This window comes from Sphaerodactylus townsendi, linkage group LG09 (genome assembly GCF_021028975.2).
Source record: "Sphaerodactylus townsendi isolate TG3544 linkage group LG09, MPM_Stown_v2.3, whole genome shotgun sequence".
NCBI classification, from domain to species: domain Eukaryota; kingdom Metazoa; phylum Chordata; class Lepidosauria; order Squamata; family Sphaerodactylidae; genus Sphaerodactylus; species Sphaerodactylus townsendi.
In genome coordinates, this window is record NC_059433.1 from 23,519,459 (window position 1) to 23,662,231 (window position 142,773).

The window sequence follows — 142,773 nt, forward strand, 5'->3', positions numbered from 1 at the left end:
CGGGATACATGTTGGTTTCCCAATAGCCCAAACATTCAGATATGAATTGTGGGTTCTCCTATTACTCAAGATGAGGACCCCAGACCCAAAGGATGTGGGCCACAATAAGTGAATAGGTGCATCAACAATGGTTCACCAGGAAATGTAACTGAAAATTGCTGTACCTGGCATACTACTTGCGCTAGCAAGGAAAGTCAACCATAATTTGAAGAATGCAAATAACTGGCTGGTATGGCTTTTCTGGGCTGTTTGGCTGTGGCTGGCCGTTTTTGCCACCCAACCAGGAAAACCCACAACAACCACTTGATTCTGGCCATGAAAGCCTTTGACAGAATACAAATGACTTCATGATGGGGAACAGATTTTCATTAATGGCTTGCTAAAGCACCGTATATACAACCGGCATTCATTGCCTCCTTAATGTATAGTTTAGTCATAAGAAAATCAATATGAGTTAACTTTCAGCAAAGCTGTTTAAGGTGCTAGAAGGAAGTTTCTAACATTATAATGAGATAAATTAAGATACTTTCCCACAATTCCAGGAAAACCTATTCTGCTAGTTGCTACAGAGAACACTGCTGATTCAGCACCAACTCAGTACACAGGAAGTCCAACTGACTTCTTTTATTGCATCCAAATATAGGGTAAGGGAAAGTATAAAGGAGGAGACCTTGTTTAACCAACACATTTATTAAGAAACTAGTAATGAAGCCTGTTGTATGAACAAATGGGCTCTAGAAAACTGTTAGTGGGTTAATGGTGCCCACCAAAGATGCCAACCCTGCCTGCTCCCATATCACCAGCTCTCTCCTCATCTTCTTCCTGAACACCTGCATCAGTATGCAATGGTTAATAGCCCCCCCTAAGAGGGGCAACCCCCATTCCTTTCCTCCACCCTCAGCCCTGTGTCACCAGCTCCTTCCTTTGTCTCCTCCTGTTCCTGGATGCCTGCTCCTCTTCCCAGAGTCCTGTGTCACCACACAACTGTTAACAGCACAGTTGCAGCTGCCTGTAGTTATGACCCTCCCATGGGGAGCGGCTGACGCCTGGTCCCCCTCAGGCAGCTGCAGACAGTAATGATTCAATGTATTGTCGAAGGCTTTCACGGCCGGAATCACTTGGGTGCTGTGTGGTTTCTGGGCTGTATGGCCGTGTTCTAGCAGCATTCTCTCCTGACGTTTCGCATGCATCTGTGGCTGAAGAAGATGCCAGCCACAGATGCAGGCGAAACGTCAGGAGAGAATGCTGCTAGAACACGGCCATACAGCCCGGAAACCACACAGCACCCAAGTAATGATTCAGTCGCGGGTGGGAAGGGCTAGTGCGTGAGAGAGTAATTAGCCTATTCCACTGTGTGGTTTGTGTGGTTTTTTTAAAAAATCCATCCTGTGTAAGCCCTGCCTCCAAGCCGTGTGTGTGTGGCAATTGGCTGGAAGTTAGTTGTCACCACCACAGCTAGCCTTTATATAATAGGATGCTTTTGACATTTCTTTTTCTCCACTAACCTTAGGCAATATATGCCGACCTGTTGGGGGGAGAGGGGTCTACAGCCTTGTTGGGCTCTGACGGGACTTTTAAAAGGATGGTTATTTCTGGTCAAACCTTCTATGTCCAGGGCACATTTTGTCAGACGGAACATGGCTGTAGAACAGTAGCCAATCGGAACCGAGTGGCGAAGAGGCACAGGATGATCCTGCCCTCCAAGCTGGGATCAAGCTGGTTGCAGTGGGGAACAACAATGGCTTTGACCTAGGTTAGTCCCCTTCTCAGGGAACTGGGTCGAACCTATTTTACTCGTGTGCGGAATCGCCCATTGTTGTCCTGTGCACATTCTGGAGCATGTTTCATAGTCTCCTGTGGTTGCATGTTGCATGGGAAGGTCAATATTGGTGAGCAACCCGTCCTTCAAGGAACAATTTTGGTTCTTACTAATTTTCTTATGGAGGAATGCCTCCTTTCATTAGGAAGACCTAGAATTCCTGGAACATAATTTAGAAACTGTAGTTGCAGGCTGTAATTCTGCAGTCGGAAGAGCCTGAGTGACAATGGATATGCGGTTGTGCTATCTGAAGTGCTAGCAGTCTTCAGTCTCTCACAAGCCATGTAGGCGGACAGCACACAGGTTTTATGTCCTCTACGTGCACTTATCAGTCACCCAATGTCACTAAAACTGAGTCATCCATCCATCCATCGTTCAGCAGGAAGGACACAAAGTTCACCACAGGCTAATAGGCAAAGAACAGCTAATGCCAGGAAGTCAAAGCCACCAGGGAGAACAAAACCTCTTGCCATCTGGAGTTGTCAAACGTGTGAGAGTCCATCAGTTTTTCAAACCCCCCCCCCCTCCCCAACATGGTCTAGGGAACATTCGTCTCCCAGGATTCAAAGTCCTGACGACGACGCTGCTACTTTGTAGAGTTTGGTTCCTCTGCTTTCAGTTGTCATTGTTAGATTTTGTGAAAATTCCCTGATGGTCTCTGGATAACTGTGAATGTACCCAGAGGAGCAATTGCAGATGACGCATGGTTGAGCACCAGGGAATGTATACGATCGCACTGTCATGTCCAGTGCCTTTCTGAGTCTTGGTTATGTTTTGAACAGGAGTTCTTCCACCCCACAGTCACCTTGCCGAAGACTCCTAAGGAAAGCACAGGGTTTACTCCCGAGGAGGATGTTTTATTCTTGGTATAAGCTTCTGCCTGCATGCACGCTTCAGGTATCTGAAGAAGTGTGCATATATGCAAAAGCTTATACCAAGAATAAAACTTTATTAGTCTTAAAGATGCCACTGGACTCAAACGTTTTTTCTGCTATTTCAGACCAACACAACTACCCACCTGAATCCAGAGGATTAACTTTGTGTTTGCTTAGAAGGCCACAAATGGGATTATCTTTTTTAAGTTCTCTGATTCTCTTACCCTGGTGATTGGCTCAGCTTCATATGCAAGCCGGTTAACAATTCTGGTGATTTGCTCAGTTCTCTGGAATTCTATGCTATATGTTTGGAAAAATACTTCCCTGGGTTTTGAAATTCTGAATATACAGGTGCAATGCTCCTTCTAAGCGTTCCCTGGAGCTGTGCAGCCGTCCAAAAATGCTGTGCAGAACTGAGCCGCTCGGGAGAGATCCTTCTGCCAAGCAGCCCCTTATCTGCGCCGCACCAATATGGTGGCTACGCAGCTCCTAGCCCTGGTTGTACTAGAGGATGAAAAGGTTGTTGCTGTTATTAGAAGAAGAAGAAGAAGAAGAAGAAGAAGAAGAAGAAGAAGAGGAGGAGGAGGAGGAGGAGGAGGAGGAGGAGGAGTTTGGATTTATATCCCCCCTTTCTCTCCTGCAGGAGATTCAAAGGGGCTTACAATCTCCTTGCCCTTCCCCCCTCACAACAAACACCCTATGAGGTGGGTGGGGCTGAGAGAGCTCCGAGAAGCTGTGACTAGCCCAAGGTCACCCAGCTGGCGTGTGTGGGAGTGTACAGGCTAATCTGAATTCCCCAGAAAAGCCTCCATAGCTCAGGCCGCAGAGCTGGGAATCAAACCCGGTTCCTCCAGATTAGATACACAAGCTCTTAACCTCCTACACCACTGACAAAGCAAGCCTTAGGGGATTAGGTTTTCCAGGAACTAGCACCCTATCAGTTTCTGTCAGCATGGCCAATTGGCCATGCTGGTAGGGGCTGATGGGAATTGTAGTTCCTGAACATCTGGAGAGCCGCAGGTTCCCTACCCCTGTCCTAGGAGGACATTCCATTAGGAGGACATTCTTTCCATTATCTCTAGATCATAAAATGGGGCCTTATGTAGACTCTGCTACCATAATCTCCATACTGGATTACTGCGTCAGAATTTTTGTAAGGCTGCCTTTGTGGTGCCTGCAAGAAGTAGCAGAGAGTTTGAAATGTCAGGCCACTTCTGCAGGCTGGTGAAAATTGACTAGTCTCCTCTCTGAAATCCATAGGGATTGAGAATAAGCACAGACACATTCAAAAAGCAGATTCAAATGTAGGGCTTTAAATTCACAGTTCAAAGCTTCCCTTGTGAAACGTTTCTTAGACTTTGAATATTCGTATACATCAGTTTTACCTAGCTACCATATCAAGACTATCTTCAAGTTCCATCAGACATAGATTTATTAACCTGGTACTTGTAGCTCTGATTTCTCTTGAAAATATGCGTGAAATAAGCTTGCTTTTTGCATTTTGCATGTCTAAGGCTGATGCCACACAGTGACTTTTCTTGGCTTCAGAGGATTTTGTTTTGGGAATCCTCATGATGTCATGCTGTAATTATTCCATTTCAGGCATTCCTTGTCCTAAGTATGTAGGGTTACCAACCTCCAGGTGGGACCTGGTGTTCGCCTGGAATTACAGCTGATCTCCAGACTTCAAAGATCAGTTCACCTGGATAAAATGGCAGTTTAAGAGGGCAAATTCAATGGTATACCGATAGAGGCCCAGTAGGGAAAGTTTGGCAATTTTGATAGCATGGACTACAATTCCCATCAGCCCCTGCCAGCATGGCCAATTGGGAATTGTAGTCCATAACATCTGGAGTGCCAAAGGTTCGCCACCACTGCCATAGATTCTAGGCCAGTGGTTCTCAACCTTCCTAATGCCGTGACCCTTTAATACAGTTCCTCATGTTGTGGTGAGCCCCAACCCTAACATTTATCCATTTTACAGATGGAGAACACTGATGCAGAGAGTCTTAGGCGACCCCTGTGAAAGGGTCGTTCGACCCCCAAAGGGGTCCTGAGAACCCAAAGGGGTTGAGAGCCACTGTTCTAGGCAATACCTTTCCCCAAATTCTCCTCCGCTTAACAGACACCACCCCCAAATCTCCAAGAATTTCCCAGGGTCAAGTAGGCATGCCTATCAATATGCCTTTAACTTGTTACGAGCCCTTGTCTTCAGCCATCAGGGGTATACACAATGTTGTAATGGCCCAAGTAGCCTATGACAATTGTCCTTTTTATTTAGCAAGACTATGCCATTGACTTCTCTTGTGCACCTTTGCAATTTGTTAATGCATTTTCTTTCAGAAGACTAGTGCGAGGATTCTCTCTGTGGGGAGATCTTGAGCAAGAGAGGAAGAACAGAGCAGAGCTCCACAGCTGTTTTCTAGTGTTTGAGGGTAACTGTCCCGTTGCAGGCTTTGAAGGGGCGGAGATGGAGGAAGAGGGTGTTGGTGACAGAGGCCATATATAGCAATTGCTCAAGCCTATCTTTATCCAGACTTTGCTGTGGGTGTGAAACTGAGGAGAAACGAGAGAAACTGCATCTGCACAGAAGGTATCTCACTGTTGGCTGCCTGACTGTCAAATGTTGTGAGGGGAACTATCTTGTTTTATAAGGCTGGTCTTGGGAAGGAGCTCAGCTGTTTTACAAGAAGCATTTTGTGAACAGGCTGCAGCAGTTTTCAGAGGAACTTCCAAAAAGCCACCCTTCCTGATTCTACTCCCCCTTGATCCATTAACGGGGTGTGTGTGTGTCTTTTTATGGTGGATTGCTTATCCAGCAATAAGAGCAGAATCTTGTAATTCTTCCTTGTAATTTTAGTTGTCCATTGTGGGGGAGGGTTTTGTTTCTCCGTGGAAAACTGTGTGTGAAATGTATGCAGATTTGGTTGCAACCCTATCCTTGCTTTTAACATAAGTTTTGAAGCTATGGGACTTACATCTGAGTGAATATGCATAGGACTGCACTGTTCTTCCTTTTTCTTTTAAATCACATTGTGGGGAATTTTCTAAAACATTTGAACTCCTAAGTTTCCCATTTAAAAAAAAGGTTGCCCCCCCCCCCCACACCCTTTGCAATCTAGGAGCAGCAGTGGCGTAGGAGGTTAAGAGCTCGTGTATCTAATCTGGAGGAACCGGGTTTGATTCCCAGCTCTGCCGCCTGAGCTGTGGAGGCTTATCTGGGGAATTCAGATTAGCCTGTACACTCCCACACATGCCAGCTGGGTGACCTTGGGCTAGTCACAGCTTCTCGGAGCTCTACCTCACAGGGTGTTTGTTGTGAGGGGGGAAGGGCAACGAGAATGTAAGCCCCTTTGAGTCTCCTACAGGAGAGAAAGGGGGGATATAAATCCAAACTCCTCCTCCTCCTCCTCCTCCTCCTCCTCCTCCTCCTTCTTCTTCTTCTTCTTCAGGGTATGTAGATGTGACTCTGTCACTGAAACTTCAGCTCTATTTTTCTGTACTGTCAAGACTAAAATTCTAGCTTGGCAAGTTGCAACATAACTCACAGTGTCTTCCTAACCAGAGGGACTCCAGTCTAAGTTAATCACAGTGGCTGAGCTTAGATTAGTTAGGTTGGCACCATTAAGATAAGAACTCTGACTCATCATTATTTCTTCTTCTTTCATTTCCCCCACTTGGGTCTTCAAAGAGATTATCAGTGAGAGATTCACGATGACTGAACCAACAACTGCTGAGAAAGAGAAGAAGAAAACCATTCCTGCTGACTTGAGTGGACGACGAGCCGTCCCACCCAATGTCTCCAATTCAGATGAAGATGAGGTTCCTACAATGGAGCTGACAGGCTTGGTGCCAAGAGGAGTTAATCTGAAAGGTACGAAATATCAAGACCATTCAGAAATAAGCACACGTTAGAGTTCCCAAGACCTGCATCTAGGCTAGGGATGATACACAGATCTCAATTTCAAGGACAGCCCACTTTTCATTAAATGCATGGAGTGTCCATCTATAACACCAACAGAAAATGATGACTTCTGGGTAAAACGAATAACAATAGTGTGTGTATGTGTGTGTTTAAATAATTATGTATTACTAGCATTGTGCAAAATATGCAGCAGTTCTGAAACGAGGAGTTTCAGCAAGACAGAATCTGAGATCACACCTAACACAGACGTTCTGCTGAATCTCAAAATCCAGGATCAAACACATGTCAGGGATTCCACCATTTCCCCCTCCCCCATCTCCCACAAGATGCTTTTGAAGGTTGGGCATCCAGGGAGGAAGCTGGGAGGACCACTCTGCACACTGAGAGCTTCATCCGCACACCCGAATTGTACAAAGTTATTCTCAGGCACACTTTAGCTGCGATCAATGAATGGTTGAAACTGGTGGGAGGAGTGGTGAGTGATGCCTCTTCACACAATGGGCAATTTAATTGCCAAAATGGGGAAGGGATAGTGAACACCTCCCTGTCTGCTATCCATCCCTTCCAATATATTTTCCTGCCCCAAGATCTCTGTATCTCCAGGGTTTCTCACTGGTACATAATAGATCTAGCTTGCTCATTGTGACCTGCTTTTGAAACTGTGTAGGATTTCTTGAAATCGTACAGGATTTCCCCACAGCTCAAAATCAAACAACCCAGTTTAGCTTCATTTGACTTAAAATGTTGGACATCTCAAATTTGTCTACAGCACTGGTAATAAAAGGCATATCATCCCCCCCCCCCCATTTTATTATTGTTTATATTTGTAAAATGTAGCCTGATGAAGAGGTCTATTGAACCCAAAAGCTTCCAAACTGTTTTGTGCCATCTCAGTGGATCCAAATAATGGCATTACTTGGGGTTGTTTCTGAAAGGGAACAGTTCATTCCCTTTGCTATTTTCAGAGAGCCTGGAAATGGAAAGCACAGAATATCCACAAACAAAACAAAGCAAGCCTCCCACCTGAAATTGTTCCCAGTTTTACCTCAGGGGATAAAACACTGACCTCAGCCTAAAATTTCCCTTGAATCCTTTTGCTCCATGAACGTCTGTTCAGGTAATCTCAGCTACTTCGGGGTTTTTGCATTTGTTGTTAGCATTTTGCCAGAGCTGCTACAAAGGATGCAGGAGGGAACTACTCCAAACCTCACTATCATCCTGATAGAAAACCCCTGGGGATTTCCTCACATAAATTAACAACAATCTTGTCAGGGTTGTTGTAAATTGGCGGCTGGCATGTGTACAAGGGAATGAGGTGAGCAGATGGTCCTGGCGTGAAGCATCGGTGGGGGTGTGATTGTGCAGAATCTGCTGCCATGGAGATGGGGAATATCACAGAGAGCCTGGCCGCTTGGGATGCCGAGAGGAATGCATTCCTGACTTGCTAAATGACCCTCCGGGTTATTTCATCTGAAGAATTAGTTTACACTTTCAAGGTCAGATGGCTGGTGGACTTTGAGGGTCACAAACTATGCAGTTTTTAATAACTGACTGTGAATCCTTCATTAGTAGTGAAAACGGATAACGTGGTTTGCTTGAACTATTGCAGAGCCTGAGCATTCTGGCTGATCCCCGTCCTTAAATTAGACCGAAATCACGGAGTGCTGTCCAGATTTCTTTCTTGTGTCAAGTTTTCCCTTTCTGAAATGTGTTGCTCAGCTTGTGACCTGTCCTTTTCCTGCTTCATCTAGGGCAGTGGTGGTGAACCTATAGCACTCCAGATGTTAATGGCACTCCAGATGGCCAATTGGCCATGTGGGCAGGGGCTGATGGGAATTGTAGTCCATTAACATCTGGAGTGCCATAGGTTCTGCACCACGGATCTAGGGCCACCTACCACCAAAGCCTAGGGTATGGAGTTGGATTTCATAACAGCATCCCTTCTGCTAGACAGGATGTTGTGTCATGAGAGTTCTCTTACCTCTAGGAAGCATTTTTCATACTACCATAAAAGATAGATTTGTGCATGATGCAAGCCTCATTTGCTGTACACACACACACACACACACACACACACACACACACACACACACACACACTCACTCACTCACTCACTCACTCACACATACACACTCACTCACTCACTCACTCACTCTTCCTTCCATAACATTTCATAGAATGTTTGCCTTGTTTTAAACCTCAGAATTCTGGACCTCATAATAAGGTTATACATATTGGGACAATGGGTTACAAATTGAGACCATGGGCCTTTCCCTGGTGTGTTCATGCTGAGATACTTGCATGGATGACCTATGATGGTATGAGAAAGTTGACTTGTAGCAAAAGCCCTGCATGCGACAGATCTCTGTATCTTCAGGGTTTCCCACTGGCACACAATAGATCTAGCTTGCATATTGTAACCTGCTTTTGAGCTGTGGGGGGTGGGGGTCACGTAGCTAATTAGTTCTTAAGCAATTCTTTATTGGAAAACTCCTGCAAAGCTGCACCTTCAAATAGTCCAAAATAGTCCAATTCACAGTGGAGGGAGAGGCTTCAGGGTCTATGATTGAAGTGTTTGGGTACCATGGTGATGAGTGTTGGATGAAAACCAGACAGATGTATTTGTGGATAATTTGCAATGTACAGAAACCTTGGGGAACACATATCCTCTCAGGCTTCTGCTACAGATTTTTAAGTGAAACTTGTTTAAATAGTACCTTTAACTATTTAATAGAAACACCCAAATGACACTTTTTTATTTGTATGGTTCTTTCTGGTTACACCATGAATGTAATATGTGAAGTGAAGAGACTCATGTCCTTTTTGCCACCATTGTGATTCCTGTTGGGTCAGTACAAGAATATCTTTATTAAGGCCCACTGATGCTCCAATGCCATACAAAATATTTTGAGCAGCCCAGAACACTCTCAGAGCCTTTTGATGATTATTTCTTGGCTTTTGTAATTTATTATTTGTTGGCTTTTGTAAAAAATGCCATTTTATTGAGATTGCGAACTTTGTTGTAGCAGGCCAACGTGGCTACCAATTTAAACGTTGCCTTGGCAGCAGCTGCCACCAGAGCACAAGGATCTGTACTGTATTAGTGAAGTTAACTGCTACTGTGTTACTGTGGCAATAATTTTGTAGCTTGCTCAATTTCCTACAGCAACCATTTTGTGGCAGCCATTTTGTTGCCACGTCCACTATGCGACATCAGAATTCCAAATGTGCCCACAGGGTCAGAAACATTGGAGGATCCCTGCAATAGAGAGAGAGATTGCCTACTGTGAATGCAAAGCCATTCACAGTGACAGCAGAGGTTGTGTGTGGGAATTCACTCTCATACTCACCATTTCACCCTCCTCCAGTTCAATCAATCAATCAATCAATCAATCGATCGATCGATCGATCGATCGATCGATCAACCTTTATTATGGTAAAAGACCAGCATTTGGTAGATACAATTAAAACATGAAAGCCTTCGACAATACATTGAACATCTCTACGGGGAGAAATTGTTCCAAGACACACGGAAATTGGAGCTAGAACACGGCCATACAGCCCGGAAACCACACAGCACCCAATTAAAACATAAATTATATTAAAACTATAAATAAATATCTAAAAGAATGGATTGGCAGAAGAAAATCAGAAACACAAAAAAGGTATGGAACATAAAAGATATGGGATAAGAGTATAAATATTAACCACAGTAAGCATTTTGAGTTGTTTTTTAATCAATAGTAGAAACATTGTTAATAGTGTTAAGACATTTTAGGGATACATCCAGAGGTGGGATCCAGCAGGTTCTCACAGGTTCCCGAGAGTAGGTTACTAATTATTTGTGTGTGCCGAGAGGGGGTTACTAATTGGTGATTTTGCCACGTGATTTTTGCCTTAGTTACGCCCCTCCTCTCAGCAGTAGCACGCAGAACTTGAAGCAGTCTAGCAGGAGGTGCACCGGCATGCGTGGCAGTCTGCACCTGCGTGCATTCATTTCCCGCCCAAGGACCAGCGCAGCGCCTGCGTCCTTGCCACAGCCCCGCCCCCGGAATACCTGGCCATGCCCCTGTTGTGCCCCGCCCAGCCCCATGGGAGCCTGTTACTAAAATTTTTGGATCCCACCACTGGATACATCTACTCCTCATTTTTAAATAATCCCCTCCCCCCGGCACAAAAGGCCACCAATGACAGGGAATGGTGGTCATGAAGAGACAGGGTGGCCAGATGTGCACACTTTTCTGGACAGACCCTATTCTAGGGCCATTTTTGCCTCCCCATCTTCTCCTGGCTGTTGCTATGCCTATAGAATGCATCCTAGGTACAAAGGAAGAAGCTGTGTTTTAAATCTGGGAACTTGGAGTAAGTGAGCATTATTGTTCTTCTGGAAATCAAAAGGCTTCTCTCTGAAGAACTGGTTCATATTACTGGTCCAGGCAGCAGAACAAAGTTCAAATCATGCCGTAATTATGTGGAAATAGCTAACAAGGAATATGTCTTGCGAAGCTGGAACCAGCTTGCCACATGGCTTTATTATGACGATACTGTATGATTAACCTTCCGAGAGATGCCAGCACGATTTTCCTTCAGTCTAACCAAGGACAAGCCTTTTTAAAGTGTTTCTGTAATGGCCAGTGGTGTACGACCTGGCATATTTTCTTAGGGTGACCACAGTGCTCTTTTGTGTGACATTACAATAAGGCGCTCAGCTGCTGAATTAAAATTTAATTTGGAGGCAGTGGGATTGCCTCCAGTATGCATTATGCCTCGTCAAAGTATCTGCATCATTCATGAGGCCTCGTTTAAGTCCCTCAAGATCAGAAGTCAGGTGTTTGCGTTGAGATGGGAAATTCAAATTATTTGCGCTGAGAAGGGCTGCATCAAGAAAGCCCTGCTACAGTATAATTGCCTGATCGGCTGGTCTATTTGCTAGTTTGCCCCCTTCAGTTTAGCAGTTCCACCCCACTAATGTATTTAAATTGTACTCTTTTTTTGCGCAGCGCTGCCTCTAGCAACTAAGTTCAGTGCAGTGCAGGTAGAGGACAAGGAGCTTTTGTATACAGAATGAAGTCATCCACATTAAAAGGTTCCTTTTTGCTCCCACTGGCATGAGTCGTATTGGATCAAGAACTGTTTTCTGGATTTCTCTACCTAGGATTTTTTAAGATCAAACCCGAGGTGTTATAAATGTAACAGCTTAATTTGTACCAGTGAGCCTTTAGACAGGGGCAAGAATTAAAACAGGGAGAGTCTCCAAGCATAACCATGAGGCGCTGGGGAAAGAATGTAGATAAGAGTATGATAATATGAGGTCAGGAATTCTCAAGTGACAGTTCCCAAGTTCTGAACAGTCAAAACACTATAATTAGAGTAAATGTTATCTATATTCAGCAAATATGCATGCATTCACTTGATGATCATGTCTGCTATTGTTACATGCACAAACTGTCAGGATCCAGACACAATAAGATGTGAAGTTTCAGCTTTTTAAGCAATTACACTTTTTATTTTCTAGTGTGAATTGGGGCTAAAGGAGCCAACATAGGTACAAAACAAAGCATACACTGACCAGAGATCAGAACAAGTTATTGGGCCCTATGCAAAAAGACATAATTAGCATAGATTGGAGAAGTTTCTACCACTCACAATGGTAACCTTTTCCAGATTCCTGGTTTCCAAGGGTGTTTAAAAACTGCTAATGTACCCTCATTGCACCACCGCCCCCGCCCCCCACCACAAAAGTTGGCTGGGTGTCTGTGTTAAGAATGAAAGGATTTTGTACCGGCTACCAGATTTTTGTTGTTGAAGATCATATGACTGCATAGAAATCTTGCCTAAAGTGAAGTTGATAAAACCCTTTTCAAAAGCCAACCTTTTATACTCTTAGGCTTATTCCGCACATGCAGAGTAATGCACTTTCAAACTGCTTTCAGTGCTCTTTGAAGCTGTGCGGAATGGCAAAATCCACTTGCAAACAGTTGTGAAAGTGGTTTGAAAACGCATTATTTTGCATGTGCGGAAGGGGCCTTAAGTCTCAACAGCACAATCCTGTTCCTGGAGGCAGCCAGGCTGCCCCACTGCTTCCAGAGGGCTTTTTAGTGGCACCAGAAGAGGAAAAAATCCAAAAAGCTCCCCGCTGCCAGAAAGCCTTCCACAGGGTGGAAGGGGGGCATTATGTCCCCTTCCAAAAGGGGGCATTATGTCCAGGACCCCGGCTGTGGCACAACTGGCTGCAAACCTGAAGTCAACCAATGTTGCCTTGGAAGCCAGCATTGCTCCATTGTGGCTGAGACTTCTGGCTTTCACTGCAGTGCATTTGTGCTGGTGCAACCAGTGGTGGGATTCAGCAGGTTCGCACCACTTCGGCAGAACCGGTTGTTAAAATGGTGCTTGTAAATAACCAGTAGTCAAATTATTTGGATCCCACCACTGGAACCGGTGGTTAAATTATTTGAATCCCACCGCTGGGTGCGACCCTCCACCAGTTCCTGTGCCCAGTCACCCTCCCCCACCCCCACATCTGAATTGGGCTGCCCTAATGGCTAATTCTCAATTAAAAGTCCCGCTAAACCAGGGGTAGGGAACCTGCGGCTCTCCAGATGTTCAGGAACTACAATTCCCATCAGCCCCTACCAGCATGGCCAATTGGCCATGCTGACAGAGGCTGATGGGAATTGTAGTTCCTGAACATCTGGAGAGCCGCAGGTTCCCTACCCCTGCGCTAAACCAAAGGCCACTTTGAGCCAAGAGCCAAGATAATACAGAGCAAAACAGCAGATGTGTTGTTGTTGCTTTTTGCAGCACCCCAATGCCACGTCTGTTACGGAATTAAAAACAGACACCCCAAAACTGCCAACATCCATCCTAACACCCTTAGAGATGGCTCCAAACGGAAAAGCAAGCGACTCCCTTCCAAACCACAGGCATGGATGTAATGTCCTTTGGGAGAGGGGTCTGGGAGTCATGACAAACAGGGCAATACAGTCCATTGAGTGCTGTTTCTGAATGTGAATCCAGAAAGGGAAACTAGAAAAGTGACTTCCCTCCCCAGCATATAAAAAGGATGTGCACACAGACGCTTTTGATCTGTCTTGAGCGCATTCCGCTCAGATTCCGTAATGATGTATTGGATTGGATTGAGCAGGGAAACTGGGCTGATGAAAGAGGGTCATGTTTTTAATCAGGGCCCTCCCCTTGCTGAAGACCTCTGACTTTCCGTGCTTTCCTGGGGGAGGGGGCGTTGTCGGCTGCAGTTGGAAGGGGAGATGAGGAAGTCTACCCAGGCTGCTGGAATGCCCCTTTGCTTGCTGGTTGTCGCCATTTGCTGGTTTATTTATTTATTTATTTAGAAAATTTCTATGCCGCTTCTCTAGGGAACCTGTTTTGAGGTGGTTTATGAAGCAAAAAACATTAAACATTAAAAATTGCAAATTAAAACCCGGCCAGAGCATAAGAACGTAAAACAGTGAGTGGCTTAACATGAATTGAACAGATTTCAGGCTAACAGCTGACTATAAAAATAGTTTCAGTGGGGAACACACCCTGAAACTCCTTCCCCTGCTTTGGGATGAAATGTTCTAGGATTGTACTACTCACCCAAGGAGGCCTCACTCCCAAACTACGGTCTTTATTTGATTTATATTCTACCCTTTCCCAATGACATAGGCCCAGGAAAATGAAGCAGTGAAGCGCACAGTACATTCCTTGCTACCCGCATGGGATGCAATTCAAAGCTATAGCTCTCAGTCTCATGCCAAAATGCAGAATTATGCAGAGGGAGGGGAATCCTCATTTTATAAGCTCTTGAGCAATCCTGAACAGCCTTACTCACAAGTAAATTTCAGATTATTCAGTGGGTCTACAGAAAAGTGTCCTTAGATTTGCAGCCCAAGATTCTCTCTTGCAGGGCAGACCCACAGAAGCATGTAGTTGAATTCCCCCTCCCAACTGTTCTTTCTCAGACTGAAATCTTCTTGAGGGTGGTGGAGATACATACGTACGTAATCCAGAGAACATACGTTAAACAGAAATTTTGGGAAATGTGCAAAGCCCTGTGAATGCCTATGAAATCTGTGTTAGGTCCATCCTTTCAATACATTTCCTGCCTTAACTAACTGTCTAGTCATGTGGGCTTCCTTGGGGAAATACCTGACATAGTGAAATTAAGTGTCCTAGGACATAGGTTCTACTTCTCTTAGCCTTCATGCTACATTGTTGTTAAAAACAAAACAAAACAAAACAAAATTAGGCACTCTTTAATTGCGTATAGAAAAGGAATAGTAACTCACCGCCCTGAGCCCTCCAGGGGAGGGCGGTCTATAAACCCAATAAATACTACTACTACTACTACTACTACTACTACTACTACTACTACTACTACTACTACTACTACTACTACTACTACTACTACTACTACTACTAATACTAATAATAATAATAATAATAATAATAATAATAATAATAATAATATATCTACCCTTTAGATTTGTGTGGGCAAGTTAGACTGAGATGTGTGACCCCATTTTTCTGTATTTTCCCATAATTTTTGCAAGCCCTCATTTCCCTGAGTCTAACTATGGCCCTTTCTGCACGGGCACTGAGCGGGGCAGCATTGGCAGAAACAATGCCAATGTTGCCCCCCGGGATTGTTCGCACAGACGGTCCTGGCAGGGGTGCAGGCGACGGCGCAGCCTTCCCTTCTTCTCCTGGCTGCCGGCATGTTGCAGAGGCCTGGGGACACATACCCCTGGCCTGAGCGATGGCTCTGGAGTTGCAGGCCATGGGGGGGGGGTCCCCTAACCTCTCCAATGCACTGGAAGTCAGGAGAAGAAGGTAAGGCGTTCAGGGAAGGCAGGGAGGGGAATGGCGCCTTCCAGTAGAAGACACCACTGTTGAAAAACCTCGCTCCTGGAGTGAGGTTCAACAGTGGCATCTTCACACCACTTGAGCATTTGCAGCACAGCGCTGCTGCAGAACACCACCCCAGGGACGGTGTTTTTAGTGCCCCTGGGGCGCTGTTATCCACCCATGCGGAAACAGCCTATATATTACAAAGACTGTAATCCAAAGTTATTTCCTAGAGAGGAGGGTCCTTTCCATACCAGACAACATTTTAGGTTGTCTCAATCCCATCATTTTCCACTATGTCTTTTGCACGCCTTCCCTCCCAACATTCTCCAAACTGTGCTCTCCTGCTAAGTTAAACCATTTCTATTTGTCCGCACAAAAATGATTAGTTCATTCTGAGATAGCAGTATCACTCATGGTACAAACCATCATCCACATTAAAAAAAATTAAAAGAAAAATCCAGTAAATGCTGGAGGGGAACGTGGAGTGACATGGGGGATGGGGAAATGGCGGACAACCAAGGGCAATCACACAGTGGACATGGATAAGGGCTGGGCTTTTTGGTGAGGTGGGAAGGGAAGCAGGAGAGATTGAATGGGTATATCCGCATTGTTAACAGAAAGCACCTTGGAAACATTTCAGGGGAAAACATGGGCGGGAGGGGTTTTGAAAACAACAAAGTAAATGTTTACAAAAATTCCCTCACCAAAAGTGTGGAACCCCATGGAAACACCATTCTATTAGTGGCCTGGGTACAAGGTAAAACATATGTGCGGAAATTACCACAGGCCTGTAACCACGGTGTGGCAAAAGGGGGCAGTGCCCCCATCAATCATTTGTCATGCCCCTCTAAGCAGCACCAGGGGTTGGTGTTAAATCTTTCACAAATCTTTCAAGTTTAAATTCTCTAAGTAAAGGGTGTGCATCTTGTCATGAATCTTTCTAAGTGTGAATTTTCTATGCAATTGGTTAAAACAGAATGAATAGTAAGCAAGGCTGAACAGTCCTGCTTTTAAAAGCCTGCAAGCAGTGAAACAAAATTATGTTGGAGTAGATTAGGTAATGAAGGGGTAAGTGAGTACAAATATTTTACTAATTGATATGGCCCCACATTAATCTTATCCACAGGGGAGGGTTGTGGTTTTTAATATTGGTAGTCTCATTTGGCATCAGTTTAATAACTTAATCCTGAAAGAAAATGGACAGGTCTAGCTGAGTTTCAAGCAAAGAACAATGGCTAAGTTTCAGCCATAGAACTGCAGCAGAGTCCAAAAGTTTTTAGAGAACTATATTAATTTGTTCTCCAGACTTGGTACAGAAAATCACAAAGTCATTTGTGAGAAGATGACTAAAAATACAACTGTTTCCACCATTTTTGTAGATTTTCTGGAAGCCCAGGAGGTCAATGTATTTAGCCGGGAAAATGAAATCAATAAACGGGAACATCACACAGACAGATACAGCAACTCCAAACTGATTGTACGCAGGGGACAGCCTTACCATATCCAGATTCATTTCAACCGTCCCTACAATCCACAAGTGGACCATTTCTGGATCGAGTATGTCATAGGTAAGTGCCACATGGTGGCTTTCATGGTTATCATTCTCTTGGATGTGCTATGTGGGTTTCCCAACTGTTGAAGTGTGGAGTGGAAAAACAGGCAGAGGGAAAGGCAGGCATGGGTACTTACAAGCAACAGGGAGTCCTTGGTAGGCAGCATAAAGTGGATTTGTGCATGAAAATAATTTACACACAAGCTCCAGACATAAAATAGCTCCAGTTACATGCATTTCTGTTGAAATAAACAAAAGCAACTGATGATAGTTCAGAAAGTGCATGAAAAGGAACATAGCATAGTCTTACTCCATAATGGAGGGCCAGTCAGACAGAGATGTTCTGCCAGGGTTTTGATTGAGGCCATCCACTGTTGTTATATCATTTTGTCGGCCTCCTGACCATATACCATCAACAGTATTCTGACCATTGACTTTAACAACTAGTAAGTGCTTACTATTATATGCTTAAATTATGTGACCCCACCTCTTTTTGTTTACATCTCACCCTCCACCCCCACCCCGCCCATCTGATGATTTAAATAATGTGGGATTTTATAGGCTGAATGTAGGTTGTTTTAGGACATATTTATTGATGACTGGGAAGGTATTTTAGATTGACATTTTAGTTCTATCCTATATGTTGTTTCTATATAGTGTTTTTAACTGTTGCACGCTGCCCCTAGCGTGGCAGGGGCCAGGGTTGATTTGGATATAAATATAATTTTTTTAAAATGAATAATAAAATAAAAACGAAGCTGGTTGGCTGAGTAGGAACTAGTAAGCAAAGTGAGGGTGAATCTACATGGGGGTGGGAAAATATTCCCCTTCTGCAGCATTATCGGCAAGTGGGGTGGTGACAGGTGAGAATAGGGCCTGTACACACCTCTATTCCTATCCCTTTCCTCTGTTGTGCATTTGCATAAGTGTAGCTCAGTGTGCATTGCATTGTGGTTGCCAAGTGCCCCTGGGCTGGTGGTAGAGGTAGAGGTGGAGTTGCCAGATCTAGACTGGGAAAGCCCTAGAAACTTGGGGATGGAGCCTGAGGAAGACAGGAACCTCAGTGGAGTACATAGAGTTCACACATTAAAGCATCCATCCCCCCCCAGGAAAATTGATCTCCATAGTCTGTAATTCCAGGGGAAATCCTCAGGCCCCACTTGAAGGCTAGTATTCCTATGCTGGCTTCTGCTGCTCAGAAAGCCACCCTTTCCCCTCACTTCCCTTCAGAGGCATATCGGGGGAAAAATTGTCTCCAGGTGCCCCCCTGTGCCTTGGGGCAGGGTGAGGTGGGGCCCTGCTCCCCCAGACTGGCCGACGCCCCCTCCTGGCTCCCTGGGGCATGGCCACACCTCCCCAAGCCCCCTGCCCCCACCCTCAGAGCTTATAAAAGCAGGTCTTGGAGGCCGCTGCATGGCAGTTGCTTCTCGCCTTCCTGGAGGGGAGGTCAGAAGGGACTGCCACCTGCCGGCTGAGAACCAGGAACAAAGGGGGGCAGCAGCCAGGTGCCCTCGACCCTGCCCATGTCGATGATGACATGGGTGGGGGTCAAGGGCTCCCAAAGACAACAAGGCAGCAGGACTTCCTGCAGCTTTGCCATCTCCCTGGTCACATGGGGGGCGATTTTGCGCCCCCAGGTGACCAGATTAGTGGTGCCCAGGGATAGAGGGTACCCCTCGTCCCTAGGCAAATACACCACTGCTTCCCTTTTCTCAGCCGAATAGCACTTTAGAAGGCTACAAAGGGGTGCTGGTGGTGGTATGCCTCAGCAAGCTGCCCTCCACCACCACCACCATTTGGAAAGGAGATTAGCTTTGCCTCCGTGCTTGGAGTGGCTGTACATAGAGAAGAAGAACAAGAAGAGTTGGATTCGAATGTTTTGGGGCTTAAAATGATCTGTATACCCAAATCCAACTCATAGCTGATTTGGATATGCCGAAAATTCGGTCAAATCAGAAAAATTCGGGTCTATTTTAAATTTTTTTGTATTTTTGGTATTTTTACACATTTGAGTCTGCAGGGGGAGTAATTTTAAAGCTAGTGGCACCAAACTTTCAGGATATAATCTGGAGACTGTTCAGATGATTCTCCCTAAGTTTGGTGAAGGTTGGTTCAGGAAGTCCAAAGTTATTGATCCCCAAAGGGGGTGCCCCATCCCCCATTGTTTCCAATGGGAGCTAACAGGAGATGGGGCTACACCTTTGAGGGTCCAAAACTTTGGACCCCTTGAACCAAACTTCACCAAACTTGGGGAGTATCATCAGGACAGTCTTCATATGATACCCCAAAATTATGGTGCCACTATCTCAAAAATGCACCCCTGACAGGCAACCCAAGAAATTTCCCCAGATTCTATGCTCTGAGTGACTTCACTCCATTGCAACCAATGGGAAATATCTGGGGGAGGGCTGTGGGGTGCACATTTCTCAAGGTAAAGCCACAAAAATTTCAGAGCATCTTTAGGAGAGTCTCTTGATGACACCATCCAGGTTTGGTAAACTTTGCTTTGGGGGCGGTGGGAGATGGGCCCTCCCCTTTTGGTGCCCATAACATTCAACCCCCAGAAGCAAAGTTTACCAAACCTGGATGGTGTCATCAAGAGACTCTCCTGAAGATGCTCTGAAAGTTTTGTGGCTTTACCTTGAGAAATGTGCATCCCACAGCCCTCCCCCAGAAATTTCCCATTGGGTGCAATGGAGCCACTTCAGAGCACAGAATCTCCCAGCTCTCTAGTCTTCCCACCATAGAACTTGAAGAGGCTTAGTGTGTTTCACCACCGCTCCTACACATGAAGCCTGCTCTGTCGCTGGACACTGTGTAATAGTCTTCTCTCTGTGATATACCTCTGAAGATGCCAGCCACAGATGCAGGCAACTTGTTAAGAACAAGATCTACCAGACCAAGGCCACTCAACCCGGAAAACCCTACAGAACCTCCACCTCTTAAAATGAAGCCATTCCACAACACACTTCAAGCAAGGGGCACACTTGGGGCAGAGGGAGGGAAGGTTTTTGTTGGCAACTCGGGAGGGAAGGTTTTTTTTCATCGGAGGGCTTTTTAAAAATGAGTTGGGCTGTCTGAGGCCCGATTCGGTAATGGCGCCAAATTGGACGCCATTGATTCAGATAGCTCCAGATTGGACACCATTGGTTTGGACCTGGCTCAACCCGAATCTGTCCGAATTGGAGATGATTCAGACCTATTTGTTGATTTGGCTGATCCGAATCACCAACCTTAACCACTACACCACACTGGCTCTGCATTTTCCCCTTTGAGTTGGATCAAAATGGGTTTATTATTCATCCAGTTCAAATGGGAAAGCACATAAAATAAGCATGGCATCCTGGGGGTGTTCCATTTAAATGAGGGGGGATTTTTGTTATCAGGGCAGGTGAAAATCCCCAGGTGGAAGCAGTCTCAGCCCCCTGTTCTTTTTCTCTATACTCTGGTAAATAGAGATCTCTGGCTATGATCATGGAGGTTCCATTTAGCTATCATGGCTAGTAGCCATTGGTGAGTCCATCCTCCCAAAATTTGGCTAATCCTGTTTGAAACCATTAACACTAATGGCCATCCTGTGGCAACATATTCCATAAGTTAATGATGTATTGTGTACAGAAGAGTGTTCTTCTTGTCTGTACAAAACCAATTGCAAACCATTCCTCCCCTGTCCCCCAAAATGTTTGATGACTAGTGGCTGAATGGAAAAACTGTGACATTGGGTGACAATTTCAGTGTGCAGAGATTAACCGAGCCCAAGCAAATCATTACTGGACTCATGTAAACATGGTGTGTACGTGTGTGTGTGCCTGTTTCCGCTCCCGAATCCATTGAGCTGCATACCACCTGCCATGTCAAAAGGGTGCTCAGCCTAAATGAGTTACTGCTGTTAATCTCCCCCCCCCTTCCCACCTCTCTCTCTCTTGCTATTATAAACTCTTTGGGAATTGCTTTTGAACTGACATTCAATTTATCTTCCTGGGAACTGGCTGCATTTTTGAAATTTGTATTATTGATCCCCCCCCCCCCTTTCTGCTGCATAATAATCATTGGGGGGTGGGGGGGGGGGGGGGTGGGGGGGGGGGGGGGTGGGGGGGGGGGGGGGTGGGGGGGGGGGGGGGTGGGGGGGGGGGGGGGTGGGGGGGGGGGGGGGTGGGGGGGGGGGGGGGTGGGGGGGGGGGGGGGTGGGGGGGGGGGGGGGTGGGGGGGGGGGGGGGTGGGGGGGGGGGGGGGTGGGGGGGGGGGGGGGTGGGGGGGGGGGGGGGTGGGGGGGGGGGGGGGTGGGGGGGGGGGGGGGTGGGGGGGGGGGGGGGTGGGGGGGGGGGGGGGTGGGGGGGGGGGGGGGTGGGGGGGGGGGGGGGTGGGGGGGGGGGGGGGTGGGGGGGGGGGGGGGTGGGGGGGGGGGGGGGTGGGGGGGGGGGGGGGTGGGGGGGGGGGGGGGTGGGGGGGGGGGGGGGTGGGGGGGGGGGGGGGTGGGGGGGGGGGGGGGTGGGGGGGGGGGGGGGTGGGGGGGGGGGGGGGTGGGGGGGGGGGGGGGTGGGGGGGGGGGGGGGTGGGGGGGGGGGGGGGTGGGGGGGGGGGGGGGTGGGGGGGGGGGGGGGTGGGGGGGGGGGGGGGTGGGGGGGGGGGGGGGTGGGGGGGGGGGGGGGTGGGGGGGGGGGGGGGTGGGGGGGGGGGGGGGTGGGGGGGGGGGGGGGTGGGGGGGGGGGGGGGTGGGGGGGGGGGGGGGTGGGGGGGGGGGGGGGTGGGGGGGGGGGGGGGTGGGGGGGGGGGGGGGTGGGGGGGGGGGGGGGTGGGGGGGGGGGGGGGTGGGGGGGGGGGGGGGTGGGGGGGGGGGGGGGTGGGGGGGGGGGGGGGTGGGGGGGGGGGGGGGTGGGGGGGGGGGGGGGTGGGGGGGGGGGGGGGTGGGGGGGGGGGGGGGTGGGGGGGGGGGGGGGTGGGGGGGGGGGGGGGTGGGGGGGGGGGGGGGTGGGGGGGGGGGGGGGTGGGGGGGGGGGGGGGTGGGGGGGGGGGGGGGTGGGGGGGGGGGGGGGTGGGGGGGGGGGGGGGTGGGGGGGGGGGGGGGTGGGGGGGGGGGGGGGTGGGGGGGGGGGGGGGTGGGGGGGGGGGGGGGTGGGGGGGGGGGGGGGTGGGGGGGGGGGGGGGTGGGGGGGGGGGGGGGTGGGGGGGGGGGGGGGTGGGGGGGGGGGGGGGTGGGGGGGGGGGGGGGTGGGGGGGGGGGGGGGTGGGGGGGGGGGGGGGTGGGGGGGGGGGGGGGTGGGGGGGGGGGGGGGTGGGGGGGGGGGGGGGTGGGGGGGGGGGGGGGTGGGGGGGGGGGGGGGTGGGGGGGGGGGGGGGTGGGGGGGGGGGGGGGTGGGGGGGGGGGGGGGTGGGGGGGGGGGGGGGTGGGGGGGGGGGGGGGTGGGGGGGGGGGGGGGTGGGGGGGGGGGGGGGTGGGGGGGGGGGGGGGTGGGGGGGGGGGGGGGTGGGGGGGGGGGGGGGTGGGGGGGGGGGGGGGTGGGGGGGGGGGGGGGTGGGGGGGGGGGGGGGTGGGGGGGGGGGGGGGTGGGGGGGGGGGGGGGTGGGGGGGGGGGGGGGTGGGGGGGGGGGGGGGTGGGGGGGGGGGGGGGTGGGGGGGGGGGGGGGTGGGGGGGGGGGGGGGTGGGGGGGGGGGGGGGTGGGGGGGGGGGGGGGTGGGGGGGGGGGGGGGTGGGGGGGGGGGGGGGTGGGGGGGGGGGGGGGTGGGGGGGGGGGGGGGTGGGGGGGGGGGGGGGTGGGGGGGGGGGGGGGTGGGGGGGGGGGGGGGTGGGGGGGGGGGGGGGTGGGGGGGGGGGGGGGTGGGGGGGGGGGGGGGTGGGGGGGGGGGGGGGTGGGGGGGGGGGGGGGTGGGGGGGGGGGGGGGTGGGGGGGGGGGGGGGTGGGGGGGGGGGGGGGTGGGGGGGGGGGGGGGTGGGGGGGGGGGGGGGTGGGGGGGGGGGGGGGTGGGGGGGGGGGGGGGTGGGGGGGGGGGGGGGTGGGGGGGGGGGGGGGTGGGGGGGGGGGGGGGTGGGGGGGGGGGGGGGTGGGGGGGGGGGGGGGTGGGGGGGGGGGGGGGTGGGGGGGGGGGGGGGTGGGGGGGGGGGGGGGTGGGGGGGGGGGGGGGTGGGGGGGGGGGGGGGTGGGGGGGGGGGGGGGTGGGGGGGGGGGGGGGTGGGGGGGGGGGGGGGTGGGGGGGGGGGGGGGTGGGGGGGGGGGGGGGTGGGGGGGGGGGGGGGTGGGGGGGGGGGGGGGTGGGGGGGGGGGGGGGTGGGGGGGGGGGGGGGTGGGGGGGGGGGGGGGTGGGGGGGGGGGGGGGTGGGGGGGGGGGGGGGTGGGGGGGGGGGGGGGTGGGGGGGGGGGGGGGTGGGGGGGGGGGGGGGTGGGGGGGGGGGGGGGTGGGGGGGGGGGGGGGTGGGGGGGGGGGGGGGTGGGGGGGGGGGGGGGTGGGGGGGGGGGGGGGTGGGGGGGGGGGGGGGTGGGGGGGGGGGGGGGTGGGGGGGGGGGGGGGTGGGGGGGGGGGGGGGTGGGGGGGGGGGGGGGTGGGGGGGGGGGGGGGTGGGGGGGGGGGGGGGTGGGGGGGGGGGGGGGTGGGGGGGGGGGGGGGTGGGGGGGGGGGGGGGTGGGGGGGGGGGGGGGTGGGGGGGGGGGGGGGTGGGGGGGGGGGGGGGTGGGGGGGGGGGGGGGTGGGGGGGGGGGGGGGTGGGGGGGGGGGGGGGTGGGGGGGGGGGGGGGTGGGGGGGGGGGGGGGTGGGGGGGGGGGGGGGTGGGGGGGGGGGGGGGTGGGGGGGGGGGGGGGTGGGGGGGGGGGGGGGTGGGGGGGGGGGGGGGTGGGGGGGGGGGGGGGTGGGGGGGGGGGGGGGTGGGGGGGGGGGGGGGTGGGGGGGGGGGGGGGTGGGGGGGGGGGGGGGTGGGGGGGGGGGGGGGTGGGGGGGGGGGGGGGTGGGGGGGGGGGGGGGTGGGGGGGGGGGGGGGTGGGGGGGGGGGGGGGTGGGGGGGGGGGGGGGTGGGGGGGGGGGGGGGTGGGGGGGGGGGGGGGTGGGGGGGGGGGGGGGTGGGGGGGGGGGGGGGTGGGGGGGGGGGGGGGTGGGGGGGGGGGGGGGTGGGGGGGGGGGGGGGTGGGGGGGGGGGGGGGTGGGGGGGGGGGGGGGTGGGGGGGGGGGGGGGTGGGGGGGGGGGGGGGTGGGGGGGGGGGGGGGTGGGGGGGGGGGGGGGTGGGGGGGGGGGGGGGTGGGGGGGGGGGGGGGTGGGGGGGGGGGGGGGTGGGGGGGGGGGGGGGTGGGGGGGGGGGGGGGTGGGGGGGGGGGGGGGTGGGGGGGGGGGGGGGTGGGGGGGGGGGGGGGTGGGGGGGGGGGGGGGTGGGGGGGGGGGGGGGTGGGGGGGGGGGGGGGTGGGGGGGGGGGGGGGTGGGGGGGGGGGGGGGTGGGGGGGGGGGGGGGTGGGGGGGGGGGGGGGTGGGGGGGGGGGGGGGTGGGGGGGGGGGGGGGTGGGGGGGGGGGGGGGTGGGGGGGGGGGGGGGTGGGGGGGGGGGGGGGTGGGGGGGGGGGGGGGTGGGGGGGGGGGGGGGTGGGGGGGGGGGGGGGTGGGGGGGGGGGGGGGTGGGGGGGGGGGGGGGTGGGGGGGGGGGGGGGTGGGGGGGGGGGGGGGTGGGGGGGGGGGGGGGTGGGGGGGGGGGGGGGTGGGGGGGGGGGGGGGTGGGGGGGGGGGGGGGTGGGGGGGGGGGGGGGTGGGGGGGGGGGGGGGTGGGGGGGGGGGGGGGTGGGGGGGGGGGGGGGTGGGGGGGGGGGGGGGTGGGGGGGGGGGGGGGTGGGGGGGGGGGGGGGTGGGGGGGGGGGGGGGTGGGGGGGGGGGGGGGTGGGGGGGGGGGGGGGTGGGGGGGGGGGGGGGTGGGGGGGGGGGGGGGTGGGGGGGGGGGGGGGTGGGGGGGGGGGGGGGTGGGGGGGGGGGGGGGTGGGGGGGGGGGGGGGTGGGGGGGGGGGGGGGTGGGGGGGGGGGGGGGTGGGGGGGGGGGGGGGTGGGGGGGGGGGGGGGTGGGGGGGGGGGGGGGTGGGGGGGGGGGGGGGTGGGGGGGGGGGGGGGTGGGGGGGGGGGGGGGTGGGGGGGGGGGGGGGTGGGGGGGGGGGGGGGTGGGGGGGGGGGGGGGTGGGGGGGGGGGGGGGTGGGGGGGGGGGGGGGTGGGGGGGGGGGGGGGTGGGGGGGGGGGGGGGTGGGGGGGGGGGGGGGTGGGGGGGGGGGGGGGTGGGGGGGGGGGGGGGTGGGGGGGGGGGGGGGTGGGGGGGGGGGGGGGTGGGGGGGGGGGGGGGTGGGGGGGGGGGGGGGTGGGGGGGGGGGGGGGTGGGGGGGGGGGGGGGTGGGGGGGGGGGGGGGTGGGGGGGGGGGGGGGTGGGGGGGGGGGGGGGTGGGGGGGGGGGGGGGTGGGGGGGGGGGGGGGTGGGGGGGGGGGGGGGTGGGGGGGGGGGGGGGTGGGGGGGGGGGGGGGTGGGGGGGGGGGGGGGTGGGGGGGGGGGGGGGTGGGGGGGGGGGGGGGTGGGGGGGGGGGGGGGTGGGGGGGGGGGGGGGTGGGGGGGGGGGGGGGTGGGGGGGGGGGGGGGTGGGGGGGGGGGGGGGTGGGGGGGGGGGGGGGTGGGGGGGGGGGGGGGTGGGGGGGGGGGGGGGTGGGGGGGGGGGGGGGTGGGGGGGGGGGGGGGTGGGGGGGGGGGGGGGTGGGGGGGGGGGGGGGTGGGGGGGGGGGGGGGTGGGGGGGGGGGGGGGTGGGGGGGGGGGGGGGTGGGGGGGGGGGGGGGTGGGGGGGGGGGGGGGTGGGGGGGGGGGGGGGTGGGGGGGGGGGGGGGTGGGGGGGGGGGGGGGTGGGGGGGGGGGGGGGTGGGGGGGGGGGGGGGTGGGGGGGGGGGGGGGTGGGGGGGGGGGGGGGTGGGGGGGGGGGGGGGTGGGGGGGGGGGGGGGTGGGGGGGGGGGGGGGTGGGGGGGGGGGGGGGTGGGGGGGGGGGGGGGTGGGGGGGGGGGGGGGTGGGGGGGGGGGGGGGTGGGGGGGGGGGGGGGTGGGGGGGGGGGGGGGTGGGGGGGGGGGGGGGTGGGGGGGGGGGGGGGTGGGGGGGGGGGGGGGTGGGGGGGGGGGGGGGTGGGGGGGGGGGGGGGTGGGGGGGGGGGGGGGTGGGGGGGGGGGGGGGTGGGGGGGGGGGGGGGTGGGGGGGGGGGGGGGTGGGGGGGGGGGGGGGTGGGGGGGGGGGGGGGTGGGGGGGGGGGGGGGTGGGGGGGGGGGGGGGTGGGGGGGGGGGGGGGTGGGGGGGGGGGGGGGTGGGGGGGGGGGGGGGTGGGGGGGGGGGGGGGTGGGGGGGGGGGGGGGTGGGGGGGGGGGGGGGTGGGGGGGGGGGGGGGTGGGGGGGGGGGGGGGTGGGGGGGGGGGGGGGTGGGGGGGGGGGGGGGTGGGGGGGGGGGGGGGTGGGGGGGGGGGGGGGTGGGGGGGGGGGGGGGTGGGGGGGGGGGGGGGTGGGGGGGGGGGGGGGTGGGGGGGGGGGGGGGTGGGGGGGGGGGGGGGTGGGGGGGGGGGGGGGTGGGGGGGGGGGGGGGTGGGGGGGGGGGGGGGTGGGGGGGGGGGGGGGTGGGGGGGGGGGGGGGTGGGGGGGGGGGGGGGTGGGGGGGGGGGGGGGTGGGGGGGGGGGGGGGTGGGGGGGGGGGGGGGTGGGGGGGGGGGGGGGTGGGGGGGGGGGGGGGTGGGGGGGGGGGGGGGTGGGGGGGGGGGGGGGTGGGGGGGGGGGGGGGTGGGGGGGGGGGGGGGTGGGGGGGGGGGGGGGTGGGGGGGGGGGGGGGTGGGGGGGGGGGGGGGTGGGGGGGGGGGGGGGTGGGGGGGGGGGGGGGTGGGGGGGGGGGGGGGTGGGGGGGGGGGGGGGTGGGGGGGGGGGGGGGTGGGGGGGGGGGGGGGTGGGGGGGGGGGGGGGTGGGGGGGGGGGGGGGTGGGGGGGGGGGGGGGTGGGGGGGGGGGGGGGTGGGGGGGGGGGGGGGTGGGGGGGGGGGGGGGTGGGGGGGGGGGGGGGTGGGGGGGGGGGGGGGTGGGGGGGGGGGGGGGTGGGGGGGGGGGGGGGTGGGGGGGGGGGGGGGTGGGGGGGGGGGGGGGTGGGGGGGGGGGGGGGTGGGGGGGGGGGGGGGTGGGGGGGGGGGGGGGTGGGGGGGGGGGGGGGTGGGGGGGGGGGGGGGTGGGGGGGGGGGGGGGTGGGGGGGGGGGGGGGTGGGGGGGGGGGGGGGTGGGGGGGGGGGGGGGTGGGGGGGGGGGGGGGTGGGGGGGGGGGGGGGTGGGGGGGGGGGGGGGTGGGGGGGGGGGGGGGTGGGGGGGGGGGGGGGTGGGGGGGGGGGGGGGTGGGGGGGGGGGGGGGTGGGGGGGGGGGGGGGTGGGGGGGGGGGGGGGTGGGGGGGGGGGGGGGTGGGGGGGGGGGGGGGTGGGGGGGGGGGGGGGTGGGGGGGGGGGGGGGTGGGGGGGGGGGGGGGTGGGGGGGGGGGGGGGTGGGGGGGGGGGGGGGTGGGGGGGGGGGGGGGTGGGGGGGGGGGGGGGTGGGGGGGGGGGGGGGTGGGGGGGGGGGGGGGTGGGGGGGGGGGGGGGTGGGGGGGGGGGGGGGTGGGGGGGGGGGGGGGTGGGGGGGGGGGGGGGTGGGGGGGGGGGGGGGTGGGGGGGGGGGGGGGTGGGGGGGGGGGGGGGTGGGGGGGGGGGGGGGTGGGGGGGGGGGGGGGTGGGGGGGGGGGGGGGTGGGGGGGGGGGGGGGTGGGGGGGGGGGGGGGTGGGGGGGGGGGGGGGTGGGGGGGGGGGGGGGTGGGGGGGGGGGGGGGTGGGGGGGGGGGGGGGTGGGGGGGGGGGGGGGTGGGGGGGGGGGGGGGTGGGGGGGGGGGGGGGTGGGGGGGGGGGGGGGTGGGGGGGGGGGGGGGTGGGGGGGGGGGGGGGTGGGGGGGGGGGGGGGTGGGGGGGGGGGGGGGTGGGGGGGGGGGGGGGTGGGGGGGGGGGGGGGTGGGGGGGGGGGGGGGTGGGGGGGGGGGGGGGTGGGGGGGGGGGGGGGTGGGGGGGGGGGGGGGTGGGGGGGGGGGGGGGTGGGGGGGGGGGGGGGTGGGGGGGGGGGGGGGTGGGGGGGGGGGGGGGTGGGGGGGGGGGGGGGTGGGGGGGGGGGGGGGTGGGGGGGGGGGGGGGTGGGGGGGGGGGGGGGTGGGGGGGGGGGGGGGTGGGGGGGGGGGGGGGTGGGGGGGGGGGGGGGTGGGGGGGGGGGGGGGTGGGGGGGGGGGGGGGTGGGGGGGGGGGGGGGTGGGGGGGGGGGGGGGTGGGGGGGGGGGGGGGTGGGGGGGGGGGGGGGTGGGGGGGGGGGGGGGTGGGGGGGGGGGGGGGTGGGGGGGGGGGGGGGTGGGGGGGGGGGGGGGTGGGGGGGGGGGGGGGTGGGGGGGGGGGGGGGTGGGGGGGGGGGGGGGTGGGGGGGGGGGGGGGTGGGGGGGGGGGGGGGTGGGGGGGGGGGGGGGTGGGGGGGGGGGGGGGTGGGGGGGGGGGGGGGTGGGGGGGGGGGGGGGTGGGGGGGGGGGGGGGTGGGGGGGGGGGGGGGTGGGGGGGGGGGGGGGTGGGGGGGGGGGGGGGTGGGGGGGGGGGGGGGTGGGGGGGGGGGGGGGTGGGGGGGGGGGGGGGTGGGGGGGGGGGGGGGTGGGGGGGGGGGGGGGTGGGGGGGGGGGGGGGTGGGGGGGGGGGGGGGTGGGGGGGGGGGGGGGTGGGGGGGGGGGGGGGTGGGGGGGGGGGGGGGTGGGGGGGGGGGGGGGTGGGGGGGGGGGGGGGTGGGGGGGGGGGGGGGTGGGGGGGGGGGGGGGTGGGGGGGGGGGGGGGTGGGGGGGGGGGGGGGTGGGGGGGGGGGGGGGTGGGGGGGGGGGGGGGTGGGGGGGGGGGGGGGTGGGGGGGGGGGGGGGTGGGGGGGGGGGGGGGTGGGGGGGGGGGGGGGTGGGGGGGGGGGGGGGTGGGGGGGGGGGGGGGTGGGGGGGGGGGGGGGTGGGGGGGGGGGGGGGTGGGGGGGGGGGGGGGTGGGGGGGGGGGGGGGTGGGGGGGGGGGGGGGTGGGGGGGGGGGGGGGTGGGGGGGGGGGGGGGTGGGGGGGGGGGGGGGTGGGGGGGGGGGGGGGTGGGGGGGGGGGGGGGTGGGGGGGGGGGGGGGTGGGGGGGGGGGGGGGTGGGGGGGGGGGGGGGTGGGGGGGGGGGGGGGTGGGGGGGGGGGGGGGTGGGGGGGGGGGGGGGTGGGGGGGGGGGGGGGTGGGGGGGGGGGGGGGTGGGGGGGGGGGGGGGTGGGGGGGGGGGGGGGTGGGGGGGGGGGGGGGTGGGGGGGGGGGGGGGTGGGGGGGGGGGGGGGTGGGGGGGGGGGGGGGTGGGGGGGGGGGGGGGTGGGGGGGGGGGGGGGTGGGGGGGGGGGGGGGTGGGGGGGGGGGGGGGTGGGGGGGGGGGGGGGTGGGGGGGGGGGGGGGTGGGGGGGGGGGGGGGTGGGGGGGGGGGGGGGTGGGGGGGGGGGGGGGTGGGGGGGGGGGGGGGTGGGGGGGGGGGGGGGTGGGGGGGGGGGGGGGTGGGGGGGGGGGGGGGTGGGGGGGGGGGGGGGTGGGGGGGGGGGGGGGTGGGGGGGGGGGGGGGTGGGGGGGGGGGGGGGTGGGGGGGGGGGGGGGTGGGGGGGGGGGGGGGTGGGGGGGGGGGGGGGTGGGGGGGGGGGGGGGTGGGGGGGGGGGGGGGTGGGGGGGGGGGGGGGTGGGGGGGGGGGGGGGTGGGGGGGGGGGGGGGTGGGGGGGGGGGGGGGTGGGGGGGGGGGGGGGTGGGGGGGGGGGGGGGTGGGGGGGGGGGGGGGTGGGGGGGGGGGGGGGTGGGGGGGGGGGGGGGTGGGGGGGGGGGGGGGTGGGGGGGGGGGGGGGTGGGGGGGGGGGGGGGTGGGGGGGGGGGGGGGTGGGGGGGGGGGGGGGTGGGGGGGGGGGGGGGTGGGGGGGGGGGGGGGTGGGGGGGGGGGGGGGTGGGGGGGGGGGGGGGTGGGGGGGGGGGGGGGTGGGGGGGGGGGGGGGTGGGGGGGGGGGGGGGTGGGGGGGGGGGGGGGTGGGGGGGGGGGGGGGTGGGGGGGGGGGGGGGTGGGGGGGGGGGGGGGTGGGGGGGGGGGGGGGTGGGGGGGGGGGGGGGTGGGGGGGGGGGGGGGTGGGGGGGGGGGGGGGTGGGGGGGGGGGGGGGTGGGGGGGGGGGGGGGTGGGGGGGGGGGGGGGTGGGGGGGGGGGGGGGTGGGGGGGGGGGGGGGTGGGGGGGGGGGGGGGTGGGGGGGGGGGGGGGTGGGGGGGGGGGGGGGTGGGGGGGGGGGGGGGTGGGGGGGGGGGGGGGTGGGGGGGGGGGGGGGTGGGGGGGGGGGGGGGTGGGGGGGGGGGGGGGTGGGGGGGGGGGGGGGTGGGGGGGGGGGGGGGTGGGGGGGGGGGGGGGTGGGGGGGGGGGGGGGTGGGGGGGGGGGGGGGTGGGGGGGGGGGGGGGTGGGGGGGGGGGGGGGTGGGGGGGGGGGGGGGTGGGGGGGGGGGGGGGTGGGGGGGGGGGGGGGTGGGGGGGGGGGGGGGTGGGGGGGGGGGGGGGTGGGGGGGGGGGGGGGTGGGGGGGGGGGGGGGTGGGGGGGGGGGGGGGTGGGGGGGGGGGGGGGTGGGGGGGGGGGGGGGTGGGGGGGGGGGGGGGTGGGGGGGGGGGGGGGTGGGGGGGGGGGGGGGTGGGGGGGGGGGGGGGTGGGGGGGGGGGGGGGTGGGGGGGGGGGGGGGTGGGGGGGGGGGGGGGTGGGGGGGGGGGGGGGTGGGGGGGGGGGGGGGTGGGGGGGGGGGGGGGTGGGGGGGGGGGGGGGTGGGGGGGGGGGGGGGTGGGGGGGGGGGGGGGTGGGGGGGGGGGGGGGTGGGGGGGGGGGGGGGTGGGGGGGGGGGGGGGTGGGGGGGGGGGGGGGTGGGGGGGGGGGGGGGTGGGGGGGGGGGGGGGTGGGGGGGGGGGGGGGTGGGGGGGGGGGGGGGTGGGGGGGGGGGGGGGTGGGGGGGGGGGGGGGTGGGGGGGGGGGGGGGTGGGGGGGGGGGGGGGTGGGGGGGGGGGGGGGTGGGGGGGGGGGGGGGTGGGGGGGGGGGGGGGTGGGGGGGGGGGGGGGTGGGGGGGGGGGGGGGTGGGGGGGGGGGGGGGTGGGGGGGGGGGGGGGTGGGGGGGGGGGGGGGTGGGGGGGGGGGGGGGTGGGGGGGGGGGGGGGTGGGGGGGGGGGGGGGTGGGGGGGGGGGGGGGTGGGGGGGGGGGGGGGTGGGGGGGGGGGGGGGTGGGGGGGGGGGGGGGTGGGGGGGGGGGGGGGTGGGGGGGGGGGGGGGTGGGGGGGGGGGGGGGTGGGGGGGGGGGGGGGTGGGGGGGGGGGGGGGTGGGGGGGGGGGGGGGTGGGGGGGGGGGGGGGTGGGGGGGGGGGGGGGTGGGGGGGGGGGGGGGTGGGGGGGGGGGGGGGTGGGGGGGGGGGGGGGTGGGGGGGGGGGGGGGTGGGGGGGGGGGGGGGTGGGGGGGGGGGGGGGTGGGGGGGGGGGGGGGTGGGGGGGGGGGGGGGTGGGGGGGGGGGGGGGTGGGGGGGGGGGGGGGTGGGGGGGGGGGGGGGTGGGGGGGGGGGGGGGTGGGGGGGGGGGGGGGTGGGGGGGGGGGGGGGTGGGGGGGGGGGGGGGTGGGGGGGGGGGGGGGTGGGGGGGGGGGGGGGTGGGGGGGGGGGGGGGTGGGGGGGGGGGGGGGTGGGGGGGGGGGGGGGTGGGGGGGGGGGGGGGTGGGGGGGGGGGGGGGTGGGGGGGGGGGGGGGTGGGGGGGGGGGGGGGTGGGGGGGGGGGGGGGTGGGGGGGGGGGGGGGTGGGGGGGGGGGGGGGTGGGGGGGGGGGGGGGTGGGGGGGGGGGGGGGTGGGGGGGGGGGGGGGTGGGGGGGGGGGGGGGTGGGGGGGGGGGGGGGTGGGGGGGGGGGGGGGTGGGGGGGGGGGGGGGTGGGGGGGGGGGGGGGTGGGGGGGGGGGGGGGTGGGGGGGGGGGGGGGTGGGGGGGGGGGGGGGTGGGGGGGGGGGGGGGTGGGGGGGGGGGGGGGTGGGGGGGGGGGGGGGTGGGGGGGGGGGGGGGTGGGGGGGGGGGGGGGTGGGGGGGGGGGGGGGTGGGGGGGGGGGGGGGTGGGGGGGGGGGGGGGTGGGGGGGGGGGGGGGTGGGGGGGGGGGGGGGTGGGGGGGGGGGGGGGTGGGGGGGGGGGGGGGTGGGGGGGGGGGGGGGTGGGGGGGGGGGGGGGTGGGGGGGGGGGGGGGTGGGGGGGGGGGGGGGTGGGGGGGGGGGGGGGTGGGGGGGGGGGGGGGTGGGGGGGGGGGGGGGTGGGGGGGGGGGGGGGTGGGGGGGGGGGGGGGTGGGGGGGGGGGGGGGTGGGGGGGGGGGGGGGTGGGGGGGGGGGGGGGTGGGGGGGGGGGGGGGTGGGGGGGGGGGGGGGTGGGGGGGGGGGGGGGTGGGGGGGGGGGGGGGTGGGGGGGGGGGGGGGTGGGGGGGGGGGGGGGTGGGGGGGGGGGGGGGTGGGGGGGGGGGGGGGTGGGGGGGGGGGGGGGTGGGGGGGGGGGGGGGTGGGGGGGGGGGGGGGTGGGGGGGGGGGGGGGTGGGGGGGGGGGGGGGTGGGGGGGGGGGGGGGTGGGGGGGGGGGGGGGTGGGGGGGGGGGGGGGTGGGGGGGGGGGGGGGTGGGGGGGGGGGGGGGTGGGGGGGGGGGGGGGTGGGGGGGGGGGGGGGTGGGGGGGGGGGGGGGTGGGGGGGGGGGGGGGTGGGGGGGGGGGGGGGTGGGGGGGGGGGGGGGTGGGGGGGGGGGGGGGTGGGGGGGGGGGGGGGTGGGGGGGGGGGGGGGTGGGGGGGGGGGGGGGTGGGGGGGGGGGGGGGTGGGGGGGGGGGGGGGTGGGGGGGGGGGGGGGTGGGGGGGGGGGGGGGTGGGGGGGGGGGGGGGTGGGGGGGGGGGGGGGTGGGGGGGGGGGGGGGTGGGGGGGGGGGGGGGTGGGGGGGGGGGGGGGTGGGGGGGGGGGGGGGTGGGGGGGGGGGGGGGTGGGGGGGGGGGGGGGTGGGGGGGGGGGGGGGTGGGGGGGGGGGGGGGTGGGGGGGGGGGGGGGTGGGGGGGGGGGGGGGTGGGGGGGGGGGGGGGTGGGGGGGGGGGGGGGTGGGGGGGGGGGGGGGTGGGGGGGGGGGGGGGTGGGGGGGGGGGGGGGTGGGGGGGGGGGGGGGTGGGGGGGGGGGGGGGTGGGGGGGGGGGGGGGTGGGGGGGGGGGGGGGTGGGGGGGGGGGGGGGTGGGGGGGGGGGGGGGTGGGGGGGGGGGGGGGTGGGGGGGGGGGGGGGTGGGGGGGGGGGGGGGTGGGGGGGGGGGGGGGTGGGGGGGGGGGGGGGTGGGGGGGGGGGGGGGTGGGGGGGGGGGGGGGTGGGGGGGGGGGGGGGTGGGGGGGGGGGGGGGTGGGGGGGGGGGGGGGTGGGGGGGGGGGGGGGTGGGGGGGGGGGGGGGTGGGGGGGGGGGGGGGTGGGGGGGGGGGGGGGTGGGGGGGGGGGGGGGTGGGGGGGGGGGGGGGTGGGGGGGGGGGGGGGTGGGGGGGGGGGGGGGTGGGGGGGGGGGGGGGTGGGGGGGGGGGGGGGTGGGGGGGGGGGGGGGTGGGGGGGGGGGGGGGTGGGGGGGGGGGGGGGTGGGGGGGGGGGGGGGTGGGGGGGGGGGGGGGTGGGGGGGGGGGGGGGTGGGGGGGGGGGGGGGTGGGGGGGGGGGGGGGTGGGGGGGGGGGGGGGTGGGGGGGGGGGGGGGTGGGGGGGGGGGGGGGTGGGGGGGGGGGGGGGTGGGGGGGGGGGGGGGTGGGGGGGGGGGGGGGTGGGGGGGGGGGGGGGTGGGGGGGGGGGGGGGTGGGGGGGGGGGGGGGTGGGGGGGGGGGGGGGTGGGGGGGGGGGGGGGTGGGGGGGGGGGGGGGTGGGGGGGGGGGGGGGTGGGGGGGGGGGGGGGTGGGGGGGGGGGGGGGTGGGGGGGGGGGGGGGTGGGGGGGGGGGGGGGTGGGGGGGGGGGGGGGTGGGGGGGGGGGGGGGTGGGGGGGGGGGGGGGTGGGGGGGGGGGGGGGTGGGGGGGGGGGGGGGTGGGGGGGGGGGGGGGTGGGGGGGGGGGGGGGTGGGGGGGGGGGGGGGTGGGGGGGGGGGGGGGTGGGGGGGGGGGGGGGTGGGGGGGGGGGGGGGTGGGGGGGGGGGGGGGTGGGGGGGGGGGGGGGTGGGGGGGGGGGGGGGTGGGGGGGGGGGGGGGTGGGGGGGGGGGGGGGTGGGGGGGGGGGGGGGTGGGGGGGGGGGGGGGTGGGGGGGGGGGGGGGTGGGGGGGGGGGGGGGTGGGGGGGGGGGGGGGTGGGGGGGGGGGGGGGTGGGGGGGGGGGGGGGTGGGGGGGGGGGGGGGTGGGGGGGGGGGGGGGTGGGGGGGGGGGGGGGTGGGGGGGGGGGGGGGTGGGGGGGGGGGGGGGTGGGGGGGGGGGGGGGTGGGGGGGGGGGGGGGTGGGGGGGGGGGGGGGTGGGGGGGGGGGGGGGTGGGGGGGGGGGGGGGTGGGGGGGGGGGGGGGTGGGGGGGGGGGGGGGTGGGGGGGGGGGGGGGTGGGGGGGGGGGGGGGTGGGGGGGGGGGGGGGTGGGGGGGGGGGGGGGTGGGGGGGGGGGGGGGTGGGGGGGGGGGGGGGTGGGGGGGGGGGGGGGTGGGGGGGGGGGGGGGTGGGGGGGGGGGGGGGTGGGGGGGGGGGGGGGTGGGGGGGGGGGGGGGTGGGGGGGGGGGGGGGTGGGGGGGGGGGGGGGTGGGGGGGGGGGGGGGTGGGGGGGGGGGGGGGTGGGGGGGGGGGGGGGTGGGGGGGGGGGGGGGTGGGGGGGGGGGGGGGTGGGGGGGGGGGGGGGTGGGGGGGGGGGGGGGTGGGGGGGGGGGGGGGTGGGGGGGGGGGGGGGTGGGGGGGGGGGGGGGTGGGGGGGGGGGGGGGTGGGGGGGGGGGGGGGTGGGGGGGGGGGGGGGTGGGGGGGGGGGGGGGTGGGGGGGGGGGGGGGTGGGGGGGGGGGGGGGTGGGGGGGGGGGGGGGTGGGGGGGGGGGGGGGTGGGGGGGGGGGGGGGTGGGGGGGGGGGGGGGTGGGGGGGGGGGGGGGTGGGGGGGGGGGGGGGTGGGGGGGGGGGGGGGTGGGGGGGGGGGGGGGTGGGGGGGGGGGGGGGTGGGGGGGGGGGGGGGTGGGGGGGGGGGGGGGTGGGGGGGGGGGGGGGTGGGGGGGGGGGGGGGTGGGGGGGGGGGGGGGTGGGGGGGGGGGGGGGTGGGGGGGGGGGGGGGTGGGGGGGGGGGGGGGTGGGGGGGGGGGGGGGTGGGGGGGGGGGGGGGTGGGGGGGGGGGGGGGTGGGGGGGGGGGGGGGTGGGGGGGGGGGGGGGTGGGGGGGGGGGGGGGTGGGGGGGGGGGGGGGTGGGGGGGGGGGGGGGTGGGGGGGGGGGGGGGTGGGGGGGGGGGGGGGTGGGGGGGGGGGGGGGTGGGGGGGGGGGGGGGTGGGGGGGGGGGGGGGTGGGGGGGGGGGGGGGTGGGGGGGGGGGGGGGTGGGGGGGGGGGGGGGTGGGGGGGGGGGGGGGTGGGGGGGGGGGGGGGTGGGGGGGGGGGGGGGTGGGGGGGGGGGGGGGTGGGGGGGGGGGGGGGTGGGGGGGGGGGGGGGTGGGGGGGGGGGGGGGTGGGGGGGGGGGGGGGTGGGGGGGGGGGGGGGTGGGGGGGGGGGGGGGTGGGGGGGGGGGGGGGTGGGGGGGGGGGGGGGTGGGGGGGGGGGGGGGTGGGGGGGGGGGGGGGTGGGGGGGGGGGGGGGTGGGGGGGGGGGGGGGTGGGGGGGGGGGGGGGTGGGGGGGGGGGGGGGTGGGGGGGGGGGGGGGTGGGGGGGGGGGGGGGTGGGGGGGGGGGGGGGTGGGGGGGGGGGGGGGTGGGGGGGGGGGGGGGTGGGGGGGGGGGGGGGTGGGGGGGGGGGGGGGTGGGGGGGGGGGGGGGTGGGGGGGGGGGGGGGTGGGGGGGGGGGGGGGTGGGGGGGGGGGGGGGTGGGGGGGGGGGGGGGTGGGGGGGGGGGGGGGTGGGGGGGGGGGGGGGTGGGGGGGGGGGGGGGTGGGGGGGGGGGGGGGTGGGGGGGGGGGGGGGTGGGGGGGGGGGGGGGTGGGGGGGGGGGGGGGTGGGGGGGGGGGGGGGTGGGGGGGGGGGGGGGTGGGGGGGGGGGGGGGTGGGGGGGGGGGGGGGTGGGGGGGGGGGGGGGTGGGGGGGGGGGGGGGTGGGGGGGGGGGGGGGTGGGGGGGGGGGGGGGTGGGGGGGGGGGGGGGTGGGGGGGGGGGGGGGTGGGGGGGGGGGGGGGTGGGGGGGGGGGGGGGTGGGGGGGGGGGGGGGTGGGGGGGGGGGGGGGTGGGGGGGGGGGGGGGTGGGGGGGGGGGGGGGTGGGGGGGGGGGGGGGTGGGGGGGGGGGGGGGTGGGGGGGGGGGGGGGTGGGGGGGGGGGGGGGTGGGGGGGGGGGGGGGTGGGGGGGGGGGGGGGTGGGGGGGGGGGGGGGTGGGGGGGGGGGGGGGTGGGGGGGGGGGGGGGTGGGGGGGGGGGGGGGTGGGGGGGGGGGGGGGTGGGGGGGGGGGGGGGTGGGGGGGGGGGGGGGTGGGGGGGGGGGGGGGTGGGGGGGGGGGGGGGTGGGGGGGGGGGGGGGTGGGGGGGGGGGGGGGTGGGGGGGGGGGGGGGTGGGGGGGGGGGGGGGTGGGGGGGGGGGGGGGTGGGGGGGGGGGGGGGTGGGGGGGGGGGGGGGTGGGGGGGGGGGGGGGTGGGGGGGGGGGGGGGTGGGGGGGGGGGGGGGTGGGGGGGGGGGGGGGTGGGGGGGGGGGGGGGTGGGGGGGGGGGGGGGTGGGGGGGGGGGGGGGTGGGGGGGGGGGGGGGTGGGGGGGGGGGGGGGTGGGGGGGGGGGGGGGTGGGGGGGGGGGGGGGTGGGGGGGGGGGGGGGTGGGGGGGGGGGGGGGTGGGGGGGGGGGGGGGTGGGGGGGGGGGGGGGTGGGGGGGGGGGGGGGTGGGGGGGGGGGGGGGTGGGGGGGGGGGGGGGTGGGGGGGGGGGGGGGTGGGGGGGGGGGGGGGTGGGGGGGGGGGGGGGTGGGGGGGGGGGGGGGTGGGGGGGGGGGGGGGTGGGGGGGGGGGGGGGTGGGGGGGGGGGGGGGTGGGGGGGGGGGGGGGTGGGGGGGGGGGGGGGTGGGGGGGGGGGGGGGTGGGGGGGGGGGGGGGTGGGGGGGGGGGGGGGTGGGGGGGGGGGGGGGTGGGGGGGGGGGGGGGTGGGGGGGGGGGGGGGTGGGGGGGGGGGGGGGTGGGGGGGGGGGGGGGTGGGGGGGGGGGGGGGTGGGGGGGGGGGGGGGTGGGGGGGGGGGGGGGTGGGGGGGGGGGGGGGTGGGGGGGGGGGGGGGTGGGGGGGGGGGGGGGTGGGGGGGGGGGGGGGTGGGGGGGGGGGGGGGTGGGGGGGGGGGGGGGTGGGGGGGGGGGGGGGTGGGGGGGGGGGGGGGTGGGGGGGGGGGGGGGTGGGGGGGGGGGGGGGTGGGGGGGGGGGGGGGTGGGGGGGGGGGGGGGTGGGGGGGGGGGGGGGTGGGGGGGGGGGGGGGTGGGGGGGGGGGGGGGTGGGGGGGGGGGGGGGTGGGGGGGGGGGGGGGTGGGGGGGGGGGGGGGTGGGGGGGGGGGGGGGTGGGGGGGGGGGGGGGTGGGGGGGGGGGGGGGTGGGGGGGGGGGGGGGTGGGGGGGGGGGGGGGTGGGGGGGGGGGGGGGTGGGGGGGGGGGGGGGTGGGGGGGGGGGGGGGTGGGGGGGGGGGGGGGTGGGGGGGGGGGGGGGTGGGGGGGGGGGGGGGTGGGGGGGGGGGGGGGTGGGGGGGGGGGGGGGTGGGGGGGGGGGGGGGTGGGGGGGGGGGGGGGTGGGGGGGGGGGGGGGTGGGGGGGGGGGGGGGTGGGGGGGGGGGGGGGTGGGGGGGGGGGGGGGTGGGGGGGGGGGGGGGTGGGGGGGGGGGGGGGTGGGGGGGGGGGGGGGTGGGGGGGGGGGGGGGTGGGGGGGGGGGGGGGTGGGGGGGGGGGGGGGTGGGGGGGGGGGGGGGTGGGGGGGGGGGGGGGTGGGGGGGGGGGGGGGTGGGGGGGGGGGGGGGTGGGGGGGGGGGGGGGTGGGGGGGGGGGGGGGTGGGGGGGGGGGGGGGTGGGGGGGGGGGGGGGTGGGGGGGGGGGGGGGTGGGGGGGGGGGGGGGTGGGGGGGGGGGGGGGTGGGGGGGGGGGGGGGTGGGGGGGGGGGGGGGTGGGGGGGGGGGGGGGTGGGGGGGGGGGGGGGTGGGGGGGGGGGGGGGTGGGGGGGGGGGGGGGTGGGGGGGGGGGGGGGTGGGGGGGGGGGGGGGTGGGGGGGGGGGGGGGTGGGGGGGGGGGGGGGTGGGGGGGGGGGGGGGTGGGGGGGGGGGGGGGTGGGGGGGGGGGGGGGTGGGGGGGGGGGGGGGTGGGGGGGGGGGGGGGTGGGGGGGGGGGGGGGTGGGGGGGGGGGGGGGTGGGGGGGGGGGGGGGTGGGGGGGGGGGGGGGTGGGGGGGGGGGGGGGTGGGGGGGGGGGGGGGTGGGGGGGGGGGGGGGTGGGGGGGGGGGGGGGTGGGGGGGGGGGGGGGTGGGGGGGGGGGGGGGTGGGGGGGGGGGGGGGTGGGGGGGGGGGGGGGTGGGGGGGGGGGGGGGTGGGGGGGGGGGGGGGTGGGGGGGGGGGGGGGTGGGGGGGGGGGGGGGTGGGGGGGGGGGGGGGTGGGGGGGGGGGGGGGTGGGGGGGGGGGGGGGTGGGGGGGGGGGGGGGTGGGGGGGGGGGGGGGTGGGGGGGGGGGGGGGTGGGGGGGGGGGGGGGTGGGGGGGGGGGGGGGTGGGGGGGGGGGGGGGTGGGGGGGGGGGGGGGTGGGGGGGGGGGGGGGTGGGGGGGGGGGGGGGTGGGGGGGGGGGGGGGTGGGGGGGGGGGGGGGTGGGGGGGGGGGGGGGTGGGGGGGGGGGGGGGTGGGGGGGGGGGGGGGTGGGGGGGGGGGGGGGTGGGGGGGGGGGGGGGTGGGGGGGGGGGGGGGTGGGGGGGGGGGGGGGTGGGGGGGGGGGGGGGTGGGGGGGGGGGGGGGTGGGGGGGGGGGGGGGTGGGGGGGGGGGGGGGTGGGGGGGGGGGGGGGTGGGGGGGGGGGGGGGTGGGGGGGGGGGGGGGTGGGGGGGGGGGGGGGTGGGGGGGGGGGGGGGTGGGGGGGGGGGGGGGTGGGGGGGGGGGGGGGTGGGGGGGGGGGGGGGTGGGGGGGGGGGGGGGTGGGGGGGGGGGGGGGTGGGGGGGGGGGGGGGTGGGGGGGGGGGGGGGTGGGGGGGGGGGGGGGTGGGGGGGGGGGGGGGTGGGGGGGGGGGGGGGTGGGGGGGGGGGGGGGTGGGGGGGGGGGGGGGTGGGGGGGGGGGGGGGTGGGGGGGGGGGGGGGTGGGGGGGGGGGGGGGTGGGGGGGGGGGGGGGTGGGGGGGGGGGGGGGTGGGGGGGGGGGGGGGTGGGGGGGGGGGGGGGTGGGGGGGGGGGGGGGTGGGGGGGGGGGGGGGTGGGGGGGGGGGGGGGTGGGGGGGGGGGGGGGTGGGGGGGGGGGGGGGTGGGGGGGGGGGGGGGTGGGGGGGGGGGGGGGTGGGGGGGGGGGGGGGTGGGGGGGGGGGGGGGTGGGGGGGGGGGGGGGTGGGGGGGGGGGGGGGTGGGGGGGGGGGGGGGTGGGGGGGGGGGGGGGTGGGGGGGGGGGGGGGTGGGGGGGGGGGGGGGTGGGGGGGGGGGGGGGTGGGGGGGGGGGGGGGTGGGGGGGGGGGGGGGTGGGGGGGGGGGGGGGTGGGGGGGGGGGGGGGTGGGGGGGGGGGGGGGTGGGGGGGGGGGGGGGTGGGGGGGGGGGGGGGTGGGGGGGGGGGGGGGTGGGGGGGGGGGGGGGTGGGGGGGGGGGGGGGTGGGGGGGGGGGGGGGTGGGGGGGGGGGGGGGTGGGGGGGGGGGGGGGTGGGGGGGGGGGGGGGTGGGGGGGGGGGGGGGTGGGGGGGGGGGGGGGTGGGGGGGGGGGGGGGTGGGGGGGGGGGGGGGTGGGGGGGGGGGGGGGTGGGGGGGGGGGGGGGTGGGGGGGGGGGGGGGTGGGGGGGGGGGGGGGTGGGGGGGGGGGGGGGTGGGGGGGGGGGGGGGTGGGGGGGGGGGGGGGTGGGGGGGGGGGGGGGTGGGGGGGGGGGGGGGTGGGGGGGGGGGGGGGTGGGGGGGGGGGGGGGTGGGGGGGGGGGGGGGTGGGGGGGGGGGGGGGTGGGGGGGGGGGGGGGTGGGGGGGGGGGGGGGTGGGGGGGGGGGGGGGTGGGGGGGGGGGGGGGTGGGGGGGGGGGGGGGTGGGGGGGGGGGGGGGTGGGGGGGGGGGGGGGTGGGGGGGGGGGGGGGTGGGGGGGGGGGGGGGTGGGGGGGGGGGGGGGTGGGGGGGGGGGGGGGTGGGGGGGGGGGGGGGTGGGGGGGGGGGGGGGTGGGGGGGGGGGGGGGTGGGGGGGGGGGGGGGTGGGGGGGGGGGGGGGTGGGGGGGGGGGGGGGTGGGGGGGGGGGGGGGTGGGGGGGGGGGGGGGTGGGGGGGGGGGGGGGTGGGGGGGGGGGGGGGTGGGGGGGGGGGGGGGTGGGGGGGGGGGGGGGTGGGGGGGGGGGGGGGTGGGGGGGGGGGGGGGTGGGGGGGGGGGGGGGTGGGGGGGGGGGGGGGTGGGGGGGGGGGGGGGTGGGGGGGGGGGGGGGTGGGGGGGGGGGGGGGTGGGGGGGGGGGGGGGTGGGGGGGGGGGGGGGTGGGGGGGGGGGGGGGTGGGGGGGGGGGGGGGTGGGGGGGGGGGGGGGTGGGGGGGGGGGGGGGTGGGGGGGGGGGGGGGTGGGGGGGGGGGGGGGTGGGGGGGGGGGGGGGTGGGGGGGGGGGGGGGTGGGGGGGGGGGGGGGTGGGGGGGGGGGGGGGTGGGGGGGGGGGGGGGTGGGGGGGGGGGGGGGTGGGGGGGGGGGGGGGTGGGGGGGGGGGGGGGTGGGGGGGGGGGGGGGTGGGGGGGGGGGGGGGTGGGGGGGGGGGGGGGTGGGGGGGGGGGGGGGTGGGGGGGGGGGGGGGTGGGGGGGGGGGGGGGTGGGGGGGGGGGGGGGTGGGGGGGGGGGGGGGTGGGGGGGGGGGGGGGTGGGGGGGGGGGGGGGTGGGGGGGGGGGGGGGTGGGGGGGGGGGGGGGTGGGGGGGGGGGGGGGTGGGGGGGGGGGGGGGTGGGGGGGGGGGGGGGTGGGGGGGGGGGGGGGTGGGGGGGGGGGGGGGTGGGGGGGGGGGGGGGTGGGGGGGGGGGGGGGTGGGGGGGGGGGGGGGTGGGGGGGGGGGGGGGTGGGGGGGGGGGGGGGTGGGGGGGGGGGGGGGTGGGGGGGGGGGGGGGTGGGGGGGGGGGGGGGTGGGGGGGGGGGGGGGTGGGGGGGGGGGGGGGTGGGGGGGGGGGGGGGTGGGGGGGGGGGGGGGTGGGGGGGGGGGGGGGTGGGGGGGGGGGGGGGTGGGGGGGGGGGGGGGTGGGGGGGGGGGGGGGTGGGGGGGGGGGGGGGTGGGGGGGGGGGGGGGTGGGGGGGGGGGGGGGTGGGGGGGGGGGGGGGTGGGGGGGGGGGGGGGTGGGGGGGGGGGGGGGTGGGGGGGGGGGGGGGTGGGGGGGGGGGGGGGTGGGGGGGGGGGGGGGTGGGGGGGGGGGGGGGTGGGGGGGGGGGGGGGTGGGGGGGGGGGGGGGTGGGGGGGGGGGGGGGTGGGGGGGGGGGGGGGTGGGGGGGGGGGGGGGTGGGGGGGGGGGGGGGTGGGGGGGGGGGGGGGTGGGGGGGGGGGGGGGTGGGGGGGGGGGGGGGTGGGGGGGGGGGGGGGTGGGGGGGGGGGGGGGTGGGGGGGGGGGGGGGTGGGGGGGGGGGGGGGTGGGGGGGGGGGGGGGTGGGGGGGGGGGGGGGTGGGGGGGGGGGGGGGTGGGGGGGGGGGGGGGTGGGGGGGGGGGGGGGTGGGGGGGGGGGGGGGTGGGGGGGGGGGGGGGTGGGGGGGGGGGGGGGTGGGGGGGGGGGGGGGTGGGGGGGGGGGGGGGTGGGGGGGGGGGGGGGTGGGGGGGGGGGGGGGTGGGGGGGGGGGGGGGTGGGGGGGGGGGGGGGTGGGGGGGGGGGGGGGTGGGGGGGGGGGGGGGTGGGGGGGGGGGGGGGTGGGGGGGGGGGGGGGTGGGGGGGGGGGGGGGTGGGGGGGGGGGGGGGTGGGGGGGGGGGGGGGTGGGGGGGGGGGGGGGTGGGGGGGGGGGGGGGTGGGGGGGGGGGGGGGTGGGGGGGGGGGGGGGTGGGGGGGGGGGGGGGTGGGGGGGGGGGGGGGTGGGGGGGGGGGGGGGTGGGGGGGGGGGGGGGTGGGGGGGGGGGGGGGTGGGGGGGGGGGGGGGTGGGGGGGGGGGGGGGTGGGGGGGGGGGGGGGTGGGGGGGGGGGGGGGTGGGGGGGGGGGGGGGTGGGGGGGGGGGGGGGTGGGGGGGGGGGGGGGTGGGGGGGGGGGGGGGTGGGGGGGGGGGGGGGTGGGGGGGGGGGGGGGTGGGGGGGGGGGGGGGTGGGGGGGGGGGGGGGTGGGGGGGGGGGGGGGTGGGGGGGGGGGGGGGTGGGGGGGGGGGGGGGTGGGGGGGGGGGGGGGTGGGGGGGGGGGGGGGTGGGGGGGGGGGGGGGTGGGGGGGGGGGGGGGTGGGGGGGGGGGGGGGTGGGGGGGGGGGGGGGTGGGGGGGGGGGGGGGTGGGGGGGGGGGGGGGTGGGGGGGGGGGGGGGTGGGGGGGGGGGGGGGTGGGGGGGGGGGGGGGTGGGGGGGGGGGGGGGTGGGGGGGGGGGGGGGTGGGGGGGGGGGGGGGTGGGGGGGGGGGGGGGTGGGGGGGGGGGGGGGTGGGGGGGGGGGGGGGTGGGGGGGGGGGGGGGTGGGGGGGGGGGGGGGTGGGGGGGGGGGGGGGTGGGGGGGGGGGGGGGTGGGGGGGGGGGGGGGTGGGGGGGGGGGGGGGTGGGGGGGGGGGGGGGTGGGGGGGGGGGGGGGTGGGGGGGGGGGGGGGTGGGGGGGGGGGGGGGTGGGGGGGGGGGGGGGTGGGGGGGGGGGGGGGTGGGGGGGGGGGGGGGTGGGGGGGGGGGGGGGTGGGGGGGGGGGGGGGTGGGGGGGGGGGGGGGTGGGGGGGGGGGGGGGTGGGGGGGGGGGGGGGTGGGGGGGGGGGGGGGTGGGGGGGGGGGGGGGTGGGGGGGGGGGGGGGTGGGGGGGGGGGGGGGTGGGGGGGGGGGGGGGTGGGGGGGGGGGGGGGTGGGGGGGGGGGGGGGTGGGGGGGGGGGGGGGTGGGGGGGGGGGGGGGTGGGGGGGGGGGGGGGTGGGGGGGGGGGGGGGTGGGGGGGGGGGGGGGTGGGGGGGGGGGGGGGTGGGGGGGGGGGGGGGTGGGGGGGGGGGGGGGTGGGGGGGGGGGGGGGTGGGGGGGGGGGGGGGTGGGGGGGGGGGGGGGTGGGGGGGGGGGGGGGTGGGGGGGGGGGGGGGTGGGGGGGGGGGGGGGTGGGGGGGGGGGGGGGTGGGGGGGGGGGGGGGTGGGGGGGGGGGGGGGTGGGGGGGGGGGGGGGTGGGGGGGGGGGGGGGTGGGGGGGGGGGGGGGTGGGGGGGGGGGGGGGTGGGGGGGGGGGGGGGTGGGGGGGGGGGGGGGTGGGGGGGGGGGGGGGTGGGGGGGGGGGGGGGTGGGGGGGGGGGGGGGTGGGGGGGGGGGGGGGTGGGGGGGGGGGGGGGTGGGGGGGGGGGGGGGTGGGGGGGGGGGGGGGTGGGGGGGGGGGGGGGTGGGGGGGGGGGGGGGTGGGGGGGGGGGGGGGTGGGGGGGGGGGGGGGTGGGGGGGGGGGGGGGTGGGGGGGGGGGGGGGTGGGGGGGGGGGGGGGTGGGGGGGGGGGGGGGTGGGGGGGGGGGGGGGTGGGGGGGGGGGGGGGTGGGGGGGGGGGGGGGTGGGGGGGGGGGGGGGTGGGGGGGGGGGGGGGTGGGGGGGGGGGGGGGTGGGGGGGGGGGGGGGTGGGGGGGGGGGGGGGTGGGGGGGGGGGGGGGTGGGGGGGGGGGGGGGTGGGGGGGGGGGGGGGTGGGGGGGGGGGGGGGTGGGGGGGGGGGGGGGTGGGGGGGGGGGGGGGTGGGGGGGGGGGGGGGTGGGGGGGGGGGGGGGTGGGGGGGGGGGGGGGTGGGGGGGGGGGGGGGTGGGGGGGGGGGGGGGTGGGGGGGGGGGGGGGTGGGGGGGGGGGGGGGTGGGGGGGGGGGGGGGTGGGGGGGGGGGGGGGTGGGGGGGGGGGGGGGTGGGGGGGGGGGGGGGTGGGGGGGGGGGGGGGTGGGGGGGGGGGGGGGTGGGGGGGGGGGGGGGTGGGGGGGGGGGGGGGTGGGGGGGGGGGGGGGTGGGGGGGGGGGGGGGTGGGGGGGGGGGGGGGTGGGGGGGGGGGGGGGTGGGGGGGGGGGGGGGTGGGGGGGGGGGGGGGTGGGGGGGGGGGGGGGTGGGGGGGGGGGGGGGTGGGGGGGGGGGGGGGTGGGGGGGGGGGGGGGTGGGGGGGGGGGGGGGTGGGGGGGGGGGGGGGTGGGGGGGGGGGGGGGTGGGGGGGGGGGGGGGTGGGGGGGGGGGGGGGTGGGGGGGGGGGGGGGTGGGGGGGGGGGGGGGTGGGGGGGGGGGGGGGTGGGGGGGGGGGGGGGTGGGGGGGGGGGGGGGTGGGGGGGGGGGGGGGTGGGGGGGGGGGGGGGTGGGGGGGGGGGGGGGTGGGGGGGGGGGGGGGTGGGGGGGGGGGGGGGTGGGGGGGGGGGGGGGTGGGGGGGGGGGGGGGTGGGGGGGGGGGGGGGTGGGGGGGGGGGGGGGTGGGGGGGGGGGGGGGTGGGGGGGGGGGGGGGTGGGGGGGGGGGGGGGTGGGGGGGGGGGGGGGTGGGGGGGGGGGGGGGTGGGGGGGGGGGGGGGTGGGGGGGGGGGGGGGTGGGGGGGGGGGGGGGTGGGGGGGGGGGGGGGTGGGGGGGGGGGGGGGTGGGGGGGGGGGGGGGTGGGGGGGGGGGGGGGTGGGGGGGGGGGGGGGTGGGGGGGGGGGGGGGTGGGGGGGGGGGGGGGTGGGGGGGGGGGGGGGTGGGGGGGGGGGGGGGTGGGGGGGGGGGGGGGTGGGGGGGGGGGGGGGTGGGGGGGGGGGGGGGTGGGGGGGGGGGGGGGTGGGGGGGGGGGGGGGTGGGGGGGGGGGGGGGTGGGGGGGGGGGGGGGTGGGGGGGGGGGGGGGTGGGGGGGGGGGGGGGTGGGGGGGGGGGGGGGTGGGGGGGGGGGGGGGTGGGGGGGGGGGGGGGTGGGGGGGGGGGGGGGTGGGGGGGGGGGGGGGTGGGGGGGGGGGGGGGTGGGGGGGGGGGGGGGTGGGGGGGGGGGGGGGTGGGGGGGGGGGGGGGTGGGGGGGGGGGGGGGTGGGGGGGGGGGGGGGTGGGGGGGGGGGGGGGTGGGGGGGGGGGGGGGTGGGGGGGGGGGGGGGTGGGGGGGGGGGGGGGTGGGGGGGGGGGGGGGTGGGGGGGGGGGGGGGTGGGGGGGGGGGGGGGTGGGGGGGGGGGGGGGTGGGGGGGGGGGGGGGTGGGGGGGGGGGGGGGTGGGGGGGGGGGGGGGTGGGGGGGGGGGGGGGTGGGGGGGGGGGGGGGTGGGGGGGGGGGGGGGTGGGGGGGGGGGGGGGTGGGGGGGGGGGGGGGTGGGGGGGGGGGGGGGTGGGGGGGGGGGGGGGTGGGGGGGGGGGGGGGTGGGGGGGGGGGGGGGTGGGGGGGGGGGGGGGTGGGGGGGGGGGGGGGTGGGGGGGGGGGGGGGTGGGGGGGGGGGGGGGTGGGGGGGGGGGGGGGTGGGGGGGGGGGGGGGTGGAGGGTGTGGGGGGTGGGGGGGGGGGGGGGGGGGGGGGGGGGGGGGCGGGGGGGTGGGGGGGGCGGGGGGGGGGGGGCGAGGAGGGGGGGGGGGGGGGGGGGGGGGGGGCGGGGGGGGGGGGGGGGGGGGGGGGGGGGGGGGCGGGAGGGGGGGGGGGGGGGCCGGGGGGCCGGGGGGGCGGGGGCGGGGGGGGGGGAAATGTTTGACTTTTTTGGCTTTGGCTTTTTTTGGCTTCATTCAAATGGTGTCTTTTTTCAGTGTGACACACTGGTGTGTGATCTATTGACTACGTCTCCCACACTTCTCTGCTTTCCTGAATTTTCTCCTTGTTGCCATTTTCTGAGCTCACTCAGTTCCCCTTCGCCTGTTTATTTGGCCTTTTCTTTAATGTACAGGGGGAAAATGGGTTTATTATACACACATCTGAAACATACCCCCCTTCCCCCAAATTTTGGGCACATTCATAATCTCTCGTTCAAAGGATCAGGTAATAGGTGATTTTAAAAACCTCTGGGACCCTGGAAAGTTACTTCCAATCAGAATAAGTCAGTACTGACCAGAATAGTAAAAGGCAGTATAAGGCTGCTTTGAGTGCTCGTACTCCAGATATCACCAAGGGAATTTGTATTTTGGTTAGCAGAAGTGAGTGTTTCACAAAACCCGAACTTGGCATCCAAGGTATTAGAAAGCTGTCATAACCTGTCAAGGAAAACATTTATCATCATTAATCACTAATGTGCTAGATGTTTTGGGGGTTATTTTTCTGTCTCTAGAATATAACTCTCTGCGGTGAGGTAAACTGTTCTCCAATAAAAGCCTACTGTTTGCCCAAACCTATTGATGATTGTAACTGTTCACTTCACTGCTTCCTCTGCATCAGTTTTCCTTTGCAAAAATCTCATAAAACTTTTTTTTATCCCCAATATGTTATGTTGAGCAGGGTGAAAAACACCCCAGTGCCAAAGTCCGTAGAATTCTGGGGTTATTTTAGAACCCAAGTGCCTTTTTATTTACATAACAAAAACAATAAATGGTGGTACTTTTGGGATATTGTTTACTACTGTGCAGGTAACAATATCCTAGGAGGGCCAAACTGTAGAGCTACTTCTGTAGGCATTCTGCCCCCCCCCAAGTGTAACGGGGTGGAATTTTCCCCATATCATTTTAATTATGCATCTGTTCTGTGCCGCTTGAATAGTAACCACTTCCCAGTTGCCATTTTAAATCCCCTAAAATGTTTCTAAAATATTTTCAACCCCACCCTTTACAATGACATATGTCTGCACTCATCCCATTTCCTGCCCCCCTTTTTTGAGTTCTGTCTTGAATCGATGCTTTAATCATTAACAACCTTGTACTGCATCCTGCACTCCTTGTATACTCGATGCTTCGAAGATTGGCCCACCAAAAATAAATGAACAGAGAAATGCTGCAAATAAACAGGCGAAGGGGAACTGAGTGAGCTCAGAAAATGGCAACAAGGAGAAAATTCAGGAAAGCAGAGAAGTGTGGGAGACGTAGTCAATAGATCACACATCAACTGAAAACATTTTCAAAATGTTTCAGCCAGAAAATCATTTTAAAATGTCGTGCTTCAAAATGCTGACATACCTTACATGGTTGGTATGAAATGGAGGGGAGGAGAACAATGTAAGCTTCTTTGGATCCCCATTTGGGAGGCTTTAGAAACAGTAATGAACAGTAAAACTCTAATAATAAAATCCACCAGTACAAATATAGTATACTACTAACAGCTCAAAGGAGACATCGCTTGGTTGGATTAAATAATAATAATAATAATAATAATAATAATAATAATAATAATAATAATAATAATAATAATAATAATAATAATAATAATAATAATAATAATAATAATAATAATAGTTATTGTTATTGTTATTGTTATTGTTATTGTTATTGTTATTGTTATTGTTAATTGGATTTAATATACCGCCCTATCCCAGAAGGGCTCAGGGCGGTGAACAGTTTAAAAGCATATATAAAACATACAATTTAAAACAATTATGTTCTAAAATAGCAACCCACAAAACCCATATACAACCCTCCCCAGAAAAAAGGAATGGGTCCCAGAGATGTTAGGGGCCCCTGTAGGCAAGGGGGGGGGGCAGAGGCACTATCAGCGGCTGGTCTCTCCAAAGGCCCGGTGGAATAGTTCTGTCTTACAGCCCCTGCAGAATTCTCCAAGGTCCCGCAGGGCCCGGACAGCTGGAGGAAGAGTGTTCCACCAGGCTGGCGCCAGAGCCGTAAAGGCCCTGGCTCGTGTGGAGGCCAGCTGCGTCATTGAGGGGCCAGGGATCTCCAGTAGATTGGCCTCTGCTGAGCGCAGAGGTCGAGCCGGGACATATGGGGTAATGCGGTCCCATTCTAAGCTGAAAAGAATTCCCTCCTAAGCTGAAAAGAAAAGAGGACACATTCTTCTAAGCACTGTGAAAGAGAAGTCTAGGGGTCTGGAGCAGAGGCGTATTGGGGGAAATGGTTCCCGGGGACAACACCTGCCCAGGGCGTTCCCCAGCCCCCTGGCACTTGGGGCTTGGGGGCAGGGGTGGCTCAGACAGACACCACACCAGTAGGCTGGCTCCTGGGCCAGCCTGCTGCCATGTCACCTGTCAGAGCCACCCCCAAGTCCCCCTGGCCTCCCTACCCTGCACAGGTCCTCAGATGGGCACCAAGGCAGCAGGCCGGCTCCTCCGAGCTGACTCAGCTCTTCTGAGCCGGGTCGGTGCGGGGGAGGAAGGGGTGGGGGCAATACTGTGCCCCCCACCATTGCACCTGGGAACAGTTGACCCCCCCTGTCCCCATTGCAGATATGCCACTGCTCTGGAGCCATTACTGAGGGCCAAAGAAACATCACCGCCCCACCCCATTTTGCCAGATCTTGTCTGCCCACCGACTTGATGAGGATTGGTGGGCATCAGCGACAATTACCAAGAGTTTGCTCTCTATTAGCAGGCACTTGATAGACCTGGTGGTTTGTCAGAAAAGCAGAAGTCTTCAGTTGCTGAGTGGCTGAAGTAGAGGAAGAAGTGGGAGATCACATGAGGTTTTCAAGGTTCATTCTGTCACAACAAATTGGTTTGTTTTTATATCTGACTATGAATGCTACCTAGGACTTAACTTTTAGCATTCTTAGACTAATTGTACCTGCATTTTGCATCTGTTGCACTGGCCAGATATGTGTACCTTTCCGATGGATAATTAGGGCACCAGAAAAGAAAAAAAAAGAGTTTTAGATGCGGGGCTTAAAAATAGTAGTGTACACCTTCCCTCTGAAAATGACACATCTATCTTTTTCACATCTTCCAGTTCAGCAAGATGCTCTTCTCTTGACATTTCAGTTTCTCTCAAAGATGGGCTCTGAGTTTGGTTTGCTGTTCTACTGTAGCAAAACTGAAAGCAAGAACCGATTGTAAAGAGAGAGGATAGGTCAACTCTGGCAATAGTTCAAAAGAAGGTAGCTGCATTTAACCTACAGAGCCCAATTGTTAGCAGCCAATAGATTCTCCTCTTGGTTGCTTCTTTAGTGCATATTTCTAGACCCTTTGAAGGCCAAATTTTGAAATGTCCTATAGTTTATCTTTCCAAAGTTGTTATTGATTTGACTCCTTCCTCCCTTTCTGCTTCTTTTGAAGTTGTTTCTTCTGTTGTATGACCCAGATATTCTAGGTAATATGGAAGGTTTCTTGGGTTATGTATATGGCATCAGACAAATTGGCAAAGATGTATAAAAATGTTTTAAGCAGTAGAAGAAGAAGAGTTTGGATTTAACCCCCCCTTCTCTCCTGTAAGGAGTCTCAAATCTCCTTTCCCTTCCCCCCCAAAACAAACACCCTGTGAGGTGGGTGGGGCTGAGAGAGCTCTGAAGAACTGTGACTCGCCCAAGGTCACCCAGCTGGCGTGTGTTGGCGTGCACAAGCTAATCTAGTTCTCCAGATAAACCACCACAGCTCAAGTGGCAGAGTGGGGAATCAAACCTGGTTTTCCAGATTAGAGTGCACCTGCTCTTAACCACTATGCCACTGCCGCTTCTGGAAATCTATCAAGAAGTGAAGTGTTATCATTTATGGTGGACTTGTGAAAAACTAAGGTTAACACATTAAATTTTGAAGTTTAATACATTCAACAGTTCAAATGATCTTAAAGATAAATATACTAATGAACCCCAAACACTAGATAGATCTCTAGAAAGAAAACATGAAAGTTTGTTTTTATAAATGACAGCAGCTACAAGAATTCTATATGTTCAAAAATGAAAACCTCCAGCTATACCTACAACTGAAGAATAATGGGTGAAGCCAGAGGTGTAGCTCCGGGGGGAGGGGGGGTTTCGCGACGCACCGGGTGCGCACCCCTGTGGGGGTGTGGTGAGGGCATTCCAGGGGCATGGTGGGGGCGGGACAGGGCGGGACAGGTGCGGAGGATGCACTGGTGCACTGGGCGTTTCCCCCCCTTGCTATGCCTCTGGGTGAAGCTATTAGAATTGGCGGCGATGGTCAAACTCACTTTATTATCTAAAGAAAAGAATTTAGTTACATTCTTGAACTGTTGGAAACCCTTGACAGATTATTTGGATAAAACAAAAAATTAATTGATGATTAGTGGTTCTGATTGTTAAAATAAGATTGGATAGAGAAAAGTGTGATATTCATCTGTAGTAACTTTAAAGAACTAGTTTTTCTCATGTTGTTAAAGAGCAAGTGTAATATTTTTGGTGTTAATACTTGGTTAGTACTTGGCAGATGAAATTGGGTGTCCTTATGGCAAATATATGGTACATTTGGGTGGTTTTCCTTTGTTTCTTTTGTGTTGTCGTGCTTTTAAAGTACTAATACAGTACTTGAGTTACGATATTGAAGTCCTTAAGGTTCAAAATGCATTGGTCAAGATTGAAAGAAATGCACTGAATGTTGATTAGAACTATATTAAGGAGGGCAAGCTTAAGGTTTTGTTGGGGCCTGATCTAACCTTTAGATCCTACTTTGGATATCAAGTGTTGCTGTCCCCCGGTACCCACTCTCTCACACATGCATTCAGAATCCAGTTTCCATGGTCAAAGCTGAATTGCAAAAGTCAAGCTCAAAAGTTCCAACACTCGCAGTGATGTCCAGAGATTCAGGCCAAGGTCAAGACAGAGCAAACAATTCAAAGGAGGTCAACACCAATTGAACATGTTGCTTCCACACAGCTATGCTTTTTGAAGATAAGGCTACTCAGGCTACTCTTTTGAAGATAAGGCTACTCAGAAGGTCTGTGACATTGTGCACCTGCTGGGTGCCTCAGACCTACTTCTGCAAATATTCCTCCTCACTGTCCAAGCAGGGCCTGAGTTGGGCTGCCAGGTGTGCATTTTGTTTTCTGTCCTGTAGGGCCCTGTGTGTTCTCTTTCTCCTCTGTTTCTGTGGCTCTGGGGATGAGGGAGATAATCAGGCTGCCATCTGGCTTTCCATCACTAATGCAGAGCTGGAGGGCTGCAAAGTCATTGCGCTGGTATCTGGCCGTAGGTTCATGACTGGCTCCACAGGGGCTGCTTCTCCTCATGTCACTTCTGCTATTGGCTTTGACAGGAGCCAGGGCTTCCTTCTGACATCATCATCAGAGGAGTTGTCAATGCCTTCAGGACCCGGCTGGTTCATGACATCAAGGCTCAGTCCCTCAACTTTTGTTTTTGAATGATAACCATCTCCTAACACAGTGATGGCGAACCTTTTCGAGACCGAGTGCCCAAATTGCAACCCAAAACACACTTGTTTATCGTAAAGTGCCAACACGGCAATTTAACCTGAATACTGAGGTTTTAGTTTAGAAAAAACAGCTGGCTCCAAGGCGTGTGTTACTCGGGAGTAAGCTTGGTGGTAGTCAGTGTTTTTGCTTTGAAGCAACTGTGCAACTCTTCCAATGGGTGAATCACGACCCTAGGAGGGTTTACTCAGAAGCAAGCCCCATTGCTAGCAACCGAGCTTGCTCCCAGGTAAAGGATCACACTTTAGTTCTTCGCATGAAAATCAGTGGGGTTTAACAGTGCTTATCAGGGTTACCTACACTGCTTCCCCAAAACTAGGTCTTGGGTATAATGCTAATAATCGAGCCCAGCGGCTCAGGCCAGCCTAGATGTGTTTGGGGGATTGGGGGCAACTCTGTTTGCACATGCCCACAGAGAGGGCTCTGAGTGCCACCTCTGGCACCCGTGCCATAGGTTCGCCACCACTGTCTTAACACAATGTGGGATTCTTAAATACAAAGTTTTATTGTTCTGTCCTTCTTAAAAGCTACTGCTCTACTTCCTTTCTTTCCTCTCCCTTTCTACTTTCAGTATTGAGGACTGTAGGAGCGCCCAACAAGGCCTCTCTATTAGGACATGTTTCTAAACAACAACAGTGAAACAAAGTACACTATTTTAAATGCAACACTATCCTACTGGAAAATTTTGATTTGCAAACCTCTTCACCTGTCTACCCATAAGGAAGGGCTGATGGCCAGGGTACCATCACTGCAGCAAACTACACACCAAATGACATTCCTTTATCATATGATGTGATTATGTAAAAGAGATTGAAATTGTTGAACGGGTCAGGGCATGTGAGCAATTCAATTAATGGAAGTTCTGGTTTAGGGTGTGTTTTGTCCACCTGAACTCTAGGGGGAGTTGTAGAATTCAACAAGCTGTCAACAAGCTGTCCAGAGCTTGTTGGATTCTTGTTTTATCATGTCTCTTGTTGAACGTCCTCTCTGCCTGAAGGTTTTTCTGCTATTGAAAGACCTACATTGACTATCGCTTCTTGTGATCCAGTTGTTGCAGTAAACATTATATAGCCTGCAACTCTACAGGTTGGTATGAAGGTGGGAAGCTAATTGTTCAGAAGGACAGAGACTGGGATTAGGTGGTCTTTCTGTGACTCCTAACTCTATGTTGCTTTTATTCCCATTCTGTGTGAACAGCAATAAATTCTACCGAGATGAGATAAAATATATTGAGCAGTTGTTTATTCACTCAGTTGCACTCATTCATGTTTCCTTCCTCTTTCCTCTGCTGCAGGGCGATATCCCCAACCAAATAAAGGCACATACATTCAGATCCCTTTGGTTACAGAGCTGGAAAGTGGGAAATGGGGAGCTAAGGTCACCCACAGTCAAAACAACTCTGTCAGCGTGACCATCTCATCAGCACCAAACTGCATTGTGGGAAAATTCCGCATGTATATCGCTGTCCTGACTCCATATGGCATTCTTAGGACAAGAAGAAATCCAGCTACAGATACATACATACTTTTCAACCCCTGGTGTGCAGGTAAGGCACATGCAACCTTTTGGTATTATCTAATCTGAATTTCACAATGGTGACAATCATGACCGACTTTAAGCCAATTGGACCCATTGCTCCCAATTGCGTTCTCTGCCTAAGGGGACCCCACACTATGGTAATCTACTATAGTCTTGTTAAGTTTTACAGAGGTTTTACAGAGAACACCAACAATTGTAATGTCCTTCTAAATTCTTTAAAAGTCAGTCATGTTTGTTTATACTGTTTATATTTTGATTTTGTTTTTACTGTACTTGAATTAAATAATATATTAATATGTTGATTTTGCATGCCACTTTCACATGTAAAATGGTCAACTGGTTTTTTTGCGGAGAAAAAAGCAAGGACGATAACTTTTTCATAATAAAAGGCAATAGTAATATGACTCATTTATAATTTATTAATGTTACGTGATTTTTAGAAACGCCTCCAAAAAGATAATTTGTTTCCAACAATGCTGTTCACTTACTTTTAAAAAAAATTCTAAAGAAAAAATAAAATTAATATTTTTAATCAATCGTTTTACAGTTACTAAAACAAGTGATTCTATAACTATGAACTTTTCAGAGGTGATCTACACTTTTTTTTTGGTTTACTTGTAGGCTTACATGTATGCAATTTTATATCCATATGTAGCTTAGATCTGTTTGGTCCATTAACTCACATGCACTTTTAAGCACACATTTTGATTGCTTTCCATTCTACCATAAAGATAAAAAGTCTATAATAGACTTTGCTTATATCTCTATGATTCTATAGACCTTGGCTGTGAACTTGGGGTCCCACTGAAAATGTTCCCAGTTGGGCCCCACAGCTCCTAAGGGCGGCCCTGGGGACAGTTCTTGCTGATAGGCTTATTGCTGCAGCAGTAGTTAGTTTTTTTTAATTTGATATTTAATTTATATACCGCCCTCCCCCGAAGGGCTCAGGGTGGTGCACATCATAATACATCAACAATACATGATAATACAACAAAAATAAACAGTAACAATATCAATTGCACAAGCCCCACAGGAGACAACAGTTCAGTAAAGGCTTAATCATTATATATCAGGTTAACAAATCAATAACAATTAGTAATTAATAACAAGTATCAACATACTATTTCATACAACAGCAGCATAATAATAACATAGGCATAATAGCATAATATGCCAAACCATATAACAATAATACAATAACAATATTGAGATAATGTCCTAGCAATGATTAATACAGTAATCCAAAAGTAATTCAAATAATCCAAAAGTAATACAGTAATCCAAAAGATTAATACAGTAATGCAAAAGTCAACAGGACTTCGTCCTAGTGGATTTCCCTGCTCTGTCTCTTGTAGCAGCCACTCCCCATTGCACCATAGAGAATTATTTGGGGTGTTTTAAAAATCTTTAGATTTTAGCATTATAGTTATACTGATAGATTGCTGTAGTTTTATAGTGCTATACTGCTATGTTAGTTACCAATGCTCTCCCTCCCAAACCTCCAATGGCATGGGAAGGAAAGCTGCAGAGGAAGTGTTCAGATTTAAACCCTGCCTTTCTCTCCTGTAAGTAGTTTAAAGTGTCTTACCAACTCTTTTTCCCTTCCTCTCCCCACAACAGACACCTTGTGAGCAGTGGTGAGATCCAACAATTTTAGTAACAGGTTCCCATGGTGGTGGGATTCAAACTGTGGCGTAGCGCCAATGGGGCTGGGTGGGGCACGATGGGGGCGTGGCCGGGCATTCCAGGGGCAGGGCATTCCTGGACGGGGCTGTGGCAAGGGGCCTTAGCCGCTGCGCCGGTCCTTGGGCGGGAAACCAATGCACACAGGCGCAGGCTGCCACGCACACCGGTGCACCTCCTGCTAGACTGCTTCAAGTTCTGCGCGCTACTGCTGAGAGGAGGGGTGTAACGAAAGCAAAAATCACGTGGCAAAATCACCAATTAGTAACCCCCTCTCGGTACACACAAATAATTAGTAACCTACTCTCGGGAACCTGTGAGAACCTGCTGGATCCCACCTCTGCTTGTGAGGTAGGTGGGGCTGAGAGAGTTCCACCAGTCTTTATGTGTAGAAGTGGGGAAGCAAACTCCACCTTGAGTTGCTTGTCTGTGAGTATTTTGCTGCTGTTGCTATTCACCAGTGTAAGCTTCAAAGACCAGTAGTGGTCCTTCCTTGCCAAAGCACTAGAATGGGCACAGGCCCTCTTTGATGATCAGGAAAGAACCAACCTGCCCTCTTAAAGTTCCCCTAGCCCCTTTCCTGGTGTCAAGTCTTCTTTCCCACAGAAAAGGAAGCAAAAGGCTCCTTAAAAGCTTGCCTTACATATACAAATGGAAGGATACCCTCCAGTTTAGTTCCCCAGCCAATTTTTAAAGCTCAGCACAGGTTTTGTCTTTAAATCTTTTGACATTTAGCTGCTCTTCATACCCTAAAGAAGTCCGAAATTGTTCTTTGATCTGCGATGCAGATGCCTAATTGCATCACTGTGCTCAGACTTTTCAGCTTAGCTGTGCAGAATCATAAAATGCTTGATAAGAGGTGACATTTTAATCATGCTTTACAGATCCTGCTCAAAATAGTTAGGAGTCGCCATCCTTTCTTTTCTTTTTGATTTTAACGTTGAAGAATGCCTGGCTTCCAATTGCAGAGATTGTGTAAGGAGAGAGGGTATCCTACTGCTATGCAAGATGAACAAAAAAACATCCTTTTCATTATCGTTGCATCGTTCTGCAGTATTAAAACCTGACATCCATTATAAGCCAAGCGCTTTTATTAACCAGACTTTATCAACAAATTCCTGATGCAGAGGATGCTGTGTTTCTGGATGATGAACGGGAACGACAAGAGTATGTCCTGAATGACCTTGGAGTTATTTTCTATGGAGATCCTGACAATATTAGATCCAGGAGCTGGAATTATGGTCAGGTGAGTCCTTCCAAATGCAACAGCTCTGTCTCAACCCTAAAACCATCTACACTGGGAACTGAAAACTATCACCCAGATGCATGGGGGGGGGGGGATGGCGCCCGGGGCAAAATGGCACCCGGACCTGCAGAATGGTGGGAACTACACTTCCCAGGCGACCTTGCAAGCTCCAGCTCCTGGGAGTGGGGCTCACAAGGTCTTCTGGGAAGTGTAATTCCCACCATTCTGCTTTTTGTACACCCAGAAATGTAATTCCCACCAGGCTTCTTTAAACTAACGTCAGTGTGTGTGGGGGGGGAAGTGGGGGGGTACAGAGGGGTGGGAGAAGGGAAGGGGTGATTTTTCACCCCCACATGACCCACTGGTGCAACGCCGGTGTATGGCGCATCCCCTATCCCCTTACAGCTCCGCCTCTGCTATCACCGAATATGGAGAACTGGGCTAGTCTAGTGCTTATAAACTACAACATTGTGTAGCTTTGTCTGAAGATTTGAAAAGCAGATATCTGAGCATGGACTTGGATGTTTGGCGACAACCATCAACCTAGTTGCTTAGGGGCTGTCCTGTTAAGGTTGACATGATTATCGAAGAATAAAGGGTTGCAAATTCTGACCCTGCATCTCATTCCTGGACCCTAGTGCACTAGGACAGTGGTGGCAAACCTATGGCACGGGTGCCAGAGGTGGCACTCAGAACCCTCTCTGTGGGCATGCGTGCACAGAGTTCGTCTTGTGGGGGGGGGGAATCGCCTTTCACACACACACACATCTAGGCTGGCCTGGGTCCCGGACTTGATGTGCGTGCACCTCAGCAAGCAGGGAGGACTTGGCTGGCGGGCCTGGTGCCTGTGCTCCAGGTGGCTGCTGCCTGGGGGGGTGGGTGGGGGAGTCAGCAGAGATGCTAGAGAGGCACAGAGCAGTGCATGTGGGACTTGCTGGAGGCTACAGCAGGCTGGCCCCTGCTCGGGGAGGTTATTCAGGTTAAATTGCTGCATTGGCACTTTGCAATAAATAAGTGGGTTTGGGGTTGCAATTTGGGCACTCGATCTCGAAAAGGTTTGCCATCACTGCACTAGGACCTCTTTACACACATTTTGCAGTGCTGGCCCAAGATAAATGAATGTGACAAGCTGCTGTTTGAAAACAGTGTGCCATATCCAAAACTTTTGTGCCTCGCTTCTCCGAGACTGAAGATGGCTTCCAAAATCAGTAGCAAAGAAATCAATAAAATAAAATAACCCAACATAGCATAAAATGAGAAGGGTCGGGTGGGGTGGGGTGGGGGGAAATCCCAAAATAATACAGTTCACGATCTCAGTGCACACTAAACATCCTTAATTTGTTTGGAAGAAAGAGGTTTTGCATCCTAATCTGAGCACGAAACAGATTTGAGTCTGTGAGCGGAACTGCTTTCCTAACTACTAAGCAATCCCAGCGAAATCTAGCTCCTCATTACAGATGAACTCTGCTCAGGTGCTGTCATTCATATACTTGCTGGTTCAATGTGTCAGCATCTCCTTCCTTTGCTCTCCCTTTCTTCTTCTTACCTTCTGTGGCCTTACCTTCAGAGGTGGGATCCAGCAGGTTCTCACAGGTTCCCGAGAGTAGGTTACTAATTATTCGTGTGTGCCAAGAGGGGGTTACTAATTGGTGATTTTGCCACATGATTTTTGCCTTAGTTACGCCCCTCCTCTCAGCAGTAGCGTGCAGAACTTGAAGCAGTCTAGCAGAAGGTGCACCGGCGTGCGTGGCAGCCTGCATGCATTCGTTTCCCACCCAAGAACCGGCGCAGTGGCTGAGTCCTTGCCACAGCCCTGCCCAGGAATGTCCCGCCCCAGAATTCCCGGCCACGCCCCTGTTGTGACCCACCCAGCCCCATTGGCGCTACACCACAGTTTGAATCCCACCACCATGGGAACCTGTTACTAAATTTTTTGGATCCCACCACTGCTTACCTTCCGTTGCTCTCCCTTTCTTCTTCCTACCTTCTGTGGCCTCTGGTAGCTACACAGGCCCTGGAAAATACAGGTGGTGGTCTATCAACACCTTACCTCTACTCTCGCATCAAGACTGAAAATTATGAGGCAAATAAATTGTTACCTTTTTCCCCCTCAGGCTCAGCCCCCTACTCCAGGGTTTTGATTGTATAATTAATAGCTGCGAATTACCATTGGGGTGTTCCTGACAATGTCCTGATTCTGATACTTAGCAGGACTGGGATGTTGCAGTGAGGCCTTCCTTCTGGCTCTTCCATATCCCTTATTGCTGCTGCCTTTTTGCTTCACCGTGTCAGGCTTACAGGGTATTCCAGATGATCAGAGGTGGGATCCAGCAGGTTCTCACAGGTTCCCGAGAGTAGGTTACTAATTATTTGTGTGTGCCGAGAGGGGGTTACTAATTGGTGATTTTGCCACATGATTTTTGCCTTAGTTACGCCCCTCCTCTCAGCAGCAGCGCGCAGAACTTGAAGCAGTCTAGCAGGAGGTGAACAGGCATGCGTGGCAGCCTGCGCCTGTGTGCATTCGTTTCCTGCCCAAGGACTGGCGCAGCGGCTGCGTCCTTGCCACAGCCCCACCCAGGAATGCCCTGCCCCCAGAATGCCCAGCCATGCCCCCATCATGCCCCGCCGAGCCCCATTGGCGCTACGCCACAGTTTGAATCCCACCACCATGGGAACCTGTTACTAAAATTTTTGGATCCCACCACTGCGAGATGATGCTGGATACCTGTTTGATTTCTGCATTGTAGGGCAGTCTCGGTCCATCTTGAAGTCTTCCCAGCCTTGGTGGTAGAGAAAAGAGGAAGCATCAGTAAGAAAAATGGCAAGGCTAATTCTTTTCTTTTAAGCGTGTTTGGTATTTGCTATGTTTCCTTCAGACATTTTCTTCAGAAAGTTATGGTATTTGTTGCCAGCCAGGTTGCACTGAAGCCCCTTCCACACATTCAGAATAATGCACATTTTGCTATTCCGCACAGTAAAATCCAACTTCAGTAAAATCCAACTTTTGACAAAGTTCCTCACCAGAGACTGTTGAGAAAACTCAGCAATGAAGGAATAAGAGGGGAAGTCCTCCTATGGATTAAAAACTGGTTGAGAAACAGGAAACAAAGAGTGGGTGTAAATGGGAAGTTCTCACAATGGAGAGATGTCGGGAGTGGTGTCCCCCAAGGATCCGTTTTGGGACCAGTGCTCTTTAACCTATTCATAAATGACCTGGAAGTAGGGGTGGGTAGCGTGGTGGCCAAGTTTGCAGATGATACCAAATTATGTAGGGTGGTGAGAACCACAAAGGATTGCGAAGAGCTCCAAGCGGACCTTGATAAATTAGGTGAGTGGGCTCAGAAATGGCAAATGCAGTTCAATGTAGCAAAATGTAAAGTGATGCACATAGGGGCAAAAAATCCAAACTTCACATACACGCTACAGGGGTCAGTGCTATCAGTCACAGACCAGGAAAGGGATTTAGGCGTCTTAGTTGATAGTTCCATGGGAATGTCAACTCAATGCATGGCAGCTGTAAAAAAGGCAAACTCTATGCTGGGGATCATTAGAAAAGGAATTGAGAATAAAACTGCAAAGATTGTCATGCCCTTATATAAAGCAGTGGTGCGACCGCACTTGGAGTACTGTGTCCAGTTCTGGTCGCCGCATCTCAAAAAGGATATTGAGGAGATAGAAAAAGTGCAGAGAAGGGCAACAAGGATGATTGAGGGACTGGAGCACCTTCCCTATGAGGAGAGGCTGCAGCGTTTGGGCCTCTTTAGTTTGGAGAGGAGGCGGCTGAGGGGGGATATGATTGAAGTCTACAAAATTATGCATGGGGTAGAAAATGTTGACAGAGAGAAATTTTTCTCTCTTTCTCACAATACTAGAACCAGGGGGCACTCATTGAAAATGCTGGGGGGGAAGAATTAGGACTAATAAAAGGAAACACTTCTTCACGCAACGTGTGATTGGTGTTTGGAATATGCTGCCACAGGAGGTGGTGATGGCCACTAACCTGGATAGCTTTAAAAGGGGCTTGGACAGATTTATGGAGGAGAAGTCGATTTATGGCTACCAATCTTGATCCTCCTTGATCTGAGATTGCAAATGCCTTAACAGACCAGGTGATCGGGAGCAACAGCCGCAGAAGGCCATTGCGTTCACATCCTACATGTGAGCTCCCCAAGGCACCTGGTGGGCCACTGCGAGTAGCAGAGAGCTGGACTAGATGGACTTTGGTCTGATCCAGCTGGCTTGTTCTTATGTTCTTATGTTCTTAACTTCAAAGTGCATTGAAAGTGGATTAAAAGCAGAGGTGGGATCCAGCAGGTTCTCACAGGTTCCCGAGAGTAGGTTACCAATTATTTGTGTGTGCCGAGAGGGGGTTACTAATTGGTGATTTTGCCATGAGATTTTTGCCTTCGTTACGCCCCTCCTCTCAGCAGCAGCGCGCAGAACTTGAAGCAGTCTAGCAGGAGGTGCACCGGCATGCGTGGCAGCCTGCGCCTGCGTATATTTGTTTCCCACCCAAGGACCGGCGCAGTCACTGCGTCCTTGCCACAGTCCCGTCCAGGAATGCCCCGCCACCAAAATGCCCAGCCACGCCCTGTCATGCCCCACCCAGCCTCATTGGCACTACGTCACAGTTTGAATCCCACCACCATGGGAACCTCTTACTAAATTTTTTGGATCCCACCACTGATTAAAAGTGCATTATTCTACATGTGTGGAAGGGGCCTGAGAGATTCACACATATATTTAAGTTTTCCCTTCTGCAGGAGATGACGCTTGCAGTTTCTCTCACCTCATTTTTTCCTTGGTTGTTCTTCCTCCCTTCCACTTGCTTTTGTGCTGCGTATGGGAGGAAACCAGATAACAGGAACTTCGAGTCATGTCATAGAGAAGCTGTAGTTATATCTGGGAATTTAGAAGTATAGCAGACATCTCCTGGTTGCAGACTGGCAACTCTGTATTGGCCACAGCCAGATGTAGATGTAGCACTGTTTTCTGAAGCTGATACAATCCTGAAGTCTCCTATATTTTTGTGACCATGTAAGTTTAATACATTATAAATATAGGCGGCAATAGTTTAGGTTCCAAGTCCACTTTTTTATTTATTGAACTCGCACCCTTTACACCTGTGCTGAGAAATCTGATTTACAGAGCAGTCCTAAGCAGAGTTAAATACTTTGAGGTTCACTGGCTTAGAAGGGTGTAACTCTGCTTCAGATTGTACTAGTAGACATAGAGGCTACAGCAAATTTGAGTAAGGCCAAGTTTGAGTTTTGGCCAACATCTACAGAATAACAGCTAGAGTCCTGCAAAAAAGGAAATTCACTCCAGATTCACACTATCTCTACACGACATTTATGTATAAATTTGTTTAGTAACCTAGTTGATACATAAAACACTTTTATATTGTCCTGCACCCGGGGCGGGGTCCCCGCTGGGACCCCGGCTGCCAACCCACCTTCCCCTGCCCGGCTGCTGGAATCACCGGCCTCACTCCCGTTCTCCGGGGAGTGGACCAACTGAGACATCCATCTCAGCCACAGGATGCCCCGGCCACCCAAAGGTGGCCCAGGGTCCGCAGAACGTTAGGCCAGGCGAGCAGGGAAGCCTCCCTGCCAGCCCCTCTCCTGACTACCTTTCCCTCGCTCCTGGTGCCGGGCCCTTTGGCTCGTCCACCACTCCTCCTCCTTTCCCCCTCCTTTTCCCCCCTTGGGGCGCTCTCCTTTCCGTCCCCCTCCTGGCTTTCCGCGTCCTCTCCCTGTTCTCCCCTGCCACGCACTCTCCCACTCCTTCCCTCCTTCCCGTCCTCCTCCCCGGTCCCAGGGGTTGAAAACCCCTCCCCTCCCCTCCCCTCCGCCTCCGCGCCCGCAGGCACCGCCTGTCATCAGCCCAAGAGGGCTCAGCTGTCTTCGTGTGCCCGGCGCCTCCCTCGCCCCGCAGCTGCGTCGGCCGGGCTCCTCGTCGTCGGCGCGGCGGCAGGGCTCGCCGACGCTCTGCCCCCTTGCCGGCTGACCGAGGTGATGTTCCCCGCCAGCGGAGCCTCCGCGCGCCCCGCCGGCCGGCAGAAGAGCGGGTTGAACCCCCGAGCCGGCGGGGCTGCGGTGGGGCTCCCCTCGTCTGGCGGGCTCCCGCGTCGTCGGGGAGGCGTCTGCTGCTTGCGGACCCGGGACCAAGGCCGGGGAGGGGGTCGCGGGTACCCCCGCTCCCGGACACATATATTGTTTTATTGTTGTATATGCTTTTATATTTGTATATTTTAATTACTGAGATCTTAGATTGTAGTGGCCTTTGGCTACGAACAATAAAGTGCATATTAACAGGTAAAATCCAGTCCAATAACTCCTTTGAGAACAACGAGATTGGGGGTGGGGGAGATAATGACCTTTTGACCATCAGAGTTCCCTTCATCCGATTCAAGTAGGAATGGAGATTTCTAAAAAGCTTATATCAAAAAAATGTCTTTGCTCCTCTGGAGTCTGTCTGTTCTACTGCAGTCCAACATAGCTGCTCTCTGAAACTAGCTGTAAAATAAAGATCTTGCATCAGATGAAGTAATGCCAGTCAACTCTTTCCTATAAAAGCTTGTGCCATAGTAAATTTGTTCATCTTGAAACTACTATGGGACTTTATTGTTCGTGCAACAGCCATCAAATATGCCACTTTCCCTAGATTTAGTGCTGAGCGATGGATTTAAATCCCAGCGGCAAAAGCGCCATTGCCAAAAGATCCATTTCCAGTGAGCTATTTTTGTGCTGGGGTTGTTTACAGGAGTGGACCAGTCCCTAGAATAAACATGCAGCTTTTTGAAATTATATTGTTTCAGGAAGCAACTCCTTTGGGAAGTGCTGACCTCCACTGTGAACTCAGGTTTGCCCTATAGGATTATAATGTATTATTTAGTAATGAGTTTCTGTTCTGTTCCCAAAAGGGGCAACAAAAGGTAATGCAATTATAAAGACAGAGCTAAAGGAAATGAATGATGATAAATGTACAGTCTTCAATCCAAGTGTGATTGTGTTACATAGTTCCGCATCAAGGCGCCATGTTAAATAATCAGTCATGTGGTTAACTTATTGTTGCTATTTTGACCATTAAGTGTTTTCAGAGTCGGCCTTTTGGCTAAGATCATGCTTAGAAGTTGAGCACGTTAGGAAAAGACTTTGTAGATGTTTGCTCCAGCCTGCAACAGAAATATAATTTTGTCATTTGTTTACCACCCATTAGAGAGGCTCATAATTGAATTCATGTGTCTCTGCCACCACCAGAGCGATTGTTTTCCAAGGCAGTGTCATTTTTTGGTTGCTATGCAATTTCTTCAGAGCAAATTGGACTGTATCACAGGGCAGGCTCTTTGATAATGAATTTGGCTCTGTTTCGTCCTCTGTTCTGCCCCCTATTTATTCCTGTCCTTGTTGTCACCGGATCCCAGCATTTAGAGAACTTTATTAGAGTTCATTCTCAAAGGAGACAGTTAAGTCACTTCTTGCTGATGCGGGTCTCACAAAGAGACACACTAAACCCTAGTCCAGCACTAACCAATAGAGCACCTAAGGTAACTTTGGCCAATTACACACCCACGTCTTATTCCACCCTTTGACAGCAGTAAATGTGCCTTTCATGCAGGGCAAGTAGTGTGTATTGCACACTGCCTTACTCCCTGCTTCTTCAACTTTTTTCTGGCTCAGTGCAGAAGCGATGCATTTCCTTGCAAATCACATTCTCCTGCCTTGGGTTTGTGTGGTGGCCATGATGACCTGTGGGTGTCCTGTGGCACATGCGCCCATTCTTACCCCCTCATATGACCTCTAGCATACTTTACCTAAAGTCTGCTGGCGGGGGTGGAGGGGAATACAAAGCTTATATCTTTCTGTCCCTAGTGGTACATCGGGGTGAGGCACGGAGTCAAATACAAGAGTGCCTAGGCCACAGGTGTCAAACTTGTGGCCCTCCAGATGTTACGGACTACAGTTCCCATCATCCCCTGCCAGCATCATGCACCAGTGGGAAGGATGGTGGTCAGGTGTGCCCCACTCTCTAGGCAAATCTTGGCTTCCAGATGTAAGTCCTCAGGATACCTTCAAAAATATTTAAGTTAAAATGTGAATAGAAGGATTCTGCCTTGAAACAGGATTACTGTGTACATGCAGAGGTGTGTGTGCGCGTGTGTGTTCAGGTTTAGATGTAGTGGTTTTTTAAGGCATTTGCTGCCAATGTTTTCTCTTTTGAGGAAATGTACATTCATGCCTTGTTTGAATCATTATTCTATTCCTCTTTTCACCCTTTATATAGTTTGAAGAAGGCATTTTGGATGCTTGCCTGTACCTGATGGACAGAGCAAAATTGGATCTGTCTGGCCGAGGAAATCCTGTCAAAATCAGCCGGGTTGGCTCTGCAGTGGTAAGGCAATAGAACTGTGCAAGAGGAGGACCCGATGGGATTTGCTGAGGGCATGTCATTTCTCCCCATTATTCATGTCTTCCTTCCCTCCCCGTGACAGTCTCTCCTCTTTACTTTACTCTTCATGGACATTCATCTCTAAAAGTGAGAAAGGTTGCTTCTGTTATTTTGGAATTATCCCAACCCCTACTGGGCTTGCAACCCTGTGTGCAAGGCAGAAAATCTATCAGGCCAAAATAATATGGGTCAGATTTTGATCATGAAGACTTTTGGCGATACAATACTGCAGTGATGGCGAACCTATGGCACGGGTGCCAGAGGTGGCACTCAGAGCCCTCTCTGTGGGCACTCTCACACAGAGTTCATTATGTGGGGGGTGGAAAATCACCCCCCCTACACACACACACACACATCTAGGCTGGCCTGGGCCACTGAACACAACGTGAGCACACCGTGGTGAGCAGGAAAAACTCAGCTGATGGGCCTGGTGTCTGTGCTCCGGGTGGCTGCTGCCCGAGGGGGGGGGGGGCGCAGAGGAGGCAGAGATGCTAGAGAGGCACAGAGCGGTGTGCACGGGACTTGCTGGAGGCTAGAGCAGGCTGGCCCCTGCTCAATCGGGTGGGGCGGAGGAAGAGGGAGCCAACCGTTTTTTTCTAAACTAAAACCTCAGCATTCAGGTTAAATTGCCGTGTTGGCACTTTGCGATAAATAAGTGGGGTTTGGGTTGCAATTTGGGCACTCGGTCTCAAAAAGGTTCGCCATCACTGCAATACTGAATTGAGATATCCACTGATATTGGGGTTAGAAAGATATAACTCTGTTTGGGATTGCTCTGTAGGTCTCCTAACCCATGGGGATCATGAAATAATGATGCTTTTAAAGAACACCCTCCAGTGGACATTCAGAGGCAAGCCTTGTCACCCTGCATAATAAGTCTGATCCAAGCTAGAATGTTAGCTTTTCCTTAGGCAATGTGAACTTGCGCTGAACTTGGAAAAAATGTTAATAATGTGGTATTGAATCCAGAAAACATCTAATGATGTTGCAGCATTTGCAGGATATTTTTACAGCTTTCCTCTCATTTCCCAAAACTGCCAGAATTTGGTTTGTGATTGGCTTTGGTGGCAAAGTTTGTACACATCAATGTCCTGTCTTGCTTGTGGAGAGCCTTTTTTGTTCCAGTCATACCTTCTACAGCAGCTGAAGGTCTAATCCTGAAACCCCTTTGGGTCTGCTGCCGAATCTGTATCTCATTCCATGCTAGGGGGTTCACAGTCGATTTTTCTAATTAGAAACCAGTAGTTAATCCGACCAAGAGCTTTTCAATGGGAGTTGTGATTTATCTGGTAACAACTTAGCGGCTCTGCATTAACATAATTAAAAGGTACAGGGCAAAGGAGCTTTACCACACAGTCTCTGCTGACTTGGTTCAGATTGCTGGGAGGAAAAATATTGCTAATAGCTATCTGTCCAATCGTTAGTCAGCAAAAGTCCCACTTCGTACAACCTTTCCTCAAGCAAACTTCTCAACAAGTAAAATAATTCTTGCTTTCATGATGGGCAATCCCTAGTGGTCCTATTTTTCTTCATATACCACTTACTCAGGAATAATTCTATTGAAAGGGTTACAAAAGGGTAAAATTGGAACAAATAAAAGAAGTTTGAAAATTTCTCTTCTAAAATAAGTCAGTGTTTTCTTTCTAGGATCTGTTCCTTTTTCAGTAAATAACTGACCATTTGGGGAGAATCGCACTGTTCTTCTGATGTGGTGGTAAAACTGGCAGAACTGAATTTTTGGTTAGGATGGTCACTCTCATGATCTCTAGAAGCCAGAAATATGTAACATTCACAAGAATGCTGGTTCTGGTGGGTTTTCCTGGCTGTGTGGCCGTGGTCTGGTGGATCTTGTTCCTGCATCTATGACTGGCATCTTCAGAGGAGTATCACAGAGCATCACAGAGGGAGTATCACACACTTGTGTAACAGACTTCCCTCTGTGATACACCTCTGAAGATGCCAGTCAGAGATGCCGGTGATATGTTAGGAACAAGATCCACCCGACCACGGCCACACAGCCCAGAAAATCCGCCAGAACCAGTTGAATCTGGCCGTGAAAGCCGGCAATACATTCACAAGAATGATTCTCAGCATTTGTATTCCCCTTTAATCAAATTAGAACATTCCACAAAATCTGAAAAATCATACACAGAGTTACACCCTTCCAAATTCACCCAATCATTGGATTTAGGAGGGTGTGATTCAGTTTAGGATGCACTCTAGCTCCCTAAACTCCAAACATGGAGCATGATATATCCATGGAATCCACAATCGTATACAATATAATAGTATTGAAGTGCCTTTAACATGGATATGATACATCTAAGATGTTTAAAGAAGAAACATATACGACATATGAAGCTATATAAAAATTGCCTACAGCATAGTCAAACAAACAAAGGGGGGGAAAGTTAATGTAGGCATAGAGAATGCCACAAATAAATAAACATTGTTTTTTTTAAAAAAGAAGAAAAGTATCAGAAAAGTCATTCTTCATCTGAGTTATGGTTATTGGTTTCATAACTCTTCTACAGTTCTTAAAAAGATTTGATTGAAATGGATTTTGGGCTAGCTTTTGTAATCAATATCTGCATCTTGATGTTGTTGTATATGTATAATATTCATATTTTGTATTTTCACATTGATTGATACATCATGCATGAGTTGCAAATTACATTGATGTATTGTCTTCCACATTTTGGCATTTGCAGCATTATTCTTCCTATAACTAATACTTTTATACATAGTTGTTCTTTTATACTGCTTTCATTTGTCATTCAAAGGAGACCTTCCCTGTGGTTTTTTTTGCAGTGTTTTCTTTATTCCAAAACACAATTCTCCCCACCGCTCAATTGGTTTACCTGATGCTTTGGGTTGGCTATGCTCAGCTTTTGTTTTAGTCTTCAGCAAAATGATCTCTTTTCTCCTGTTTGGGCCTTCGGCATTATCTGTGTAGTATCCTCTGGGGTCTGGTGTGTAAGATTCATTTTTCCTATCCAGGTAGCATACAGGAGATTGGCAGGTTCAGCAACATGCTTCTTGATAGGCTTCACAACTACAACCTGGACACACAGATCTAGATCTGTGAGCCCCCTCCCATACAGGCCTTGATGGGGGGGGGGGCAGAAACTTGCATGTGAAGTCTCACTTAAAGGCATACACACATAATGTACATCACAATCCGAACAATTTAGATTTGGAATGGTTGTTATACCTTGGGTAGCCACTTTCGTAGAACTCACCATTGGTATGACTGACTGTTGTGTAAAGCAAAGCAGTGTTTTGTCGAAGGCTTTCACGGCTGGAATCACTTGGGTGCTGTGTGGTTTCCGGGCTGTATGGCCGTGTTCTAGCAGCATTCTCTCCTGACGTTTCGCCTGCATCTGTGGCTGGCATCTTCAGAGTATCTGATGTTGGGAAAGCAAGTGGAGTATATATACCTGTTGGAGTGTCCAGAGTGGGTGAAGAAACATTGTCTGTGAGTAACAAAGAAGACAGCCAGGTCAATAGGTGAGGGCATCTGAATAGAAGTATGAGTAACAATGAAGTCTATAGCATGGAAGTAACAATGAAGATAGCTAGGTCAATAGGTGGGAGCATCTGAATAGAAGTAATCAGCTCCACACAAACATAGGATGACTATAGACAAAGGAAACAAAGGCCAGGATACTTCTATTCAGATGCTCCCACCTATTGGGTATTTATTTCTCTTTCCATTTTTTGCCATATACCACTGCTTGTGAAAAACTGCTCAGAGACGTACAGTTCCTTTAGAAACTGGCGTAATTTTACTGAGCAAAAGTACACTTGACTCTTTGAAGCTTGCAACTGAGAAGTACAAATCTTTCAGTTAATATTTCTGGCAAATCTTTCAGTAGTAGAGAGAAGCTTGCATGGAGAGAGACCCCAGTTCAATATTTGGGATCTCCACTTGAAATGATCAGGTGGTAGGTAATGTGCAAGGTTGCTTCTTCAGACCCTGGACAGCTACTACCAGAGGGGAAAATTCTGACCTTGATGAACTAATAGTCTGATTCTGTATAAGGTGTCTTTGCATGTTCACTTATGGTCTGCTTTCTTCAGCATAAATGCAAAGAGCACCACCGTTTTCTTCAATCTGGCAAATACGTGTAACAGAATTATGCCCACTGTTCTAAATACTTACCTTCACTCCTCTGCTTGCCTGAATTAATATTTCTTTTGCACCTGTTTGACGCAATGCTTGGAGTGTTGTGTCTCTCAGATACTAGGCCAGGTTCAAATTCCCACCCCTTGTGAAGTACTTTTGTACTAGCCCTCTCTGGGCATCACCTATACTGAAGAGAAGAAGAAGAGAAGAAGAGTTTGGATTTATATCCCCCCTTTCTCTCCTGTAGGAGACTCAAAGGGGCTTACAATCTCCTTGCCCTTCCCCCCTCACAACAAACATCCTGTGAGGTAGGTGGGGCTGAGAGAGCTCCGAGAAGCTGTGACTAGCCCAAGGTCACCCAGCTAAGCCTCCACAACTCAGATAAGCCTCCACAGCTCAGGTGGCAGAGCGGAGAATCAAACCCGGTTTCTCCAGATTAGATACATGAGCTCTTAACCTCCTACACCACTGAAGGATTTCATGAGGGTAAAATGGGGAAGGGAGAACATGTATGTTGCTCTGAGGTCCTGGAAGGAAGGGCAGGAAAAAATGCGCTAGACAGATTGATTTAGAGGATTTCTAATTTTTTTTTAAAATTGGAAGTATTGTTTAATACTTAGGAATGTATATGTCAACAATGAATGTGTTTATTTCCTGCTCCCTTTCAGATCAATGCTCAAGATGACCAGGGTGTGCTTGTTGGATCTTGGAGTAATGTTTATGATTATGGAGTCCCACCATCTACCTGGACTGGAAGTGTAGACATTCTACTGGAATTTTATAGTTCTAAAGAGTCGGTGCGGTATGGCCAATGCTGGGTCTTTGCTGGAGTCTTCAACACTTGTATGTATGAGAACAAGAATGGTATTTTGCAACCAGAATGGTATTTTGTGGCATATATATTGTTGTCATTTCATTTTCAGATGACCCAAAGATGTATTTGTTCTGACCCTTCTGATAAATCAGAAAATGTGTGTCAATATAATATCAATAATTTCAGTGGTGTTTAAAATATGTAATGTTGTCTATAGGACTTTAAGGCTACAAACGGACTACCTCATTGAGATTGCAGTCTTATGATTTATGGAGGAGAAGTCGATGTATGGCTACCAATCTTGATCCTCCTTGATCTGAGATTGCAAATGCCTTAGCAGACCAGGTGCTCAGGAGCAGCAGCAGCACCAGAAGGCCATTGCTTGCATATCCTGCATGTGAGCTCCCAAAGGCATCTGGTGGGCCACTGCGAGTAGCAGAGTGCTGGACTAGATGGACCCTGGTCTGATCTGATCCAGCAGGCTCTTTCTTATGTTCTTACACATTCTAAGTGTGAAAGTGGACAGTACAGAGAACAGGAAAAGCCCTAATCGTTCTTCTCGCACAGTAGTAAAGCAAAATATGTGATGTCATATTGCAAAATTTCCCATCCTGCAAGTGACAACCCATGAAATAAAGCAAAAGCAAAGAAGCTCAAAAGCATAATACCTTATTGTACTCTGTTTCACTTTGAAATGGATTGGTTTTAGTCCACTACGTTTTGAGAACATTCTGGGCTTCTATATCTTATTTTATATTTTAAATATTTTATATATTTAAATATTTTATATTTTATATATCTTGAGTAGTGGAAAGCAAATCATAAAAATTAGTTCATTTAGCCAGATTCTTCTGCTGTGTCCTGCCTTACACCCTATGTAAAGATGCTCTTCATGTTGCCAACCTCCAGGTACTGGCTGGAGTTCTCCTGCTATTGCAACTTATCTCCACAGGTCCGATCAGTCTACCTGGAGAAAATGGCCGCCTTGGAAAATGCACTCTATGACATTATAGCCCATTGAAGCCCTTCCCTTCCCCCAAATCCCACCCTCCCCAGGCTCCACCCCCAAAATCTTCAGGTATTTCCCAACCTGGACTTGGCAAATCTAACTGCATGCCTCTGGCATGAGTATAGCTCTAGAAAATGAAATAATTCATACAGGGGTCTGCCACCTGCAGCTCTCCAGATGTTCATGGACTACAATTCCCATCAGTCCCTGCCAGCATGGCCAATTGGCCATACTGGCAGGGGCTGATGGGAATTGTAGTCCATGAACATCTGGAGAGCCGCAGGTTGCAGACCCATAAAACAACTAGACCAGTGGTGGCGAACCTTTGGCACTCCAGATGGTATGGACTACAATTCCCATCAGCCTCTGCCAGCATGGCCAATTGTAGTCCATAACATCTGGAGTGCCAAAGGTTCGCCACCACAGAACTAGACCTATATTATCAGAAAACCCGTCAAAGCAGGAAATGACTTCCTGGTTGCAAGAAACGTGCTGTGCATCTAAATAACAGCCAGGATGATCCTGAATGGTGGGAAGATGATTGGGTGACATCCCCACTATGGACATGTCTGCTGTGCCTGTCACTGACTTAGCCTGTCCTGCTTCCTTCTGCCTTGGAAATTGAACCAGCCGACCAGGCATCAGAATAACTGATAGATCAGAAGGTTTCCGTTCCAAAAGGGCAAAAATGTTGAATTTACAGCATTTACAAATTGTCACTGTTAGCATCAGGATAACACTCTAGTACAGTGATGGCGAACCTTTTCGAGACCGAGTGCCCAAATTGCAACCGAAACCCCACTTATTTTTCCCAAAGTGTCAATACGACAATTTAACCTGAATCCTGAGGTTTAGAAAAAACAGTTGGCTCTGAGGCATGCGTTACTCAGGAGTAAGCTTGGTGGTAGTCGGTGGCTTTGCTTTGAAGCAACCATGCAACTCTTCCAACGGGTGAATCACGACCCTAGGAGGATTTACTCAGAAGCAAGCCCCATTGCCAGCAACTGAGCTTACTCCCAGATAAAGGATCCTGCTATAGTACTTCGCACGAAAATCAGTGGGGTTTAACAGCACTTAACAGGGTTACCTACTTTGCTTCCCCAAAACTAGGTCTTAGGTGTAATGCTAATAATTGAGCCCAGCAGCCCAGGTCAGCCTACATGTGTGTGTGTGGGGGGGGCGACTCTATTAGCGCGTGCCCACAGAGAGGGCTCTAAGTGCCACCTCTGGCACCCGTGCCATAGGTTTGCCACCACTGCTCTAGTACTCTTTACAAGGAGTAATTTCCTTTATTTTTCATTCATTGACTCTCGACTGAAAGTAAATATTATGATTTTAGTTGGCAGGAGCAGGGAACTTTTATGTGTTTGATATTCCAAAGTGAGTTGGCTAGACCCAAATATCCAATATATTTGCTTGTTTTTGAAAATGAAGATGTTGGAATGGATTTCTTTGTTTTGGCATATATTTCTTCCTGTGGTTAGGAGCACATATACAGTGCAACAATTACCCTGTTTATACCATAGCTGGCAGAACTCTAGTGCAAACCTGTCTTCTACTCCATACATATGTCAATATTAGTAGGTATTACCAGTCATCGAACATGTGGGTTCTTCTTGACTAATCTCTTAGCCTCACATTTTTTAAAAAATTCATCATAATTGGTGATATTCTCATAATTTTATGATGCAGTCATAAATAGGCACTCTCCCAAGGACTCAGGTTCTGCACCCCTAGTGGCAGAGGTGGGATCCAGCAGGTTCTCACAGGTTCCCGAGAGTAGGTTACTAATTATTTGTGTGTGCCAAGAGGGGGTTACTAATTGGTGATTTTGCCACGTGATTTTTGCCTTAGTTACGCCCCTCCTCTCAACAGTAGCGCGCAGAACTTGAAGCAGTCTAGCAGGAGGTGCACGGGTGTGCGTGGCAGCCTGCGCCTGTGTGCATTCGTTTCCCGCCCAAGGACCGGCGCAGTGGCTGCGTCCTTGCCACAGCCCAGCCCAGCAATGCCCCGCCCCTGGAATGCCCAGCCACGCCCCCGTCGTGCCCCGCCCAGCCCCATTGGGGCTACGCCACAGTTTGAATCCCACCACCATGGGAACCTGTTACTAAAATTTTTGGATCCCACCACTGCCTAGTGGCATAGCTAGGGGTGTAGGGGGGGGGGCTATAGCCCCAGGCACCACTCCTTAGGGTCATGTGGAAGGTGCATTGCAGGGCCACCCCTCCTCACAACTGCCCCCTGCCCCCCCTACACCCCTAGCTGTTGCAGTTGCAAGGGGATGGGGGCAGCTATGGGGGGGCGGTGCCTAGAGTGAGCCCCAGGCACCATTTTACATGGCTATGCCCCTTGCACCCCACTATACTACAGTCTGGCAGAGACCTATCTATACCTGAATGCAGAATTTCATAGCACGAATTGACACAAATACTGCAAGGGCAAGTTAAGGCAAAAATCTAGCCAGAGCTTAGAGCTTCTGGCACTTTTTGGCTACCACTATATAATTTCCCAAGGTTACCATATTGAATGTTTGGGGACAGTCATCTGTTATAAATGCTAAAACGTTTTGAAAAAGAAGGAGTGAAGTCATTAATCTTGAAATTGTCAGCTGAATTATTTCCAATGAGCCTTGATGGCTCATGTGCTAGGAGTCTGGGAGGGCATTCAAATTAAGCTTAATCAATAGGTGCATATGGTATTGGATACATCCAAGCAATTTGTCATCATACAATTAAAATGAATGAGCAAAGCAAATCTTCTGCCTGAAATGCTGTAGGCATATTAGGCTTGAGAATATGAACTACTGCAAGTGTGTCAGTCTGGAGGCCTAGCCAGACTCTTCATGGGTTCTCAGTGTGATTTTGGACCCTATTGCACAACTGATTAAACAAGCCTCTGGACTAGGAGGCCAGTGCCTTTATTAGTGAAAAAGAGATAACAGTAGTAGCTGTTGCCTTATGTCACCATATCAAGTTCTCCTCTCCATTCCCTCGGACATTTTTGGTACTCCTACATTATGTACTGTACTCTGTCTCTGAAAAGGATGTTAGTACAGTCAGTTGAGGTGCAGTGGTCAAGAAAACTGTATATTTCCACGTTAGAATATAGCCTGGAAGAAGAAGAAGAAGAAGAGGAGGAGGAGGAGGAGGAGGAGGAGGAGGAGGAGTTTGGATTTATATCCCCCGCTTTCTCTCCTGTAGGAGACTCAAAGGGGATTACAATCTCCTTGCCCTTCCCCCCTCACACCTACCTGTGAGGTAGGTGGGGCTGAGAGAGCTCTGAGAAGCTGTGACTAGCCCAAGGTCACCCAGCTGGCGTGTGTGGGAGTGTACAGGCTAATCTGAATTCCCCAGATAAGCCTCCACAGCTCAGGTGGCAGAGCTGGGAATCAAACCCGGTTTCTCCAGATTAGATAGACGAGCTCTTAACCTCCTACGCCAATGCTGCTGTGAATTATCATTAATTATTATTTATTTATTGTTTGGTTTTCTATACCGGCCTATCCCCGAAGGGCTCTGGGTGGTGTACAACAAGAGTTAACTCATAATACAACTAAACAACAAAATCAAAACTAAGCAAATTCCAATACAAATACTACTAAATCCCTTTAAAAACAGCGAGTACATGCTGCCTTTACTGAACATGGTACTTTGATACACTTTTGCATCTAGGGTGCAGAACATGATTACTGAACATGGTACTTTGATACAAAAGCATTTATAGTTCATTGAACGACTGTCACCAATACTTGATATTGGTGAGGGGAGCGGGACAAGGTAGGCGCTAGGACCCAGGCAGAGCATTCTACAACAAAGAAGGTCCAGTATGTTGAGTTCTGTGGTAGAGAAATATACAATTCTACTAACATCTTTTTCTGAGACAGATTATAGGAGCCTAAATAGTCCTGACTAGCCCAAACTCATCCGACCATGGAAGCTAAGCAGGGTCAGCTATGGTTAATGCTTGGATGTGAGACCACGAAAGAAGACAAAGGTTTGCAATGCAGAGAACAGCCCTGCTCATCTCTTACGTTCAACCCCCGCAGATTCTGGGGTTGCCATGGGTTGGTTGCAGCTTGATGGCACACAGTTATTATAACATCATGTGCCATGAGAGTGTGCTACCCACAGTTTTAGTGATATGTGCAACTGCCTAATGTTCATATTTTCTAGTGTTGGTGTTCAGGATTTATACTGGTAAAAAAACTGGGTTACCAGTTTTGAGTACAAAACCAGGAATATATGCAAGTTGTCTTTTTTATTCAGAATAGCGATCACACATCCTGACAGGATCATGCATAGTGCATTTATTTATTTATTTGTTCAATTTATGTACCGCCCTCCCCCAAAGGGCTCGGGGCGGTTCACATCAATAAATACATTAAAACGATAACAACTACCAGAGTCACTAAAACATTCCACCCGCTCAGAAAATTAAAACATATTTCATTGATGGCGTCAGAATTATCTGTTTTGTTCCCCTTCCCTCTCTTCTCTGTGCCCACGGGAGGCCAGATATTATCTATAGCGAATATCCGATGTTACCCCGGCTGGCCAAATGCCTGGCGAAACAGGTCCATTTTGCAGACCCTGCGCAAACTCTGTATGTCCCGCAGGGCCCGGATCTCACCTGGGAGCCTGTACCACCAAGTAGGGGCCATTCTCCCCATACATGTGGTAGAAATGCCAAAATACACACGTAAAAAAGGGATTAGCATTGAATAGAATAGGAGAATAGCACTCCTAATTTTGGATAGGTGGCAGAACAGATATAACAGTTTTGAACCATTTCTTAATATAAAGGTGCATGGCAGGGACAGATGGAAAAAATTTAAACAATTTTTTTGTGGAAATGGAATTGATACTTTGGCATCTAACTCCAGGGCCCTTGAGTCTGTGGCAGAGCCTGTGGTTTGCCTGCAAAATGCCCTGATAGTCTTGATAAAGGATCGCAGGTAGCAGAACTTGGGGTGGGAGGAATTCTGCCACACACCTTTTAGTGCTATTTTAAGGCAAACTGTAGTAGCTACGTGGACAAATACTCTGATTTAGTACAAAGCAACTTCCTATACTAATTTCAAATAGAATTGATTTTTTTTTTTGCAGAAATCCCTTAATGTGTAGACTATTTCATTTAAAGATTGTAATTAGCTGAGAATCAGACAAAAGGAATATGGAAAAGTCTTTTGTTAAACAAATTTGCTTGTAACTCTTTCTTTCTCCCCTGCTTTACTGAATGATTTGCTGTGATTACTCCCTAACATCTGCTGCGTACCTCAGTTATCTCCCATCTTTGCTCACTTACTCAGTTGTGCATGTATTGATACACAGACAGCATCCTGCCTGTTTATCAATACATGTGTGGTGCATTAGTTAAGAGCAGGTGGATTCTAATCTGGAAAACCAGGTTTGATTTCCCACTCCTCCACCTGAGTCGTGGAGGCTTATCTGGTGAATTAGATGCATTTCCGCACTCCTACATTGCTGCTGGGTGACCTTGGGCTAGTCACAGTTCTTCGGAACTCTCTCAGCCCCACCTACCTCACAAGGTGTCTGTTGTGAGTAGAGGAAGGGAAAGAAGCAGATAAGCCTTCTTGAGTCTCCTGACAAAAGAAAAAGGTGGGATATAAATACAAACTCCTCCTCCTCTTCTTCTTTTTCTTCTTTTTTTGGGAGTCGAAACAGATACCCCAACAGTCTTTAGACTGAGGGACAAGATAGTTTTTTAAAAAAATTAAACAATAATACTGTTTTTAAAGTGTAATCCATAAATCATAAATGTACCATTTTTAAAATACAAAGCACTGAACAGCAGAGTTTTAGCAGCATCATAAACTAAGGCAGCAAAATAGGTTATAATTCTGTACCACAGGAAAAAGTAGATGTATTTGTGCTTTACATTTAAAAAAAAATATTACTGTTTCAAGCTGCTTCAGTTCTGACAGAAAACTATTTGATGACCCTTCTTCACTGGTATGTAGGACTTCAGCATGATTTTCATGGTTAAATCATGAAACTTAATATCCTGTCGGGATATTTCAGGACTTTGGATATTTGGCATAAACCATCATAGTTGTAACTATCAAATGGAAACATTACGTCTTACATTTCAAGAACAGGTTTAGAAGCTAAAGTTAAATTTGTAATTAATAGACTGGGCTATTTAATTGTAAAACATTTTTGCTTTGTACAGAGCCATCAGAAATCGTCACCATTTCCAGTTTCTTGTCCACATTCCTGTTGTTATAAATCTTTGCTGAACTAGGGGGAGTGAAATTCTACTGTGAACATATTTTACAAGTTTTCTCTCAGTCTAGAACAAAAGGGTTAAAATATTTCAAACAAATAAATAATCTCTGAAATCATAGAAAAAAATTGTGCTAGGTTTGGGAGAAGATGTAAAGCCAATGTTGGGATTTATGTAGGAGTGTCACGCAGGACATAACAGTATAGGTTTTGAATAACATGCCCTTCTTACAATATTTCCACAGGACAATCATTAACAGCATTTTATAATGATTATAGGCTATATACCTTTTAATTTTAATACATCCATGTACAGCCTCTAATTCTTTTTTTTAAAAGATATCCACAGAGGCTTACCCCAAAATAAAAATATATAGATATCTATTAAAAGCAATAAAATCAATATCACAACAAAAGATGAGACTGTAACAATAGAATAAAAAGATGTTCTGCTGTAGTTAGATGCTACCTCTCTACATACTTCATAGAAAGGAAGAATTTTTCTCAGAGCAATGCTGAGAGTCAAGGGTGTTAACCATTATCAGGATATCAACAGAATCTGAACCAGAATTACACCATTGAGTTCTATGGGGTTGAAATCAGTATATTTAAAAGGGTGTAACTCTCTTAGGATGGCATTTTTTAGGCTGGGAACATCTGGGCTCAGATGAACTTGGGCCAGATACTCCCTTTTAGACCATCTCAGAGGTGCTTGTGAAGCTAAAATGAGGGAGGGGAGGCCTATGCGAGTTACCCTGAGTTCTTTGGAGGAAGGCTGAGATAAAATGAGATGGGGAGCAGCTGAACACACATTGGGAGTAAGCCCTGAAATGTGGAGACAGGAGTGACCAATGGAAAATGCTGCTTCTGGTAAAGAATAACCAATAGAACTCCAGTGGAAGAGAAGCGTGAAACATGCCTGCTCATTGGTTAGATAATTTGTCTACTCATCCATTGATGCAAATATCACAAATATTTGCTTGAACAAATTTCTCTCCCCCCACCCCCTGTTCTGTTCTTACAGTTTTGAGATGCATAGGAATTCCTGCAAGAGTCATCACTAACTTTTCCTCGGCCCATGATAATGATGCCAACTTGCAGCTGGATGTCTTTTTAGATGAAGAGTCAAAGGTGGACAATAAACTCACAAAAGACTCAATCTGGTAAGTTTTTTGGGAGAGTGTTTGATTCTATAAGATTTAAACAACAGCCACCACCAAGGCCTAGTTTAGTCTCCTAAGTCCTTACCCTCCTCTGATCAGTTTCTATGGGTGGAGGGTGCCTTGGTTTCCTACCTTAAGTAAGGTTTGCAAAGTTATCCTATTTCAGAGGTGTGCTAGTTGGTTGTCTTTGTAGGCTGTTTTTGATTCATTAATACAGCTGTAGAAGAGTTCATCCACCCTGCTTATGCACTGGTGGTTGTAGGGTTGCCAGCTCCGGGTTGGGAAATACCTGGAGATTTTGGGGGTAGAACCAAAGGTTGGCAGGGTTTGGGGAGGGGAGGAACCTCAACAGTATATAATACCATAGAGTCCTTTTTCCAGAGTGACCATTTTCTCCAGGTGAATTGATCTCTCTCACTTGAAGATCAGTTGTAATCCCAGGAGAGCTCCAAGGTGGATATGTTTTCATGTTTGCAATTTTGTCATATTCTTGTTGTCCCGTCAGCATGTTGTTAGCCACCTTGAGTCCTAGGGGAAAGTTGGGATATTAGTAGGTTAATTTTATCAGTACATTTCCATACTGATAGAGGCATTGATTATTGATAATGTAAGAAGACACCACCTTCTGAAACAGGATGATTGATATTCTACTAAGTTCAGTGGTGGGATCCAAAAATTTTAGTAACAGGTTCCCATGGTGGTGGGATTCAAACTGTGGCGTAGCGCCAGTGGGGCTGGGCTGGGCATTCCGGGGGCGGGGCATTCCTGGGTGGGGCTGTGGCAAGGATGCAGCCACTGCGCTGGTCCCTGGGCGGGAAACGAATGCACACAGGAGCAGACTGCCACGCACGCCGGTGCACCTCCTACTAGACTGCTTCAAGTTCTGTGCACTACTGCTGAGAGGAGGGGCGTAACTAAGGCAAAAATCACATGGCAAAATCACCAATTAGTAACCCCCTCTCGGCACACACAAAGAATTAGTAACCTACTCTCGGGAACCTTTGAGAACCTGCTGGATCCCACCTCTGACTAAGTTGGATTCTATGGTGTGGTGTGTGGCTTCTCCTGTACTGCTGCAGCTAGGTTCAAGCCATGTTCCAAGAATAGCATCTCTGGAGCTCACCTTGATCCCAGGTAGGGAGGCAGCAGTGTGAATATGGAAGGTGACAACAGGGGCCACCTCTGTCAACCATCACATTTCACATTGCCACACTCATTTGATTTGGACTGCTCAGATAACTTGGGTGATGAACCAACCCTTCCAGTAACAGAACTGCCCAATGCGCCACCAACCATCCATGGAGTCGAAGGGAATGACTTGCTCTTGTTTCTCCTCTGCGTATGTTTAATGATGTCCTGTGACTTTTGTTTTGCTGACTCTTTCAAACCAACTCCAAAATTAAAGGCCACTTTCTAGATCTCTGTCAGCTAAGGGCAAGCATTGCTGTGGTTTAAATCTTACTCTCTCTACGCTTAATTACTTTTTGAACTCCCTCCCCCATCTCCTCTCCTCATAGGATATTTATTGCTACATGCTGCACACAACCTCTTGGGGCATCACATTAATTTAACCTATAGTTCTTTCCATTTCTCCTTTGTGTCCTTCCTCACCATTTGCTTTCTGTTGCTTTATGGAAGCCCTCTCTGTGTGCGTATTGTGTGATTTTAATATTATTTTATAAGGCTAATTTCTGGATATTTTATCAGCCTTCTCTATATTTCTCTGGGAAAGTGAATAATTCAGTGGTCTGGTTTGTTCCAGCAACCCCAGTCCCAGATGGCTTTTTTCTGAGTCTGTCACATGACCCTTAACTTGTCTGTTTTAGTGGTTGAAAGGGACTTTCTCCACCCTCTTTCACCAGTTGTAAGGTGTGTTTGAATCCTACCCAGAGACTGTCTCAGAAATCCCCGTTTCAGCTGGGCAAATTGAACCCACGAGTCTTGTTTTGCTGCCACTGTTAGGCCCTTTCCGCACGGGCGTTTTATGGCGCCCTGGGGACGGCAAAAACGCCATCCCCAGGGAGCCATTCGCACAGGGGGCGCAGCTGCTGCGCAGCCGCGCCGCCCTCGCGTCGCCTGACCAGCGCGAAGCCGCCATTTCCCAACCTCGCTTGGGGAGCGAGGTTGTTGGGAAATGCCGCCTTGGAGCCACTGCCGTGCGAACGGCAGCAGCTCCAAGGCACTCTCCCCCTCCAACTCCCAACCTTCACTTACCTGGTCCCCGGCCCTCCGGCGCGTCGCTGAGGCCTGGGGACACGCCGCCCTGCCCTTCAATGCTCAAGCAGGCGCGCAGGGCCTGGGGGCGTGTTTCCAGGCCTCGGCGACGTGCCGGAGGACCAGGGACAAGCCGGGTCGGCCGGGCGACGGCGCTCCATGGCGCCGTCGTCCCAGCCGGTTCTGGGACCGTCCATGCGGATGGTCCCAGCGTCGTGGGGTCGGCATGGTTTACGCCGACCCAACCCCTTCCGCCTCCGTGTGGAAGGGGCCTTAGTTTCTTCATTTTTGTTGGGCTGATATTTGATTTTGGGAATACGTTTACAGTGCACCTCTAAGCAGTAGCCGTGGTATTATATAAATATGTTTTTGAAAGCAGGGGCATATTCAGACAATAAAGACAGATGAAGTGCTTGTGTGAACAATGTACTCTTCTTCTTTTTTTCCTTTCAATTTGCTTTGTCTGGCATAAAATCTACCTGGTTGTTGTTTATTCCAGATAGGCCTATTGTTTGTTTAGTTCGTTTGCAATTATTTTAGCAAGTCTCCCATGTCCTCTGAATTGGTCTTGATCTGTGTAGTGATTCCCACATTCATTACCGCCAGCCTGTGCTTTCCGTATAGCTATTAAATCTTCCATTTTAAGATGATATCAGCAACCTCAGAGGAGGGCATGGTCTCATTGACCTCCGTGTCTGTTGACATTCATTAGAGATGCAGAGCACCGTCTCCCACTAAGCCTACAAAAGTGAATGGCATCTAAATAGCACATAATCAAATATTTTCAAAAGAGTCAGTGTGGTGGAGTGGTTGGATTAAGAGCTACGAGATCCATGTTTGAACCTTTACTCTGCTGTGGAACCTTTCTGGCTGTCCTTAGATTAGTCATCCTCTCTCAGTACAATTTACATCTCAGGGGGGTGGTTCTGATGATTAAATGGAAGAGGGGAGAAGAATATTGCAAGCCATTTTGGGTCTTCAATGGGTAGAGAAGCTGCATATAAATATTTAGATAAATAAAAGTTATGAAAAATGAAACCTTCATTTGACTCTTTTTACTTTTTTATTAATAATTAGCTTCCTGCATTTTAGTGGTAAAAAACCCATAATTTACATGCTAATCATTGTCAGTAACACTAATAAATATAATCCCAGAGCCCTTTGGGGATAGGGCGGTATACCAAGTCAAATAAATAATCTAGAGAACCAGTGTGGTGTAGTGGTTAGGGTTGGTAAAGTCTAATCTGGAAAACTGGGTTTGATTCCCTACTCCTCCATGTGAGCAGCGGACTCTGCTGGATTGGGTTTGTTTCCTCACTTCTCCACATGAAGCCTGCTAGAAGACCTTGGGTCAGTCACAATTCTCTGAATTCTCTCAGTCCCACCTACCTCCCAAGATGTCTGTTGTGCAAGGGGAAGGAGTTTGTAAACTGCCTTGAGTCTCCTTACAGGAAAGAAAGACGGAATATAAATCCAAACTCTTCTTCTTCTACTCCTACAGTGGCGAAAATAAGTAGGGTCAAACAAGCATGGAAAACGTTATGGAATTCAGACTAACTATTTCACCACTTTCATCACTAAGTTTAGGGTACTTTTTAAAAGAAGTGTTTTGGCAAAACATATCCTGTTTTCATTAATTACTTCTGCTGAAGTTGGAACCAAAGTTGATAAATATTTAAAATTGGGCAAATTTTCCAGTTTTCTAATGTTTTGAGTGAGTAATTTCAAAGTAACGCAAAGATTTTGCATTTGGAATGTGAAGTTTTAAACTCAGAACTGAAAATTTGAACTATCTCATACAAAATGTTTAGACTTCTTAGCGTCCGAGATTTTTTGGGGGGTGGGGAAAGCTTGAAATATGAAATTTTATGAGCTGTCTTTTGTCAGATACTAATTAGCATTGCATGTTATGTGTCAAATGCAGTCAAATATCAAATGTCATTGCATTTTTATATCAAAATCCATGATAAATCATGTCAGTTAAGGGTAAATGCTGTTGCATGCCAGTGACCATAAAATACTGTGAAATATGATTATGCCAGTTTTTTGTAAACTATTTTTGTAGAATGCTGGGTTCTCTAGAAGCATTAAGTGTTCCTCAATGAGAAGAAAACCTACAAGACAGCTTGCTTCTCCTTATGTGCACCCATAGGGGAATGTTGAGCATACTCCAAACATATGTTTAGTTCATACTATGTGACGGTGAAGCTCAAAACTGTTCTATGTGAACTGAGCATGTAACCTATGGCAATTCCCTGATTCCCCTACAACGCAAAGGGATTCTGTGGCAGATGTGTGGAAATTCCTTGGCAGGCTAGTCAAGGGAAAAAGAAAAAAAAATGTCAAAACTACTCTCAGCTATCAGTTCTGCCAAATGCTGCATATCGCTCAAACGTCAGCCGTGAAAAACTGCGCAATATCAACTGCCAGATACCAAACAGGAAAAATCAAATCCCATTCGGTATCAAATGCAGCTTTTCACCCATCCGAGGATCTTCATCGTCGAAATGTGTACAGGAAAGCTTTGAGGAGAATAATGGCGAGCAAATTAATTTCTGTTCCAGCTCTGACGGTACTACTCACGACAGTCCTGTCTATTTATGTGTCTGTGCTGCTTTTAATATTCTGCTCTGACTAGGCTGTGGAGTGAATAGCTGCTGAATTCATGTCAGGAAGGTTTTAAGTGCCCTCGGGAATGCGATCGCCGCAGTGGTTCCTCCCTGTCAGGACTGGTCTTCAAAACTCACCCTGAAAACTCGTTTCTGATCCAACAGCCACCACTAGTGAGGCTCTGCAAGAGCTATTGAATATGGAGCTTGCCCAACAGCATCAAAAATTCATGCAGCGTGCCAATCTTTTCTTGAATAATTCTCCTTTTCCTGTTGCCCTGCTTCATTAACTCGCCTAACTGACAAGTTTCTTTTTCATTCCGGCTTTCATTTCAGCTTCGAAATGCCTTGTCAAACAAGCCTCAGATCCCGCTGACTTCTCTCGTTTTCCTTTCCTCCACCTGTTATTAATGAAACAGCCAGAGCTTAACAATCCTCATATTTGCTGAGACATTATCTCTAATATTATTAGCATTGAGGAGTCATGGCTTCATTAATGTAATTATCTTTTTATCAGTTGGCAGGCAACGGATAACTTTTTAAAAGGATATTTCCTTCCTTTTTGTCTTTTGCTCCTGTGGATTATCTAGCAAGGTAGTCAATATTAGAAATACACAGTGAACTGGTGGGGTTTGACACCATGTTATCGGCAAAAAATAGCAGAGGCTTGAAGTAACTACTGATGAAGTTGGAAGAGAAAGTGTCAAATCAAGATGACAGCTGAACATCACGAAAATGAAAGTTATCATTAGAGAGGAATTACACAACTTTAAGGTTGACAATGAGGATACTGAAATTTTTCAAGACTCTCTATTCTTTGGCTCCATCACCATCCAAAAAGGAGACTGCAACCAAGAAATGAGGAGGTTAAGGCTGGGAAGGTTCTTGCAGAGGTTTCCAATCAAAAACAAAACATCTGAAAAACACTCAAATTAAATTTTTAATGAAATTAATAAATGAACCAGCTAAATTCATAAGACAAATCAAGGAGAGGCTGTGGCCTAGTGACAGAACATCTGTTTTTTATGCAACAAGTCCAGTCTGCTGGATCTCCAGTTAAAGGGTCAGGCAGGACGTAAAGTGAAAAATCTCTACCTGAGACCCTGGAGAGCTGTTACCAGTCAGAATAGGCAATACTGATCTTGATAGGCCAAAAGTCTGTTTTGTCATAAGGCATCTGTATGAGTTCATGGGATCACTCCAGCTCAGCAACCCAGATACCTCTTGAATAAACATCTTCTTGAAGAGACACAAGAATGAACCACAAGAAACGTTCTCAGTAGGGCACCACTATCAAGAGGTCTGGATTGCCTTTCATAATGGTACAGACAGCCTATGCAGGGCCTCCCCCAGACAATTTGAAGATGAGGAAGGACCTTGTGGAAGGAGGCATTCCATTAGATCCTCTGCCTTGCCTTGACATGAAAATACTGTAGATAGGTTCAGAGGTGGCTCAATTGACTGAATGTGCTTGTGGATGCAATTATGGATGACAGTGAAAGGGGAAGAAGAGGAGCACTGAGCTCTGTGGTGGTGGGGGGCACAAAGAAGAAGAAAAAGAAGTTGGATTTATCCCCTGGTCTTCTCAACAGTAAGGAGTCTCAAAGTGGTTTACAAACTTTGCCCCTTCCTCTCCCCACTGCAGGGACCTTGTGAGGTAGGTGGGGCTGAGAGAATTCTGAGAGAACTGTGATTAGCTCAGGGTCACCCAGCAGGCTTCATGTGAAGAAGTGGGGAACCAAACCCAGTTCTCTAGATTAGAGTTCTCCAGATTAAACCATGCTGGTTCCAGCCAGTGGCAACATTGATTCAGGTCAGATATTCAGCTGATGCTGGTCATTCTTCATTACTGTACAGATGGAGTCTAGAACAGGAATATCATATCTTGTTGGGGCAAGCAAATAAATCATTCTCACCCCTCTCTGTCGGAATAATACCGGAACAGGGGCACATAGCCAAATATCTTGAATTATTAACTGAACCCCAATAGAGATGGATTATCACAAGGGCCAGATCAAATACCTTCCCATCGGCCATTACAAAGTGTCGTTACTTATCCATCCCTCTCCAGGATTGGGTTTGTCCACACTGTAAAAATCAAGTGGAGACTCTTGCTCACATTATTCTTGACTGTTTGAGATATGTGGGCATTAGGAATTTCTCTCCCAGACTGGCCCTAGACAAATCTGAAAGTGACTCTGACTGTTCTGTTGTGGAGCTTCTGTTAAACAACACAGATGTCATGCTCTTGGAAAAAGTAGCAAAATTTATTTTACAAGTGACAGAACTTTCTAAGTAATGTATACTGCTATATACAGTCTTCCTGTCTGCGCTTTGAATGTACTCTTGATTTGTATTTCAAAAATGTCTGGCAATGCTCTAGAACCTATTTTTAAATGCTAAATAAAGGTTGTTGTTGTTGTTGTGGTGGTGGTGGTGGTGGTGGAGTATATGTTATGCAGTGCAATCTGGACATTGCCTCTACTGCTAGAATTGAGCTGTCGTATCTCCTTTGCTGGGTCCGTGCTTCAGGCCTAGCACAAAAATATCTCATTGAGGCCTTAGACTGGGTTCTAGCAGTTTCCTGACTCATAGCAACAGCCGCAAAAAGCCTTCCAAATGCTTTACCCAGTTATGTACATCTCTGCCATGCACTGGGAGGGGCTTTTGCTTACCAGTGGTAGCCCATATTTAAGATAGTGGCTTGAAAAAACACACCAAAAGTTGTTCCTGAGGCATAGTGGTGAGTTCCAACAGCTGACTCAACGTGCATTAGGCTTTTTTCTTTACATTGAAATAATAACCACAAGACTAGTTAATATTACAAATCAGACCTCCAAGGAGCTAGACTTACTCCATGAGGAGGAACAAACGATGTTGTTGAAGGATATATGGCACATCTTAAAACATTATTATTCTATGCTGTTCTAGTGATGTCACTACACTATTAGATGAAAAATAGATATACTTGGAATACATCAAAGTGTGGTCCTAATGAACTGCCCTGCTATGTCTTGGTATAAATAGCTGTGCTTATTTCCCTGAAATGTCAATCAGCTATTCATGGCCCTGCTGTAATGAAGAATAAATATGCTCCTTTGCTTTGATGCTAATGTTGCAGCTTGAAAGTTTAATGGTCTCATTTTCTTCTGTGAAGGAATTACCATTGCTGGAATGAGGCTTGGATGGCCAGACCTGACCTTCCTGTCGGCTTTGGTGGATGGCAGGCTGTGGACAGCACTCCCCAAGAAAACAGCGACGGTGGGCTCCTCATTCTACTCATACTACATGACAGACTGTGTTAATTCCATTTTAAATTGATTTCATGTAGCAGAATAACACTGTAGCATATGCCTTCCAGAACGGAAGAGTGATCCATACAAGAGAGGCAGTAGGATCAGGACAGTTATAAAGAATAAGTCATAGAATGATTTTTTAAAAATGCTCTAAAACATGGTGTCGAAATGGCTCTCGCGGATGTATTTCTGTGGAAAGATACGCATGTGTCTTTCTATCACAAGTTCATTCTGCAAACGAAAAATCCAGAAAACCTGTTCAAAAATATACGTTTATTACCATTTTACAAATGAATTATGTTATCACAGGTGCTGCAAACATACGAGTATATGTTCAGGTTCATGCAGAGAATTAACTTACATGCTTGCAAGGATTACCAGTGTCATATGCCCTTGCCCATGTAACCCTAGCGCCGTTTGACACTGCTGGCCTTTGTCCTAGTACATCAGGTACCTCTAGGAATTGCTGGAAACTCTGTGGTTTTACCAGTTTCCAGCAATTCATAGAACTACCCACTGTCACTTCTAGGCTGTATCCATTAGTGACATATCAATGTTGCCAATGTCACATGCTCCCAATGTCCCATCCTTTTAGCCCTCCCACTGGTTGCCAGCTTGGCAATCATAGTACTTGTACAGGGAGTGGAAAACTGAAATCTTTTACTGAGGCCATTTCTGCATGGCCAGAGGCAGCGGCTTCCCACCGGCTTAAATGAAGCCGGTGGAGAGTCGGGACCATTTGCACGGTCCTGTATGGGCAGTCCCGACGCTGCCGCTGCCCGCAGGGGTGGCTCCGCATGAAGCCACCCAAGGTGTGTGCGAGGGACTTACCTTGCCTTCCTGTGCAGCTCCGGGTAGCTGGAAAGACACGCCCATGCTTCCCTCCGACCCCTGGGGGTCAGAGGGCAGTATGGGTGTGTCTTTCCAGCCGGCTGGAGCTGCACAGGAAAGCAAGGTAAGTCCCTCACACACACCGGAGGGACCAAAAGTGGTGCCCTCACGCCAGTACTGTTCGCACTGCACCGGCGCGAAGACGCCACTTTAGAAAAACCTCGCTCGGGGAGCATGGTTTGGAAGTGGCGCCTTTGCGCTGCTTGGGCGGGCCCTGCTGTGCGAACAGCACCCCAGGGATGGTGTTTTTACCATCCCTAGGGTGCTATTTTCCACCCATGCAGAAACAGCCAGAGAGAGGTAGCGGCGAGTAGTGTGTTTAGCATGAAAAGGTGCTTAGGGACTGGACTTAAAAGTTTAAAAAGAACTATAGAGTTTATTGAGGGATGTAGTACAATAATAGGGAGGGAGAAACCTTTCCTAAACAAATACTAACATTAAATTAAATCACAGATAGGATATCCGAGCAAAACAATATCACAAACGGGTAGTACTAACAAACAGAGCTCCTCCAGTTTGGAGGAAAAGTTACTTTTAAGCTAGAGTGTAAATGTGGGGATAATGCGGAATAGGACAGAGGAGAAGAGGGTCAGTTCGAGCAAAGATGCGCAGTCTTCCAGGTGTGAGGCCCGGCAGAGAGAAGCTAAATGCCAGATGTTTGTGTAATGCAATATGGGTTGGAAATGGAGGAGATGCCTTTCCTAATCTGTGCAGTGACTCGCGTGGAAGAACGGAAGTTGAAGCCAAGGTCAGACTCTTGATTCACACTCGAATTCCTGGCTAAAGTCAGGCTGTTCTGGGGCCTCAGGATAACATAGGGTCTTTTTGGAACACAAAGAGCCGATAGAGGAATGGCTTGGGAATTGAGACAATTATGGGAGAGAACTATATAACCAGAAGTGGCCTAACATAATTGCTGAGGAAGGGCAGGACACCAGGGAGTGTCTTGAGGGAATTACTGGGGAGTGGTACAAAGGCATATTTTCATCCTGCAGGCATGACACTGAGTCATACCTATGGCAGGAATTTGGGGACAGTGAGAAGCTTTGATTCAAAGGTTCCCAGCTGTCACAAGGCCCATAAGATCCAAAATGCATTAGTGATCAGTGATTGCGTTCCCTCTGAAGTGCAAGATAGAAAGTGGCATCTTCATCTTCTGGCCTGGTGTGGTTTGGTGGCTTCCGTCCTGTTGGAACACTTATTATCTTGTCTTTGACATGGTTCTTTTAGCATGATTGCAAGATCCATTGTGAGCCTCAGAACATGGCATTTTCTCCCCATGCTTGAGGTGCGGGGGCCGGGACTGGCTCACAATGTTACACACACGGGATGTACATTCAGGCTGGGAGTGAGGAGTGTGCGGATGAAAGTGCAGGAGGCTGGCAAGAATGATATAGCAAAGCAAAATATTAGAATCTGTTCATCCGATTAGACAGATTTACAGCCCCAACTTGGGGAGGGGTGATCCAAAAGGGCTTGAGGGAGCGGTGCTGCCTTGAACTGGCACATTTGCCCTCCCCAAGGTGCTGGTGGAGGAGGCAGATGTGCTGGTGGCCACTGGCGTCCCTACTGGTTGCCAGTGTGGGTGGGTGTGGCAGGGCATTTCTGGGGGTGGAGCCAATGTTAGATGGTGCCCACCTGGGGTTTAAGGCTGGGAACATGGCACCCTGGTCCTGTAAGCCCTACATAAGAACATAAGAACTTAAGAACAAGCCAGCTGGATCAGACCAAAGTCCATCTAGTCCAGCTCTCTGCTACTCGCAGTGGCCCACCAGGTGCCTTTGGGAGCTCACATGTAGGATGTGAAAGCAATGGCCTTCTGCTGCTGCTGCTCCTGAGCACCTGGTCTGCTAAGGCATTTGCAATCTGAGATCAAGGAGGATCAAGATTGGTAGCCATAGATTGACTTCTCCTCCATAAATCTGTCCAAGCCCTTTTTAAAGCTATCCAGGTTAGTGGCCATCACCACCGCCTGTGGCAGCATATTCCAAACACCAATCACACGTTGTGTGAAGAAGTGTTTCCTTTTATTAGTCCTAATTCTTCCCCCCAGCATTTTCAATGAATGCCCCCTGGTTCTAGTATTGTGAGAAAGAGAGAAAAATTTCTCTCTGTCAACATTTTCTACCCCATGCATTATTTTGTAGACTTCAATCATATCCCCCCTCAGCCGCCTCCTCTCCAAACTAAAGAGTCCCAAACGCTGCAGCCTCTCCTCATAGGGAAGGTGCTCCAGTCCCTCAATCATCCTTGTTGCCCTTCTCTGCACTTTTTCTATCTCCTCAATATCCTTTTTGAGATGCGGCGACCAGAACTGGACACAGTACCCCAGAGGACCTTCAGGACCTCCAGAGGACCTCCAGAGAACCTCTAGTACTACAGAGGACCTTCTGGTGGCAGGATAATTTATTTGTGTTTTTTGCTACCCGTGCTGCCGGAAAGCCCTCTTGGAAGTAGCTGGGGTGGCGTTGCAGCAGCACTGTGTCCCTCTGCCAAGGGCCTTGGGTGGGGCTGTAAGAATAAAACTTTACATGCTCTAAGAATATTTTTAAAATAGTTTTCCAGATTAGGTAAAAAATAATGCAGACCATTAAATCCATCTTGAGCCTCAGTGAGAAAGGCTGACTACAAATGATTTAAATAAATAAATAAACCTTAGTTGACTAATTAAGACAGAATTTCTCACAAAATAAACCATGGATAAAATATTAAATTAAGTGAATCACAATTTAACACGTAGCATATAGCTATAATTTTAATTTGAAACAAGGAAGAAAAACTTCAAAGCAGTTGACATGTCCAATTAACGTAGCGACAATATCTGCCCAAAATGAATTCACCTTTGAAATAGGTTCAGCAATATTAGAACATTCATTAACAGAGAACAAAAATGTGCATCATTTTGTACTGCATTTGTCACACTTTGAATAACCTTTCCTGTTTTGTCCATGCAAAATTGTCTTCTCCGTCCCACACTAGTGCCTAGATTTGGAAAAAAGGTTTGTGGTGGTTGTCTATTTCTTGTCCTAACGGGACTAGTGTAGTCAATATAAAAGGGTGATAGAAGTTTGTTGTTTTATTTTTCATGGTAGGACTGTAGAAACTTGATCAGGAATCTTCCTTTATTATACAAAAGCTAGTGAATCTTAATTGTTGCAGAGACAGACAAGACTGAATAGTTAGAACCTAATAGTAAACAATTAGACCATTTCACTCTGCAAAATAATGCCCAGCTTCTTGTCCTAGAGGCGTAGCTCCAAGGGTATGGGGGGCACAACGTACCGGGCATGTGCCTCTGTGGGGGTGTGGCATGGGCATTCCTGTGGCATGGCGTGACGTTCCAGGGCGGGGGTGGAGGAAGCACCAGGGCACCGGGTGCTTTTCCCCCTTGCTATGTCTCTATCTTGACAGCAGGGATAATTAGCAGTGCCGTGCGATCCATTTCAATCACTGAAGAATGTTCAATGGACTTCATAAGAACATGAGAACAGTCTTGCTGAATCAACTGAAGGACTATCGAGTCCACCATTTTGTTTCTCTGGGGAACCAGATGCCTCTGGGAAACTCACAAGAAGTGCATGAAAGTAGCAGCTGTCCCCATTCTTTTTCATTTGTCCCATATTATTCAGAGGTACACTCAGGGCTAGTTTTCGGGTTTCAGGGGTCACTAAAGTATGTAGGATAGCCCAGGCTAGACTGATTAGTGCATGTTGCTAGTGTCTCTGCCAGGGCTCTCAGGAGAACTGCTACTGTGTATCACCTGTACATCCTTCCACAAAGCTACTGGGTAGCCTGTACAGCCAGGAGTATGTATGGTGCAATACTCACAGGCCAATGGATAGGGGAAAGAGGCCCCAGTGGCAGCCTGGCAGTCGTGGCCCCTGACCGAAACCTCGGGCGCTGTTGGTTGCCCCACCTTGATATGGTGATGCCAGCCCTGGATATGCTACCTGTGAACATGAAGATTTAATTTAGCTTTCAAGTCTAATTGTGGAATAAAGATTCAGTTTCAAACCTTTCCACAGGTCGTTTGAATTTTGGGAATCTTCAAATCTCTGCAGTCCAAACATATGGCTAGCATTAAAGCACACAGGAAGTCACTCTGCCATAAAATATACTCTTAGATCTCCCATTAAATCTTTATCTTTGTGTCCTGGAGTTCCAAAACAACTTTAGATTCTAAGGCCAGAAAGACCACAGAACAGTTTTACTGAGTAGTGGTCATTGCACTAATTGCAGATGGATTCTGAGCAAATTATAATTGGGATGTTCTTTTGTAATGATACCTTACGGATCATGTTGGTTTTAATGAGATTTTATTTTTGCTGCCTGAGAGAGGAAAATTAATTTTATGCGTATGTCTTGCTGTCAAATGTCTGCTCCACGTGTTTGTAAATTTGATATGTATTGACTCTGCTTTAATTATGTAACCTTTCAGTAACTTTGTTTTTTGCAGTCGCTCACGGCTGACAGCTTGTCTCTCTTCCCTACTGAAATAAAGCCTACATGTTGTTCCTCTCTTTAGCTGTGCCTGCAGCTCCTTTTCCTTCTTTGTTGCCTTCCTTCCTGAAATGTTAGAGTGTAAGATCCCCGGGACAAGGTCCTGTCTTCCTGTACTTTGTGAAATGCTATGCATGTTGATGATGCTACAACATTAATAATAGTGTTTAGAAGTTCCCAGACAAGAACGGATACCACAAATCTGGCTCCTGGCTAAGAGTAGTGGTGGGAGTAGCAAAGGGGGAAAGGATGGTGGTACCCTGTGCATGTTTCCACCAGTAGTGGGCTGCGCTGTCCCCAGTGGCCTCACCCTCTTGGTTGGAAGTCAGTGAGGTCCCCTGAACAGGCCAATGGCTGATGGACACCGATCAGAAGGTAGTTCCCAGCATGAGGGTGGGAGAAAGAGGTGAGGAAAGGCTCCCTGCATAAGCCTACTAAGGCAGCTCTCTTTAAAAGTCTCTGAAGGTCCAAGCCTGATTTGTCAGCCAGGCTTCCAAGAAGTTTTTTAAATCTTAAATCTTAAACCAGTTGCTCTCCCCACCCCATTGATCTCCTAACACATAGATTGGGTGGCCAGAAGGTCAGCTGCTCCCATCATTCCCTGCTCATGTCATGCCAAGGACAGAAGAATGTCTATTCCAGAGGTGTCCAACTCTGGCGCTTCAGATGTTCATGGACTACAATTCCCACCAGCCCCTGGTGGTATGGCCAATTGCAGGGGCTGGTGGGAATTGTAGTCCCTGAATATCTGAAGTGGCAGGGTTGGCTTCTATTCAATGGCCTGATTTCCTCACTATCGTGTGCCCATGGCATCTTTCTCTTCTCTCTCTTTGATTTCTGGCTGGTTCCTTCTTTGGATATAAATATGGATGGGAGGGTTCCAGAAGAATAAAAACTTATGTCCTATTTATCTGCTGTCCATATTTCAGGCATGTACCGGTGTGGTCCAGCTTCAGTCCAAGCCATTAAACATGGGCATGTCTGCTTCCAGTTTGATTCTCCTTTCATTTTTGCGGAGGTATGCGTCTGTATAAGATATTGGATTGTAATTATTGACTGTTGTGACCCTCCCTGAGCCCTGTGGGGATAGGGCGGGATATAAATATGAAATACATTGAAAAAAAATCTTCTCTGAATAGCACTGTAGGGAACCATGATTGAGACTCCAACCATGATTTAATACATATAATCATATAATATCATGTCACCTATTTAAATTAAGCAGCATGGTCAGTATTATTACTATTTATCTATGTCTTAGGTGTGGTATAGAAACTCTGCAATATGATCCTTGCCTTAGAAACTTACAGTGCAATCCAAAACAGAGTTACACCCTTCAAAATCCATTGAAGTTAGTGGGCTTAAAAAGATTTAACTCTGCTTAGGACTGCACTGTTGGACTTTGTACCGAGCTTGTTGGAACAGTGGTGAGGGTGAAGAGAACAGGACCTCATATAGCAGGGACTAGAACTGGATTCTCTAATCTCTCCTATCCTCTAATCTAAAGAACTGGGTTTGATTCCCCACTCCTCCACATGAAGGTGTCCTTGGGCCAGTCACAGTTCTCTCAGGACTCTCTTAGCCCACAGAGAGGCAGGCAATGACAAACCACCTCCAAACATCTCTTGCCTTGAAAACCCGATGGGTGTGACTTGATGACATACACACAGAGGACAAGATGAGAGAAGGCTGACAACAGACCATGCATTGCTATGAGGGTTTATAAAATGGTTTGGGTGAGAAGGGATTGGAAGCATGAGTGAAGCGTGGCTAGTGGACATGGACCAGGAAATAGTTCCCAGCATGGGGGAGGGGGTAGAAGGGAGGAAAGTGACCAAGTAGGGCAGTGAAAATGAGAATGTTACCTCAAGTGTTATATGGAGCAGGAAAGCTGAGCCCAGAAATAAGGAAGGAGGCAAGATGAGACCTATTTATTTGCCAAAGTTACTAAGTTGAGCTCACTTTAAATGATTCTGTGTTGCAGCTACTGTTGTGTAGCAAATTACACTAAAGAAGACTCACAGCAACTTCGGTCTACTTTCAGATGACGTCTTTGTTATAAGTATAGTACATGTTCAAATGCATAAGCAACACAACAATACCACAAGGTATCTGAAATACAGACCCTAATAACTCTGATAAAAATCCTGTGTAATACAATAAAAATCCAAAGCAAAGATCTTGCGCAATATGATGGAAGTCCACTAAGCTAACCGGTATTACGCAGGATTTTTATCAGTGTTATTAGGGTCTGTATTTCAGAAACCTTGTGGTACTGTTGTGTTGCTTATGGATTTGGACATGTACTGTATTTATAACAAAGACTTCATCTGAAAGTAGGCAACAATTGCTGTGAGCCTTCTTCAGTGTAATTTCTATTGTGTTGTGTTGTGTGCACTGATCCCCACTTAAATCACATGGTGGACTGTTGTGTAGTAAGCCATTCATATGGAATGGCTACTGAACACTGTGGTGGGTGATTCCTCATGAATATCTTAGCACATGATAACTGCTGTTGCTATGTGGAACAATTGGAAGTAGCCTCCAGGTGGTGGCATTAGCACTTCTCATACCAAATGGCAGAGAGTTGGGCAGCTCTGACTATAAGACTAGGTCCTTAAAGGTGAAGTGCAAAATGATAGGAAACAAATACACAAGTATAAGGATGATAGTGACTAGAAGTTGACTCTAGAGATAGGCGTCCCATTGGCAGATTTTTATCCACCATGGGCCATAAAGTTTTTCCATTCTAGTGATTGCCAGTTGGGTTGGGATACCACCAGGAACGTTGGAGGGAGCAGAGGCTGCGCTAACCGGCATTAGGCAACACCAGGGCATTGCTTCCAAGAATGAACCAAGAATTGACATTGTAATGCTGCATGATATTGGTTGCATGATATTGCTCCTGCTGGACCATCAGGCTATGGGTGGGAGGTTGCCCACCATTGTAAACAACCTGGCAATGCTGTTGGAAAATCCACTGTATGGTGACCTAGAGTCGCATGGTGAGTTCTGATTTAAAAAATGGCATGGATCCAGCTATCCATGTGGAGAAAGCACACAGACTTTTCTTGCATTCCTCTCTGTTCCCACAACAACTTCTGACCCCCAGTAAGATTGTTCATGGGGTCATAAGGTATGTGCAGAGAAATAGCTGTAAGGGTCAGTGGACTAGAGCAGGGGTCTTCAAACTATGCCCCCCATATGTTCATGAACTACAAATCCCATCAGCCCTGCCACTTAGCCATGCTGGCAGGGACTGATGGGAATTGTAGTCCATGCACATCTGGAGGGCCATAGTTTGAAGACCCCTGGACTAGAGTATGAAGAGACGAGGAGATGACATCAGTCCCTCTTCTCAGTAGAGCAGCATCATTATCTTGTCGTTCTTCAGTCCCAACTTGCATGGATATTCCCCTGCATGTGTCCTTTGACCCTGTTAATGGCCTTCATGGGAGCTGAACCTAGAGGCATTTAGGACAATTCTATGCAGAGCACACCAGTCTGATTGCTGGTTAGGAAATGCAAGGAAATACCAATTACTGTAGAGTATGATGTCCAGGTCACTTCTGTGAGCACAGTGACTGGGATATCATTTTAACAGAGGCTTTCTCTGTTGGAGGAGAAAAAGACAAGAAAAGATCCATATGGAAAATAATATAATGACAGATGGTTGGAACAAACACTTCTAATGGATCACATTTGCAGAGACTGAAAGATAGATATTACAAGATATGAAGAGGAAGAATTAGAGCATTCTTAAGCAACATGTTGTAGTTCCTGACATCTTTATGGTACACGGCTGGCTCACACAGATGATCCATAGATACTTTGTCTTTCTGATTTCCTTGATTGTGGTAGCTCCCACAAAAGTCTATTCAGTATTACAGCGATCCCAGGGAGGGTATATACCTACAGTTACATGGAATACATTGCCACACAATCCATATTTCCAAGATTTTTAAAAATTATCCCTCTATTCTTCAGAGCAGAAAACTGCAATGAAAGAAATTAGAAAAGCAAGCAAGCTATCTAGCACCAGACATAGAGATTTATACCACTAGTAACCACCAAGAGAAGTGAGAAAACTGGAAGGTTCACGCTGAAAGAACTAGCCAATAAAACACCTCAGCAAAACATTTCCCCTGAAGTGGTTCTATCCTGGCTAGACTTTGGGGGTGGATCCATGTCTTTTCCTCCCCGCAAGGCCCAAATGTAATCTGTTGCTAGCAAGCCCTATTGAACAAAGCGGGGATAAATAAATATGAGTAAATCAGGTTGCACCATGCGCATTTATCAGTGGAGACGGTGAGATCAATGAGCTTGTTGGACGTTCATTTTGTACTTCACACTTGAAGCTTATATTATCACCTAGAGGGGTCCCCAGAAGACCATTAAATCCAGCATCGAAAGTTATCTAACTGCACCTCTGTAAACAAAACCAATAAGTGACTTTGTGGTGCAGTGATTAGAATTTGAACTAAGCTTGGGAGGCCAAGTTCAAACACATAACCATTCAGATGGCATGAAAACGGGTTGGATCATCTCATCTGCAGATGCAAAGATCGCATAATAGCCACACAGGTCAGAAGGCTGGAGTCAGGGGTGGTAAGGGGGCAAAATCGTCCTCTCCTTTTTCTTCTGGCCGCAGAGCCATTCTGACAGAACAGGGGGGAAGCAAAGAATGATTTCCTCCCCTTCCCTCTCACTGCTGCAGCTTCCTGTCTTGCATGACTATTATTTCACATAGATCCTGCCATGTTATAAGAATAATAGTTCCCAGGATTAGAAAACAGAATTGAAGGGAGGAGAATGTTTAGAAGATTCTAAGTCCTATGAGGAAAGATGGAGAATTTGGGAATGTTTAGTCTGGAGAAGAGGAGATTGAGCGGGGGGAGGGGGGGGGAGGAGGACATCATTGCTCTCTAAGTATTTAAAGCAGTGGTGGGATCCAAAAATTTCAGTAACAGGTTCCCATGGTGGTGGGATTCAAACGATGACGTAGCGCCAATGGGGCTGGGCGGGGCATTCCGGGAGCGTGGTCAGGCATTCCAGGGACAGGGCATTCCTGGGTGGGGCTGTGGCAAGGACACAGCCGCTGCGCCAGTCCTTGGGCTGGAAACAAATGCACGCAGGCGCAGGCTGCCACGCACGCCGGTGCACCTCCTGCTAGACTGCTTCAAGTTCTGTGCACTACTGCTGAGAGGAGGGGTGTAACTAAGGCAAAAATCACGTGGCAAAATTGCCAATTAGTAACCCCCTCTCGGCACATACAAATAATTAGTAACCTACTCTCGGGAACCTGTGAGAACCTGCTGGATCCCACCTCTTGATTTAAAGGTCTATCACTTAGAGGAGGGCAGCATAGGATACGACTCGCAATAATGCATACAAATACAGGCAGAAAGGTTCTGACTGGATATTAGGAAAAAACTTTTTCCAGTAAGAAATGTGCAACTCTTACTACTTGGGGAGCTGTGAGCTGTCCCTCATTGGCAGTCTTTAAACAGCAGCTGGATTAACACTTGTCTGGGGTGCTTCAGGCTGATCCTGCATTGAGCAGGGGGTTGGACTCGATGGCCTTCCAACTCTGTAATTCTGTGGGACTAATTTGCAATTTTCAGTGCTTCCTGTTAGGGAATTGTGGGATCCAACCTGATTTGCTCAGATTGTGCATGTCCCAGAAACATCAGTTTTGGGAAGGAACATACTGGGGAAGGGGGAAAGAATGATGGGAGCATGATTAGAGCATGATGTTGTACTTGTGCTCCAAATGATGAACTTCCCTATGGAAGCAGCCACTGAATTATCCAGTCATCCCTAACATAGAAACCCAGTGGAAATACTGACTCCCAGAACAGGCTGACTGGGTGGAGATAAGGCTAAGCCATGAATCATAATGTCAGAAGAACTGTACCCATGATTAAGGTGACCAGATTTTCACCTTTTTAAACTGGGACGCTGGCGCGTGTGCACGCAGCCGCACAAACGCACTGCCTTTTGGGCGCTCCCCGGTTCCCCGTCCTGTGACAGGACGGGAAACTGGGGAGCACCCCAAAAGGCAGTGCACTCCTGCGGCCGCGTGCATGGGAGGCTGCCGCACTGCCTTCTGGGGCTCTCCCCTGTTTCCCGCCCTGTGACAGGGCGGGAAACCGGGAGCGCCCCAGAAGGCAGTGTGGCAGCCTTCCAAAAATCAGGAGATTTGAAAAAACCTGCGGGACATGGGACAAATTGCTTAAAAGCAGGACTATCCCGCCAAAAGCGGGACGTCTGGTCACTATGCCCATGATGCACTGGAGTATGGAGCAACATAACTAGAGGGGGATTGGAAACATGTGTGCCAGCCTGCTCATAGTCAAGCTCACTGGCCTACCCCTCTGCTATGCACATTAGCACAACTGTTGGTACAGCTCCTGCTGCTGATCATACAAATGTAACCTCTACATGTGCCTGTCAGTACACTGCTAAAAACACTCTCTGGGGAGTAAGCCCCACTGAGTAGACTTTAGTTGGATTATGAGTTGAACTGCTTAGTATCGCACTGTAAGTTCTATGCCTAATGTGTGAAGAATGTGTATAGAAGGGGGCAAGGTCATTGGTCCTCCTCTACACTTTTTTGGCTCTCTAGATCAATGTTTATAGTGTTCAGACTCCTCTGGGACTTGTGAGACGCTTAAATTTTTGTGATTAATTTCCTTCTCACGGTGCACCTGACAGTAATTGCATGGCACATTGTGTAGGGATTTTCTCGTCTTTCATATCTTGAGTCAGTCTGTGACATAATACTTTGCCTTTATTTATTTATTAGGTTAACAGTGATGTTGTCTACTCAAAAGTCATGAAAAATGCAGAAAAGGAGGTTAAGTATGTTGACAAGACTCACATTGGGAAATTAATCCTGACCAAGGAAGTGGGTACGGATCGAAAAAAAGATGTTACTGAGCTCTACAAATTCCAAGAAGGTAATTCTGGGACAAACTTCAGTTGCTCAATCCCATAAACAAAGGTTGGGTTATAAGAAGAAGAGTTTGGATTTATATCCCCCCTTTCTCTCCTGCAGGAGACTCAAAGGGGCTTACAATCTCCTTGCCCTTCCCCCCTCACAACAAACACCCTGTGAGGTGGGTGGGGCTGAGAGAGCTCCGAGAAGCTGTGACTAGCCCAAGGTCACCCAGCTGGCGTGTGCGGGAGTTCACAGGCTAATCTGAATTCCCCAGATAAGCCTCCACAACTCAAGTGGCAGAGCTGGGAATCAAACCCGGTTCCTCCAGATCAGAGTGCACCTGCTCTTAGCCACTACGCCACTGCTGCTCCTAAGTGTTCCCTGCCCCGAGAGGTGTCCTGCTTTTGGTAGGCAACTGGTAGGCAACAGTGCGATATCCCTTCTGGAAAAACACCAGAAGCAATGTCCTGCCTCTATAGGAATTGCCCAAAATTTTATGGTGAAACAATTCATATAGTGTCACTTCTGGGTTTTTCCCTGAAATGATGTCATACTGATTTTTACATTATTTTATATTTTTAATATTATTTTTTCTCCTGCTGGCTATAAGAGCAGCAGTAGTAAACCTGGGAACTGGGGATACCTTGCTCCCATCAGGAAACTGGAAATTCTTCTCCCAATTTCAATAGTCTCTACGTTCATGCCTATTTATTTTCTGCTAACCTCTCTCCTTTATTCCCTCTCCATTGCAGCCCCTCTGTTGCAAACTGCAGGGCAGGAATCTACCTCTTTTGATTATACTGCCTTGTAAAAGGCCATATATATTGATAATAATATATACTACTTACACAAATAGCTTACACAAATAGCAACACAGATATTTTGGGTCAACACAGACAGGAAAAAGAAGAAGAGTTGGATTTATATCCCCCCTTTCTCTCCTATAGGAGACTCAAAGGGGATTACAAACTCCTTTCCCTTCCCCCCTCACAACAAACACTCTGTGAGGTAGGTGGGGCTGAGAGAGCTCCATAGAGCTGTGACTAGCTCAAGGTCACCCAGCTGACGTGGGTTGGAGTGTACAGGCTAATCTGAATTCCCCAGATAAGCCTCCACAGCTCAGGCGGCAGAGCGGGGAATCAAACCTGATTCCTCCAGATTAGAGCACACCTGCTCTTAACCACTGTGCGACTGCTGGCTGCTCTAATAAGGAGATGCTTATTGAGTAGAAAATGGTGATGTCAATGAGGATGTTGCTTATTTTTCAGAGGCATTTCCATTTGTTTTGCAGGCACCGAGGAAGAAAGGCTGGCCCTTGACACTGCCCTGATGTATGGTGTTAAAAAGCCGGTCACCCAGGACATCACACCCAGCACAGAGGTTGACATGGACTTTCAAGTGGAAGATTCAGCAATTGGCAGTGACTTCAAAGTCAACGTTACTTTCAAGAATAACACCAAAAACCGCTACACCGTGAAGTCTTATCTTTCTGGAAGCATTGTGTTTTACACAGGAGTCTCCAAGACTGAGTTCAAGAACCACAGCTTTGACGTGAGGCTGGAACCTGCGAAATGTAAGGCAAGAAGAGGTTGGGTGTACATTTTAATTAAAATAGATGGCCCCCTCCTTCCAGAGAGTTTGTGGTGGATAAGGATGCAATAAGGAAACAAATGAAATAACTCATTAAAATTCAATTAAAATCTCATTAAAACCAAGCAAAAGCAACAAATACCCAACCTCTCTTTACTCTAGCTCCCAAAGGCAAGACTAAAATGTTTTCAAGCTGTAAGATATATTTATTTCTTTTTCAGTTTGATTCACCGGCTGTGCTTCTTGACTGACTATTTTTAGAAATGTGCTGAATTTTGCTGTGTTCATATGCCGGTGCCCTGACCTGGATGGCACAGGCTAGCTTGATCTCATCAGATTCCAGAAGCTAAGTAGGATTGGTACTGGTTAGAACTTGTGTGGGAGACCTTTATCAGGGACTCTGTGCAGAGGCAGACAATTGCAAACCACATCTATTGGTCTCTTGCCTTGAAAACCCTACTAGGTTGCTATATGTCAGCTGCAACTTGAGTGCACTTTCTACCCACACACATGCCAATGGTCAACATCCCTTGTTTCAGAATAACTAGTGATTTTTAATCAATATAATACTGCTATAACTTTAGCAATAGAGTCAGTATGGTGTAGTGTTCAAGGGCGGTGGATTCTAATGTGGGCAACAGGGTTTGATCCCCCACTCCTCCACATGAGTGGCAGACTCTAGTCTGGTGAACAAGGTTTCTTTCCCCACTCCTCCACGTGAAACCATCTGGGTGACCTTGGACCAGTCACAGTTCTCTCGGAACTCTCTCAGCCCCACCTGCCTCTCAATGTGTCTGTTACAGGGAGAGGAAAAAATTGTAAGCTGCTTTGAATCTCCTTACAGGACAGAAAGGCAAGATATAAATTCAAACTTTTTTCTATTTTATTTTGCACAGGGCAGGGTGGTCATGATTATTCTTACATTCAATGTAAAGTTAAGACTTAGGGACACATGTTGTAATTCCTTCGCAGCAGAAGGGATTCATGAAACAGACTCTGACACAACTTGTAGGACTGGGTCAGATAGTTGTCTGGAAATTGTTAGAAGAATGTAGATGGCACAAGAGAAAAATTAGTGAATACTTTTTCACCTTGTTGCCTCTAATGGGGAGAGTTTTGTTCCAGTGAAAAACTCCAAATCAAGACAAGAGGTCTGTCTGTATGGCTTCTCTCCTGCCCTTTATCTTGCTCTCCTTCAGCAACCTGCTAGACCTCAAGCTGAGCAACTAAAGTGTCACTTTGATTTCAGTGATTGTTCACATATGTCCTTAGTCCCAGTAGATTAAGGATTTAATCAGTGTATGAAGTGAATTCAAAATGGTTGTGGTGGGATTTATTTATTTATTTATTAAACTTACAGGCTGCCTCTTCCCAGAAGGGCTCAAGGCGGCTCACAAAATGGCTGTTCTACGAGACAGCAAACAAAACAACATAAAACTTAACCTATTAAACCCATTAAAAAACTTAAGCAGCTTTCCGGGCTGCATGGTCATGGTCTGGTAGATCTTGTTCCTAACGTTTCACCTGCATCTGTGGCTGGCATCTTCACAGGTGTATCATGGAAAACCCACAACAACCAGTTGAACCTGGCCGTAAAAGCCTTCAACAATACATTGAATTCAAAATCTTCATTGTCTAGAGCAGTGGTTTCCCAGGGATATGTACCAGAGCATTTGGGGGCATGCAAAAAAAAAAAGGGGGGGGGTTGCTAATAGGGGTTTGCTAATATGGGAGTACATAATGGGTTTGCTAATATGGAGGTACAATTTTGGGGGAATGGGTTGTCAAGGGGTGCATGAGTAAAAAAAAGGTTGAGAACCATTGGGATAGAGAATGCACATTTGTCTTCTGAGTTCTCTCCCTTAGCAACATTCACTAGCACAATTATGATGCCTTGACACCTGTGCGCCCAAAATGTAATTTTCTCCAGCCATGACTTCAGCCATGAAGTACCACACTTCAGTGTTTTCCTCACTCACAGTTCAGTGGGATATAAACTAACCTAGAAGTGCAAACACTGCAGACACAAGGTCCAAAGTTCATGGCGGAGTAAACTATGGCAAAACACACTTAGGCTCATTCCGCACATGCAGAATAATGCACTTTCAAACTGCTTTCAGTGCTCTTTGAAGCTGTGCGGAATAGCAAAATCCACTTGCAAACAGTTGTGAAAGTGGTTTGAAAACGCATTATTTTGCGGGTGCGGAAGGGACCTTAAATGCACTATTTAAGTTGAATTCAGATGTCGGAGTATTTTCCAGCAAAACCTTACAAAGTCACAATACCCGTGGGAGAAAGAACATGTTTTCCCAATTTCCCAATGTGTTTTGAACATATACATTCTTCCTCAAGCAATGTTATACCACTTCTTCATTAAGAAGACAATATTACAAATGCAGGTGCTCTCCTTTACTTCAGATGCAATTGTTGTACAGTTGTAAAAAAACCCCAACAACTTCAAGACAGGTATGCTGATAATTTACAAGCTCCTTTCTCTTAATATGATCTACAGGGAATCCTCCTTTGCAGTATCATGCGCTGTTCAAAACAGGGTATTACAGAACCAGTGTGGTGTAGTGGTTAAGAGTGGTGGACTCTAATCTGGAGGAACTAGGTTCGATTCCCCATTCTTCCACATGAAGCCTGCTGGGTGACCTTGGGCCAATCACAGTTCTCTTAGGACTCTTTCAGCATATGCAGAGGAAGGCAATGGCAACATCTCTTGTTTTGAAAATCCTACCAGGTCACCATAAGTCAGCCATGACTGGATGGAAAAATCACATACAGAAAGAAGTGAAAAATGTACAAAGACAGTAACTATGAAGAGATTGAAGCACTCTTCCTCTGAGGAAATCTTTTCTCCCTTTCCATAACCCTAGCCTTTGGGGGGCAAGCAGTTTATTTGATAGGGAATCAATTCAGGACAGATATAATGAAACACTTCTTTACTCAATGTTTAATTAAACTGTGGAATTCACTGCCAGTTGATGTAGCGATGGCTACTTGAATGGATGGCTTTAAAAGACGATAGACAGATTCGTGGAGAATAGGTTCATCTGTGTCTATTGGCCATGGTAACTAAGGGAATCTCCATATTTGGAAGCAGCTAACCTCTGAACCCCAGTGTAAGCGTTCAACAACAGTGGAAGGCCTTGGCCTCAAAGGCAACTGGTTGGCCACTGTGTGAAACAGGTCGCTAGACTAAATGGACCATTGGTTTGTTCAGCAGGGTCCCTTTTTATGTTCTTAGGCTTTCCTACTTCTTAGAATTTTCCTTCATGATGCTTATCAGATACTTTCATTTCTGGTGCTTTTGCTAACCCTTGTTGCGTTTCTAGAGCATAACTTGACAATGTTTCCAGGGAGTAGCAGGAATAGTTTGTAATATTTTTCATTGCTCACAAGTACCTCTCATTCAAGAAAATGTTGGCGAGCTCTGCTCTAACCAATGTACCATACTAGAGCAATGTATAACACTTATTCCCAATCGAGGGGAGAGGGGCAAAGAGAGTTGTGGAGGCAGTGGGCCTACACCAGCAGATTGGCTTTTTCCTGGTATCCCGGTGCCTAGCAGCAGCAGATGGAGAAAATCATACAGATGACAGTGATCTAAATTGTCTTAAAACAAATCCGAATTCTCAAGCATAACTCTAATATGTGTAGATCACAGCCAGGGCAGGGAAGGGGAAACCAGCCACATCTCAGCAGCTAGATGCTTCTTAGCGCTTTGAAAGAGTTGGCCGATCTCTGTGAGAAGCATCTTTATTGCATCTGATGGCCTATGGGTAATACAGTATCAGCAGGACTGGAAGTAATAACTTGCAAGTATATTGCTTTCAGGCTTCAGTTGGGTTTCTTTGTTTGTTTGTTCCTCCTGTCAGCTCAAACTACGGAGGTGCTAATCAAGGCCAGCGAGTACATGAGCCGGTTGCTGGAACAAGCTTCCCTGCACTTCTTCGTCACAGCCCGTGTCAACGAGACGCAGAAGATCTTGGCCAGGCAGAAGAGTGCTGCGCTAAAAATCCCACAAGTGCTCCTTCAGGTCAGTTTCAGGGACTGCAAGAAACAGAGAGAGGCTGACGTAGTTGTGCTGCGGTGATATTTCGACTCTTAATTGAAAGCATCTTCCTGAGATCCTGGACAGCCACTGCAAATTAAGGCCTGAGTATAGACAACATGCAAAACGCTATTTAGTGGGATTGTCTGAATTCAGGCACCTTCATGCCATTGTCTTACCCTGGGGGCTGTTTGCTTTGCAGTGCGGCTTTGCTGAGGTTTTTCATTTGCACAAGGATTCTCTTCCTGTAAAAAGTCCCTAGCTGAGCCAAGCCGCCATTGTGCCTGCCTCCCACTTCCTCATTGTTTCCATGCAACCTCCATTTGGGAAAGTTGCCTACTCCTTCCTTCCTTCCTTCCTTCCTTCCTTCCTTCCTTCCTTCCTTCCTTCCTTCCTTCCTTCCTTCCTTCCTTCCTTCCTTCCTTCCTTCCTTCCTTCCTTCCTTCCTTCCTTCCTTCCTTCCTTCCTTCCTTCCTTCCTTCCTTCCTTCCTTCCTTCCTTCCTTCCTTCCTTCCTTCCTTCCTTCCTTCCTTGTCATCTTTGGAATTGGTGGCCTGAAGTGTGGGAGGAACTGCTGGGGTGTTGGTAGGGAAAGGAGTTTGAAAATCTGCAGAAAGCTAAATACATACTCATCTCCTTTGCTTGCCCTGTAAAGGGAGAGGAAAAGTCACACTTTCAGAGCTACTGGGAACTGTAGGGATTCTCTGATCTGCAGATCAGGTCACTTCTCTTAACCACTACACCACACTGGCTCTCCAGTGTGATTTAAACAAATCAGCACGACCAATCAAAAGCTTTGCAGGACAAAGGCCCAGTTTGGCCCTTCCCTCTGTCTAAAACCACTTGACAGCCTGCCACGAAATGGGCCGGAGGGTGCCACGGGGTCCATGTGCCCCGTGTTGAGGACCTCTGTTCTAACCACTGCACCAAACTGACTATAATCTAAGGCCGTTTTCCGCGACGCTGTGAAGCGACGCGATGACGCCGTGAAATTAAGTGACGCGATCCTAAAAGCGCTCACATAGACAGGCGGGAGCTGGCGGCGCCCGTGAGCCCCGCGAGAAATGTGACGGTTCGCATCGAAGCGCTATGGAAGCGCGCCCGACGCTATGCTTTGGCAAGACTTGGCGGTTGCAGGCCCGGGACGCCATTTGTGACGACAGCTCCGTATGCTGTTCGTGACGAAAAGGCCGATTACATGGGGAAAAAGAGTGGTTTTGCTGCCAGTTCGATACACCGCCTTCGGCAATGGGTTTAGCGACGGGCACATCAAGACTGCCGCTGCGCTGCTAACGCCTCGCCTGACGCTTCTTTCCGCATCGACGCCATATTTGCCCGTATGAAACGGCCTTACATTGGTTCTTTCGAATCCAAGAGAAGAAGAAAACACCATTTTAATATTTTACCAGAAGTTCCAAAGAACTCCTCTATTGACAGCTTCAGTCCAGGAAGGAGCCATAATGATATCAGCCGCTCGTCCATTTCAGATAAAAGCACACAATGGATGTGAGACGATGTGACAGACGATAAAACTCAAAAGGCTTAAAAGTTTGAGGGAAACGGCTCCTTCCCATCAAAGTTTGTTTTGAAAACTCTCCGCCGATGCCAGCCTGTGTGTATCTAATTAGTGAGGACAAATGTTTATCGGCAGTGTCCTCAAATAATATTATGTCTCTTTTGAGCACTCCGCGGAGGAAGCCAATAAGTCAAATAAACTTTGCTTCGAGCAGATACCTTCAATAACCACATTTAAAAAATGTATAATCCTTTCAATTCTCTGCCAGAGCTGAACAGCATATACAGATTCCCTGGGTTACACTCCTAAATTGCTTAGTCTTTCTCTTCTTCTCCGAAGCAGGAATATTAAACATGGAAGGAATGAACCCCAGAGTCACTGTTTCTGCAGACCGTTGTTTTATATACTCTTAAGAGGAAGGGGAAAAGTTAATTTTGTGCCCAGGTTGGTTTGGGTTGTTTTTTTTTTAAAGAAATCTTGAAAGTTCTTTTCAAATCTTTTCAGTTAGTCTCTGGAACCAGCAGAGAAGAGGAGCACTGGAGAACAGCAGTGGGCCAGAAAGGGCTGAGGAGCTCTGATTTTTCTTTACAGAGGGCTTTTCTCAAAGCCACATCTTTAAAATGTGTATTTTAAACAGGGGTTTTCTTTTTCTCCTTGTCCTAGGGCTGCTGATTGCGGAGGCTTCTGAAAAGGGTGGGCTTCTCACATTTGTAAAATCTTTTCTGGAAGTTAGTGCTGAAGGGGTGGGCTTCTCACATTTTTAAATCTTTTCAGTTAGTCTCTGAATTAGCAGCCAAGGCCTGGACGGGCACGCCAGGTGTTTTACTTCAAATAAAACATATTTTAAGGATAGTAGAAGGTATAGAAACTTAAGAGGGAGGCACTAATTAAAATTAGTATTTGAATATCTAAACAAACAGATATGAAGGCAGGAAGCCAGCAGTGGAATTGGGGGCTTCTGCTGTTTGCACTGAGTGTCACATGTAATGACTATCCGCCAATTAGGCAGAAGTGCGGGAAGTCTCGCAATGAGCCTCCTGGCATTCAAGGAACGTAGCGCCTTCTCTTGAAGCCAAGGTGGCAGACCTGGAGTAGCTGAGAGTGCCAGAGAGGGCCACAAACAATGCTTACAGGGACCTAGCAGCCGGTCCCACTTCCCAAGGTGACATCTCTTCAGATGTCATGGAGAATGAGAGTCTGGGGTGACGGAGGGTGCCAGTCTGAGGTGGTGAAAGATGCTCCCTTAGATGGGACCCTTCCTTAGCTGGTGGTCAGATATCCTCTCGCGACTGAGGATACTTCGGGAGGTGGGGGGCCTTTGTAGTGGGTGATTCATCATTAGGGAATATAGAGAGTTGTCAGACAGGCGGATGATGACCGTGATGGTGACTTGCCTGCCTGGTGCGGTTGTCAGCGATGTCATTGCCTAGATAGGCTGTTAGATTGCCAGGGTGGAGTCAGTTGTGGTCCACATTGGTACCTAAATGACATTGGGAAATGTAGCCGGAGGTTCTGGAAGCTAAATTTAGGCTGCTAGGAAAAAGGTTAAAATCCAGGACCCCCCAAGGTGGCATTCTCCTCAAATGCTACTCTGTTCCATCGCCAAGAGGGCGAAGCAGGGTAAGCGCTGAAATACAGGGTCTCAATGCGTGGATGAGAAGGAGATGTAAGACAGAGGGTTTCAGCTTTGTCAGGAACTGGGGAACCTTTTGGATAAAGGCAGGCCTGTACAAAGGGACGGCTTCATCTTAACCAAAGAGGAACCAGGCTGCTGGCCAACGCTAAAAAGGTGGCAGAACAGCTTTAAACTGAGCCCTGGGGAAAGCCGACAGGAGCCGAGGTGACGTCGGTTCGGAATACGAGTCCATGGGGATGCAGACACAGAGAGGTTTTCTAAATCAACCACATACAAGCCAGGAGCATAGCAATGTGATAAATGATAGTGTCTACAAAAGGCTAGAGGGCAAAACACATAAATCCCAGGTTAGGACAGAGACAGAGTATGCTGATGTCTCTATCTAACTACATCAAAGAACATAAACCGACCGCCGTTCCAAAATACGCGCCCGCCACGGCATATCAATACCAGGGGTGAAGCATAGTTTAACATTAGCGAATATCGTCCCCACACCAAAGTGCACAAGAGGATTCTGAGATGGAAAAGAAATTAGAGAGGCCAACAAAAAAAAATGTCGTGGGTAATGGGCGATTTTAACTATCCCTACATAAACTGGAAAAAAAATGCATGTTCAGGTCATAGTAAGGAGAGACATTCCTGGATATGCTAAATGACTGTGGCTTAGGAGCAGATGGTTGTAGAACCAACCAGGGAGATGTGATCCCAGATCTAATTCTATGTGGGACCCAGGACCTGGTGGAAGTCAGTGTTGTTGAGCCGAGAGGGAACAGCGCACTCACAATGCTGTCAGATTCTAGGTATCTCTGCATGCTAACAACAAGTGACAACTACTAATGTAGTTACATTCGGCTTTCAGAAAAGGAATCAAAGATGAGGGGATAGTGCGCAGGAAGCTGAAAGGAAAATCAAAGAGAGTCAAAAATGTCCAAGGTGCTTGGAGGTTATTTAAAAAACACAGTCTTAAAAGCTCAGCTGGAATGTGTTCCAGAGGGTTAGGAAAGGCAGCCCAGTCTAAAAGAAAGCCACCATGGTTAACAAAGGAGGTTAAGGAAATTATTAGGAAAAAAAGATGTCTTTAGAAAATGGAAGTCCAACTTAACTGATGAAGAATACCAGAGAGAACACAAATGGTGGCAAAAGAGAAGCAAGTTAGCTGTAAGGGAGGCAAAAGGATTATGAGGAACGCATGGCTGTAACATCAAGACTAGGCAACAAACAGTTCTTCAAGTACATCAAAAGCAGGCCAGCCAGCTCGGGAAGCGGTAGGCCCGTTAGATGATGACGGAACAAAAAGGTGTGCTAAAAGATGACAGGGAGATTGCAGAGAAGCTGAATGAATTCTTTGCATCTGTCTTCACCCAAGAGGAGGTGAGGAAAATTCCTGCACCTGAACCAAGCTTCTTAGGAGGTGAATCCGAGGAACTAGCGAAGATAGTGGTAGACAAGAAGTTCTGGCAGCCATTGATAAACTAAATGCTACCAAATCCCCTGGCCCAGATTGCATTCATCCAAGAGTTCTTAAAGAGCTCACATGAAATTGCTGATGTTCTCCACATTAATATGCAACTTATCCCCTGAAATCAGGCTCCATCCCTGAAGACTGGAAGATGGCCAATGTCACCACAATCTTAAGAAAGGTCTAGGGGACCCAGGAAATTACAGGCCAGTCAGTTTGACATCTGTTCCGGTAAATTAGTAGAATCTATCATTAAAGATAAAATTATTAAAAAATGTAGAAAAGCAAGACCTGCTGAGGAAGAGTCAGCATGGCTTTGTAGAGGCAAGTCCTGTCTTCACAAACTTACTAGAGTTCTTTGAGGGTGTAAAACAGACATGTGGATAAGGGGGAACCAGTGGACATTGGTTCTACTTGGATTTCCAAAAGGCTTTTGACAAAGTTCCTCACTAGAGACTGTTGAGAAAAAAACTCAGCAATGAAGGAATAAGAGGGGAAGTCCTCCTATGGATTGAAAAACTGGTTGAGGAACAGGAAACAAAGGGTGGAGTATAAATGGGAAGTTCTCACAATGGAGAGGATGTAGGGAGTGGTGTCCCCCAAGGATCCGTTTTGGGACCAGTGCTCTTTAACTTATTCATAAATGACCTGGAAGTAGGGGTGGGTAGTGTGGTGGCCAAGTTTGCAGATGATACCAAATTATGTAGGGTGGTAAGAACCACAGCGGATGGCTAAGAGCTCCACGCGAATCTCGATAAATTAGGTGAGGGCTAAGAAATGGCAAATGCAGTTCAATGTAGCTAAATGTAAAAGTGATGCACATAGGGCAAAAAAATCCAAACTTCACATACACGCTACAGGGTCAGTGCTATCAGTCACAGACCAGGAAAGGGATTTAGCGCCTTAGTTGATAGTTCCATGGGAATGTCAACTCAATGCACATGGCAGCTGTGAAAAGGCAAACTCTATGCTGGGGATAATTAGGAAAAGGAGTTGATAATAAAACTGCAAGGATTGTCATGCCCCTTATATAAAGCTTTTAAGGGAAAGCGACCGCTTGGAGCACTGTGTTCAGTTCTGGTCACCACATCTCAAAAAAGGATATCAGAAGAGATAGAAAAAGTGCAGAGAAGGGCAACGAGGATGATTGAAGGATTGGAGCACCTTCCTTATGAGGAAGAGGGCTTGGGACTCTTTTAGTTCTGAGAGAGGACGCCTGAGGGGGGAGGCGATTGAAGTCTATAAAATTATGCATGGGGTAGAAAATGTTGACAGAGAGAAATTGTTCTCTTTCTCACAATACTAGAACCAGGGGCATTCATTGAAAATGCTGGGGGGAAGAATTAGGACTAATAAAAGGAAACACTTCTTCACGCAACGTGTGATTGGTGTTTGGAATATGCTGCCACAGGAGGTGGTGATGGCCTTAACCTGGATAGCTTTAAAAGGGCTTGGACAGATTTATGGAGGAGAAGTCAATCTATGGCTACCAATCTTGATCCTCCTTGATCTCAGATTGCAAATGCCTTAGCAGACCAGGTGCTCAGGAGCAGCAGCAGCAGCAGCAGGCCATTGCTTTCACATCCTGCATGTGAGCTCCCAAAGGCACCTGGTGGCCACTCTCAGAGCTAAGAATGCTGGACTAGATGGACTCTGGTCTGATCCAGGACTGAGATGAGCTGAATGCACTGAGCATGACATTAACAGTCCAGAGCATCTGGTGACCCATGCAGCTGCCTGGCATGCTATGGGAAAAATAATGCAGGGACCCTCCTGGTCAAAAGTCCAGTATCAGGCTCAGAATCAAACAAGAGGGGGCCCTTGCCCAGTTTGAGCTGCTGCTGGAAGCCAGCTGCTAGAGCCCTGGACATGGCTACAGATAGGGGAGGTTTGAGCAGTTGTCATTGCATGGAATCAGACTCTGGCACAAGGGATGGCAGCAGGAACCTGCCATTTTTCTTCTCCCTTCCCCTCTCTCAGGAGGCAGGGATGGGTGGCTGGAGAGCACCCAAGCAGGAGACCCAGGGCTATTGCTTCTGTTGCCCATGGGTGAAGACCATCCTTGAAGCAAGGAAGAAGTAGGGAGTAGAATGAAGGACTGGAGCACCTTCCTTATGAGGAGAGGCTGCAGCGTTTGGGACTCTTTAGTTTGGAGAGGTGACGGCTGAGGGGGGATATGATTGAAGTCTATAAAATTATGCATGGGGTAGAAAATGTTGACAGAGAGAAATTTTTCTCTCTTTCTCACAATACTAAAACCAGGGGGCATTCATTGAAAATGCTGGGGGGAAGAATTAGGACTAATAAAAGGAAACATTTCTTCATGCAACATGTCATTTGTGTTTGGAATATGCTGCCACAGGAGGTGGTGATGGCCACTAACCTGGATAGCTTTAAAAGGGGCTTGGACAGATTTATGGAGGAGAAGTCGATCTCTGGCTACCAATCTTGATCCTCTTTGATCTGAGATTGCAAATGCCTTAGCAGACCAGGTGCTCGGGAGCAACAGCCGCAGAAGGCCATTGCTTTCACATCCTGCATGTGAGCTCCCAAAGGCGCCTGGTGGGCCACTGCGAGTAGCAGAGAGCTGGACTAGATGGACTCTGGTCTGATCCAGCTGGCTTGTTCTTATTTTCTTATGTTCTTATGACTTCTATACTTTATCTTAAGATTGGTCAACTAGACAGCTTTGTTACTAGTGGTGTTCCCTTTGCTGTCTTGACAATTTAATGAATAGCATTGAAATAAGAACTGGGGCTCCCAGTTGTAGGTACAATATGGTTAAGATGACTCTTTTCCTGGGAGTAAAGATGCCTGGGAAAGATGGGTCAGGAGACACCACTATCCTAGCATATCCAGTATCTACTGTATCTGTTTGCATACCATGGGTTGGATCCTGTTGATCCATTCCACTTTTAGAGGGACTTTCCACTGTGGAAGGAACCTTCCCCTGATGGTAAGACATTTTTGTGAACCCTGATGCTCCTTTCTTGCAGAGGAAAGTACTTCTGCAAATGAGAAAACCAGATCCATGGGATCCAACACTGTATATTCATAATAAAATAGCCACGACAAAAGCATTTTATCAAAATATTTTTTCTTCTCAGTCAGATGGTCAGTTATGCATTATATCTTAGGACAGCGGTGGTGAACCTTTGGCACTCCAGATGTTATGGACTACAATTCCCATCAGCCCCTGCCAGCAACCAATTGGCCATGCTGACAGGGGCTGATGGGAATTGTAGTCCATAACTTCTGGAGTGCCAAAGGTTTGCCACCACCGTCTTAGGGTATACTCACGTATTATTGTGGAATCTATTTGTACCTGAAATGTTAACACATGATCAAAGAAAACATTCTCCCATAGGGCTGGATTAAATTTCCCCATGTCAGATGGAACTTTCCTACCACCTCCCCACTATAGCCCACTGGTTTTCCCAACTTGTTACTTCTGAATGACAGGGGGCTTGCAGTAGAAACAGCCAATATAGCCTGGATCTGACCCATAACATACACTCTGTCTGCATTATGCCATTAATGTATGCAGTGGTTCTGCAGCTGTTGCCTCATGTGTATCATGAATAGCTCATCTAGTTGAACCTGTCCTGATAATATATGAGCAGATCTGCACTGTGCATATTTCCAAATTTTATTTTAGTCAGTAACTTGGAGCAGAAGTGACTTGTGCAACATTAGGGTGGAGAGCGGGACTGGATGAGAATGCAGAGGACACGAACTAACCTCTCATTGCCTCCAAGGCCCCTTCCGCACACGCAAAAATAATGCGTTTTCAAACCACTTTCACAACTGTTTGCAAGTGGATTTTGCCATTCCGCACAGCTTCTAAGAGCACTGAAAGCAGTTTGGAAGTGCATTATTCTGCATGTGCGGAATGAGCCCAACACTCCCTTGTGTGGCCTGTGGGGACTTATCTTGGTAATGACTGCTGTCCTGGGATTCCTCTGGTGCAGACACTATGCCCACCGTCAACAGGATCAAGACACAAGTAGTCATAATTTGGGGTGGGGTGAGTCTTACCAAATCCCCCTTTTCCATCCCATGATCTCTGGCACAGCCTTTTGGAGTAGTCAGAGGGAACCAACCCCCTTTCCACCAGCAGAAAACCAAGCTTGATCCTGCCTGTTGTGTGCTGGTTGGTCAGCTACGGATGTACAATTTTTTTTTTTGTTCTTGTTAGGGTTTTTAAACCATGAATGAAAAGAAAATAGTGTTTGCTGCAACCAGGGCATTGAGGAAATTAGACGTTTAGAAAGACCACCCCCGACATTCCTCAGTTCTCTCCGCAGTGCATAACGCATGTCAGAGAACATGGAAAGGAAAAGACATTTGAATACCATCAATATTTCTTGATTGTTTCTAGCATCAAGCTCGGCTTCGTACAAAACCACAGCTTTCAACGTGGTCGCTAGCCAAATTTTGTTCTCACTAGCTTGGCTGGGAGTCCGTATCAATGCTGTTACTTGCTGCAGATCAGTTTGCCTTCTGGTTCAGCAGGGAGAAGAATCTAATCCCTCTTTAAAGAAAAAAAAGGGGGCCTCGGAGAGAGAAATAAAGATTTAATATAATTCATAAAACCCTAACAAGCATAGGCTGAATCGGTTCATTCTCATGTGTTAAGATAAATGTGACATACCACAGATGTTGTCATGAATTATACATTATGTAGCACGGTAGGGTTTTTCTTTCCTTTCCTTTCATTTTTAAACTGCTAATTCCCTGTGCCCTTATCAGACAAAAGACACAGTCAGATCCCAGGAGAGTTTTGCAGGGTGGGGCGGAGAGCATCATCCAGTGCCTAAGATCAGTAGCTTTCTCCTCTACCCTGTCTTTACAATAGGCATTCTATAAAGTCTGTCCTTATAGATTACGTCTGGGAGGGGGACTTGATTTTGACTTCTAGTGGACCCAAGATGGGGGAAGAAGTACCTTTTATTATCCTAGGGCAGTGATGGCAAACCTTTGGCACTCCAGATGTTATGGATTACAATTCCCATCAGCCCCTGCCAGCAGGGCCAATTGTTATGGACTACAATTCCCATCAGCCCCTGCCAGCAGGGCCAATTGTTATGGACTACAATTCCCATCAGCCCCTGCCAGCAGGGCCAATTGTTATGGACTACAATTCCCATCAGCCCCTGCCAGCATGGCCAATGTTATGGACTACAATTCCCATCAGCCCCTGCCAGCATGGCCAATTGGCCATGCTGGCAGGGGCTGATGGGAATTGTAGTCCATAACATCTGGAGTCCCAAATGTTCGCCACCACAGTCCTAGGGTGATTCCTTAGACTGTTAGAAGCAAGAGTTATCAACAGTCTGCACAGTTCTGGCAGGGAGATCTGTGCGCAGAAGCAGACTTCCATGTGCAAACTGCAGATGCTCACATCTGGAAGTGATTCCACATCTGTGTCGCCTTCCTCATTTGGACTTTGGAGCCAGCCATCATTGTTCATCCTCACCCAGGGTTATTAACCTAGTTGACTGCAGATGGAACTCGAGCTAAGTCAGCGTGCTCTCTTTGGGGGGATGGCACAAAACAAGGTCACACGACTGCCATAAGCCTGACCAATCCTAAAGTAGCATGCGCTGGTGATGGGCATCACTGGATATATTGTTACAGAGAGGGGGTCCCAGAAATGCTCAGGCTGCTTCTGGCTTTTGAGGCCCCAGGCCATGACGAAATAAAAATTAGGTAATACACATAAAAGCAAGCTGTGAGCAATATCAAAACTCTCCCAATTAACAACTGTCTAAATTGGAGATGAGGCCCAGGCAAAATGCCCCTCGTGCTCCCCCTCAACCTGGCCCTGTTCTCTGCTACTTGAACAGAAGACATATTTATTTAAAACATTTTATGCCATCTTTCCACTAGGGCTGCTAGCCTCCAGGTGGGCCCTGGAGATCTCTGGAAATCACAACTGATCTCCAGACCAGAGATCAGCTCACCTGGAGAAAATGGCTGCTTTGGAGGGTGGAGTCTATGGCATTATACCCTTTTGAAGTCCCTTCTCTCCACCAGTTCTGCCCTCCCTAGACACCTCCCCCCAATCTTCAGGAATTTCTCAGTTGGCAGCCCTACTTTCCACCCAGTTCAGGGTACCCCAGGTGCCAAAGAATAAAAACGTTAAAAAAAGAAAGTCCTCACAGATAATGACATAAGGGGCAGGCAAATGTCTTTGGAGAAAATTTCCAACATATTAGTGCCATAACCAAATAGGCCTTTCTTTGCACTGTCACCCAATCTAGCCTGCTCACAAATTGGCTTTAGAAGCTCAGTGTGAAGAAACCTCCACAATCTCTTAAGGGCCTGTTGGGGGTGGAACAGAGACATATCATGTAGGGAAAATGCAGCCTGTGGCAAAATCTGAGTTTTCCGTCCTTGGGGTGGAAGATCCCCTTCCTCCCTCTGGGAATTTGGCAACCTTAAGTGTGAGGAAACAGACAGGAGGGAGAGAAACAGAGAGAGAGGTCAGTACTAATGACAGAAATCTCACCACAAATTCAGGGTCCAAGTCTGAGCAGCAAGTAGAACCAAAAAGAATGGAACAGGATCCGTTTTTTTGGCCATATAAGTGCTCAAACGGCCATCAGACAAAGGAAGCAGGCTAAAGGTAATTCCTTCTGTCCCCAGTTATGCAACAAGTGGGCAGGACCAAGAAAGAAACCTTTTTTCCCCTTTCTGGGCTTGAAAAAGGAGAAATACATGTGGGGTATCCAATCTAGGAAACAAGCCTGACCCAATGAAACAGAAATGGTTTAGTGCTTGAAGGAGAAAGAGCCAGGAACAAATATAAAGAGTACAGAAAGCAAGAAAATGGAGCTTGGAAGTGGCCAGTTCAAATACAAGTATGAAAAGGAGGAAATAACAATCAACCATCCTGACCAATAGTAAACAATGGCTCATTCTGCACATGCAGAGTAATGCACTTTCAAACTGCTTTCAGTGCTCTTTGAAGCTGTGCAGAATAGCAAAATCCACTTGCAAACAGTTGTGAAAGTGGTTTGAAAACGCATTATTTTGCGTGTGCGGAAGGGGCCCATGTATCTTAACAAAAATAATCCATCTACTATTACAATATGCACTTAGCTTAAGAAACCCCTCCTTTCTAATGGGGGGGGGGCATTGCAGTTGCTTACCACTCATAGCCAAATGCATTATGAATCAGAGGGTTTCTGTTAATAATAGTTAACATATGTGTTTTATATTTATGCATATTTAAACTAATCTGAATATTTCCATGTGTTTACAGAGCAGTTGCTGGAAAAGAGCCCATCTCTCTCTTTTTCGATTGCATCTCTGCAGGAGCTCTATCTAACAGTTTGGCAACTCTGGCTGGCCGGTTCTCCCAGTTCAGTTTCTGTTCCCCATGACAGAAATCTCTCTCTCTCTCTCTCTCTCTCTCTCTCTCTCTCTCTCTCTCTCTGCTTCAAATTTAACAAACAAGGTCTCTATTAGAATCATTTAGTTCTTTTTTTATTAATCAGTCACTTCACACATTTTATTTGAAACTGTTTACAATAATAAATAGTATAACAAGTATTTTTTTTTAAAAAAGCAAGTTTTTAAAAAAGAGCAGCCAATCAAAAGCAGCTTAAAACATAATCAGACAATGCAACAGATAACGTGTATATAAATATGTGCCATCAAGTTGCCCCTGACTCATGGCAACCCTAGGAAGGAATGACCTCCAAAATATCCTCCAAAATCTAAACAGCCTTGCTCGAGTCTTGCAAACTGAAGGCCGCAGCTGCTTTTAACACAAATAAAAAAGTAAATGCAGTAATCATTTAAAACATTCTGCCTTGAGGGATTCTCCCCTCCCCAGCAAAGGCTTCAACAGCAGAAGCCAATGGTTTTTGTTGTACTGTTATTAATTTCATCTTTTTAATAAAATTAAAAAAAAGGAAAAAAAAAGCACAGGCATATCAAGAAAGCTCAGTTGCAGTGCGTCCAAAATGTAGTAGGTCGCGTTTAGTGGAACTCCTGTAAAGAACACATTCCGTATCTGACATGCCTCCGCCAATCAAGCCCTGATGTTGGTAGCTATCTACTGTATTTCAAAAGATGAAGGCACACTGAGCAAGGTGTAGTGTTTTAATTGCTGGACAGGTTGATATGGGAGGGGTCTGTTTTTCAGGTATCCCAGTCACCTTATTGTGATTTACGTTTTTTTTTCTGACAGGTTCCTGGTGAGAAGGTAGTAGGCAAGGAAATGATAGTAAGAGTGGAATTCACCAACCCACTCAGTCGGGAACTAACAGATGTTCTGGTACGACTTGACGGACCTGGTTTATTGCGTCCCATCTCAAAGAAGTTCAGGTAAGAATTAGTCTCGTATCAGTGATGTCACACTGGCTTCCCCAGTATCTGTATTCACAACACGTATGCATATGGCCTCTGGAAGGCATACAAATTATATTGTACTTAAAAGGTTGAGATTATGGGGTCACCCATGTCCCCGGACGCATGCCTTTCAGTCACATGGGAGGCACCAGGAACTGGGCGCACCCCCACATAACAAAAAATGTGTGCCCCAGCCGCATGCCACCAAGCCCCGCCCCCTTGCTGGGAGGCAGGGGCGGGGCTTGGCGGTGGGCGGCCTCAGTACCCACCTGGGCCTCCCGCCGCTGCCGAGCCCCAGCCTCCGTGCAGGCCAGCTTTTGCCCTCCCCAGGTCATACGCCTCTGCACAGGAATGAGTGTACCAATAGGGTTTCTCCTTTAAACTGAATTGGGCAGAGCAGGGCATATGTGGATTAGTTTCGTGTGCCCATCACATGGAATTCTGGCCTCGGGCAATTCCTCATTTTTCTCTGACACCATGAGAGCTAGAAACTGCCTTTAAAAGCATCTCTAAAAGCTGATATTCTCAGTTTCACATAATATGCATATCGCTAATCAAGTTATTGTGGCTTCGTGGAGGTGGCAAGTTACATTCACAGAGAGAAAAACATAGCTGATTATTTAAATATTAATCCCATTTGCCTCTCTGTATTGAAGATGATAAATGACTGGAGCATGTTGATGGCTTAGCACATTACTGAGAATCATCTATCACTAAGGTTACTTCAGGCAAATAGAATTAGTTCCGTTTTATTCCATTAGTTTAAAAAAAAAAATCCTCTGAGATACATTCTGGTTATTTTTTTTTTTAAAGATAACTGGACCAGATCCCACTGGATACATCCCCACCAGTTTTCTATCACTTTTTCATGTTTTCATTGTAAAAAGCATGCTCCAGAGAACCACTTTTTAAACCAGCCTGACAAGGTGCTTCCTTGACTCCATTCTGGATGGTGGTTTTATTTTGTTTTGCTTAAAGCAAACCCTAAAGAAGAATCATTTTCAAAAGTGCTTATCGTTAAGTGATAGTGCTCTTTTTATTTTAAAAAAAGTTGCCCATAATGCACCAATCTCCACCTCTCGGAATCATGGGAATTTTAAGTTCTGTGTACTGAGGAACATTGCAGGCCTTGAAATGGATTTGTGACCTTGGGGACTGGGAATGGGGCTTCCCAACTGTCCCCCAAAAGTCATGTGGATGGATGACTAGATTCTCATCGTTCAGTTGGGTGTTGTGGGTTTCCCAAGTTGTGTGGCCACGATCTGGTAGTTTTTGCTCCATTTACAACACCTAGTTAATTCCAGCCACGAAAGCCTTTGACGATACATCTCATCATTCAGCTGACACCAGCTTTATTAGTGGATAGACTCAACAAAACTCAGATCTAGTACAAAATGGACCTCAAAATCCAGTCCCAAATGTTCCAAAATCATTTCTAGATATGAGTTCTTATTGCTTGTGGCCAGGGATAGGATTCAAATAATTTAACAACTGGTTCCAAAATGGCGGGATGACAACCAGTTCTCTGAACTAGACAAAAAATTAGCTGCCGGTTCTACTGAACCGGTACGAATAGGCTGAATCCCACCACTGCTTGTGGCACATCGTTGTGGACATACATACCAATCAAAAATATAAGGATTACTTTGCTGTTTTCTGTTCAAAGATTTTTGATCAACAACAGCTTTTGTCTAACCTCTCGTTGATAACTGAGAATCTTCTAGCAGTATCCTGGTGTGTGGAGTTTTTCTTTTTAGGGGTAGAAGCACAATTTGGGGGTGGGATGTTTCTCCTTAAAAGATAGATTATCTTTTCCCTTGCCTGTTCATATATTGAACTGAGATTTATGGCCCATCTGCCACTGTGTTCACACTGTTCTTTATCACTGCAGCAAGATCGCAAAGAATTCAACCTTGACCTGGGAAGAAACATGCATTCCAAAGCGGGCTGGCCCCCGAAAGCTGATTGCAAGCTTGAATTGTGATGCCATACGGCATGTTTACGGTGAACTGGACATTGATATTCAAAGTGCTGTGTAAAGAGATTTCCTTTCCTCTTCATTCATCCCCCCCCCCCCCAGTATTTTAGAAATTTCATTACAAAAGAGTATTCTTCCAAAGGTATATGTACATTTTCTATGTATGTATCTGGATTTGTTTCTTTTTCAGAAGCTGCTCTATAATATCTTCAAGCAACTCTTTGAAACCCTCAAAATCAATAAAAAACAAAGAATAATATTCTGGGGAATTCTCTTGCACAAGCCCTCATACCACAGCTCCAGAGCACATGAAAGCAGTTTTGTGTTGCTCGCTGGGCTTCTGCAAGGCTCATTCCGCACACGCAGAATAATGCACTTTCAAGCTGCTTTCAGGGCTCTTTGAAGCTGTGCAGAATGGCAAAAACAGTTGTGAAAGCAGCTTGAAAGTGCATTATTTTGCGTGTGCGGAATGAGCCCAAGAGAACTTCTCCAGGTATTGCGTCCATATTTTGGAGATTGTGAGAGGCCTGCATGCCAAGAGGCTTATTATTTTATTTGCTCAATATTATTAATTGATTGAGCATTGAATTGACTAAGCATATCCCGTCAAGGAAAGTTAGAAATGTCCAATCAACAAAAAGGTTTAAGGAGCAGAAAAAGATTCAAAATTAGACCAGTTTAGTCTAATGTCATTGTAGGCCATATTGTTTCTTTTTTGCTTATATGTATTGATGGCCTATTATATTAGAGCAAACACAAATCTTGGGTCTTTGAAGTACTCTGAATTTCACTTTTAGTCAAGATCAGATAGTTCATTACGTTTTTTTTTAAAGAGCTAAGAAAGTCACCTGAGGTAGGAATAAATGACATCTTTAAAAAATTGACCAAGAAGGTATTGTCGTGGAATAAGATGCAGCTAAGGATTTGATACCCCAGTTTCAAACACGCTGTCCTGTTTTGCACAGCATTTGACCACATAGATTTATGAGATTCTTTTAAAACAGATTTTTAAAAAATCAGGCTCTCTGGAGAAGCAGCAAAACATGTTTCTGAATAAATAAATTGTTGCCTGTTGTGGAAATGATACTACAAGTTGAATCGGGCTGTGGTTAGAAGAGCAATGGGCCATCATATGAGTACTTTAACATGCTAATCAGCAACTCATTTTCCTGAGAGCTGCTTGGAGAAGCAATGTAAGCTGCAGCTGACCTCCACCTGTATCCCACCTCACATAAGAACATAAGAACTAGCCTGCTGGATCAGACCAGAGTCCATCTAGTCCAGCACTCTGCTACTCGCAGTGGCCCACCAGGTGCCTTTGGGAGCTCACGTGCAGGATGTGAAAGCAATGGCCTGCTGCTGCTGCTGCTCCTGAGCACCTGGTCTGCTAAGGCATTTGCAATCTGAGATCAAGGAGGATCAAGATCCAGAACCAGGTGACCTCACAGAACCAGGTGACCTTCCTCAGATAGCCAAGTTCATCCAGGTACTTCAAGTAGTGACTCTTGTTCTACAACATTTATAGGCCACATTGAGATCGTGGCTCACTGCCCACTGCTCATCAAGACATGTTTACAAGACATGAGTGTTGTGTCACCAATTATAATTCAATGGGAGGTGGAGAGAACTGGGAAAACTAGGTTTTGTAGGATGGCTGCTCTTCATCTGTTACAGCACAAACCAAACAGGAGTTCAGTGGTACCTTACAGGCAAACACATTTTTTTAGCATTATCTATTGTGGGCTTGAGACAGTGTTGGGAATAAGCAGAAGACTTGTGCTTCAGTTACTTTTTTAGACTATATGGTAACAAGGGACTCCCCTTTTAAAGGTTATGTAACTCCAAGGACATAGAAAACCTGCTAGAATTACAGCTGCATTCGTATAGAGGCCAAGGTTGAATTGTACTCCAGTACTCCATTCTACAAGGTACTGCTTTAGTATAGCAGGTCATAGTAATGAGTTACTTGGTTTCCAGGTCATTAAGCTACTCTTCTCAAAGTGTTATCCAGACTGAAGTGTGTACCCGCTTGGCTTGCATATACATGTCACTTGGCTTGCATATACAAGTTATGCTACTGTAAAGCAACACATTGCCTGCTTTTCGCTTCTGTCTAACCAAGGGCCAACTGTGGCTCTCAAAATCTAACTCTTATATGAAACAAGGTTAATCCAATAAAAGAATTACTTTATCTAGTTGTGTGAGTCGCTTTGGACTGACAGCCCAATCCAGATGAACTGCGCAGTTGGGGCCAACATGATGGAAACAGAACATGCTGGCCCGAACAGCCTTCACCGGTGGGGCAGGGAGGGGAGAAACTGAACAACTGCCATCGCCACTGGAACTCCCCCAGTGGAGCCCTATGCACTCACGCCACCCAAAAGGTGTGTAAGTTGAATCTGGATGCTATTACCAGGAGGCCCTCCTGGAGCCACCCTGAAAGTCTGGTGCCTCTATCTTCAAAAATGTGCAGCCTGCCTACACACTCAGAAATTCCCCATTGGGTACAATGGAGCAAAGTCACTGCAAAACAAAGAATCTTGGGCAAATTTCTTGGGGTGCCTGGAAGGGGTGTGTTTTTAAAGCTAGTGACACCAAATTTTCAGGGTATCATCTGTTAACTATTCTTATGATGCCACCCAAGTTTGGTGAAGTTATGTTCAGGGGGACCAAAGTTATGGTCCCTCAAATGGGTAGCCTCCATCTCAGGTTAGCTCCCATTGAAAACAATGGGGATGGGGGCACCCCCTTTGGGGTCCATAACTTTTCTCCCCTTGAACCAAACATCACCACATTTGGGTGGTATCATCAGGGCAGTCTCTGGATGGTACCCTGAAACTTTTGTGCCACTAGCCTTAAGAATGCGCCCCCTGCATGCGAGAACGTGAAGAAACACTTTAAAAATTTAAAAACACACAAACGACCCTGAAATGTTGGTGCCCCCCCCACGTGACCAAATGGGGGGCGCCCGGGGACATAGGGTACCCCCTGTCCCTAGGCAGGAATGCCACTGGTAAGTTCAGTGCTGGGGCCAAGGCGCAACTGGCACCAAACCCAGGGTGGAAGCGGACCAATGTTGGCTCCACCCCCCAGGAATACCCCAGCCATGCCCCCACCATGCTGGCACAGATAGGGATGGGGTGAAAGCACTGATGCAAAGCTGGACACTGCAGCCAGATGTCATAGGGCACCGCAGAGGCCAGGCACCAGTGGATTTGCCCCTCCACCAGGTTATGTGTCCTGGGGAGGGCATTTCCACCAGCGTAGGAATCCCCCCCCTCAGCTGAATTGGGCTGTGAGAGCATAACTACACATTACACTGTTTCTGGGTCTGCCATGAGTACTGTCAATCAGATACATTCTGAGAGTCCCTGGATGAAACTTAGCCATGTAGGGAGAGGACACAATTTGGATCAGTGCCATGCCATTTTCCCAACCTGAAACAGTTTTGGCAGGCACTATTTGCTCTATTTGGTTAAACTCGCATATAGCCCACTGGTACACGTACATTCCGCCCAATAGTGGTTCCCTGGAGTTGTTCTGGGTCAGAAAAAATGGGATGGGCAAAGAAGGTCCCAATTTGAATGAGGTCCTTCTGCAGCTAAGAATCTATGGTTTACCCAACAACTTGCAGCACACGCCCATTTGACAGGACTGGTGGAGGACCCAGGAACAGTGCAGTTTTGTGTGGTCTTCAGCAACCTTATCTGTGTTACTTTCTTTAAACCCCTACGAACACAGTACAGTATGACCAATTCTGGGCTGATGCTTGTGATTTTTCTTAGCTAGGCTCATCCATTGTACTCAGGCAATGCTGGAGCGACAGCAAGGTCAGGTAGGTTCAGTTCTGACAATCATGTCTGTTCCAAAGGCTAGGGTAATTTGCAAACCCTTGCCTTCTAGAATACTTGTTTTACTTTGACATGCACTTTTACAACTGCAACAACAATTACAGTTTCAAGATGTATTTGTAGCTTTTCAGGGCTGCCTTCCATTTCTCTTCCGATTTGAACACAGCATACTTTGCTTGCAAATAAACTGGCTGTGAAACATAAAATGTCATTCAGTCAGGAGTAAACTTAATTCTAGGCAGACAGTTAAGAAATTCTGCCCATTCAGTAGGAACAGACTGCGGATCTTGATTTCAGCATAAGCAACTACGATCCTCAACTAAAATTCTCATTATTCCACTATCAAATTATTTCAGTTAGAGACCCATTGGCCAGTTACCCATGGCCGGCTCTGCCCCATCCTTGCCCCATTCTGGAGAAAAATTCACACCAGAAATGCTCTTGCTTTCCATGGGGAAAGTGAGAAGCACAGGTGGGGCAAGAGGAAGCACATCAGGATGAGAAATCTTGCCCCAATGCGCTTCCTCTTTCCACAAGCCGCAGGGAGGAAGCGCATCCGGATGAGAAATCTTGCCCCAATGCGCTTCCTCTCTCCACAAGCCGCAGGGAGGAAGCGCATCCGGATGAGAAATCTTGCCCCAATGCGCTTCCTCTCTCCACAAGCCGCAGGGAGGAAGCGCATCCGGATGAGAAATCTTGCCCCAATGCGCTTCCTCTCTCCACAAGCCGCAGGGAGGAAGCGCATCCGGATGAGAAATCTTGCCCCAATGCGCTTCCTCTCTCCACAAGCCGCAGGGAGGAAGCACATCCGGATGAGAAATCTTGCCCCAATGCGCTTCCTCTCTCCACAAGCCGCAGGGAGGAAGCGCATCCGGATGAGAAATCTTGCCCCAATGCGCTTCCTCTCTCCACAAGCTTCAGGGAGGAAGTGCATCAGGGTGATTTTTTTTTTTGCCCCAGTATGCTTCTAATCCCAGTTCACACCAGAGGGAGTGAGGCAGGATAAGATTTCTTGCCCTGAAGTGTTCCAGATGCCAGTGTGCAGCAGCCACCCTGTGGGTAATCGGCCATTTACTTCCCACAGGAAAGAAAAAAAGTTGCAAAATCCTGTATGCTATGGGACAGGGAAAAAAGAGCAATTCCAAAAAACTACCCCTCCTCCACCAGCCACTGGATTAATCACCGTTCTTATATATTTTTGTTCACCCGTTTTCGATCACTTCTTCAAATCCACTAGAATAAGTAGCTTGCTTCTTAAATAAAACCTGAGCTACTGACAACTCCTTTGAATTTCATGTAAAAAAAATAATCTTCACAGTACAGGTGCACGGAGATCTCTGGACCCTTTCATTTTTCCTTTGGGGTTTTTTAAAATTGAGTTTCCGTAAAACAGAAAAGGCTGAACAGCTTTTTGCAGGCGAAAAATTCTAAATTATTTTGGCATCCTAATTCTTCAACATAAGTCAGTACCCTTTGCCTTAAAAATATGTGGATGTGTGTCTCGTGCAAAAGATACAGGCCCTGGTCAATAACTGAAAGGGAAACGCCAATAAATCCCATTTAGGCTAGTCTGAGAGGAAAGCCTGCAAAGGTAATAAATAAATAAAATGTTGGATGATGACAGATGGAAAGATTGGCAGAGGAACAGATATGATCAGACAAACAGCTGCATGAACGAGTGAGCACTATTCCATATAAATCAGGGCCTAAATACACATTAGACTTGAATGTGTGCAAGAACCCTCCCAACAGCTGCTATTTCTAACGAAAAGCAGCTTTGGGAGAGGACAGTTTGGAGTGGAAAATCAGCGTGGGGGGAACAACTTAACTGTTGCTTGCTTGCCATTTTTCCCTTCTAAATCATTCTCCCTGAGCTGCATTTTCTATCGCTGCACAGATTTCCTACTCCGTGGTGTTTCTGCTTCAGATCATTCCCTCCCCAAGCTGCTTTTTATTACAAATAGTTGCAGAGGGATCTGTTACATGTGCTGCTAGAATACCCACTTGGTTCAGCTCACAGTCTGTTCAAAGGGAGCCGGTTTTTCATCAGACTGTTTGGCTGTTCATAAGCCTGGGCCTGTTTGTCGGGTTACTTTTCACGCACTAAAAAGACCATAGCGCTGTGCAGTCAGCAAAGTATCATACATGTGCATTCTATCCTGACAGAAGTCATAGTTTCACACCTTTCTCCACCAACTTGTTGTCAATGCACACAGTTTGGCCACCAAATCTGTGCACCAGCCAGGAGCAAGACTGTCCACCAGCAATTATAAACATGGCGCTTCTTTCAAAGTCTTCCAACGTGATGTTCATTTAAGCTTGTAAAGAGCGGCCGTGAATCAGCGCGGCCACAGTTGCTGCTTGGGGCCAGCTTCATCCTGTGGAAGGGTGGAAGGGGGCTCTTAGCCATGCCCTGGCAGGGCAGACAGGCGTCGCGGCGCTCATTCGGTGATGTCATCAAGCCAGAACCTTTAAAAGGCTGAGGCAGCCTTTGTGCTGGCCATGTGCTTAGACCGACCAGCAACTTGTAATTTAAACCTGTAATCCTGATGATATTTCATGCAGGCATAATTTCACACAGTTTTAAGGAAGGCGTCGTTCCCCTGCTTTGTCACTGACAGTGCAATCCTAAGGAGAGATACTCCTGTCTAAGCCCATTTATTTCAGTGGGTGTGTAGACTGGAGTAGCCCTGCATAGGATCGCACTATTAATGACCTAGCCCCATAAATTCACAAACCTAGGTAAAGTCATGTGCCTACTTCACAGAGGCCTCCTGTGATGCAAGAAAACGAAACTCTGCCTCTACAACTGCTGTGCAGCTTTTTGGTAGTCATTGCAGGCAGTTAGCAGAGAGGCAAACAGGTTGGACCTTCAGCTCAAATGTGGTATGTTTGCTGCAACCGTAACAACCCTATATGTAAAAGTGGATCTGGATCAGATGTTTAGTCATGGAAGAGCTGGCCCTGGGAGATGACGTGAAGTATACTGCAGAAGACATTCCCCCCAAATGCCCGGTTTATACAGTTCATCCCACTAAAAATGCAGAAACCAATGCAGAACATGAATGACATTGGACCAATGCAGAACATGAATGACATTGGACCAATGCAGAACATGAATGACATTGGACCAATGCAGAACATGAATGACATTGGACCAATGCAGAACATGAATGACATTGGACCAATGCAGAACATGAATGACATTGGACCAATGCAGAACATGAATGACATTGGACCAATGCAGAACATGAATGACATTGGACCAATGCAGAACATGAATGACATTGGACCAATGCAGAACATGAATGACATTGGACCAATGCAGAACATGAATGACATTGGACCAATGCAGAACATGAATGACATTGGACCAATGCAGAACATGAATGACATTGGACCAATGCAGAACATGAATGACATTGGACCAATGCAGAACGTGAATGACATTGGACCAATGCAGAACGTGAATGACACTGGACCAATGCAGAACGTGAATGACATTGCACTGAGTAGAAAACAAAATCAAGTAAAAAAATCTAACGCCTAAGACTCTCTGGATGCAATTTTCTGCATTTCTCCACTTTGTTTGGTGGATCAATTTCCCCTTCCGACTTGCAATATGGAATGTTGTATGGCAGTGGAATCCTTAACACTTTATTCGGAACTGAGTCACACCGCGTTCAATGGGACGCACTCCACAGTAAGTATGCACCGGATTGCAGCCTTAGGCTGCTGCTAAAAACAACAGCCCTGAGGCAGACCTCTTCCTCCTCCATGCATAAAAGAAATCAAAATGTGTAAAATGATGCTGTTGCAAGCTGAGTTTCCCTGGCTCTTGCTCCATTTCATTGGCTTTTGCTTGCTAGGGGAGGGGAAATGAGGACCACCGGGAACTACTCCTTTTGTTTTAGTACACATTACTGGGGGAGAGAAGGGGAGACGCAGAGCTGCTGCTGAAACCAGTAGCCACGTGTCTCTGGTCACATCTTGCCTAGGCCTTGTTGAAGCAGAGGAAAGAGAGAAAAAGAAAAATGTGAAAGCCATAGGCTATTTAGCAGTAACATGAATAAGCAAAAAAACCCAAACAAAAAAAACCCACCCCACTTTTGTGCCTGGGAGGGGGAAACCTTTTGCAATTTAAGAAGAAATGTCCAGCCCTGATGTTTCATCTTTCTTTGACAAGCAGAAATCAAACATGTGCAGCTGGAAGCTATAGTCATGTTTTCAGGGAACACTGGCAGCCGAGAATCCATACATTTCACACGATGATCTTTCTTCTGCGGCCCATATCTCTGCGGCTTTTTCTTCAAAAGAAAGTACCGGCATCAGCCTCCACAAGGGTTCCCTGGAAGGTCATGTTTTTATGTCACAGGAGGGCCCCTTCAAGTTAACTTTTGCTTTCATGGCTGACTTTTACCTCATGCAAAAAAAAAAGGTATAAAGTATAAAGAGGCACATACCAAAAGTGAAGCATTACCAGTGATAAATTCCTTCCTAGGTGGCATAAGGGATTTTTCTCTCAAAAATAAAGCCAGCATCATGATGTAATTCACATAGATCTGGTTGTTGTGGGTTTTCCGGGCTGTGTGGCCGTGGTCTGGTAGATCTTGTTCCTAACGTTTCACCTGCATCTGTGGCTGGCATCTTCAGAGGTGTATCACACAGGGAAGTCTGTTATAAGAGAAGTCTGGACACAGTTTATAACAGACTTCTCTCTGTGATACGCCTCTGAAGATGCCAGCCACAGATGCAGGCGAAATGTCAGGAACAAGATCTACCAGACCATGGCCACACAGCCCAGAAAACCCACAACAACCAGTTGAATTCTGCCGTGAAAGCCTTTGACAGTACATCACATAGATCTGTCCAGCATATGGCACGTAATAGTATGAGCTGGATACAATGCAAATTGGTGCAGCAATAAAAATATTTCCCCCTTTCACTTTCAGTTTCATGTAGCTTGTATGGGTGCACCTTCAAGGTAGTCGCCAAGCACTATCTAAAAACATTAGTCACAATTAGCCACATATAGAGGTTCGGTGTAGATGCTTCATGAGGCATATTTAGCCTCCTAGAGCCATTTTTGGTACACAATGCAACAGATCACATGACAGAGCCAGCGTGATCGAGTGGTTGGTGTCTGGTTACACTCTGGAGCACCAGGTTCAAATCCCTACTGAAACATGAATCTCACGGGCCAGTCATACTCCCTCAGGCTAACCTACCTCACAGGATTAGTGTATTTGTGTGAAGGACACAGAGAAGTGCTATCCAGTTGCTTCACCATGGAAAAGGGAGAACCACGTATGCCAACCAGAGGTGTGTCTAGGGAAAATGTCGCCCGGTGCAAAATCTGAATTTTCCGCCTTGCCTTCCCCCCGCCCCGTACAGGAGGCTGCCCTCCCCCACCAAGACCAAACAACTTTTTTTGCACCAGGGGGGAAGCGTGACAGAAGGACCCGGGAGGAAGGAAGAGGGGTGTGGGGTGATTTTCGCCCCCCCATTACTAAATGGCCGCAGCCAAGGGACATTTGACCCCCATATATCCACCTGGGTGGTACGTCCCCGACGTCAACCCTGAGTTCCTTGGAGGGAAGACAGAATAAAAATGTATCAGATGTAATGCTGAGGCATTTTGAGCCTTCCACTTGAGCTTCCAAGGAAAGAGGCTGCGGTTCAGTGGTAGAGAGTCTGCTTAGCGTGCAAGATGTCCCATATTCAACCCAGTGGTGGGATCCAAAAAATTTAGTAACAGGTTCCCATGGTGGTGGGATTCAAACTGTGGTGTAGCGCCAATGGGGCTGGGCGGGGCACGACGGGGGCATGACTGGGCATTCCGGGGGTGGGGCATTCCTGGGCAGGGTTGTGGCAAGGACGCAGCCGCTGCGCTGGTCCTTGGCCGGGAAACGAATGCACGCAGGCGCAGGCTGCCACGCACGCTGGTGCACCTCCTGCTAGTCTGCTTCAAGTTCTGCGCGCTACTGCTGAGAGGAGGGCGTAACTAAGGCAAAAATCACGTGGCAAAATCACCAATTAGTAACCCCCTCTCGGCACACACAAATAATTAGTAACCTACTCTCGGGAACCTGTGAGAACCTGCTGGATCCCACCTCTGATTCAACCCCTGCCATACCCAGTTAAAGAATAAGGTAGCAGGTAACCTGAAAGATGTCTACCTGGGACCCTGGAGAATTGCTGCCTTTCTAAGTAGGCAGTACTGACTACGCAGGACCAGCGGTCTGACTAAGTGTAAGACAGCTTCAGGCATCTATATATAAATAACATAATATCAATTTACTTAATCAAGTAAATTGACTTGTTACCCAGCTATTCTTTGAACACCCCTTGCATGTTCCTCTTTATTGCAATGAAGACTATCCTTTCCTACTGTCCACAAGTTGTTATTTGGCATTATTTTTTCCAACATTTCCATCTGCGTTCAACTCCCACAGCAAACACACACACACATGCATACACACAAACAATATCTGCAAGAAAAGGAGCTCTTCTCTACCCCTTGTTTTCTGCTCTTTACACACAGAGAACAATATAATGGAATGCATGTTGAAATGCAGTTGGTCAGTTAGATCCCAGCCCTTGGCTGGCAGTCCCCAGGAATACTGGGAGTCCGTGTTGTTCCCCCATTTTCCTTCATTGAGAGAGTTCCATTTCAAAGTAACTCTTAAACGGTTCCCTATTCCAGCATTCATTACAAATGGATCCTTTTCAGACAGCTTTAAGGTGCTCTTCTCCACAGCTTCACTCAGACTCTCCCTCAGCTAACTCAGCTAACTGCTGTTTTCAATTGTCTCCTTCCTTAATTGTCTGTCAACTCCCATTGGTTGCTTTTAGGGAGAGGCAGAACCTAACCTGTCCGTCACACTGCAGAGACAGCATCCTTAGTCAGAGCCCAAGCATTGTTTGCTTGGACATGGTCTGGACTTGATACACTCCCATTCCTAATCTCAACCCATATATCCTCTCGACTTGTGAAAGGAAATGCCTGTGTTGTTATTTCAATTACATATGGAGACTATGCCGTTTAGTGAAGGTGAGGAGCTGCTACTGCTGGGCCGTTGGTCAACTCCACACCTGGTTTGACTTGGCTGGATGTAAAGAAAGCCGGGTGAGGAAAAGGCACAGGGCTATAGAGCAAGGGTGGCCCCTCCTCTCCTGTTCTAGGACCCCATAAAAACTGGGACCAGCTGAGGAAGGGAGAGAAGGTTGAGGATACTGGGTGGAGGATACTGGGTGGAAGTGTGGGCCCTCACAAACTGGGAGGTGGGCACGGGAGAGCATCCAAGGTGTCTCATTAGGCTTCAATTGTATGCGTGGTTGTTTCCCCTTTCTCCACCCCTCACTGTATTCCATTCACAAAGTTAACAGAAACTGGAGCACAAGAAAATGTCATGGTTACAAAGTAGGTTTCTTGTTTGACTGATTCAGACTTGTAACATGAAGCATGCAATTTTAAGCAGGTCTTGCAAACTGAGAGCTATGGCTTCTTTGACTGGGTCAGTCCATATGTTAGGCCTTCCTCTTTTCCAGTTGCCTTCAATGTTTCCTAGCCTTACTGTCTTTTGTAGTGTGTCTTATCTTCTCACAGTGTGACTCAGTTTGGTTGTTCTGACTTCTAGGGAGAGTTGTCTTTTTTGATGGTCTGTGGTATTCGTGAAACTGTCCTTCCAGGCCATATTTCAAATGAGTCAACTTTCCTCCTGTCAGCTTTCTTCATTGTCCAACTTCCACATGGGGAATACCTTGGCATGATTTCCTTTGATCTTGACTGCCAGACACACAGCCTTACATTTAAGGAACTTTTCTAGCTCCTTCATGGTTGCACTTCCCAGACCCAATCTTCCTCTGATTTCATGGCTGAGGTGTCTCTTTTGGTCAATGGTGGAGCAAACAAATAGAAAACCTTGAACAATTTCAGTTTCTTAATTGGCACACTTGAAGTTGTATAATTATCCAATAGTCATTGCTTTTGTCTTCTTGATGTTCACCTGTAACCCTGCTTTGGGATTTTCTGATTTCACCTTCATCGGTAGTCATTTCAAGTCTGCCAGTACTGAAAAATTAGTTAGTTAGATCCGACCATGTTAAGTAGGATATCGGGCAACAAGTGCTCTCCAGGAGTCTCGGTCTTGGACAAGTGTTTCAACCTCTTCCCATGCAATATCGAGTGCCTTCAGGTCTTGCATGAATGTTCTCCTCCAGGTGTTTGGGGGGCATCCTCGCTGTCGTTTGGCCTCAGGAGGTATTTGAGCTGCCTTTTGAGGGATTTGATGTATTTGAGCTGCCTTTGGAATCCGACCGTTCTCCGTGTGAAGGTTGTAGCCAGCCAGTTGAAGTCTTCTGTGTGCAACTCTGACATTGCAGGTCCCAAGCCTGGATGCAAAATGAGGAGGGTTGGGCATCAGGTTAGTAACCCATCCCCGTAGAACCCCCATTTGCTATGGAAACGACAAAAAGAACTTCAAGCATTTCTGGTACTGACAAGTATCTGCAGAAAAAAAGCATTTTAAATATCCATGACCCAGAAGTATTGGGAGCCGCCTTATGAAAATCCAACATGCAATGAAATGAAGGATACCACATTTTCTGAGGCTTGTGCTATTATTACTGGGGGGGGGGTGTCTTTACCCAGGCAGGCTGAAGCACACCAGGGCCCCTTCCGCACACGCAAAATAATGCGTTTTCAAACCACTTTCACAACTGTTTGCAAGTGGATTTTGCCATTCCGCACAGCTTCAAAGAGCACTGAAAGCAGTTTGAAAGTGCATTATTCTGCATGTGCGGAATGAGCCCAGCTATTTCAACAGTGCAAAACAAATGGGAATGTAATTGTCAGGGAAAGAAGAGAATACTCTGCCAGTGCTTGATACTTTTTGTTTGTTTGCTTGCTTTAAGCACTGCCACTGAAATGTCACCTAAAGCAAACTCCAAAACAAAAGGGATTCTCTGCAAGCGAAGCGCATCAAAAATTCAAGAGCCACCCAACAATTTTCACTCAAGCTAGTGAAATGGTTGAAAGGTTCGTTTTTCTTTTTGGTGGGTTCATGTCCAAGGAACGTTGAAGGAACGGCAAGGTGTGTCAAAAGGACAAGGAATATTCTTTAGAGAAATTTCTTTAGGACGTTCAAAGGGCTGGACAAACGTGTCTGCACCGAAAGGGTATGACAGGAGTTTTCTGAGCCACTGGAAAGTAGCAAATGGACCTCTGGATGTCACAGAGCAAACTAAATATAGCACGGTTCTTTCCCACACAGATACAAAAAGTCACCGGAGCATCTACACTAAAACTCCAAATCATTCAGTGCTGCCAGTCACTGGAAAGGTGATGAAAACTATTTTATAATATGCTTCAATGACGGATAAGGAGGCAAATAGATATGATTTGTTATAGCAATGGAGGAAGATGTAAATAGTTACTTAAATGTAAACAAGACTAGAATGTTTGCGTGCTGTGTGGTTTCCGGGCTGTATGGCCGTGTTCTAGCAGCATTCTCTCCTGACGTTTTGCCTGCATCTGTGGCTGGCATCTTCAGAGGATCTTCGACAAGACTAGAATGCCTTCGACAAGACTAGAATGTATCAACTATAACATTAGCTCACTTATCAGTATGTAATTTCAGTAATTTCAGTTACTTATCAGTATGTAATTTCTCTCTTTTTCTGTCAAATTTTTTTGACTGACTTTAGGTGAAGAAGTCTACTTATTAAGATTTTGGAAAGAGAATACTGAAGGGTGGATATACACCCAAGATAAAGGTTAATAGATAGGTCAAGGAGACCGCTATTAGTTTTTTATGATAACCCATGTTATGGTTTACTTGATTTGTCTTGATTTATTATGTATTTTTACTAATGTAACCATATAGATTGTTGATTGTAAATGTACTATTCAAAAACTTAATAAAAATTTATTATAAAAAAAGGAAAGGTAATGGTAGAGATTCTTCTACTCATATTGCAAGATAGAAGTTAGAATCGCTGAAATTCTTTAGAGAAATGACTTGAAATCAATGAAACCTATTTTCAAATAGCGTGGAGTCTCCATTTATAGCAACGGATCCTTCAGAAAAATTCTTTGTTGTAATCAGAATGAAGTGATGTTTTTATATTTGCTTCTGCCGCGTGAATCGGATTTCAGCTAATAAAGATGTTCTGCACTTTATTTTGGCCTCAGACCACAAGGCAAGTATTTTCTCACATGCAGCTGTTTTCACTGATTTGGGGTGGAAAGAGGCTTGATCTATATCTGTATATGTAGGTCATGCAGGAATCTTGCAGGAAGATTTCCCAAATCTGTAGCCTCTAGATGGAGCTAAAGGGTCTTTGGTTAAGGAAAGCTGCTAAAGCCTGTGCATATATTACTAAACAGCCTGTGCTACAAATCTCTACCTCTTTTCCCCCCCACTTCAGGAAATGTTGGCTATAGGGGTTTTTCCTTCCTGCTTGGACCTTTATTGCTGGATAAATGGGCTCTTCCAGCATGCATAGCATGAATCATGGTTGCTAGCAAAATCCAGTTCTCTCCTCTGAAGTGTTTTTTTGGGGTGGAGGGGGGTTTAGTACATGCATGGTGGCATTTTAGTGACTGTCTGAGGTGTTTATTGGATAGATTCCATCTCAGTACACCTGATATCAAACATGATCCTTTGCTGCAATTTCTTTCATAAAATCATAGAGTTGAAAGAGGCCAAACAGGTCACTTAGTCTAGGGAGCAGCAGTGGCGTAGGAGGTTAAGAGCTCGTGTATCTAATCTGGAGGAACCGGGTTTGATTTCCAGCTCTGCTGCCTGAGCTGTGGAGGCTTATCTGGGGAATTCAGATTAGTCTGTACACTCCCACACATGCCAGCTGGGTGACCTTGGGCTAGTCACAGCTTCTTGGAGCTCTCTCAGCCCCACCTACCTCACAGGGTGTTTGTTGTGAGGGGGGAAGGGCAAGGAGATTGTAAGCCCCTTTGAGTCTCCTGCAGGAGAGAAAGGGGGGATATAAATCCAAACTCTTCTTCTTCTTCCTGTAAAGTGTGACTGTTCTTTCTTTCTTTCTTTCTTTCTTTCTTTCTTTCTTTCTTTCTTTCTTTCTTTCTTTCTTTCTTTCTTTCTTTCTTTCTTTCTTTCTTTCTTTCTTTCTTTCTTAGTATGAGGGAAATATGTTTCCGTCCACAGGAATCTCCTACCAGTATTTGAACAGTATCTTCTTCTTGTTCTTCTTTTTCTTCTTCCAATTTTTTTTCTTTGAAAGGTCTTTATTTCCCTTCACCATATTGTGTTTTTTAATGTTATAAAGAAGCACACTGGCCCAAGTTAAACGTGATTGCTGCTAGGGAAAGCATAGCACTCAGAAGGAAATTCCTGCTGCCAGTACTCTCTTCCCTGGCTAGCTTTGGCGATACAGATGTCACTGTGACCACAAAGTACAACTACAGAGAGAACAGAACACTGTATGCATCTCAACTGAGAGAAATTAATGTCTAAGAGTTGAATTACAAATTGTTGTTAATAGAGCTCAGATGGCATATGTACAGGGGTGCAATTCCTGCCTCTGTAGTATCGTAAAGTTACTGTGCCAAAATGCACATCTGGAAGCCTCACCTTTTCATTTCTTCATTCCAAACTGGTTGATGAAGTCCCTCCCAAACATATTTGTTTGTTTGTTTGTTTGTTTGTGTTTGTTTGTTCGACTTTTATACCTCCCACTCCCGGAGGGCTCTGGGCGGTGTACAACAACTAATATGATCTAAAATAACAAGAAGAGCACCTTCAATAAATACATACAATATAATAAAATTAGGGCTCTAAATCTCACATTAAAACCATTTAAAACAGCGCACAAAACATCGCGTCCGGCAATCTAAAGGTCCCTCTCAGGAGGGAACGGAAAGGCCCAAGATGTAAAAGGCCGCAGATGATAAAAAGGGAAGGAGGGGGCTTGTTCATATATACATGAACAACCAAACACGGCATTGTCAGCAGAAGAAGAGGTAAATCTCTACAAAAGGCAGTTGCTGCTGCTGCTGATCATCATCCCTCCATCCCCTCTGCCAGCTCTTTTCACCACTTGCAATGTATTAAACTTAGTGCAGTAACTTTTTGAGAACCCTAAAGATGGCTCCATTGCCGCTACTTCCAGCAACATTAAAAGCAGCTTTTGTTACTCAGCCAGGCCTATCTCCTCTCCAAATAGAATTCCAATTGTCTCATACTAAAAGGTGGCCATGGATTCCTGCCAAACCCTCCTTCCTGTACAACACAGGGCATTTGAAAGCAGTAATTCCAGCAGCTCTAGCGTGAAAGTTGCACTCTAGCCCCCATCTGGCTTCGAGAATGGCCTGAGAAAAATGGATGTTGTATCATTGCTGAAGGCAAGCAGGCACAGACCGAGTGGGAGACACCCGAGGGCCCTGTGTAAGCCTCGTTGAACTTTCCAACAAAGAAAGATATGGTTATTCAAAAAAACAAAAGCACTTCCACCAACATAGGAATCTAGATCTAAGGGAGAATTGCTGACCAGATAAATGGACTGCTGAGCTTTTCCAATCAATCAGTCAATCAGTCAATCAGTCGGTCAGTCGGTCAGTCAATCAATCAATCAATCAATCAATCAATCAATCAATCAATCAATCAATCAATCAATCAATCAATCAATCAATCAATCAATCAATCAATCAATCCCCAACATGGATACAGCTAAATGACAAGGAATTATTAACACTAGAAGGATATGGCATGCCAGCGGGCTGGCATAACCAGCTCTGGCCAGACCCAACCAAGAAAACTAGTAGAACAAATGTAGTAAAAATGCATTTTGTTAGGAAAAATCTATTAGCATGGCAAAATACAAAAATATTATATAATAATAGATTGCCGGATGGGTAAGTCAAGAACGAATCATTGCAGCTACAGACAGTCTCACAAGATCAACCGATATTATGATACCATGATATACTCATAAAAGAAGTATACCCTTCTATATATGTCTCAAACAAAGGGAAACAATCAGAATAAATAACTATCGATTCCAATGGTACACCTATTATCCATTAGTTAGGTTTTATAAAAAAGACGAAGCTACTTTGGATTTTGACCTCAAAGAAACACCACTTGATAAAATTATTTTCAAAACTAATAATAAGCTGATAAGTAATATCTATAAGGTACTTCTCCAAATTAAGACATATCCCGAACAAGTCAAACCAAATATGATAACTTGGGCAGAGAACATAGGCAAAAATATACCACTAGACAAATGGACAAAATATTAAAAAATCTGGCCCATTTACACCCATCAACAGCAATGCTGAGAAAATAATATCAAAATATTTTACAGATGGTATCTCACCCCAGTCAGACTAGCCAAGATGTTTAAAGACTATAATTGTAAGTGTTGGAAATGCGGGGAAAAACAGGGCACGTTCACACATATGTGGTGGACATGCAAAAAAAAAGTTATAAAATAATGGAAAAAAATACACAAACATATACAGAAGATTTTAAAAATTAACTCTTTAAGATCAGTATGGAAACTTTCACCTGTTAAGTCCCCGATAATGGCAGATATCCCTTTTCATTAAATAACCAGCGACTGTTTTATTTGTCAACGCAGGCGTAGAATTTTTCTGCAGCAAAATGGAGATCAATGCCAGAGATTCTACAGTAGGCGAGGGTACATAGTACAAGAGCTTAAAGACAGTAGACCTAATATCATATCTAAGATTAATAATAATGACTATGTTAAAATTTAAAACTCAGGAATTATCTTGAAGAACTGGGACATATATATTAAAATAGATATGAATTATAACAATGTGTGCTGGGTTTAAACATTCCGATGGTGAACCTACTATATTTTTTTCTTTTCCCCTGTAATGGGAATGATATAAAAGCAAATGTGGAGTGCAAAAATAATTACAGAAAATACAGATATTACTTTTATATATGATATAAACTTGTATAAAGATAAATGTCAAGGAGCTTGGGGAAGTCTTTATATTATTACTCATATTTTTTTTCCTCATTTTCTTTCTTCTTCCCTTCTTCTTCTTTTTTTTCTTTTTAACTCTAATGCTTCACTATTCAGCTACAGGCTATAGCCAAATGTGAAAAATATGAAATTTGCTTTCTCTTGTAGACTGTAACAAGGAGACTGCAATAACGGAGAAGAGAACACTACTGCAGATAAGCAGATATTTAGTTGTTTGAACGAAACCATAACAAGAGGGGTTTAGGCTCCTTTTTCTTTTTCTTTTTTGTTAATTTTCTGTAACAAATCTTGTTAAATTTTGCAATGTATGACTATATTTTAAAAAATAAAAATATTTGAAAATCAATCAATCCCCATGAACTAGCAAACATTTTTGTCTGTGGTTAATGTGACCAGATTCTTTCTTGAGCAAACAAACATGTAAAAGAAGAAAAGAGTTTGGATTTATATCCCCTCTTTCTCTCCTGCAGGAGACTCAAAGAGGCTTACAATCTCCTTGCCCTTCCCCCCTCACAACAAACACCCTGTGAGGTGGGTGGGGCTGAGAGAGCTCCGAGAAGCTGTGACTAACCCAAGGTCACCCAGCTGGCGTGTGTGGGAGTGTACAGGCTAATCTGAATCCCCCAGATAAGCCTCCACAGCTCAGGCGGCAGACTGGAGAATCAAACCCAGTTCCTCCAGATTAGATACACGAGCTCTTAACCTCCTACGCCACTGGCCAGTTTCAGTGTGGTTTCAGTTGTGCCCCTGTTTTTTTCTTTTTTAACAGATTGCTTTAAAACATCCTTGGTTCACGTGAAAGGATAAATTTGGCCGCTGCTGTAATTTCTCCCAAGGCATCTGCGGCTCCACAGTGTTCTACCCTCTCCCCTTTCATTCATCTTATTTTGCAATAGATTCTTTGCTGAGTCAAAGCTTAAGCTTCTGTTTCCTCCTTTAGGTGGTGGCTGCATTTTTTCACAAATGTCATTGATCTTGTATTTCTGGCTTCGTTTTCTCTTATACCTTTCTTAGCTGATGTTTAAAAGTCCTTGGGGGGACAAGGGAAAGCGGGAACAGGAAAAGAAAAGTGGCACTTTTTTCTACAATCTGCCTCTTCTTAATTTAAAAACAATAGCACCAGACTTGGCAAACAGGCCAACAGTTGCAATGTGATCAAGTAAAAAAACTAAATCAGGTGGATTCTGTACAGGCCAATATAATGAGTACAGAACATTTTATGAACTAGTGGGGTGGGGGGGGGTTGCAAGGGGGGGGGGTTCCTTTCCCAGAATATGTTTGGCCTGTTTTAATCCTCTTCAACCAGCAATCCTTATGCACAATTCTGCAGGCGCTCTGTGTGAACACAATAGGCAGGAGATGCTGTATTTTTCTCCCTTCCACCTGTTCACTTTAGGCAATGACGAAGGGAGGGGGAACTGCGCCCGGGGCATGAACTGCCTGCATGTGCCTCACCTCCCCACATGACTGCAATGGCGCCGCCCAGGACAAGCCGCCCCGGGTGTCCCCATTGCAAGCTACGAGCCTGACTTTAGGTTCTGCACTGTCCACTGTTAGGGGGAATTCGCCTGGCCATCATTCTGTGCACATCTCCCAGCACATTATGGGTAGATTCTCTGAGCTCCAGACAATGTACATAGTCCCCCAAGCACGTTTTCTCTCTGTGGCAGCAAGTATGACCGCCTTATAGATCTACAGCAATTATTGCCCAGCTGTTGCAGAGAGGTCCCTTTTTCTTTCTTTTTTCTTTTGTGTGTTGCACATGCGCAGCTATGCAGCTGCAGCCAATCGGATTGTGGGACAGTCAGCATGGCTGCAGGGGTTCATTTTTGTCTGCCTGCGCATGTGTTACAGGAAATTGAAAAAATAAAAGCATCTCTGTGCGAAGGCGCAAAAGCAACCCAAATTGTTTCCATAGGCTCCAATTGCAGCCTGAATAGGGCACACATGTGCATGGGAAAAAGGAAAATGGGTTCCTTCATAATGACTGCAACCCGTTATACATATACTGTGTGGAATCTACCTCTGTCCAAAGGCATCTTGGTAGTTTAAATTGGCACAGCAACTCTATTTGTATTTGCAGAACTTCATTTTATATTTACTTTATTTCTAGCTCACTTTTCTCGCTGAGACTCAAAACAGATTGCAGAAAAAAATGAAACTATTCAACACGAGATATCCAATGTTATTTCCCCGAAGTGATGTCATTTCCCAGAAGTGACGTCACTCGGTTGCTGATGCCTCCTCATGCCCCTGCTCCATATGGTCTTGCTGGTTGCCTGGCCAGACCTGATAACTCTCAATCTCCCACCACCACCACCACCACCACCACCACACTTAGGCTCATTCCACACATGCAGAATAATGCACTTTCAAACTGCTTTCAATGCTCTTTGAAGCTGTGCGGAATGGCAAAATCCACTTGCAAACAGTTGTGAAAGTGGTTTGAAAACGCATTATTTTGCGTGTGTGGAAGGGGCCTCCCTCTGCAGTTAGTTTCTGCAATGTACGGCATCCAGAGTCATTGCCTGGTGAGGGATAGTCACTTGATTTATACCTCCAGAAGAATATATAGGACCAAGGAAGTAAAAGGTTCCATGTGCCCTATTCTCTTCATATCGGTCTTATGCAGCCCAAAGATTTCAATATGGGTAGGACTTTATTCCACAGCCGGTTTCAGCAGCATATGTTCTGCTACTGCATTGGACTTCCCCTGTTAAGACATTAACATACAACTAGGGGTGGGGGGATGTCTTGGTTTTTATCTATTGTTTTTCATTTTGTCTGCAGCCTTCGGGCATTTGGGCAGAGAGATAGTCAAGAAATGGCAAACAAAGAAGCAGTCAACATATCTATCATTTTTCCTAATTTTTAATGGTAAAAACAATGTAGGGAGAAGATAGCCCACACACACTTCACTGCAATGGGCAAGTCCCCAGTATCACTTCCCTCTGGCTGTATTTCAGCTTTAAAAAAATAGAATATCCTCTCCTATATGACATGTAGTTTGTTCCCAAAGAAATGTTTTAGATGCGCATCTAAGATCTAATTTGTACATTCTGCAAATGCATCTGGAAACAAGTGTAGAATAGCGCTGTGCTCATCAGGGAGCTGTGATGTTTTGAAAAAAGTGTACTTATGCCCAGTTTTTATGCCAGGACTTCCAGTGGTCTGCCATCCAAGCAACGGTTGAGGTCACCACTTGCTAAAAATAGCCCTGTGGTCTTAAGGAGAAAGGATTGCAGCATAGAAAGCTGCAGCCAGTGATGGGCAATGGGTTTCATAGTTTGTTTCCTGGCATTCCTTTCCTTGCCCCCAAAACAGAGACCCCATCCTGGCTTTCCACCCCCTCATTGAAACAGGAGGTAATTTAGAAAAGTCCAGGAGGCATCACCTTTAGGTCTGCAACGAGCCCTCATTTGGAAATAGTTGCTTATAAAAGGTTACAATTAACATACTTAAAAACTGCATGTACATGCATACTTCTTTTTGGCCCATTATGCATGGAGTGTTTTCCTCGGTGCTCTTTGCTGCATAGTGGGGGTCATAGTGAGGTCTCTTCACTTTTCTCTGTTTACATGTGAGGAGGCCCCCTGCTGCCTTGCTGTGTGGCTTGCCTGTTCCCACTTTCAGGTTGCTCCAGGTCATTGCCAGCTTTGCTTTAAAAATCTTTTAAATTTTTATATCGGTTTTTCTGTGTTAGATCAATATTTCTGCGTTATATTGATACTTTTGTGCTTTTTGCAAAAGCCGCTTGTAGATCCCCTGGAAATGCTCACAAAGAGCGTGATGGGGTGAACAGAAGGAGCAGAAACCCAAAGTAAGGGGTTGGGGTTTTTGGGGATCTGTGGGGTTTTGGGGATTGGTGGTGCCGTAACACAGAGCATGTCAACACAGAAATCTCTGTCACGAAGGAAACACTGTCTCACTGCAGGGCAGGGCAGCAGTGTATAATCAGCCTTCGTAAGAAAGAGGCAAAGTGCATTCACCAGCATCATATGTTCTGTTGCACATGTACTGAAGGTAAGATGAGAGTTAGTCAGTGCATGCATGCAATTGGTCAATGCAGTGTGACCTATACATGGATTTTATAACTTGTGAACAGTGCAACACTTGATTTTTTCTGTAGATGATTTTTTTCCTTATATGTGTGTTGATACAGTCATATATATATTTTTTTTACAAAAAAATTATTCAATTTATGTCCCACCTTCCCCCAGATACACTGGGCTCAGAGCATCTTCCCACAATATACAATATAATATAAAGATATATAATGTATAAATGAAGGATGCACAATTTAAAACCACAATCCTAATTCCACTTCACAGATGGCAATTATATCTTTATACTATATAATAGTAATCTTACTAACCTATATAGAAATAGTAACATTAATTTATCTGCTAAAAGTAATAATGTCAGTAGTGAGTGGGTTCAAAGTAATGCTAAATAGTGGCCAACAGTAACTCAGAACAAAGAGTAGAGATGTGGTGGGGGGGGAGAGAAGAGGGGGCAAAAGGGCAAAACGGGGTGGGGGGAAGGAAGGAAGCTGAACATATGATTTAACCCCCACCATTATCCAGGTACTGGTCTCCTATGAGCACACCTTAGCTTTTTCTTACAAGCAGGTATATGCAAGTATACTGTAATTGTGCGTTCACTGTAACATTGGAACAGGGCTAATGTGAAGGATTATTACTTACAAATCTGGATGGTGAACCAACTTCAGGACTGGGTGTGATACAATGGATCAGCTTAGGAGGTGATCTCTATTAGAAATAATGTGAGATTTGTCCCTTCCTGTTCTTCCAGCCCCATTGCATTATGATTCTTTACCAGAAACTTCTGCTGTTAGACTCAAATTTTGTAATCCACTTGCTGACTGACTGAATATCTTTGTTTTACAAGGAATCTTCACTGCTAGATTCAAATACCATTGTCCTTTAAATGTTATGATGTTTTATAATTGGCTTACAGGTTGTCTAAATAATTCTATTGTACCTGTAATCTGCCTGGAGGGAAAAGCCGACTGCCAGTGTAAATAAAATGAATAAATAAATCCCGGAGAAGTCTTCGCATTCGAGCAAACTTTCAGCAAGTCAGAGTTTGACCTCATCTTATTGACTGAGCAAAGCTGCTAAGCGCCAGAAACTGTATCTGCTTTTGATTAGTCTGCAGTCAGCATCTGGATGCCAAAGTGTAACTTGGATACCTTTGATCTGATTCCAGTAGCTGAAACTCCGCTCAGATGCTATTGTGTTACGTTGGCTCAAAAAGTTTCCCTGGCACAATTTGGCAGTCTTATCATCAGGATATCTAAAAAATGTTGGCCAGTTTGGAGTCTCTCTCCCCTCCTCAACCCCTTTGTAGACTCCTATCAGCAGTTACTAAAACTAAAACAATTGTTTAATGTTGAAAAAAACCTGGCACTGTAGCTTGATTAAAATGAATTCAATGGCTGTAACTAGGGGTGTGTACCATTTCTTTTCAGTATTTTGGGGGGATTTGAGTTTGGAATTTTTCAAAAAAAAATCTGGAAAAAAGCCAAATCTCTATGCTATATGGGTTTTTTTCCTGGGTTTTTCCCCCAAAAATTGAAATTTTGGGGGCCTATTAAACCTGAATCCGAAAAATTCCATCTGAACTGTATGTGGATCTTGGAGCCGGCAGGAAGTGCATAGCTAAATGGTCTGCTTTGCCTGCCATCTCTGAGTCCCATGTGGAGTTTGGAGACACCAGTACTGGTCTGAATGCTGGGCCCGGCCAGCCACCAGGTGAGGGAGGGAGGGGGAGAGGGGATTCTCTCAGGCCCCTTCCGCACACGCAAAATAATGCGTTTTCAAACCACTTTCACAACTGTTTGCAAGTGGATTTTGCCATTCCGCACAGCTTCAAAGAGCACTGAAAACAGTTTGAAAGTGCATTATTCTGCATGTGCGGAATGAGCCTTAGTCTTTTAAAAAT

General features: G+C 52.9%; 1 protein-coding gene across 1 annotated transcript; it reads left to right on the forward strand.

Moving 5' to 3' along the window:
* Window positions 1-5,197: 5,197 nt before the first annotated feature.
* F13A1 (coagulation factor XIII A chain) lies at window positions 5,198-119,298 on the forward strand. The gene is made up of 15 exons (XM_048508500.1): window positions 5,198-5,287; window positions 6,386-6,568; window positions 16,849-17,037; window positions 52,920-53,171; window positions 55,975-56,093; window positions 64,380-64,487; window positions 69,342-69,516; window positions 77,766-77,904; window positions 85,885-85,988; window positions 92,344-92,432; window positions 98,223-98,376; window positions 99,649-99,930; window positions 103,829-103,989; window positions 116,819-116,955; window positions 118,871-119,298. The coding sequence occupies exons 2-15, from the start codon at window positions 6,409-6,411 to the stop codon at window positions 119,016-119,018; spliced, it is 2,217 nt and encodes a 738-aa protein (XP_048364457.1). The 5' UTR covers window positions 5,198-5,287; window positions 6,386-6,408; the 3' UTR covers window positions 119,019-119,298.
* The last annotated feature ends 23,475 nt before the right edge of the window (window positions 119,299-142,773 follow it).

Excerpts from the sequence above, each read along its gene's own strand:
- F13A1 (XM_048508500.1), top strand. The coding sequence starts at position 6,409 with ATGACTGAACCAACAACTGCTGAGAAAGAGAAGAAGAAAACCATTCCT. Across the intron at positions 6,569-16,848 it reads AAGAGGAGTTAATCTGAAAG|ATTTTCTGGAAGCCCAGGAG; the intron begins GTACGAAATATC and ends CCATTTTTGTAG. Across the intron at positions 98,377-99,648 it reads GCTCTACAAATTCCAAGAAG|GCACCGAGGAAGAAAGGCTG; the intron begins GTAATTCTGGGA and ends TTTGTTTTGCAG.